Here is a 144,179-nt window from a genome sequence, read left to right on the forward strand (position 1 = left end):
CTGTATGTGGAGTCGGGAAGGAATTTTTTTCCCCAATGTGAAGCTTACTGTTTGCCACATGGGTTTGTTTTGCCTTCCTCTGGATCAACATGTTAGGGCGAGTTAGGACAGGATATGGGATGAACTAGATGGACTTAAAGTCTCCCTTCAACCTTAATAACTATGTTACCAGTTCAGGGACATACTCAGGCCAGCGGGCCTTTCGGTCGCTTCCAGGGTACGCAGAATTTGAATTAGTGTCCGATTAAATTGTTCGCGGGATCCGTTCCCCTGCGGGTGATATGGTGTAGTCCGAGACTTATCGATACCGTAGAGATGATGCAGTTCTTCCATGACTCTTCCTAGGAAGCACGTTCCCTGATCCCAATGTATTTGTTGCGGGCAGCCGTACACTTGGATGAAGTTTTTACAAATCGCATAGGCGGCCGACTCTGCAGTTTGGTCTCGGGAAAATAAGATAAAAATACTCTGGAGGTTTCAGTTAATTTTATCTCCACCTTCTCATCCAAAATAAAGAGATTAAGGATATCATTCATAAACATTGGGGGATCTTGCTAAATGACCCCATATGCAAGAAATGTTTACCCCTGACCCCATTGGCGACATTCAAGAGAGCACCTTCCTTAAAAAGTATATTGGCCCCCAGTAGACTTAGGAAAAAGAAATCGGCTATAAAGGGATTTAATACCTTCTCTAGGATAATGTCTGTGGGTTTGTATAGGTGCAATAAAAAAAACTGTTTGTAGATTAATCATAAAGCGTCCACCTTTTTTTCCCATAGTGATAAAGGGACAATTTTTAACATCATGTACAGGCTAGATTGCCAGTCAAGTTTTGTACTCTACCTTGTAGAGTGTATATGCGGTAAACAGTATATAGGTAGAACTATCTAACCCCTACACAAAAGGATTAATGACACAACATTAAAATAAGTTTTTTAAAACATGGGTAATCGAGGCATGTTAGTGCTATGTATAGGGGTCATGTCGAATTGAAGGTTACCCCTATAGACCATATTCCCATTGATACTCTGAACAGGGTTCAAGCCTTGAATAAACGTGAAATTTTTTTGGATTTATAAATTAGGCACGATAAATCCTGGAGGGCTAAATGAGATTTCTGACTTGTTTTAATAAATAATTTTTTGTTTTTTCTTAATTCAACTAAATTCTTTTCTACCTCCTTGGTCCCGCCCCCCCCTGGGTGGTCACCCTGGGAATAGGTCTTGGTGTGACCTTTGGCCCTTGAACCTTGGTGTCTGTTTTGGGGTTTTCCCGCCTGTGTCGTCCCCTTTCCCTGTCACTTGCAGGTGTGTTTAGTTCGTCATCATCATGTTCTTTCAATTTCACATTTAAAAGTTTTTTTGGTTCTCCTCGTTTTCTAGGTAGGTGCCCTCTTCTTCAAACTGATCCCTTCCGTTGTTATCTTTACCTTTTTCCCCTTTTCTTTATCCTTTTCGCCGTTGGTCCTATTACTCCCTGCGCCGGTCCAGCTGGTAATGAAATTTTTCTTCGTCATATGGGTGTTCTAATAGATATCACTTTTTTGGTGGTGTCAAATCAGAAGAAGTTCTGGTGGAGCCACAGGTTAGCGGTGTCATCAGTGTAGATTGGAGTGTGGGCTATCTTATATAAGTTCAACCCCCCCAATGTTCTTTAACCTAGATGATGTAATCATGGTGCTGAAGCTTTAAAGTAACCTGATAGCACACTACCAGCAGGGCAAGCGAGCTCCTGTAAGGCCCAGTAGTCAAAGGGGAATGACCTGTGAGGGAGAACATCGATAGGGGAAGAGAGGTAATTTTGAACCATAGTTGACAACTGCTGTCTCCTGTCTGTTGCAATCGATTCAGTATTACCAGTCGTGTGAGCGGTCCTCGAGAAATCAGTCCACAACATGGTCATGAAACCCCTGTCTCCAACGCCAGATCGGCTGTGTGGACCACGGACACCTCTTCCATTTGGCCCAGTATGGCTCGTGGTAGAACCTGCACCGCTGCTGTGTGCTGGGAATGCCTCTAACAAACGGTTTACCAGAGTTGCTTGTTTGTTCGCCAATATTAGCTCTAGGTTCTCCTGTGGCATGATGTTCTGTCATTTGCCTTTATAGCGTGGATCGAGGATGCTGTCCAACCAGTAGTCGTCATCCTTCATAATTTTGGCAATGCGGGGGTCACTTTTTAGGATCTGCAATACATAATCACACATGTGGGCCAATGTTCCAGGTGTCAATGATACACTGCCAGTGGTGGGTGGAGGAGCACTTTCTGCCAAATCCACATCCCTCCAGTCACGCACAAACCCTGTACCTGACCTTGGCAAGTCAACATTTTCTCTTGCCCCCGAGAAGCATCCTCCTCCCCAAAATAATCCTTCCCCTAATCCTCTCCTCCTCCTCTTCCTCCACCTCATCCAGGACAGTTCCCTGGGCAGACAATGGCTGACTGTCATCAAGGCTTCCCTCCTCCTCCTCTTTGTCCTCCGCTGCAGATGCCTGATCCTTAATGTGTGTCAAAGTTTGCATGAGCAGACACATAAGTGGGATGCTCATGCTTATGATGGCGTCGTCTGCGCTTACCAGCCGTGTGCATTCCTCAAAACACTGAAGGACTTTACAGAGGTCTTTCAGCTTGCACACCCAACAACTCCATGTCTGCCTTCAAACTGCCTGCCCGTGTATCCTCCCACAAATGCATTACAGCCTGCCTCTGTTCGCACAGCCTCTCAACCATGTGCATATCTATAACTCTCTCCCAGTATGTATTTGACCGTAATCCAAGCAGCAAATATATGGTACTGTATCAGAAACGTACAGCTGAATATGGTGTAGGGGAAAATGTAAATCTCTGTATATGTATTTCTGGAATCACACACACATGCTGTCTTAGTATGGATTTGACCGTAATCCAAACAGCAGATATACGGTACTGTATCAGAAGCGGACAGCTCTATACGGTGTATGTATGGAAAAATGTAAATCTCCGTCTATTTTTTTCCAGAGTCACACACACATAGCATGTATTTGTCCGTGATACCAGCCGGTACACAGTAGTGTGTGAGGAGCGTACACCTCTATATGGTGTGGGAAAAAATAAATGCTCGGTAACTGTGCAGAAAAAAAGAATAAAAGTAGGAGTGCTGTGTAAAAAGCAGTCTGCACAGCATTGTGCACACAGTAATGCAGCTATCAGGTAGCCTAATAAGGCAGCCTAATAACCAGCACTGCTGCACACAAAAAAATCCTCTCCTGTCACTGCACACTAACTGTACAGGACAATTGCTATCAGCACAAGCACAGAATGTTTTTTCTTCCCTGCCTATCTGTTTGCTTTCCTGCCTAACACTCTCCCTATTGAGAAACAGCGGCAGCAACCTCTCCCTATGCTAAGATCGGCAGAAGTCTAATGGCGGTCTGCGGTCAGGGCTTTTATAGGCACTGTGACGCCACACAAAGCAAGCTAATCACTGCAATGCCCTTCTCTAAGATGATGGTGGCCGCTGCCCATGTCATCGCGTTGCCCACAGTGTGCGTCCTTGCTCATTGGCAGAGAAAATGCACCTGAAAGCATTATGGGAAACGCAACTTTGGCGTTTGGGTCGGCGACTGCATGGCCGACCTCACGCTATGGTTGGGTTTCGCTCGGCAAAACCCGACTTTGTCGAAAGTGGGCGACTTTTGAATTTGACCAACCCATTTCACTCAACTCTACTGGGGAGGTTTTTCTTCAGCAGGGGCAGGGAAACTGGTCAGAGATGATGGTAAGATGGATGGAGCTAAATACAGGACAATCCTGGTGGAAAACCTGTTACAGGCTGCAGAAGACTTGAGACTGGGGCATAGATTCACCTTCCGACAGGACAATGACCCTAAACATCCTGTCAAAGCTACAATGGATGGTTTAGATCAAAGAATATTTCAGCATCATCGGCCCAGTCACTGTCCAGACCCAAATCCCAGTGAGCATCCATGACAAGATATGAAAATTGTTCTCAGGCATCTCCATGCAATCTCACTAAGCAAGTGTGCAAAGAAGAAAAGGCACAACTGTCACCTCTAGATGAGCAAAGCCATGTGTAGACACCGACCCCAAAAGACCTGCAGCAGTAATTACAATGAAATGTGGCCCTAAAAAGTATTGACTCAGGGGCTGAACACAATTGCACGCTACAATTTACAGTGGGGAAAAAAAGTATTTAGTCAGTCAGCAATAGTGCAAGTTCCACCACTTAAAAAGATGAGAGGCGTCTGTAATTTACATCATAGGTAGACCTCAACTATGGGAGACAAACTGAGAAAAAAAAATCCAGAAAATCACATTGTCTGTTTTTTTTTCATTTTATTTGCATATTATGGTGGAAAATAAGTATTTGGTCAGAAACGAAATTTCATCTCAATACTTTGTGATATATCCTTTGTTGGCAATGACAGAGGTCAAACGTTTTCTGTAAGTCTTCACAAGGTTGCCACACACTGTTGTTGGTATGTTGGCCCATTCCTCCATGCAGATCTACTCTAGAGCAGTGATGTTTTTGGCTTTTCGCTTGGCAACACGGACTTTCAACTCCCTCCAAAGGTTTTCTATAGGGTTGAGATCTGGAGACTGGCTAGGCCACTCCAGGACCTTGAAATGCTTCTTACGAAGCCACTCCGTTGCCCTGGCGGTGTGCTTTGGATCATTGTCATGTTGAAAGACCCAACCACGTTTCATCTTCAATGCCCTTGCTGATGGAAGGAGGTTTGCACTCAAAATCTCACGATACATGGCCCAATTCATTCTTTCATGTACCCGGATCAGTCGTCCTGGCCCCTTTGCAGAGAAACAGCCCCAAAGCATGATGTTTCCACCACCATGCTTTACAGTAGGTATGGTGTTTGATGGATGCAACTCAGTATTCTTTTTCCTCCAAACACGACAAGTTGTGTTTCTACCAAACAGTTCCAGTTTGGTTTCATCAGACCATAGGACATTCTCCCAAAACTCCTCTGGATCATCCAAATGCTCTCTAGCAAACTTCAGACGGGCCCGGACATGTACAGGCTTAAGCAGTGGGACACGACTGGCACTGCAGGATCTGAGTCCATGGTGGCGTAGTGTGTTACTTATGGTAGGCCTTGTTACATTGGTCTCAGCTCTCTGCAGTTCATTCACTAGGTCCCCCCGCGTGGTTCTGGGATTTTTGCTCACCGTTCTTGTGATCATTCTGACCCCACGGGGTGGGATTTTGCGTGGAGCACCAGATCGAGGGAGATTATCAGTGGTCTTGTATGTCTTCCATTTTCTAATTATTGCTCCCACAGTTGATTTCTTCACTCCAAGCTGGTTGGCTATTGCAGATTCAGTCTTCCCAGCCTGGTGCAGGGCTACAATTTTGTTTCTGGTGTCCTTTGACAGCTCTTTGGTCTTCACCATAGTGGAGTTTGGAGTCAGACTGTTTGAGGATGTGCACAGGTGTCTTTTTATACTGATAACAAGTTTAAACAGGTGCCATTACTACAGGTAATGAGTGGAGGAAAGAGGAGACTCTTAAAGAAGAAGTTACAAGTCTGTGTGAGCCAGAAATCTTGATTGCTTGTTTCTGACCAAATACTTATTTTCCACCATAATATGCAAATAAAATGAAAAAAAAAACAATGTGATTTTCTGGATTTTTTTTTTCTCAGTTTGTCTCCCATAGTTGAGGTCTACCTATGATGTAAATTACAGACGCCTCTCATCTTTTTAAGTGGTGGAACTTGCACTTTTGCTGACTGACTAAATACTTTTTTTCCCCACTGTATATATTTTATGATATTTAGAAAACCATGTATCATTTCCTTTTACATGTCACAAACTTGCTACTGTGTTGATTTATCACTGAAAATCCCATTAAAGAAACATTTATGTTTGTGGGTGTAATGTAAAAAATGTTTTGAGGGTATGAAGATTTTATCCAGGCGTTGTATATTACAAAGTAAACACTCCTTGATATTAAAATTGCCATTTTGGGTATCAAATTAGGCAGAAAACCGGAGTCAGGCTATAATTTAAATCCACCCTCCCTCGTTTTATCTTAACCCCGTCACCCCTGGACAATTTTCCGATTTTGCCTTTGTTCCACAACTTTTTTATTTTTCCATCAGTATGGCTTTTTTTCTTTTAAATTCGTTTATTGAACCAAAGGCAGGGTATACAGTATGCAAACTGACAGCAATGACAATATCATGTAACACACATACATATCACAGAGGATCAATGTCAAACAGCGTGTGTACACCAACTGTGCATTGAATAAAACATACTGTCAATTGCCTTACATTAGTCTGTATTATTATTCAAATAATAAAGCCTGCCTACTTCTAAAACATTACTACTACTACAAAACAACTATTTGCAGCCTATGTCTATATGTTTAGCTCTTTATCATGCGATATCTCCGTCCTACAACCTGAGGTGAGAGGAGTTCCACCTCTCCCATATCTTCTCAAATTTACCCGGGCACCCTCTGTTTTGGTAAAGCGTACGCTCATATGGGATAATCGAGTTCACCAATTCTTTCCAGGCCCTAAGGGAGGAATCCGAACCCCCCATCCACCGCAGTGCCAACACCTTCCGTGCCATGAACAATGTCTCCCGTAAGAAAATCCCCGTATAGTGTCCCCATGTCTCATCATCCCACACCCCAAACAGACAAACCAATGGCTCAAGGGGAACAGGAATCTGTGCCAGGGAGGTTAATAATAACGTCACCTCTTTCCAGTAGTGTACTATAATCGGACATTGCCAAATCATGTGCACAAAATCTGCATCGGATGCATGGCATCTCAGACACTCCGAAGATTGGAAACGGCCCATCTTAAAAAGTCGAGTCGGATTCAAACATGATTGGTTTATGATATAAAGTTGTATCATTCTATTGTTAATTGACGGAGACTCCTTAGTTGGTGACTCCAGAATTTCCTCCCACTCCTCTCCCTGAGTATCAGGGATGAGCCTTTCCCATTTCCCCCTAACCAAGCATACGGCAGATTCCGTCCCCACCGATAGCATGTGTGTGTACAGAGAGGAGATGAGACCCTGGGGACCCTGTGATTTGAGAATGCCTATCAAGGGTAGAGACGAAATAGCATTATTCATACTGACATGTCTCATGTGCGATTGAAAGGCTGATCTTATTTGCAAATATCGGAAGAATTGTGACCTCGGGACATTGCACTTAGCTTGTAATTGTTCAAAAGATAATAGTGTACCGCATTCATATAAGTATGGCTTTTTTTTGGTGGGGACGAGTTATACTTTTGAATGACACCATTCCATGTGTGGTGAAATTGCAAAAATTTGCAATTCCACTTTTTTCTACTAATAGCAAAGAGACAACTGATGCCAATATGTATTTCTCAGACTAATAGAAAACACAGCGTCTTATAGCACAGTACTAGCACAGATATGACTTATAGAGTACACACAATGGCTTTTAGCACAGTATTAGCACAGATATGGCTTACAGAGTACACACAGCAGCTTTTAGCACAGTACTAGCACAGATATGACTTGCAGAGTACACACAGCAACTTATAGCACAGTACTAGCACAGATATGGCTTACAGAGTACACACAGCAGCTTTTAGCACAGTACTAACACAGATATGACTTACAGAGTACACACAGCAACTTATAGCACAGTACTAGCACAGATATGGCTTACAGAGTACACACACCAACTTATAGCACAGTACTAGCACAGATATGGCTTACAGAGTACACACAGCTTTGTGTTTGTAGAGTGCGCAGTTACAATCTGTCCCTCATTCCAGATGCGTCCTATCCCTACACTAACGAGAACATAATGCCGGTTATCGAAAACAGTGAGGACCCCTTGTCTTTTTTTCATATGGTGCTGTGATGGGGCTGGAAGTGCTCAGACAGAAAAAGCTTGTTGACTGGCTGCACTCCCAGACCCAAACAGTAACATGGACTTCCTTGAGAAGTCCTTGTTCGGGGTCCATGCCCACACTCTAGATGTCTGGTATGGATCCCGAACTTTAGCGTTCGGATTCGGCCATCTCTATGTACAACCCCTTCTATGCTGCTTTCTCTACCAAGGAGAGAAAGGAGGCTGACAGCAGAGAAAGCCATCAGTGCTGATTAGGATTTCTGATGGACTATAATTGTTGCAGATCAGTCAGCCAGATGAAGGGCTTACAGACAGAAGCAAAATGGTAGAATATTTCTAATGAAAAACAGTTTAAAAAGTTGCTTCACTTTGCATTTAGCAAGAAAATAATCTATAACCTTTAAGTTTTGCATCCACTAATTGTAAGATTTTTCAGCAATAGTGATTAAACCCACCATAGAGCTTTCTGTCGAGTGTTCTTGGAAGGTTTGTTGTGCAACAATTGCATCTAACCTTTCACCAATCTGGTCATATTTATAATAATGACCCATGATGCTAAAATGCCATTGATGTAGGCTCACAAAATAGCTTTACAGTTTTGAGTTTCTTATAATTGCCACATAAAGCCCTAAGATTTCTACCCCTTCTAATACACCCCGATGCTGCTGCCAGACCCCTTCTTAAAGGGAACCAGTCCTCTTACTCATGCTGCCCAGTCCGCAGGCAGCATGGATCATAGAAAAATCAAAAAAGACTATGTAAGAGCCAAGGAGAGCACTAGGAATAATCTACTCTCATCCCACAAAAAGATATGTGGTGATAAGTAGATACGGTATATATCCATGTACAATCATCAATGGGATGCTAGGAGCAGGATTTTTCAGAAACACTGGCCAGTGCTCAGGACTAAGGCCACATCTCTCTCAATCGCCATTAATGACAGCCAGGGCTGCCACTAGGAATTTCAGGGCCCCATACAGGCAAAATTTTCGGGGCCCCCTTGAGACTCCACCCAGGCTCCACCCCTCAAACTGTCCACAGTCCCACTGCTCTCTCTTGGAAAAACTCGACTTCTCACCAATCACACATTAACAGTTCCCATCTCCAGATCACACACACAGCCAGCAGCTCTTGTTTTGGCTAAAAGATTTTTTTAAATTTACCACCACAACAAGGTGGACTCTTTTGGCCTGGCCCTACTGTACTCTAACCTATTAAATATTTGTTAAAATATTCAAATACATTTTTGGTATATTTATTTTTCAGTTTTTAAAATGACCAATAATATCATATCCAAACTGACAAATACCACCACACCATGTCCAGACTACATATTACCATCACACAGTGACCTATAATACCACATACAAGGAACAAATACAGCCACACCATGACCAGACCACATATTACCACCACAGTGACAGAATAATAGCACATACAAGGGACAACTACCACCGCACCATGCCCAAACCACATATTACCACCACATGTTGACTTAATACTACAATATTGATCATTAATAAAAAAAAATACTATCACCATAAGTGTCATTATGCACAGGAGATCTGTACTTAGTATGCAGTGTCTGTGTACAGGTAATACAGTGATCACCAGTAACATTACACACAGGAGCTTTTTATATAGTGCCAGTGTACAGGTAATACAGTGATCACCGGTGACCTTATGCACAGGACCTCTGTATATAGTGCCAGTGTACAGGTAATACAGTGATCACTGGTGACATTGTTCACAGGAACTCTGTATATAGTGTATAGTGTCAATGCACAGATAATACAGTGATCACTGGTGACATTGTACAAAGGCACTCTGTATATAGTGTATAGTGTCAGTGTACAGGTAACACACTGACTCACCAGTGATGTCTCTAGGTTAAGTCTTTCATCCAGCACAGACCGCCATCATGTCTTCCAGCCAGGACTTGTCTCTGCAGGAAATAACACAGTTATCTAGAGCTCCACTTGCAGAACACATTACTTAATTTTTTTCCCAACTTTTACACTACACCAGATCAAGAAAAAAAAGGCAACATAGTGTCGCTCTGCACAGTAACAGGACCTTCCCCCATTTAAAACAGTGTCCTCAAAAAAATAAAATACATCACTGCAGTAATAATATCCCTTAATTAGGCCCTATGGTAATAATATCCCCCATCCTGTCCCCCGTGTGTCTCATTCCTGGCTCCAGCGATATTTTCCCTCATCCTGCCCTCATGAGTATCCATTCTACCCCCATATGATCTCCCCATTCTGTCCCATCTGTCTACATTGTATCCATCCTGCCCCATGATCTTGCACCATGTGTCTCCCTTCATGCCATGTGTCTCGCATCCTGCCCCTTTCTGTGTCTCACATTCTGCCCCCTCCTAGAATCATAGAATCGGAGAGTTGGAAGGGACCTCCTGGGCCATCTGGTCCAACCCCCTGCTCAAAGCAGGATTCGCTAAATCATCCCAGTCAGATGTCTGTCCAGCCTCTGTTTGAAGACTTCCATTGAAGGAGAACTCACCACTTCTCGTGGCAGCCTGTTCCACTCATTGATCACTCTAACTGTTAAAAAGTTTTTTCTAATATCTAATCTGCGTCTCCTCCCATTCAGTTTCATCCCATTGCTTCTAGTCTTTCCTTGTGCAAATGAGAATAAAGTTGATCCTTCTACAGTGTGACAGCCCTTTAGATATTTATAGACAGCTATTAAGTCTCCTCTCAGTCTTCTCTTTTGCAAACTAAACATTCCCAAATCCTGCAACCTTTCCTCATAAGACAGGGTTTGCAGACCGGTCACCATTCTGGTCGCTCTTTTCTGAACTTGCTCCAGTTTGTTGATGTCTTTTTTTAAAATGTGGTGCCCAAAACTGGACACAATATTCCAGATGAGGTCTGACCAAAGAGGAGTAGAGGGAAATAATGACTTCACGTGATCTAGACTGTATGCTTCTGTTAATACATCCTAGAATTGCATTTGCCTTTTTTGCTGCTGCATCACACTGTTGACTCATATTCAGTCTGTGATCTATTAGTATACCCAAGTCTTTTTCACATGTGCTGTCACTTAGCGCTATTCCTCCCATTCTGTATATGCTTTTTTCATTTTTATTGCCCAGATGTAGTACTTTGCATTTCTCCCTGTTAAAAACCATTCTGTTAGTTGCTGCCCACTTCTCCAGTTTATTTATATCTTTTTGAATCCTCTCTCTTCTCTAGTGTTAGCTATCCCTCCTAGCTTTGTGTCATCAGCAAATTTAATCAGTTTACCCTCAATTCCTTCATCTAAATGGTTGATAAAGATGTTGAGCAATACAGGGCCCAGGACAGAGCCCTGTGGTACCCCACTTGAGACATTCTTCCAACTGGATGTGCAGCCATTTACGACCACTCTTTGGGTCCGATCACTAAGCCAGTTATGAATCCACCTAACAGTTGCCTTGTCCATTCCATACCTAGTCATTTTTTCAATAAGGATTGTATGAGAGACTTTGTCAAATGCTTTGCTGAAGTCAAGATATACTATATCTACAGCATTTCCTTGATCCACCCAATCAGTGATTCCGTCATAGAAGGAAATTAAGTTAGTCTGACATGACTTATTAGTTACAAACCCATGCTGACTCTGTTTAATCACCACATTCTTATCCAGGTACTGACATACATGTTTAATAATTTGTTCAAAGATCTTTCCTGGTATAGAAGTCAGACTCACCGGCCTATAGTTTCCTGGGTCCACCTTCTTCCCCTTTTTGAAGATAGGAGCAACATTTGCTCTTCTCCAGTCTTCTGGCACTTCTCCTGTTCTCCAAGAATTTTCAAAGATTATGGAGAGGGGTTCAAAAATTTCTTCTGCTATCCCCTTCAGTACTCTGGGGTGTAATTCATCTGGACCTGGAGACTTGAATTCATTTAGGTTAGCTAAGTGTTTCCTCACTATCTTTCTGCTTATAGATATCCTGGATTCTTCTGGATTCCTGTGTCTCAATGTCACATTCTGCCTCATGCCTCACATTCTGCCCCCTCCTGTGTCTCACTGTCACATTCTGCCCCCTTGTCCATTCTGCCCCCTCCTGTGTCTCACTGTCACATTCTACCCCCTCCTGTGTCTTACTGTCACATTCTGCCCCTGTGCCTCATTCTGCCCCCTCCTGTGTCTCACTGTCACATTCTGCCCCATGTCCATTCTGCCCCCTCCTGTGTCTCAGTCACATTCTGCCCCCTCCTGTGTCTTACTGTCACATTCTGCCCCTGTGCCTCACATTCTGCCCCCTACTTTGTCTCACTGTCACATTCTGCCCCGTATCCATTCTGCCCCATCCTGTGTCTCACAGTCACATTCTTCCCCCGCGTCCATTCTGCCTCCTTTGTCTCACTGTCACATTCTGCCCCCTCCTGTGTCTCACTGTCACATTCTGCCCCCATGTCTCACATTCTGCCCCCATGTCTCACATTCTGCCCCCTCCTGTGTCTCACTGTCACATTCTTCCCCATGTCCATTCTGCCCCTCCTTTGTCTCAATGTCACATTCTGCCCCGTATCCATTCTGCCCCCCTCCTGTGTCTCACTGTCATAATCTGCCCCCATGTCTCACATTCTGCCCCCATGTCTTGCATTCTGCCCCCATGTCTCACATTCTGCCCCCTCCTGTGTCTCACTGTCACATTCTTCCCCATGTCCATTCTGCCCCTCCTTTGTCTCAATGTCACATTCTGCCCCGTATCCATTCTGCCCCCCTCCTGTGTCTCACTGTCATAATCTGCCCCCATGTCTCACATTCTGCCCCCATGTCTTGCATTCTGCCCCCATGTCTCACATACTGCCCTCTTGTCTCGAATTCTGTCCCGCGTCTCACATTCTGCCCCATGTCCATTCTGCCCCTGTATCTCGCATTCTGCCCCATGTCTCACACTCTGCCCCATGTCTTGCATTCTGCCCCCATGTCTCACATTCTGCCCCATGTCTTGCATTCTGCCCCCATGTCTCACATTCTGCCCCATGTCCATTCTGCTTCCATGTCTTGCATTCTGCCCCCATGTCTTGCATTCTGCCCCCGTGTCTCACATTCTGCCCCCATGTCTTGCATTCTGCCCCCATGTCTCACATTCTGCCCCCGTGTCTCACAGTCTGCCCTGGGCCCCCCCAGATTGCCGCTTTCAATTAAAAAATAAAAAGTCCTTCTTACCTGCCCGCACTCCTGCGGCAAAGCCCCCTCCACGCAGCTGAAGCAGGCACTCACCATGCGCGCTGCGGCTGACGTCAGCTGCCAGACTCCAATTGGCTGGCGACTGTGAACTATTGACGTGCGGGCCTGGTTTAGCCTGCCGGTAAGGCCCGGTGAACAGATGAGACGGGGCCCGATGTGGGCACCCTCTGCCCACCGGGCCCCATACGCCAGTCAGGGCAGTAATGCCCTGATGGCAGCCCTGATGACAGCTAGAAGAAATAAAACCCTGAAAGATTTTCTAGTTAATATCCATTGTGTGCCGAAATCCCATGAACTTTTTAAGGCGGGGAGAAAAAAATGTGGAGGTAACCCTTGCTGTGACTGCGACGCCTGTAAGAACGTACTGCGAGCCTCATCCTTTACACCATCAGATGGCCTTAGAGAGTACAAAATATTAATATTATTATTATTTATATAGCACCATTGATTCCACAGTGCTGTACATGAGAAGGGGTTACAGATAAAAGATTATATCACATGTCACACAACGCACGTAGTATATCATGTAAGATGGTCTATATTGGATTCACATCTCACGAACTGCGTGTCAGGACTCGAGAACATGTGAGGGACATCATGTCCACGCAAAATGCCGAGGATACAGGTACTCTAAACAATCCTCATGCACTTCAAATTGTACCATAAATGTACAATGAAGGTCAAGGGTATTGACAGAGTTTATACCAGAATAAGGGGTGGAGATATCAGTCACCAGTTGGCGCAAAGGGAATGTAGGTGGATTACAGTCCTTCAAAGGAAATGTAGGGGGATTACAGACCTTCAAAGGGAATGTAGGGGGATTACAGTCCTTCAAAGGGAATGTAGGTGGCTTACAGTCCTTCAAAGGGAACGTAGGTGGATTACAGTCTTTCATAGAATCGTAGAGTTGGAAGGGATTTCCTGAGCCATCTGGTCCAACCCCCTGCTCAAAGCAGGATTCGCTAAATCATCCCAGACAGATGTCTGTCCAGCCTCTGTTTGAAGACTTTTATTGAAGGAGAACTCACCACCTCTCGTGGCAGTCTGTTCCACTCATTGATCACTCTAACTGTCAAAAAGTTTTTTATATCTAATCTGTGTCTCCTCCCATTCAGTTTCATCCCATTGCTTCAAAGGGAATGTAGGTGGATTACAGTCCTTTAAAGGGAATGTAGGTGGATTACAGTCTTACAAAGGCAATGTAGGTGGATTACAGTCCTTCAAAGGGAATGTAGGTGGATTACAGTCCTTCAAAAGGATTGTGGATGGATTACAGTCCTTCAAAGTCCTTCATAGGGAATGTAGGTGTATTTCAGTCCTTCAAAGGGAATATAGGTGGATTTCAGTCCTTCAAAGGGAATGTAGGTGGATTACAGTCCTTCATAGGGAATGTAGGTGGATTTCAGTCCTTCAAAGGGAATATAGGTGGATTACAGTCCATCATAGGGAATGTAGGTGGATTACAGGCTATCAAAGAATCATAGAATCGTAGAGTTGGAAGGGATCTCCTGGGCCATCTGGTCCAACCCCCTGCTCAAAGCAGGATTCGCTAAATCATCCCAGACAGATGTCTGTCCAGCCTCGGTTTGAAGACTTTTATTGAAAGAGAACTCACCACCTCTCGTGGCAGTCTGTTCCACTCATTGATCACTCTAACTGTCAAAAAGTTTTTTCTAATATCTAATCTGTCTCCTCCCATTCAATTTCATCCCATTGCTTCAAAGGGAATGCAGGGGGATTATAGTCCTTCAAAAAGAACGTAGGTGGATTACAGTCCTTTAAAGGGAATGTAGGTGGATTACAGTCATACAAAGGGAATGTAGGTGGATTACAGTCCTTCAAAGTCCTTCATAGGGAATGTAGGTGGATTACAGTCCTTCATAGGGAACGTAGGTGGATTACAGTCCTTCATAGGGAATGTAGGTGGATTTCAGTCCTTCAAAGGGAATGTAGGTGGATTACTGTCCTTCAAAGGGAATATAGGTGGATTACTGTCCTTCAAAGGGAATATAGGTGGATTACAGTCCTTCAAAGGGAACGTAGGTGGATTACAGTCCTTCATAGGGAATGTAGATGGATTTCAGTCCTTCAATGGGAATGTAGGTGGATTACTGTCCTTCAAAGGGAATGTAGGTGGATTACAGTCCTTCAAAGGGAATATAGGTGGTTTACAGTCCTTCAAAGGGAATATAGGTGGATTACAGTCCTTCAAAGGGAATGTAGGTGGATTACAGTCCTTCAAAGGGAATATAGGTGGTTTACAGTCCTTCATAGGGAATGTAGGTGGATTTCAGTCCTTCAAAGGGAATGTAGGTGGATTGCAGTCCTTCAAAGGGAATATAGGTGCATTACAGTCCTTCAAAGGGAATGTAGGTGGATTACAGTCCTTCAAAGGGAATGTAGGTGGATTACAGACCTTCAAAGGGAATATAGGTGGTTTACAGTCCATCAAAGGGAATGTAGGTGGATTACAGTCCTTCAAAGGGAATATAGGTGGTTTACATTCCTTCAAAGGGAATATAGGTGGATTACAGTCCTTCAAAGGGAATGTAGGTGGATTACGTTTCTTCAAAAGGATTGTGGATGGATTACAGTCCTTCAAAGTCCTTCATAGGGAATGTAGGTGGATTTCAGTCCTTCAAATAGAATGTAGGTGGATTGCAGTCCTTCAAAGGGAATGTAGATGGATTACAGTCCTTCAAAGGAAATGTACTGTAGGTAGATTACAGTCCTTCCAAGGTAATGTACATGGATTACAGTCCTTTAAAGGGAATGTACTGCAGGTGGATTACAGTCCTTCCAACAGAACGTAGGTGGAATACAGTCCTTCAAAGGGAACGTAGGTGGATTACAGTCCTTCAGAGGGAATGTAGGTGGATTACAGTCCTTCAAAGGGAATGTAGGTGGATTAGAGTCCTTCAAAGGGAATGCAATGTAGGCGAGTTACAGTCCTGCCAAAGGAATGTAGGTGGAATACAGTCATTCAAAGGTAATGTAGGTGGACTACAGTCCTTCATAGGGTACGTAGGTGGATTACAGTCCTTCATATGGAATATAGGTGGATTACAGTCCTTCATAGAGAATATAGGTGGATTACAGTCCTTCATAGGGAATGTAGGTGGATTACAGTCCTTCAAAGGGAATGTAAGTGAATCACAGTCCATCAAAGGTAATGTAGGTGGACTACAGTCCTTCATAGGGTGCGTAGGTGAATTACAGTCCTTCATATGGAATATAGGTGGATTACAGTCCTTCATAGGGAATGTAGGTGGATTACAGTCCTTCAAAGGGAATGTAGGTGGATTACAGTCCTTCATAGGGAATGTAAGTGAATCACAGTTCATCAAAGAGAATGTAGGTGGATTACAGTGCTTCATAGGGAATTTAGGTGGATTGCAGTCCTTGAAACCATGCAGAAAAGGATTTCCAGTTTGTCAAGGAGCGCTTCCAGCTGATTCATTAATTACTCCGAATATTTCAAGGAATATCCAGTTTATTGTTAGACATACAACGCGTTTCGGCTATACATAAATTTAGCCTTCATCACCCTCTCACCCTTGTCTCGTAGACTCCATTGTCTTCAAAGACGATATTGATTTAGTCCTTGATACCATGACACCATCAGGTTTAAATGAACATTTGAGTTTTGTCCCATATTTCTAAATATGTTGTCTCTTATTTAGATTTTAATTTGTGTGTTTATTTCCATTAAATGTTATTTGTTTCTAACCCCTGATGATTCCTGAATCCCTTGGTGATATATTACATCATATATGGCATCATTATATCAATGATCGCATCAGAAAATGATCCTTTTGGTGGATAGGATCCTCCATCCACAACCTTGTGCTACCGAGATGACAATCTATAGTTGGTATTTGCAATACAATTTTCTTCTTGGACTTACTTTTCAAATGTGGGAATGAACTATGAAGCATTTGCTTGTTGTGGGGTAGCGTTCCCTTTACCCGCACATTATGATCTTATTAGTCACTATATTTGATCATAATAATAAAAAATGTTTTCCACTTGTAGACTCAGTGCATTAGGATTGAAACGGAACTCTGTCACTACTGATTAGCACTTTTAGGGGCAGCTATTAATTCACATTTACTTATTATATCTAGACATTATCGGGTTTATCTCTCATCTAGTTCCTTTTTCATGTTTTTATTGAATTGATAAATAGGTACACTGTCACTTTAACTTGCACATAGCACTTTATACAGGTTCCGCTTCAGAATTCATATTTAATCATTCTTATTTATGCAATATAGGTCTTATTGGCTGCTATGTAAAGCAGTATTTGGTGACTGTATTCCTGCCCTTTCATTAGCCCACAATAAACATGGTAACAGGTTAATGCGCATGCCTGTTGTGCAGTGAGACTAGAAACATTGCTGACGGCATCATTCATATGATACGGTGAGGTTATGTGACATCACAGGGGATTTCCTCTTACATGTTGAAGCCTCAAAGATGCACCATGACAGCTCTCATCATGAAAGCCTATGAGCTTGATCAAGACAAATCCTGGGCTCCTCACATCTGTTGATCTTACAGGTTGGATGAGAGGTTCTCATAAGTCAGTGCCAGGAACAGAAGGATCACGTGACTGTTACTTCTGTCTAACCAATGTCCCAGGTTTTCCTACAAAAGAACAAGAAGTCCATGGAATATCCTAATCTGCCTTCAGTTATGAGACCAGTGCCACATGATGACCCTCGTCCAGTAGCAAAGCCTCTAGAGACAAGGAGCCTAGTGGAGGCATCCAATGAAGATGTTGCTGTCCATGGGTCAGCGATGGGGAACAATGCTGATTCAGACATTGAGCCATGTATGTCTGGTGAGCCTCATCTTATATCACAGCCAGAACTTAATGACTTGTTCCAGAACTTATGTTTGCCAAAACCAAATGCAGTTACTGGCTTCAAGACTTCAAGGATGGCATTTGCTGTCACCCGCTACAAAAGTTTCTGTCTTTCGAAGCCGCTAAGATGTCATAACACAGTTTTTAGAACTGGTTGACAACCTGAGCTTTTGCACCGACATTGGTGGGTTGTTTGCAGCTTTGGATTGCTCGCATGAGTTAAGACAGTGGTGTCTCCTAATTGACTCATCAGTGTAAAGACTCCAGGCTGTCTTGTTACACAATGGTAATGTTCACCGTCCAATACCAATACTAATCAATAATTCAATATTCAAATGTTCCCAAGAATAACCGACGCTGAGATTAAGGAAGGCATTTTTGTTGGTCCACAAATCTGACACATCATGAATGACAAGCAATTCAAGGAGCTGCTGGCGGGGAATGAGAAAATTGCTTGGAAATCATTCAAGGATGATTCCCAGAATTTTTTTCGCAACAACCCAACCCCAAATTACATCAAACTGTCATCAACCTTCTGGAAGCTTACAAAGCGATGAATTGCAACATGTCATTGAACATTCATTTCTTGCATTCACATTTGGAATTCTTCCCTGTAAATCTTGGTGCCATTAGTAATGACCATGGCGAATGGTTTCCCAAAGATATTGCTACTATGAAAAAGCGTTATCAAGTGTCCTGGACTCCATCAATGCTGGCTGACTATTGCCGGACACTAGTACGGGACGCACCAGACGGTGACTACAAATGACCTAATGCTTCATAATCCGTAAAACGTCATCTCATGTTTCACAACGTTTCTAAGTAACATAGTAACATAGTTTTGAAGGCTGAAGGAAGACCTTATGTCCATCTAGTTCAGCCTATTTTTAGTGCAGCTGTTCTGCATTGTTGATCCAGGGGAAGGCAAAAAACCCACAGAGTAGAAGCCAATTTTCTCCATAGGGAAAAAAATTCCTTCCCCTAAGCTGGGTCAACCATCTACCTATAATATTCTGTTATTCGTAACCTTCTATACTGTTACTCACAAAAAAAGCCTCCATTCCTTTCTTAAATTCATTCAGTGAGTTGGCCATCACCACTTCCTCAGGAAGAGAATTCCAGAGCCTCACTGCTCTTACCGTGAAGAACCCTCTTCTATGCTGGTGCAGAAATTGTCTTTCCTCCAAACGAAGAGAATGCCCCCTTGTTCTTGTCACAGTCCTTGGTACAAACAGTTCATTGGAGAGATCGCTGTATTGCCCTCTGATATACTTGCACATATATATTAGGTCTCCCCTAAGTCTTCTCTTTTCTAGAGTAAATAGACCTAATTTTGATAACCTTTCTGGGTATTGTAGTGAACCAACCCCATTTATCATTTTAGTAGCCCGCCTTTGAATCCTTTCAAGTTCAGTAAAGTGATGCAGACGATCTGAAATTATATTTCTGCTGGGCTCTAATGGGTTTATTATAATCACGTCACATTTTCAAGGAAGCAAAACTTTGGAAAAAATGTGTTGCCCAGTGTAACATGGAGATTTGTCATTTCCTAATGATATCATTGCATTACATATTTAGGATTGGTACAATCTAATATATTATATTTATTCAGATTTTTTTATTCAGATTTTAGGAACAAATGTGCTGGCAAATCCTGATAATGGAAAATCGTAGCCCCCGGAGATCCATGAGTCTGTCAGTGTGAGTATCACAGATGGAGATGTCTGTGTGTAATGACTCTATAGAATAGGTGACTCTCACTTTTTGTATTGAAGAACTGAAATCAATTCCCTTTTGATGATCTTCTAATGATGTGAGAGGCTCCTGTATAGAGACTCTCCTTTTTTCCATGATCGGGGCTCTTGTTTAGGAATCTAATGTACGGAGTGTGACCTGGTCAATTTCTTATGGACTAATATGTAGACTCATTTTATAGTACTGACCTAGAAAACAAGGATTCTGAAATCTCAGCGTTTTTTTAAATCAGTGGTTTGTCAAGTGTTTCAGGAGTTTTGCAGCAAATTTTACTTATTCAAGTGAATTAAAAAATGCATGTAAAAGCACAGCAAATACTTGTATTCAGCACGGGAAAAAACCAGACAGAGCCAGAAAACAGTCACATGCCATACGGACCATCAGAGTGATGCTAGCCCATTGTGACATCACTGGCGATGCTAGCCCATTATGACATCACTGGTGATGCTAGCCCATTGTGACATCACTGGTGATGCTAGCCCATTATGACATCACTGGTGATGCTAGCCCATTGTGACATCACTGGTGATGCTAGCCCATTGTGACATCACTGGTGATGCTAGCCCATTATGACATCACTGGTGATGCTAGCCCATTATGACATCACTGGTGATGCTAGCCCATTATGACATCACAGGTGATTCTTGGCCATTGTGACATCACAGCTCAGTCCCTACTTATAGAATGTTCACAGGGTCACCGGTGCCATTTATGGTTCTATAGTGACTGAGAGCGTTTGCAATTTTTCACTATGTCTGGATTATGTCTGAGCGATTTTCAGGTAGATGCTCTGTTGGAGACTCTTACCAACAATCTCCCTAACACTGAGCTTCTACCACCCGATGGCGTCCTCTGCTTCACTCACCGGCTGGTGGTGGAGCTAGTCAATGACTGCCTGACCAAAAACAATGAAGATAAACTAACATCAGAGTATCTGACGGATTTACGTCACAACATCAGAACATTACTACAGCAGGTAAGTGGCGGACACTCGGCACAAATCTTCTCCATAGTCATAGATAATAATGGTGGGAGAGAAGCTTCTTCTTTCCTTCCATATAAAACACGACGAGTCCCTAGATATGGAGTCGTTGTATCTGCAGAGAGGAGCAGAGGACACATACAATGGCCGCCTCCATTGTTTCCTTTCTTATCTCTGAATTTTTCTTTTTGTGTCTTTTCTTCTTTATAGGCTGAAAATAGATCTCAATATGGAGATTTGGCTTTTGTTAAGGAACTGGCCGAAGAAGTCCTGCATGTATTAGAAGGTCCGGCCTGCTCGCCGGAACGCCCGGTAAGGAGCCATCATCTTCTCTATCACACGTCCTTGTTTTCTGATCTTCTCCAGATCACCAATCAGATATCAGAAGATCTGGTGTCACATAATCCACATAAGTGAGAGACGTTTCTAAGAAAAGTTCTCATGATGGCGCGTGATTTGTAGAGTTACAGTTGGTGCATCAGTAAATGTTGGTTTACTCCTTCCTGATTCATGTATTTGGTGATTTAGTGAAATCTTCCACATATTAATTAACTGTATTATATCTATCAGGAAACACCAGAAGGCGACGACGAATATGGGGCGACTGTGACCTCGGAAACCCCTGACTCTAATAGGAGTCAGCCGGAGCTGAGCAGCGATCTGATCACAGGTGAACCGATCACATAACCTCCTACAATGAATCTCCAGATATTACACAGCAGGGAATAATGGCAGATCACTCTCTACTCCATGGAATGGGACCTGTCAGCACATGTTACATATAGGAGTGGTGGGATGACGGTGTAGGACGTTCCCCTATTATATACAGATATTACACAGCAGGGAATAATGGTAGATCACTCTCTACTCCATGTAATGGGACCTGTCAGCACATGTTACATATAGGAGTGGTGGGATGACGGTGTAGGACGTTCCCCTATTATATCCAGATATTACGCAGCAGGGAATAATGGCAGATCACTCTCTACTCCATGTAATGGGACCTGTCAGCACATATTACATATAGGAGTGGTGGGATGACGGTGTAGGATGTTCCCCTATTATATCCAGATATTACACAGCAGGGAATAATGGCAGATCACTCTCTACTCCATGTAATGGAACCTGTCAGCACATATTACATATAGGAGTGGTGGGATGACGGTGTAGGACGTTCCCCTATTATATCCAGATATTACACAGCAGGGAATAATGGCAGATCACTCTCTACTCCATGGAATGGGACCTGTCAGCACATGTTACATATAGGAGTGGTGGGATGACGGTGTAGGACGTTCCCCTATTATATACAGATATTACACAGCAGGGAATAATGACAGATCACTCCCTACTCCATGTAATGGACCTGTCAGCACATGTTACATATAGGAGTGGTGGGATGACGGTGTAGGACGTTCCCCTATTATATCCAGATATTACACAGCAGGGAATAATGGCAGATCACTCTCTACTCCATGTAATGGGACCTGTCAGCACATGTTACATATAGGAGTGGTGGGATGACGGTGTAGGACGTTCCCCCTATTATATCCAGATATTACACAGCAGGGAATAATGGCAGATCACTCTCTACTCCATGTAATGGACCTGTCAGCACATGTTACATATAGGAGTGGTGGGATGACGGTGTAGGACGTTCCCCCTATTATATCCAGATATTACACAGCAGGGAATAATGGCAGATCACTCTCTACTACATGTAATGGAACCTGTCAGCACATGTTACATATAGGAGTGGTGGGATGACGGTGTAGGACGTTCCCCTATTATATCCAGATATTACACAGCAGGGAATAATGGCAGATCACTCTCTACTACATGTAATGGACCTGTCAGCACATGTTACATATAGGAGTGGTGGGATGACGGTGTAGGACGTTCCCCTATTATATACAGATATTACACAGCAGGGAATAATGGCAGATCACTCTCTACTCCATGTAATGGACCTGTCAGCACATATTACATATAGGAGTGGTGGGATGACGGTGTAGGACGTTCCCCTATTATATCCAGATATTACACAGCAGGGAATAATGGCAGATCACTCTCTACTCCATGTAATGGAACCTGTCAGCACATATTACATATAGGAGTGGTGGGATGACGGTGTAGGACGTTCCCCTATTATATCCAGATATTACGCAGCAGGGAATAATGGCAGATCACTCTCTACTCCATGTAATGGGACCTGTCAGCACATATTACATATAGGAGTGGTGGGATGACGGTGTAGGATGTTCCCCTATTATATCCAGATATTACACAGCAGGGAATAATGGCAGATCACTCTCTACTCCATGTAATGGAACCTGTCAGCACATATTACATATAGGAGTGGTGGGATGACGGTGTAGGACGTTCCCCTATTATATCCAGATATTACACAGCAGGGAATAATGGCAGATCACTCTCTACTCCATGGAATGGGACCTGTCAGCACATGTTACATATAGGAGTGGTGGGATGACGGTGTAGGACGTTCCCCTATTATATACAGATATTACACAGCAGGGAATAATGACAGATCACTCCCTACTCCATGTAATGGACCTGTCAGCACATGTTACATATAGGAGTGGTGGGATGACGGTGTAGGACGTTCCCCTATTATATCCAGATATTACACAGCAGGGAATAATGGCAGATCACTCTCTACTCCATGTAATGGGACCTGTCAGCACATGTTACATATAGGAGTGGTGGGATGACGGTGTAGGACGTTCCCCCTATTATATCCAGATATTACACAGCAGGGAATAATGGCAGATCACTCTCTACTCCATGTAATGGACCTGTCAGCACATGTTACATATAGGAGTGGTGGGATGACGGTGTAGGACGTTCCCCCTATTATATCCAGATATTACACAGCAGGGAATAATGGCAGATCACTCTCTACTACATGTAATGGAACCTGTCAGCACATGTTACATATAGGAGTGGTGGGATGACGGTGTAGGACGTTCCCCTATTATATCCAGATATTACACAGCAGGGAATAATGGCAGATCACTCTCTACTACATGTAATGGACCTGTCAGCACATGTTACATATAGGAGTGGTGGGATGACGGTGTAGGACGTTCCCCTATTATATACAGATATTACACAGCAGGGAATAATGGCAGATCACTCTCTACTCCATGTAATGGACCTGTCAGCACATATTACATATAGGAGTGGTGGGATGACGGTGTAGGACGTTCCCCTATTATATCCAGATATTACACAGCAGGGAATAATGGCAGATCACTCTCTACTCCATGTAATGGAACCTGTCAGCACATATTACATATAGGAGTGGTGGGATGACGGTGTAGGACGTTCCCCTATTATATCCAGATATTACACAGCAGGGAATAATGGCAGATCACTCTCTACTCCATGTAATGGACCTGTCAGCACATATTACATATAGGAGTGGTGGGATGACGGTGTAGGACGTTCCCCCTATTATATCCAGATATTACACAGCAGGGAATAATGGCAGATCACTCTCTACTACATGTAATGGAACCTGTCAGCACATGTTACATATAGGAGTGGTGGGATGACGGTGTAGGACGTTCCCCTATTATATCCAGATATTACACAGCAGGGAATAATGGCAGATCACTCTCTACTACATGTAATGGACCTGTCAGCACATGTTACATATAGGAGTGGTGGGATGACGGTGTAGGACGTTCCCCTATTATATACAGATATTACACAGCAGGGAATAATGGCAGATCACTCTCTACTCCATGTAATGGACCTGTCAGCACATATTACATATAGGAGTGGTGGGATGACGGTGTAGGACGTTCCCCTATTATATCCAGATATTACACAGCAGGGAATAATGGCAGATCACTCTCTACTCCATGTAATGGAACCTGTCAGCACATATTACATATAGGAGTGGTGGGATGACGGTGTAGGACGTTCCCCTATTATATCCAGATATTACACAGCAGGGAATAATGGCAGATCACTCTCTACTCCATGTAATGGACCTGTCAGCACATATTACATATAGGAGTGGTGGGATGACGGTGTAGGACGTTCCCCTATTATATCCAGATATTACACAGCAGGGAATAATGGCAGATCACTCTCTACTCCATGTAATGGAACCTGTCAGCACATATTACATATAGGAGTGGTGGGATGACGGTGTAGGACGTTCCCCTATTATATCCAGATATTACACAACAGGGAATAATGGCAGATCACTCTCTACTCCATGTAATGGGACCTGTCAGCACATATTACATATAGGAGTGGTGGGATGACGGTGTAGGATGTTCCCCTATTATATACAGATATTACACAGCAGGGAATAATGGCAGATCACTCTCTACTCCATGTAATGGACCTGTCAGCACATGTTACATATAGGAGTGGTGGGATGACGGTGTAGGATGTTCCCCTATTATATACAGATATTACACATCAGGGAATAATGGCAGATCACTCTCTACTCCATGTAATGGGACCTGTCAGCACATATTACATATAGGAGTGGTGGGATGATGGTGTAGGATGTTCCCCTATTATATACAGATATTACACAGCAGGGAATAATGGTAGATCACTCTCTACTCCATGTAATGGACCTGTCAGCACATATTACATATAGGAGTGGTGGGATGACGGTGTAGGACGTTCCCCTATTATATCCAGATATTACACAGCAGGGAATAATGGCAGATCACTCTCTACTCCATGTAATGGACCTGTCAGCACATGTTACATATAGGAGTGGTGGGATGACGGTGTAGGATGTTCCCCTATTATATACAGATATTACACAGCAGGGAATAATGGCAGATCACTCTCTACTCCATGTAATGGACCTGTCAGCACATGTTACATATAGGAGTGGTGGGATGACGGTGTAGGACGTTCCCCTATTATATACAGATATTACACAGCAGGGAATAATGACAGATCACTCCCTACTCCATGTAATGGACCTGTCAGCACATGTTACATATAGGAGTGGTGGGATGACGGTGTAGGACGTTCCCCCTATTATATCCAGATATTACACAGCAGGGAATAATGGCAGATCACTCTCTACTCCATGTAATGGAACCTGTCAGCACATATTACATATAGGAGTGGTGGGATGACGGTGTAGGACGTTCCCCTATTATATCCAGATATTACACAGCAGGGAATAATGGCAGATCACTCTCTACTCCATGTAATGGGACCTGTCAGCACATATTACATATAGGAGTGGTGGGATGATGGTGTAGGATGTTCCCCTATTATATACAGATATTACACAGCAGGGAATAATGGCAGATCACTCTCTACTCCATGGAATGGGACCTGTCAGCACATGTTACATATAGGAGTGGTGGGATGACGGTGTAGGACGTTCCCCTATTATATACAGATATTACACAGCAGGGAATAATGACAGATCACTCCCTACTCCATGTAATGGACCTGTCAGCACATGTTACATATAGGAGTGGTGGGATGACGGTGTAGGACGTTCCCCTATTATATCCAGATATTACACAACAGGGAATAATGGCAGATCACTCTCTACTCCATGTAATGGAACCTGTCAGCACATATTACATATAGGAGTGGTGGGATGACGGTATAGGACGTTCCCCTATTATATCCAGATATTAAACAGCAGGGAATAATGGCAGATCACTCTCTACTCCATGTAATGGACCTGTCAGCACATGTTACATATAGGAGTGGTGGGATGACGGTGTAGGACGTTCCCCTATTATATCCAGATTTTGCACAGCAGGGAATAATGGCAGATCACTCTCTACTCCATGTAATGGACCTGTCAGCACATGTTACATATAGGAGTGGTGGGATGACGGTGTAGGACGTTCCCCTATTATATCCAGATATTACACAACAGGGAATAATGGCAGATCACTCTCTACTCCATGTAATGGAACCTGTCAGCACATATTACATATAGGAGTGGTGGGATGACGGTGTAGGACGTTCCCCTATTATATCCAGATATTAAACAGCAGGGAATAATGGCAGATCACTCTCTACTCCATGTAATGGACCTGTCAGCACATGTTACATATAGGAGTGGTGGGATGACGGTGTAGGACGTTCCCCTATTATATCCAGATATTACACAGCAGGGAATAATGGCAGATCACTCTCTACTCCATGTAATGGACCTGTCAGCACATGTTACATATAGGAGTGGTGGGATGACGGTGTAGGATGTTCCCCTATTATATACAGATATTACACAGCAGGGAATAATGGCAGATCACTCTCTACTCCATGTAATGGACCTGTCAGCACATATTACATATAGGAGTGGTGGGATGACGGTGTAGGACGTTCCCCTATTATATCCAGATATTACACAGCAGGGAATAATGGCAGATCACTCTCTACTCCATGTAATGGACCTGTCAGCACATGTTACATATAGGAGTGGTGGGATGACGGTGTAGGACGTTCCCCTATTATATACAGATATTACACAACAGGGAATAATGGCAGATCACTCCCTACTCCATGTAATGGACCTGTCAGCACATGTTACCTATAGGAGTGGTGGGATGACGGTGTAGGACGTTCCCCTATTATATCCAGATATTACACAGCAGGGAATAATGGCAGATCACTCTCTACTCCATGTAATGGAACCTGTCAGCACATATTACATATAGGAGTGGTGGGATGACGGTGTAGGACGTTCCCCTATTATATCCAGATATTACACAGCAGGGAATAATGGTAGATCACTCTCTACTCCATGTAATGGACCTGTCAGCACATGTTACATATAGGAGTGGTGGGATGACGGTGTAGGACGTTCCCCTATTATATCCAGATATTACACAGCAGGGAATAATGGCAGATCACTCTCTACTCCATGTAATGGACCTGTCAGCACATGTTACATATAGGAGTGGTGGGATGACGGTGTAGGACGTTCCCCTATTATATCCAGATATTACACAGCAGGGAATAATGGCAGATCACTCTCTACTCCATGTAATGGAACCTGTCAGCACATATTACATATAGGAGTGGTGGGATGACGGTGTAGGACGTTCCCCTATTATATACAGATATTACACAGCAGGGAATAATGGCAGATCACTCCCTACTCCATGTAATGGAACCTGTCAGCACATATTACATATAGGAGTGGTGGGATGACGGTGTAGGACGTTCCCCTATTATATCCAGATATTACACAGCAGGGAATAATGGCAGATCACTCCCTACTCCATGTAATGGAACCTGTCAGCACATATTACATATAGGAGTGGTGGGATGACGGTGTAGGACGTTCCCCTATTATATACAGATATTACACAGCAGGGAATAATGGCAGATCACTCTCTACTCCATGTAATGGGACCTGTCAGCACATGTTACATATAGGAGTGTGCAGCGAGGGTGGGGGTCCTCATTCATGTGATGATTGGGGGTCCGCCACCACTTACCTTACATTAATCTATGGATGCACCGTACGTCCGTATTATTCCCGTTTACAGACGTCTTGTTATTTCTCCCTTATGTTGCGGTATTATGTATGTAGGATTGATATCGACTAATATATTTTATTTCTTCATCACTTTATCACTATTTTAGTACCATCAGCGCTGGCGAATCCCAACAGTGGAATCTGTGGGATCCCGGAGATCCAAGAATCTGCCGGTGTAAGTATTATAGAGCCATAGGGGGTGTCTGTGTATCACCAGATCATGGGGTGTGAGTGACCCGTCCAGTATTATCCCCATATAACCATGGGACGGCTCTGTTCTAAGCGTAGATGACTCTATGGTGTTAGAGAATAGTATTTATAGTAAATGGAATCTGTCACCAGGTTTATGCTGCTGACAGATTCATCCTGAGATGTTTTCCTGCAGCTTCTAGATCTTAGTATTATTTCTAATTCTTTTTTAGGACTTGATGAAATCATTGATCCCGGCAGGAGAACCGCGTATGAGCGACTATGAAACATCTAAACTGATCGGCAGAGGAGGTTTTGGGTGAGATTTCTGTTCCCATAATCCCCATTTCTCAGGGTTCCCTATGACAATGCTTCGGCCTCTGTGCTCTGCCAGTCAGTGTTGTCATAGGGAAACGATTGGAGTCCACATCTCCAGGTCACTATTCAGCTCAGTTATATACAGCTGAGCGAACTGTTCTGTAACCAATCAGTCTGTAAGGAAAGGGATGATATAATAGACGACACTCCCCGGTCCTAGACCTCCTCTGCTCTTCTGCTTCCGCCTACACCAGTTTCCCCGTCCTCCGCATCGATCTTAGGTTTTTTGGGGCCCCATTATGGAGCTGATAAGAGTAATTGGTTGCACACGGTCACGTGAGGGGTGACACGATACTGACGGTAATGACATCTGCACCCCCACCCTCCACCATAACCATGTGAGTCCGATCACCGGCCCCAGCAGCAGAAGGAAGAACAGCCAAAGACCGGCACAGAGGACGGAGCACTGCAATGATGGATGGGCAGGGACGAGGACAAATGGGTCTAATGTGTATAATTAAATTTTAACCTCTTCCTGCCCCTCCATTTATTCTGCCTCGGGCTGTGGAGAAAGCCAAAAACCAACTTCTTACGACTATTGGAGCATTTTCAATTTTATCCAATTTTTATTTTTACTGAATCCTATCTATTGGTGGGTTATAGGGAATCTGCCCAAGATGAATTTCAGTAGATTCTCTCATCTACAATGTGACCTGGTGAGGGCAGACGTGGCATGGTGCAGACCTCCCATCATCTATGGAGTGTTATTTCATGGGTTCTAGATGTGGATTTCTAGCTGGTATTAAACATTAGTATAAAAGATCATGGAATGACTTGTGTATATAGACTGTTAATAAGGCTTTATTATAAACCATGGATTCTCCTTCTCTTCAGGGCCGTCTACCTAGTGCGCCACAAAGAATCACAACAGACCTTTGCCATGAAGAAAGTGACCAAGAGGAGCCTGAAAACTCCTATTAGAGTGGACATGGCCTTTCTGGAGCGGGACATCCTAACATTCGCAGATTGTCCCTTTGTGGCCTCCATGCTCTGCTCTTTCCCTACGAGATCTGACCTGTGTATGGTCATGGAGTATGTAGGAGGTAGGACCCACACCTTGTGTTATATTCAGCCCATGTCTGCTGACATCTTATCACCTCTCACATCATTAAGACTTATCCCCATGGACGGTTACATCCCCACAGAGCATTTACTATAGGTTATCTCTTACCATGGTGCCCGGAAAGTCATTGATGTGTGGGATCTCCCTGTCGGTCCGCACTGAGCACGTCAATATCTCCAGCTGTAGACGAGATGTGACATCACTTTATGTCATTAGTTACTTGGACAACAATTTCATCATGACCTCAGACTAATATTCTGTACATTCTGTGCTTATATATTTTCTCCTGCCCCAATGTTTCTGCTCACTTCTCTTTATAGATCATGGTGTTCTGCTGTATAAACCCCTCACCGGTCATATTTCCTTTCTTCTATAGGTGGAGACTGTCGGACCCTTCTAAACATGATGGGTCATTTCCCTGTCCCGTTGGCCCGCTTGTACTTTGCAGAAGCGGTCCTTGGTGTGGAATACCTGCATAGTTACGGTGTGGTGCACAGAGACCTGAAGCCGGAGAAGTAAGTGCATACCTGTAGTATAACAAAGGGGGGAAGTTATCCCTTATCATCTCACGGACAATAAAGCTAAAATCATCTTCTCTTTCACAGCTTCCTGATAACATCTGCTGGACATATTAAAATTAGCGACTTTGGACTTTCAAAAGTTGGTGTCATGATACCACACACCAACATCTACAAGCAATCAGCAGAGGACATCTCCAGAGAGTTCCAGGATGAGGAGGTCAGCATTACACACAGGAACTTAGCTTGTTCTGTACAAATCTCATAACTCTATTTTCTCTTCCCCACATTCTTCATTTTTAGACAGCTTTTCCACTGATATTTTATCTTCTCTAATTCTGTTATTATGTCAAGAACTTGTCATAATAATCGTTTCATCGATTCTCATCTCTATCTTCTGTTGGTTTCCAGGTGTGCGGCACCCCGTGGTACACAGCCCCTGAGGTCATCCTGAAGAAAGGCTACGGAAGACCTATTGACTGGTGGTCAATGGGCATCATATTATATGAATTTGTCCATGGCTATACACCATTTGATGGGGATTTCCAAACTGGGCTGAATAAAAATATTGTCGGTGGTAAGTAGAATAATCCCATCATTGCTTTGCCTGGTTACATGGCTTTAGTTATTTCCTTTGCTTTACCTCATAGTCCAATACAGAGGATTTATTTTCTGTAACTTTCTATATAACAGGAGATATAATTTGGGATACTTATCAAGCTACTCTATCCGATGATCAGGACCCCATCACTCAGCTGCAGGACCTCATCACTCAGCTGCTCAGTATAAATCCTGTGGATAGCCTTCTGCAGGACCTCATCAGTCAGCTGCTCAGAGCAAATCCTGTGGATAGACTTGGGACAGGTAACAGATACAATAATATCAATATTCCCTTGTTACACCGATGACATATCACTCATGTCCATGAGGATCATTACTTCTCTATCAGCTTCATCATTTATAGTTCTCCCTACTAAGATTTTCATTCTATTTCCTACATGTCTGCTCAGTTGTGTAATTAGTTCTAATTAAGATAAACTGTTCAGATATGAAGCTATCTCTGACAATGTCCGAATCACTTTTGTTTTCCTTTATCCAGGAGGAGCTTTTGAGATCAGGGGTCATCCATTTCTTGTTGACTTAGACTTTGATTCCCTTCTAAGTCAAAAGCTAGTGTACGTTCCTCAGCTTGTGGACACCAGCTTATTTACCAGTAAGTAGAAGGAGCCATCATCTAGACTAAGTGTCTGTTTGTCTCATCTTCCTTATTTTGTGACAATTGGTTCCCATTAATAAATGGTGACTCTATTATACTGACAATCTCTAATAACACTTCATTACCTATGTCTTGCAGACCTTTGGGATATGAAGAAACATCTGGTCTCAGAGGATGAGAAGGCCACAAGTGAGGACAATGAGAGCCTTGACTTTAAAAATTTTACATCATCTTCTGAAAGGCTTTTTAAAGTAAGTATGTGATTAATAAATCAAAAATATGTATAAAAAGACCTATGAAGGTAGACATACAATTATTTCATATCTTATTGCTTCCGCATGTAGCTCCTTACCACCGCTAACAGAATGAAGATTAATGAGAATCCCAAGTCTTCTCCAGATTGTACCCTAGAATCCAGCACAAATATCTCAGAAATGTGAGTAGATTATGGGGCTATTACTGGGATCTCTAGGCTGATTATGTGCACACCAAATATGGGACATAAATATCATAATATCAAATGCAACATCCACCATCCCATGGTTAGCAGTCAATGTGCTTTTAGCCTTAGTAATTGCTGGTGATAACAGCCTATGATCGAGGCCAGTCATGCATTTTTAGAACTGCCCACTCTGAAGGAGAGATGTATTATTATATGCCAGATATTCATGGTAGTTGTTTTCCACTCTACTCGATAAAAGTTAGTTTTGAGCAGAAGACCTTCCCCGCTATGGCAGTCATATGTCCTATTAGGCCTTATTGTCGGTGTTCTTATAGTGAGACAACCCCTTTTATAATGCGTTTACTTGTGATTTACATGTTTTTCTTCTTCCAAACAGGCAGAAAGAATCTGTTCCCTTATCTGATAGCGACAACGCTATTTGTTTCTTGCCATTTTTGTTCCAACTGTCAGGTATGTCCATGTCTACAGCACCTACAATGGGAATGTTGACTTCAAGGCTCCAATATTTCCACATGGTTTTTCTGTAATAGGTCTCTTAAGTTTTCCATGTTTCATGTATAAATGGTGACCATTTTATACTGACAACCTCTAATAACACTTCATTACCTATGTCTTCTAGATCATTCTGAGATGAAGAAACATCTGGACTCAGAGGATGAGGAGGATCCCGAGTCCCCTCCAGAGTGTGCACCAAAATCTAGCACAAATGTCTCAGAAAAGTAAGTAGCTTATGGGGTCATTACTGGGAGCTCATCACCAAATATAGGATATAAATACCATAATATCACATGCAGCATCCACCATCCCATGATTAGCGGTCATTGTGCATTTGGTCTTAGTAACTTCTTCTGATAACAACCCATAATTGTGGATGGTTATGCATTTTTAGTGCTGCCCCCAACACTGTAGGAGAGATGTCAAATAATAAGCCAGATATTCTTGGTACTTGTTTTCTGCTCCACTCCATAAAAGTTAGTTTTGAGCAGAAGACCTTCCCCACTATGGCAGTCATATGTCCTATTGGGCCTTATAGTCGGTGTTCTTATAGTGAGACAACCCCTTTTATAATGCGTTTACTTGTGATTTACTTGTTTTTCTTCTTCCATACAGGCAGAAAGAATCTGTCCTCATATTTGATAGTGATGATTCTGCTTTTCTCTTGCCATCCTTGTCCCATCTATCAGGTATGTCCATGTCTACAGCACCAACAATGTGAATGTTGACTTCAAGGCTCAAATATCCATACATGGTTTTTATGTTTTCCATGTTTCATGTATAAATGGTGACTATGTTATACTGACAACCTCTAATAACACTTCATTACCTATGTCTTGTAGATCATTCTGAGATAAAGAAACATCTGGACTCAGAGGATGAGGAGGATCCCGAGTCCCCTCCAGAGTGTGCACCAAAATCCAACACAAACGTTTCAGAAAAGTAAGTAGATTATGGGGTCATTACTGGGAGCTCATCACCAAATATAGGCCATAAATACCATAATATCACATGCAGCATCCACCATCCCTTGGTTAGCGGTCATTGTGCATTTGGCATTAGTAACTTCTGGTGATAACAGCCCATAATTGTGGATGGTTATGCATTTTTAGTGCTGCCCCCCAACACTATAGGAGAGATGTCATATAATATGCCAGATATTCATGGTAGTTGTTTTCTGCTCTGCTCTATAAAAGTTAGTTTTGAGCAGAAGACCTTCCCCACTATGGCAGTCATATGTCCTATTAGGCCTTATAGTCGGTGTTCTTATAGTGAGACAACCCCTTTTATAATGCGTTTACTTGTGATTTACTTGTTTTTCTTCTTCCATACAGGCAGAAAGAATCTGTCCTCATATTTGATAGTGACGATTCTGCTTTTCTCTTGCCATCCTTGTCCCAACTATCAGGTATGTCTATGTCTACAGCACCAACAATGTGAATGTTGACTTCAAGGCTCAAATATCTCCACATGGTTTTTATGTTTTCCATGTTTCATGTATAAATGGTGACTATGTTATACTGACAACCTCTAATAACACTTCATTACCTATGTCTTGTAGATCATTCTGAGATAAAGAAACATCTGGACTCAGAGGATGAGGAGGATCCCGAGTCCCCTCCAGAGTGTGCACCAAAATCCAACACAAACGTTTCAGAAAAGTAAGTAGATTATGGGGTCATTACTGGGAGCTCATCACCAAATATAGGACATAAATACCAGAATATCACATGCAGCACCCACCATCCCATGGTTAGCGGTCTTTGTGCATTTGGCTTCAGAAACCATTGGTGATAACAGCCCATATCTGCCGCCGGTTGAGCATTTTTCGTGCTGCCGACACTGTAGGAGAGATGTAGTATTACATGCCACACATTCTTAGTAGAAGGTAGCGTTGAGCAGAAGACCTTCCCTACTATGGCAGTCATATCTCCCATTAGGCCTTATAGTTGGTGTTCTTATAGACAACCCCTTTTATAATGTGTTTACTTGTGATTTATGAGTTTTTTTCTTCCTAACAGGCAGAAAGGATCTGTCCCCGTATCTGATGGAGACGATGACGCTATTACCATCTTACCATCCTCGTCCCCACTATCAGGTATGTCCATGTCTACAGCAAAAACAATGTGAATGTTGACTTCAAGGCTCCAATATCTCCACATGGTTTTTCTGTAATAGGTCTCCTTTGTTATTTATGTTGCCCATGGGCCCATACTGCATCTCTATTTCACTAATTTTGCACAGGAGCTTTTTCATGGATTCTGTGAGATGCGTTGTGGGATCCAATAACCTACATCATCATAAGGCGACATTGTCTCCTATAGTAGAATATCGCTCATCAGTGATGCACCACATGGCGGCACACAGGACGCTTACTGCTCTATATCAGTGACACATCTAATGCCCCTCAGATGGGATTATGTACATTATATAGGACTTATTCTGCCCTATTATGATATAATACCAGATTATCAGGACTATAGGAGACAGGACTAGAACAATCCTACTATATACAGGAGACAAAGCAGATCCCATTAGGATATGGCGTTACTGAGGTTTTGTTTTTTACTTTCTGATCAGATTTTCCAGCTCAGACAGAAAGAATATCTGCAACAAATCTGAGTAATAAAGAAGAAAAATCAGAAAAAGGAAAAAAGGGGAAAAAGAGACGAGGTAAGTGTGAGAATCAGCCCCATGCTGTGTGATGTCAGTGAGAATCACTCATGTGGAGCAGATGTCATCTGTCAGTGATGGGATTATCACAAGTATGATGGCTGACAATGACCCCTGACCTCTGTGTGATAATATTCCTCTGCCGTCCGGCCACAGTGACCGCACAGTAGTATCATGTCCGATGGCGTCCCATCACTTACATTATATTCACTTCTCTTCTCATAGGTTCCATCTTCCGCCGGATCTTATCATCCTGCCGGCGTGGATTATCCAGGGCTGCTCGAGTATTTGCTTGTTGTCACTGTTGCCCTAGAACATCTGAAAGACAGGAAACCTAAGCATCCAGCGCCCTGAAGCCCAGCAGATCCACCATCACTGCTGGGCACAAAAGCGGGACTAACTCCTAGCCGCGGTCTACGGACCAAACATTGGGCATGGGCAGGGCCTTGGGGGCAGATCCCAAGTGCGCTCAACCATGTGAAATTGGAACCATGGAAAAGTTGACAGTGATTTCTCATCTTTACAACAAAATTTACAAAACCATTTTTTTTTAGCAACCACCTGTCCCTCTGATTTCCCTTTGAGGGGTTTCTATGGCAGAAAATACCCAAAAGTGACACCATTCTAAAAACTGCACCCCTCAAGGTGCTCTAAACTACATTCAAGAAGATTATTAACCCTTCAGGTGCTTCACAGGAACTAAAGCAACGTGGAAGGAAAAATGGACACTTTAATTTTTCCAACAAAAATGTTCTTTTAGCATCAATTTTTTCATTTTCACATGGGCAACAGGATAAAATGGTTCGCAAAATTTGTTGAGCAATTTCTCCTGAGTAAACCGATACCTCATATGTGGTCATAAACCACTGTTTGGGCGCACGGCAGGGCTCGGAAGGGAAGGAGCGCTATTTGACTTTTTGAATGGAAAATATGCTGGAATATTTAGCGGTTGCCATGTCGCGTTTGGAGAGCCCCTGTGTACCTAAACATTGGAGCTCCCCCTCAAGTGACCCCATTTTGGAAACTAGACCCCCAAGGAACTTATCCTGATGCATATGAGCACTTTGAACCCCCGGGTGCTTCACAAATTGATCCATAAAAATGAAAAAGTACTTTTTTTTCACAAAAATTTTCTGTCAGAGACACCGCAGTGAACTTGCTCACTGAGCCAGTGCGCGTGTCCTGAGTAAAGCGAACAGTGCTCAAAGATACCTGTGGAGCGGGCAGCAACCGAGTAGATGTGTACTTCACACCTGCAGGACCTGAAGCACGTGACTGCTAGGGGAGTGGCCTAAACTCCACAGAGCTAGGAGCTGCAAGACAATTCCTAGCAGAGTAACTGCGAGACAAAGTTACCAAGGGGCATAGACAGTGAGAATAGTCAGGACGTAGCCAATGAGTCACACACAGAGATAGCTGCAAGGTACAAGAGGGGCGAGCAGAGAGTAGTCAGGTCACAGGCAATGAGTCATACACAGATAGTTGCAAGGTACAAGAGGGGCGAGCAGAGAGTAGTCAAGTCACAGGCAATGAGTCATACACAGATAATAACGCAGTACAAAATCAACAGGCAAACTCACAACGGGAAACAGAATCGGGTCAGAACCATATAAACAAGCTATAGCAACAAACAGGCACACGGGGGTCAGTACACTCGGCCAAAGGCAAAAGTATAACTGGCAGGGATTGAAGCTACCCAGGGGTTTATGAAGCTCTCCCAGAACCAGAAAGAGGCCACAATCATTAACCCCAAGTGTGCAGGTCAAAACCTGCACAGAGCTCGACATTAACCCCCGGTGTGCAGCTCAAAAACCTGCACTGGGATCATGACAGTACCCCCCTCTCAACGGGGGGCCTCTGGACCCCCAGGCTTCCCCGGGTACTTGGCATGGAACGCCTGAACCAGGCGATCTGTATGTACCGAGCGAGCAGGGACCCATGAGCGCTCTTCTGGTCCATATCCCTTCCAGTGGACCAGGTACTGCAAAGAGCGGCGCACCCGCCGAGAGTCCACAATATGTCCGACCTCATACTCCAATTGACCCTCCACCAGCACTGGAGGAACAACAGTCTCAGAGTTCTCTTTGACAGATCCTGCTGGTTTCAACAGAGACTTATGGAACACATTAGATATTTTTAAGGAGGCGGGGAGACGCAACCTATATGCCACAGGGTTGACTATCTCCATAATCTCGTATGGACCAATGAACTTTGGTCCCAACTTAACTGATGGTACCTTTAAGTTGATGTTACGCGTGGAGAGCCAAACCTTCTCTCCCACCTGAAACATGTCTCCCGAGGCTCTCTTTTTGTCCGCAAAATATTTGTATCTCCCCTGGGCTCGAGAGATATTACGCCGGACTTCAGCCCAGAGGTTTTTTAACCGTTGAACGGACCCCTCTGCTCCTGGACAACCGGAATCCACCCGAGAAAACTCCCCAAAATGTGGATTAAAGCCATAGTTAATCAGGAATGGGGACATGTTGGTGGACTGACTCACCCGGTTGTTAAAAGCGAATTCAGCCAACGGTAACGCATCACACCAATCCTCCTGTCTGGCGGAGGTCAGACACCTGAGAATTTGTTCCAGGGATTGATTGGTGCGTTCTGTCTGACCATTACTCTCCGGGTGATATGCCGACGAGAAGGAGAGTGAGATGCCCAATTTCATACAGAACGCCCTCCAAAATTTGGCCACAAACTGCACACCTCTGTCAGACACAACATTCAGGGGTACCCCATGCAATCGGACCACATGCTGCACAAACAATCTTGACAACGTTTCTGCTGAAGGTAATGCTGCCAAGGGAATGAAATGGGCCTGTTTAGAAAACCTATCCACCACCACCCAGATCACGGTATTGCCCCTGGAAGGTGGAAGGCCGGTAATAAAATCCATGGAAAGATGAGTCCATGGCCTATCAGGAACCGGTAAAGGTATGAGTTCCCCAGCCGGTCGGTTATGCGAGCTTTTGGAACGGGCACATATGTCACAAGCAGAAACAAATTCCTTGACATCGGACCTTAATGAAGGCTTGATACCTGGATGAGCACTCAGCCTAGAATCATGAAACTCCTGCAGAAGTCTAGGCCGCAATGAATCTGGAACAAACAGTTTATCGCTTGGCCTGGTTGCCGGAGCTAGGGCTTGAGCCCTTAGGATTTCTTGTTCTAACTCAGTTGAGACCCCCGCCACTACCACCCCTGGGGGAAGAATGGAGGACGGCGGCTCAGGGGGAGACACTGGATCAAAACTTCTGGACAGGGCATCCGCTTTAACATTTTTGGACCCCGGTCGAAAAGAAATTGAGAACTGAAATCGTGAAAAAAAAAGTGACAAACGGGCCTGTCTAGGAGTAAGCCTCTTAGCAGATTCAAGGTATGCCAAATTTTTGTGATCCGTGACAACCGTGATAGGGTGAGCTGCCCCTTTCAAAAAGTGCCTCCATTCCTCAAACGCCAGCTTGACCGCAAGAAGTTCTCTATTGCCTACATCATAGTTTTTCTCAGCTGAAGAGAACTTCTTGGAGAAGAAGGCACAGGGTTTGAGATTGGTAAGGGTGGCCGGACCCTGGGACAGCACAGCCCCCACCCCCACTTCAGAAGCATCCACCTCCACAATGAATGGTTTGGACGGGTCAGGTTGCACCAACACCGGGGCAGACATGAAACATTTCTTAATCGCTGAGAAGGATTCCTTAGCGAGTACAGACCAATTTTTTACATCAGCTCCCTTCTGGGTAAGATCTGTGAGTGGTTTCACCACTTGTGAGAAACCTTTAATGAATCTCCGATAATAGTTCGCAAATCCTAAGAAGCGCTGGAGCCCCTTGAGATCTCGAGGCTGAACCCAGTCAGCGATCGCCAGCACCTTCTTAGGATCCATACGAAACCCCTCAGAGGACACAATCAACCCCAAAAAAGACAGCTCCTGTACAAAAAATGAACATTTTTCCAATTTGGCGAACAATTGGTTCTCCCTGAGTCTCTGGAGAACTGTCTTTAGATGTTGCAAGTGAGATTGACTGTCCGGGGAATACACCAAAATATCATCCAAATAAATAATAACAAAACGGCCTATCAGATCAGAAAACACAACGTTGATGAAATTTTGGAAAATAGCGGGTGCATTAGTTAACTCAAATGGCATTACCAGGTTCTCAAAGAGTCCTTCTGATGTGAGGAATTCCGTTTTCCACTCGTCCCCTTCCCGAACCCTTATCAGATTGTAGGCCCCCCGCAGATCTAACTTGGAGAACCATTGGGCCCCAGCTAACTGGTTACATAAGTCTGGGATGAGGGGAAGCGGGTAAGAGTTCCTAACCGTTATCTTGTTCAGTTCCCGAAAGTCGAGGCACGGCCGCAAACCACCATCTTTTTTCTTCACAAAGAAGAACCCTGCTGCCACAGGTGACACAGGAGGCCTGATATGCCCTTTGCGGAGACTCTCAGCTATGAACTCCTTCATGGCTTGGCGCTCTGGCCCAGACAAATTGAACAATCGAGCCTTAGGTAACTTGGCTCCGGGTACTAAATCAATGGCACAATCATAGGGTCTATGTGGTGGCAGCGCCTCAGCCTCACTTTCGGAAAAAACGTCTTCGAAATCTTTCAGGTACTCCGGAATACCTTCCAGATCGACAGACGACACAGACACGGATTTAACAGCGTTAACAAGATGTCCCCGGTTACCACATTTATTATTGCATCCCCATTGAGTGATTTCCCCTGTAACCCAATCAATGGTAGGATTATGGCGTTGAAGCCAAGGCATCCCCAGTACCAGTCCTGCAGGCAAGTTATCTAGCACCAGACAACTTAGTTTCTCCACATGAGTGGAACCCACTTTTAGAGAAAAAAGTTCAGACCTGCAACAGATACCATCTTGGGTAAGAGGAGATGAGTCAATTGCCACAAGTTTAACAGGATCATGAAGCCTGACTGTCCCTATCTTATTAAGTGTCATAACCTTGGTATCAATCAGGTTCACAGCCGATCCGCAGTCAATAAAAGCAGTAGTCTGAACAGGACCATAACCAAGTTCCAGTTCCACCTGCAGCACCATCTTTGCACATGAGGAAAATTGTACCTGAAGGTCTGGGTAGCCTCCTCGATTACTACCCAGACCTAGTCGTTTCCCGCCATCTTGGAGGATGACGGACAGGAGGGGCAGTCCTTCTTCCAATGTCCAGATTTCCCACAATAGAAGCACAACTGCTTTTCCCGGTGGCGTCTTCTTTCCTTTCCCTCACAGGTGACAGCGCTCACCTCCATAGCCATAGGAAGAGTCCGGGTCTCATCTCCACTGAAGAATAAGGGTGTTTCCCGTTGCATAATGCCTCTAGCCCGCAGCCTGCGATCCATGCGAACCGCTTGGACCATGGCATCCTCCAGAGAGTCAGGCGGAGGATGAAGTGCCAAAGCATCCTTCAGACGTTCACACAGGTCTCTGTGGAACAGCCCCCGAAGGGCGGCATCAATCCAGGAAATCTTGGCTGCCCAACATCTGAATTCAGTACAGAACCATTCGGCCGAGTGCTCCCCCTGACAGACACTCATCACCTTGTCCTCAGCCAACCGCACTCTATCAGGCTCATCATAAATAATCCCTAAGGCTTCAAAAAATGCATCCACAGACATTCTCTCAGGGGCAGAAGAGGAAAGCGTAAATGCCCAGGTTTGTGGGGATCCCCTAAGCAGGGACATCACCACCCCCACCCTCTGTTTCTCATCCCCAGAGGAGTGGGGTCTCAAAGAAAAAAAGAGCTTACAGCCCTCCTTAAATGCCCTGAAATCATCCTTGTTACCAGAAAATATATCTGGTAATTTAACCGGGGATTCAGGTGGGACTAAAATGACATCTCTATTCCCCACCTCCTGGAAGCCTGCGGAAAGCACCCCCTGAACTGAGTCCTCCACCCGCCGTTGGGACTGGGCCAGAGCTTGGTGTTCCAAACTAAGCTTCTGCAGCGACTGAGTCAAGCATTTCACCTGCTCAGATAAAGCACACATTGGGTCCATGCTGCAGAAGTGAGGAGAGAAAAAAAAATAGCAGGCCAGTGCGCGTGTCCTGAGTAAAGCGAACTGTGCTCAGAGATACCTGTGGAGCGGCAGCAGCCGAGTAGATGCGTACTTCAGAGCCGCAGGACCTGAAGCATGTGACTGCTAGGGGCGTGGCCTAAACTCCACAGAGCTAGGAGCTGCCAGAGAACTCCTAGCAGGGTAACTGCGAGACAAAGTTACCAAGGGGCATAGACAGGGAGAATAGTCAGGACGTAGCCAATGAGTCATACACAGAGATAGCTGCAAGGTACAAGAGGGGCGAGCAAAGAGTAGTCAGGTAACAGGCAATGAGTCATACACAGATAATAACGCAGTACAGAATCAGCAGGCAAACTCACAATGGGAAACAGAACCGGGTCAGAACAATATAAACAAGCTATAGCAACAAACAGGCACACAGGGGTCAGCACACTAGGCCAAAGGCAAAAGTATAACTGGCAGGGATTGGAGCTTCCCAGGGGTTTAAGAAGCTCTCCCAGAACCAGAAAGAGGCCACAATCATTAACCCCAGGTGTGCAGGTCAAAACCTGCACCGGGCTCCAGACATTAACCCCCGGTGTGCAGTTCGCAGTTCAAAAACCTGCACTGGGATCATGACAGTCTCCATGGGAGATCGTCGTGGGACCTCGTTATTATCTGGACTACGGCGGAGAGGTCATGGACAATGACAACGACAGACACAACACTTAATTTTTGTATTACCAAGCTAACCAGGTGACTTTTATTTTTACGACGTGCTCAGTGTGCCACAGGTGTTATGATGAGTCACCAAAGGAGGAAAAAACAAAATACCAGCTAAGTCCAGAAAAACCAGAGAGGTTGGTAGCTATCAGATTGCAGACCCCTGAACCTATCCACAACAACTAGCAGTAGCTGTGGGGGGTTCCTACGGTGCCCTAGACCCCTTGATCACAGCCGGAGAGCTACATAGCCTAAAGACAGAAAGGGGAAAAACTAAACTGCCCCAGAGCAGACCCCAAAGCAATAGGCAGCCCCCAACATATAATGATGGTGAAGCAAGATGAAAACACTAACACAGATAGAAAGATAGGTTGAGCAAATGATGGGGCCCAAGCTAACTACATAGGACAGGATAGGAAAGCTGCTGTCTGCCATCCGCAAAAGCCCTATCAAAATGAGCCAACCGACTGATAGGAAAAACAGGCCCTGAAGTCGCTAGGCTTCAAAAGACTATATCAGCACTCAGGTATATTCTGAAGACAGAGAAAAAGATCAACAGATCAGAGACAAAAATGGAAATCAGCTCACCCCCGGCCGGGGATGGCAGAACTCCCAAAAAAACAAGGCAAAACAAAAACAAAACTGAATAGTACAAAGCAGAGCAGAAAAACTTAGCTTTGAGATGCAGGAATCAGACTGGTCTCCAAGAATCCAGCAGGAAAATCACCAGCCAGGAAGAAGGGCATCGGCAGCCTTATATCCAGTCCTCAATTCCAGCCACCCAGTCATCATCTAGCTGCCCAGGTGTTTGATAATCAGCCTCACTACCTTCCTTCACCAGAGGAGGGAGTTCATCAGACCTCAATGATGAAGGGAAAAATGAACTCACAACACACAGGTGTGTGATATTTTAATGTAAGTGTATGGAATGTTTATTTCAGTGCGTTACATTAGGGTAAGGCCTCTTTCACACTTCAGTTTTTTGTGTGAGTTAAAATCCGCCAAAAAGGCAGAAATGCGGATCCGTTACTAACTGATGTGAATGGATGCCACAGAATGAGGAAATTTAAAGGACCTGCTGGCCGGGAAAAAAGACAGAGAGAGAGAGAGAGAATTTTTTTTTTTGCAGGGTCCGTCCAGGCATGCCGATGGATGAAAAACATTTGGCGGATCCTCATAAAAACGGATCCAACGGATGGCCATCGGTCAAGATCCGCCAGTAATGCAATTCAATGGGGAAAGAAACGGATCCACAAAAAAAAATTGCAGATCCGTTTTTTTCAAAACCTGGCGGATTTTGACTGATTGTCAAAAACGGAAGTGTGAAAGAGGCCTTAGAATTTCAATGTAAGTGCGTGTAATGTTATTACGTCACCTTTAGAATGGCCAACATTCCCGATCACAAAGACTATAAACAGGACAACAGACCACACAGTTAGCGCTGCCCGTCCACTGACATCACGTCTTCCTTCTCTCACCTGCATGGACGCGCGGCCCGAGATCCCGTCCCACAGTCTCTACTGATTTATTCACACTGCGGGGCGGGATCTTGGGCCGCGGGTCCACGCAGGTGAGAGAAGGAAGACATCATGTGATGTCAGTGGACGGACAGCACTAACTGCGCATGCCCAAGTATTTGCTTGTTGTCACTGTTGCCCTAGAACATCTGAAAGACAGGAAACCTAAGCATCCAGCGCCCTGAAGCCCAGCAGATCCACCATCACTGCTGGGCACAAAAGCGGGACTAACTCCTAGCCGCGGTCTACGGACCAAACATTGGGCATGGGCAGGGCCTTGGGGGCAGATCCCAAGTGCGCTCAACCATGTGAAATTGGAACCATGGAAAAGTTGACAGTGATTTCTCATCTTTACAACAAAATTTACAAAACCATTTTTTTTTAGCAACCACCTGTCCCTCTGATTTCCCTTTGAGGGGTTTCTATGGGAGAAAATACCCAAAAGTGACACCATTCTAAAAACTGCACCCCTCAAGGTGCTCTAAACTACATTCAAGAAGATTATTAACCCTTCAGGTGCTTCACAGGAACTAAAGCAACGTGGAAGGAAAAATGGACACTTTAATTTTTCCAACAAAAATGTTCTTTTAGCATCAATTTTTTCATTTTCACATGGGCAACAGGATAAAATGGTTCGCAAAATTTGTTGAGCAATTTCTCCTGAGTAAACCGATACCTCATATGTGGTCATAAACCACTGTTTGGGCGCACGGCAGGGCTCGGAAGGGAAGGAGCGCTATTTGACTTTTTGAATGGAAAATATGCTGGAATATTTAGCGGTTGCCATGTCGCGTTTGGAGAGCCCCTGTGTACCTAAACATTGGAGCTCCCCCTCAAGTGACCCCATTTTGGAAACTAGACCCCCAAGGAACTTATCCTGATGCATATGAGCACTTTGAACCCCCGGGTGCTTCACAAATTGATCCATAAAAATGAAAAAGTACTTTTTTTTCACAAAAATTTTCTGTCAGAGACACCGCAGTGAACTTGCTCACTGAGCCAGTGCGCGTGTCCTGAGTAAAGCGAACAGTGCTCAAAGATACCTGTGGAGCGGGCAGCAACCGAGTAGATGTGTACTTCACACCCGCAGGACCTGAAGCACGTGACTGCTAGGGGAGTGGCCTAAACTCCACAGAGCTAGGAGCTGCAAGACAATTCCTAGCAGAGTAACTGCGAGACAAAGTTACCAAGGGGCATAGACAGTGAGAATAGTCAGGACGTAGCCAATGAGTCACACACAGATATAGCTGCAAGGTACCAGAGGGGCGAGCACAGAGTAGTCAGGTCACAGGCAATGAGTCATACACAGATAGTTGCAAGGTACAAGAGGGGCGAGCAGAGAGTAGTCAAGTCACAGGCAATGAGTCATACACAGATAATAACGCAGTACAAAATCAACAGGCAAACTCACAACGGGAAACAGAATCGGGTCAGAACCATATAAACAAGCTATAGCAACAAACAGGCACACGGGGGTCAGTACACTCGGCCAAAGGCAAAAGTATAACTGGCAGGGATTGAAGCTACCCAGGGGTTTATGAAGCTCTCCCAGAACCAGAAAGAGGCCACAATCATTAACCCCAAGTGTGCAGGTCAAAACCTGCACAGAGCTCCAGACATTAACCCCCGGTGTGCAGCTCAAAAACCTGCACTGGGATCATGACAGTACCTCCCTCTCAACGGGGGGCCTCTGGACCCCCAGGCTTCCCCGGGTACTTGGCATGGAACGCCTGAACCAGGCGATCTGTATGTACCGAGCGAGCAGGGACCCATGAGCGCTCTTCTGGTCCATATCCCTTCCAGTGGACCAGGTACTGCAAAGAGCGGCGCACCCGCCGAGAGTCCACAATATGTCCGACCTCATACTCCAATTGACCCTCCACCAGCACTGGAGGAACAACAGTCTCAGAGTTCTCTTTGACAGATCCTGCTGGTTTCAACAGAGACTTATGGAACACATTAGATATTTTTAAGGAGGCGGGGAGACGCAACCTATATGCCACAGGGTTGACTATCTCCATAATCTCGTATGGACCAATGAACTTTGGTCCCAACTTAACTGATGGTACCTTTAAGTTGATGTTACGCGTGGAGAGCCAAACCTTCTCTCCCACCTGAAACATGTCTCCCGAGGCTCTCTTTTTGTCCGCAAAATATTTGTATCTCCCCTGGGCTCGAGAGATATTACGCCGGACTTCAGCCCAGAGGTTTTTTAACCGTTGAACGGACCCCTCTGCTCCTGGACAACCGGAATCCACCCGAGAAAACTCCCCAAAATGTGGATTAAAGCCATAGTTAATCAGGAATGGGGACATGTTGGTGGACTGACTCACCCGGTTGTTAAAAGCGAATTCAGCCAACGGTAACGCATCACACCAATCCTCCTGTCTGGCGGAGGTCAGACACCTGAGAATTTGTTCCAGGGATTGATTGGTGCGTTCTGTCTGACCATTACTCTCCGGGTGATATGCCGACGAGAAGGAGAGTGAGATGCCCAATTTCATACAGAACGCCCTCCAAAATTTGGCCACAAACTGCACACCTCTGTCAGACACAACATTCAGGGGTACCCCATGCAATCGGACCACATGCTGCACAAACAATCTTGACAACGTTTCTGCTGAAGGTAATGCTGCCAAGGGAATGAAATGGGCCTGTTTAGAAAACCTATCCACCACCACCCAGATCACGGTATTGCCCCTGGAAGGTGGAAGGCCGGTAATAAAATCCATGGAAAGATGAGTCCATGGCCTATCAGGAACCGGTAAAGGTATGAGTTCCCCAGCCGGTCGGTTATGCGAGCTTTTGGAACGGGCACATATGTCACAAGCAGAAACAAATTCCTTGACATCGGACCTTAATGAAGGCTTGATACCTGGATGAGCACTCAGCCTAGAATCATGAAACTCCTGCAGAAGTCTAGGCCGCAATGAATCTGGAACAAACAGTTTATCGCTTGGCCTGGTTGCCGGAGCTAGGGCTTGAGCCCTTAGGATTTCTTGTTCTAACTCAGTTGAGACCCCCGCCACTACCACCCCTGGGGGAAGAATGGAGGACGGCGGCTCAGGGGGAGACACTGGATCAAAACTTCTGGACAGGGCATCCGCTTTAACATTTTTGGACCCCGGTCGAAAAGAAATTGAGAACTGAAATCGTGAAAAAAAAAGTGACAAACGGGCCTGTCTAGGAGTAAGCCTCTTAGCAGATTCAAGGTATGCCAAATTTTTGTGATCCGTGACAACCGTGATAGGGTGAGCTGCCCCTTTCAAAAAGTGCCTCCATTCCTCAAACGCCAGCTTGACCGCAAGAAGTTCTCTATTGCCTACATCATAGTTTTTCTCAGCTGAAGAGAACTTCTTGGAGAAGAAGGCACAGGGTTTGAGATTGGTAAGGGTGGCCGGACCCTGGGACAGCACAGCCCCCACCCCCACTTCAGAAGCATCCACCTCCACAATGAATGGTTTGGACGGGTCAGGTTGCACCAACACCGGGGCAGACATGAAACATTTCTTAATCGCTGAGAAGGATTCCTTAGCGAGTACAGACCAATTTTTTACATCAGCTCCCTTCTGGGTAAGATCTGTGAGTGGTTTCACCACTTGTGAGAAACCTTTAATGAATCTCCGATAATAGTTCGCAAATCCTAAGAAGCGCTGGAGCCCCTTGAGATCTCGAGGCTGAACCCAGTCAGCGATCGCCAGCACCTTCTTAGGATCCATACGAAACCCCTCAGAGGACACAATCAACCCCAAAAAAGACAGCTCCTGTACAAAAAATGAACATTTTTCCAATTTGGCGAACAATTGGTTCTCCCTGAGTCTCTGGAGAACTGTCTTTAGATGTTGCAAGTGAGATTGACTGTCCGGGGAATACACCAAAATATCATCCAAATAAATAATAAAACGGCCTATCAGATCAGAAAACACAACGTTGATGAAATTTTGGAAAATAGCGGGTGCATTAGTTAACTCAAATGGCATTACCAGGTTCTCAAAGAGTCCTTCTGATGTGAGGAATTCCGTTTTCCACTCGTCCCCTTCCCGAACCCTTATCAGATTGTAGGCCCCCCGCAGATCTAACTTGGAGAACCATTGGGCCCCAGCTAACTGGTTACATAAGTCTGGGATGAGGGGAAGCGGGTAAGAGTTCCTAACCGTTATCTTGTTCAGTTCCCGAAAGTCGAGGCACGGCCGCAAACCACCATCTTTTTTCTTCACAAAGAAGAACCCTGCTGCCACAGGTGACACAGGAGGCCTGATATGCCCTTTGCGGAGACTCTCAGCTATGAACTCCTTCATGGCTTGGCGCTCTGGCCCAGACAAATTGAACAATCGAGCCTTAGGTAACTTGGCTCCGGGTACTAAATCAATGGCACAATCATAGGGTCTATGTGGTGGCAGCGCCTCAGCCTCACTTTCGGAAAAAACGTCTTCGAAATCTTTCAGGTACTCCGGAATACCTTCCAGATCGACAGACGACACAGACACGGATTTAACAGCGTTAACAAGATGTCCCCGGTTACCACATTTATTATTGCATCCCCATTGAGTGATTTCCCCTGTAACCCAATCAATGGTAGGATTATGGCGTTGAAGCCAAGGCATCCCCAGTACCAGTCCTGCAGGCAAGTTATCTAGCACCAGACAACTTAGTTTCTCCACATGAGTGGAACCCACTTTTAGAGAAAAAAGTTCAGACCTGCAACAGATACCATCTTGGGTAAGAGGAGATGAGTCAATTGCCACAAGTTTAACAGGATCATGAAGCCTGACTGTCCCTATCTTATTAAGTGTCATAACCTTGGTATCAATCAGGTTCACAGCCGATCCGCAGTCAATAAAAGCAGTAGTCTGAACAGGACCATAACCAAGTTCCAGTTCCACCTGCAGCACCATCTTTGCACATGAGGAAAATTGTACCTGAAGGTCTGGGTAGCCTCCTCGATTACTACCCAGACCTAGTCGTTTCCCGCCATCTTGGAGGATGACGGACAGGAGGGGCAGTCCTTCTTCCAATGTCCAGATTTCCCACAATAGAAGCACAACTGCTTTTCCCGGTGGCGTCTTCTTTCCTTTCCCTCACAGGTGACAGCGCTCACCTCCATAGCCATAGGAAGAGTCCGGGTCTCATCTCCACTGAAGAATAAGGGTGTTTCCCGTTGCATAATGCCTCTAGCCCGCAGCCTGCGATCCATGCGAACCGCTTGGACCATGGCATCCTCCAGAGAGTCAGGCGGAGGATGAAGTGCCAAAGCATCCTTCAGACGTTCACACAGGTCTCTGTGGAACAGCCCCCGAAGGGCGGCATCAATCCAGGAAATCTTGGCTGCCCAACATCTGAATTCAGTACAGAACCATTCGGCCGAGTGCTCCCCCTGACAGACACTCATCACCTTGTCCTCAGCCAACCGCACTCTATCAGGCTCATCATAAATAATCCCTAAGGCTTCAAAAAATGCATCCACAGACATTCTCTCAGGGGCAGAAGAGGAAAGCGTAAATGCCCAGGTTTGTGGGGATCCCCTAAGCAGGGACATCACCACCCCCACCCTCTGTTTCTCATCCCCAGAGGAGTGGGGTCTCAAAGAAAAAAAGAGCTTACAGCCCTCCTTAAATGCCCTGAAATCATCCTTGTTACCAGAAAATATATCTGGTAATTTAACCGGGGATTCAGGTGGGACTAAAATGACATCTCTATTCCCCACCTCCTGGAAGCCTGCGGAAAGCACCCCCTGAACTGAGTCCTCCACCCGCCGTTGGGACTGGGCCAGAGCTTGGTGTTCCAAACTAAGCTTCTGCAGCGACTGAGTCAAGCATTTCACCTGCTCAGATAAAGCACACATTGGGTCCATGCTGCAGAAGTGAGGAGAGAAAAAAAAATAGCAGGCCAGTGCGCGTGTCCTGAGTAAAGCGAACTGTGCTCAGAGATACCTGTGGAGCGGCAGCAGCCGAGTAGATGCGTACTTCAGAGCCGCAGGACCTGAAGCATGTGACTGCTAGGGGCGTGGCCTAAACTCCACAGAGCTAGGAGCTGCCAGAGAACTCCTAGCAGGGTAACTGCGAGACAAAGTTACCAAGGGGCATAGACAGGGAGAATAGTCAGGACGTAGCCAATGAGTCATACACAGAGATAGCTGCAAGGTACAAGAGGGGCGAGCAAAGAGTAGTCAGGTAACAGGCAATGAGTCATACACAGATAATAACGCAGTACAGAATCAGCAGGCAAACTCACAATGGGAAACAGAACCGGGTCAGAACAATATAAACAAGCTATAGCAACAAACAGGCACACAGGGGTCAGCACACTAGGCCAAAGGCAAAAGTATAACTGGCAGGGATTGGAGCTTCCCAGGGGTTTAAGAAGCTCTCCCAGAACCAGAAAGAGGCCACAATCATTAACCCCAGGTGTGCAGGTCAAAACCTGCACCGGGCTCCAGACATTAACCCCCGGTGTGCAGTTCAAAAACCTGCACTGGGATCATGACAGTCTCCATGGGAGATCGTCGTGGGACCTCGTTATTATCTGGACTACGGCGGAGAGGTCATGGACAATGACAACGACAGACACAACACTTAATTTTTGTATTACCAAGCTAACCAGGTGACTTTTATTTTTACGACGTGCTCAGTGTGCCACAGGTGTTATGATGAGTCACCAAAGGAGTTAAAAACAAAATACCAGCTAAGTCCAGAAAAACCAGAGAGGTTGGTAGCTATCAGATTGCAGACCCCTGAACCTATCCACAACAACTAGCAGTAGCTGTGGGGGGTTCCTACGGTGCCCTAGACCCCTTGATCACAGCCGGAGAGCTACATAGCCTAAAGACAGAAAGGGGAAAAACTAAACTGCCCCAGAGCAGACCCCAAAGCAATAGGCAGCCCCCAACATATAATGATGGTGAAGCAAGATGAAAACACTAACACAGATAGAAAGATAGGTTGAGCAAATGATGGGGCCCAAGCTAACTACATAGGACAGGATAGGAAAGCTGCTGTCTGCCATCCGCAAAAGCCCTATCAAAATGAGCCAACCGACTGATAGGAAAAACAGGCCCTGAAGTCGCTAGGCTTCAAAAGACTATATCAGCACTCAGGTATATTCTGAAGACAGAGAAAAAGATCAACAGATCAGAGACAAAAATGGAAATCAGCTCACCCCCGGCCGGGGATGGCAGAACTCCCAAAAAAACAAGGCAAAACAAAAACAAAACTGAATAGTACAAAGCAGAGCAGAAAAACTTAGCTTTGAGATGCAGGAATCAGACTGGTCTCCAAGAATCCAGCAGGAAAATCACCAGCCAGGAAGAAGGGCGTCGGCAGCCTTATATCCAGTCCTCAATTCCAGCCACCCAGTCATCATCTAGCTGCCCAGGTGTTTGATAATCAGCCTCACTACCTTCCTTCACCAGAGGAGGGAGTTCATCAGACCTCAATGATGAAGGGAAAAATGAACTCACAACACACAGGTGTGTGATATTTTAATGTAAGTGTATGGAATGTTTATTTCAGTGCGTTACATTAGGGTAAGGCCTCTTTCACACTTCAGTTTTTTGTGTGAGTTAAAATCCGCCAAAAAGGCGGAAATGCGGATCCGTTACTAACTGATGTGAATGGATGCCACAGAATGAGGAAATTTAAAGGACCTGCTGGCCGGGAAAAAAGACAGAGAGAGAGAGAGAGAGAGAATTTTTTTTTTGCAGGGTCCGTCCAGGCATGCCGATGGATGAAAAACATTTGGCGGATCCTCATAAAAACAGATCCAACGGATGGCCATCGGTCAAGATCCGCCAGTAATGCAATTCAATGGGGAAAGAAACGGATCCACAAAAAAAAATTGCAGATCCGTTTTTTTCAAAACCTGGCGGATTTTGACTGATTGTCAAAAACGGAAGTGTGAAAGAGGCCTTAGAATTTCAATGTAAGTGCGTGTAATGTTATTACGTCACCTTTAGAATGGCCAACATTCCCGATCACAAAGACTATAAACAGGACAACAGACCACACAGTTAGCGCTGCCCGTCCACTGACATCACGTCTTCCTTCTCTCACCTGCATGGACGCGCGGCCCGAGATCCCGTCCCACAGTCTCTACTGATTTATTCACACTGCGGGGCGGGATCTTGGGCCGCGGGTCCACGCAGGTGAGAGAAGGAAGACATCATGTGATGTCAGTGGACGGACAGCACTAACTGCGCATGCCCAAGAAACAAGATTACAGAGCAGGCGCTGGGTAAATAACTGAATGCTGAGGAGGCGGAGCCCAGAAGAAAGGGGGAAATGACTGATGGCTGTGAGAGTGGATAATTTTTTTGCCAAATATTATTCAGGACATTGATCTGTTTTGAGGACTAGTGGTCCAGGGTACCCTGATCCAAATAAAATTTATATACAGTTGGTGCACCATAAATTAAAATCTAGTAGCTAAAGACGAACTGCAGACTACCTTGAAGCTGGTCTCCACTCCGTACACCTCGTACACACACGGCTTTGCTCCGTACACCTCGTACACACACGGCTCCGCTCCGTACACCTCGTACACACACGGCTCCGCTCCGTACACCTCGTACACACACGGCTCCGCTCCGTACACCTCGTACACACACGGCTCCGCTCCGTACACCTCGTAAATTTTAGAATTTTGGATAACTAGAGGCGGAAGACCTGTGAAGACTCAGACGTCAAGGTTAGATTTCAGAAAGGCAGATTTTAAGGGATTCAGAAAGATAATTGGAGGGATCCAATGGCTGGATATCCTTAAAGACAAAAATGTCCAGGAAGGATGGGAAATCTTGAAAAATGAAATTCTCAAAGCACAGTTGTTAACAATTCCGAAAAGAGGGAAGAATAGGAAGCATTTAAGGAAACCAGGATGGGTGAACACAGAACTTAAGCACATGCTAAAAAGGAAGAAAAAAATGTTTATAAAATGGAAAGAGGGAGGCATATCTAAAGAAGAATATAATGCTGTCTGCAGAATCTGCAGGGCACAAATCAGATTAGCTAAAGCTGAAAATGAATTGAGGCTTGCAAGAGATGTCAAAAGCAATAATAAAGGATTTTGGGGATATGTCAAAAGTAAAAGAAAAGTCAAAGATGCTATAGGATTTTTACAGGATGAAAATGATGAAATGGTAAGACAGGATGTTGAGAAGGCTGAACTTTTAAATTCCTATTTTGCATCTGTTTTCTCTCAGAAAGGAAATGTAACACCAACTGTTATTCACTGTCCTATTAAGGGAATAGAAGAATCCAGGATATCTATAAACAGAAAGATAGTGAGGAAACACTTAGCTAACCTAAATGAATTCAAGTCTCCAGGTCCAGATGAATTACACCCCAGAGTACTGAAGGAGATAGCAGAAGAAATTTCTGAACCACTCTCCATAATCTTTGAAAATTCTTGGAGAACAGGAGAAGTGCCAGAAGACTGGAGAAGAGCAAATGTTGTTCCTATCTTCAAAAAGGGGAAGAAGGTGGACCCAGGCAACTATAGGCCGGTGAGTCTGACTTCTATACCAGGAAAGATCTTTGAACAAATTATTAAACAACATGTAAGTCAATACCTGGATAAGAATGAAGTGATCAAACAGAGTCAGCATGGGTTTGTAACTAATAAGTCATGTCAGACTAACTTAATTTCCTTCTATGACGGTATCACTGATTGGGTGGATCAAGGAAATGCTGTAGATATAGTATATCTTGACTTCAGCAAAGCATTTGACAAAGTCTCTCATACAATCCTTATTGAAAAAATGACTAAGTATGGAATGGACAAGGCAACTGTTAGGTGGATTCATAGCTGGCTTAGTGATCGGACCCAAAGAGTGGTCGTAAATGGCTGCACATCCAGTTGGAAGAATGTCTCAAGTGGGGTACCACAGGGCTCTGTCCTGGGCCCTGTATTGTTCAACATCTTTATCAACGATTTAGATGAAGGAATTGAGGGTAAACTGATTAAATTTGCTGATGACACAAAGCTAGGAGGGATAGCTAATACTAGAGAAGAGAGAGAGAGGATTCAAAAAGATTTAAATAAACTGGAGAAGTGGGCAGTAACTAACAGAATGGTTTTTAACAGGGAGAAATGCAAAGTACTACATCTGGGCAATAAAAATGAAAAAAGCATATACAGAATGGGAGGAATAGGCCTAAGTGACAGCACATGTGAAAAAGACTTGGGTATACTAATAGATCACAGACTGAATATGAGTCAACAGTGTGATGCAGCAGCAAAAAAGGCAAATGCAGTTCTAGGATGTATTAACAGAAGCATACAGTCTAGATCACGTGAAGTCATTATTTCCCTCTACTCCTCTTTGGTCAGACCTCATCTGGAATATTGTGTCCAGTTTTGGGCACCACATTTTAAAAAAGACATCAACAAACTGGAGCAAGTTCAGAAAAGAGCGACCAGAATGGTGACCGGTCTGCAAACCCTGTCTTATGAGGAAAGGTTGCAGGATTTGGGAATGTTTAGTTTGCAAAAGAGAAGACTGAGAGGAGACTTAATTGCTGTCTACAAATATCTAAAGGGCTGTCACATTGTAGAAGGATCAACTTTATTTTCATTTGCACAAGGAAAGACTAGAAGCAATGGGATGAAACTGAATGGGAGGAGACACAGATTAGATATTAGAAAAAACTTTTTGACAGTTAGAGTGATCAATGAGTGGAACAGGCTGCCACGAGAAGTGGTGAGTTCTCCTTCAATGGAAGTCTTCAAACAGAGGCTGGACAGACATCTGACTGGGATGATTTAGCGAATCCTGCTTTGAGCAGGGGGTTGGACCAGATGGCCCAGGAGGTCCCTTCCAACTCTACGATTCTATGATTCTACACACACGGCTCCGCTCCGTACACCTTGTACACACACGGCTCCGCTCCGTACACCTCGTACACACACAGCTCCGCTCCGTAAACCTCGTACACACACGGCTCCGCTCCGTACACCTCGTACACACACGGCTCCGCTCTGTACACCTCGTACACACACGGCTCCGCTCCGTACACCTCGTAGACACACGGCTCCGCACCGTACACCTCGTACACACAGGGCTCCGCTCCGTACACCTCGTACACACACGGCTCCGCTCCGTACACCTCGTACACACACGGCTCCGCTCCGTACACCTCGTACACACACGGCTCCGCTCTGTACACCTCGTACACACACGGCTCCGCTCCGTACACCTCGTAGACACACGGCTCCGCTCCGTACACCTCGTACACACAGGGCTCCGCTCCGTACACCTCGTACACACACGGCTCCGCTCCGTACACCTCGTACACACACGGCTCCGCTCCGTACACCTCGTACACACAGGGCTCCGCTCCGTACACCTCGTACACACACGGCTCCGCTCCGTACACCTCGTACACAGGCAGCTCCGCTCCGTACACCTCGTACACACACGGCTCCGCTCCGTACACCTCGTACACACACGGCTCCGCTCCGTACACCTCGTACACACACGGCTCCGCTCCGTACACCTCGTACACACACGGCTCCGCTCCGTACACCTCGTACACACACGGCTCCGCTCCGTACACCTAGTACACACACGGCTCCGCTCCGTACACCTCGTACACACACGGCTCTGCTCCGTACACCTCGTACACACACGGCTCCGCTCCGTACACCTAGTACACACACGGCTCCGCTCCGTACACCTCGTACACACACGGCTCCGCTCCGTACACCTCGTACACACACGGCTCCGCTCCGTACACCTCGTACACACACGGCTCCGCTCCGTACACCTCGTACACACACGGCTCCGCTCCGTACACCTCGTACACACACGGCTCCGCTCCGTACACCTCGTACACACACGGCTCCGCTCCGTACACCTCGTACACACACGGCTCTGCTCCGTACACCTCGTACACACACGGCTCCGCTCCGTACACCTAGTACACACACGGCTCCGCTCCGTACACCTCGTACACACACGGCTCCGCTCCGTACACCTCGTACACACACGGCTCCGCTCCGTACACCTCGTACACACACGGCTCCGCTCCGTACACCTCGTACACACACGGCTCCGCTCCGTACACCTCGTACACACACGGCTCTGCTCCGTACACCTCGTACACACACGGCTCCGCTCCGTACACCTCGTACACACACGGCTCCGCTCCGTACACCTCGTACACACACGGCTCCGCTCCGTACACCTCGTACACACAGGGCTCTGCTACATCCACCCTGTAAACCCCTCCTGACCCCACACAGAAACTTCCCCTCATCCAGCACCATGACAACCAGCACAGCAGAGTCCTGCACACACTGAGACCCCTGATCATGTGACCCCCTGACTCCTCCCCTCCTGTGACCTCATCACAGGTCCTGTGCACAGAGCAGCCATATATGTGGAGTGCGGCTCTGCAGGTTAGTGATGGGCAGTCCGGCTCTTCTGGCTCCTTTCCCCACTTTTCTCCCTCCTGTCCCTTCACTATAAAGCCTGGGCCTCATTATACAGCTGTACAGGGGTCTAGTGAAGGCTTTTTAGCCCTTTCCTCAGACTGTAGCTCCTGGGAACAGACCCTCACTCCTGTCCCTTCACTATAAAGCCTGGGCCTCATTATACAGCTGTACAGGGGACTAGTGAAGGCTTTTTAGCCCTTTCCTCAGACTGTAGCTCCTGGGCACAGGTCCTCACTCCTGTCCCTTCACTATAAAGCCTGGGCCTCATTATACAGCTGTACAGGGGTCTAGTGAAGGCTTTTTAGCCCTTTCCTCAGACTGTAGCTCCTGGGCACAGGCCCTCACTCCTGTCCCTTCACTATAAAGCCTGAGTCTCATTATACAGCTGTACAGGGGACTAGTGAAGGCTTTTTAGCCCTTTCCTCAGACTGTAGCTCCTGGGCACAGGTCCTCACTCCTGTCCCTTCACTATAAAGCCTGGGCCTCATTATACAGCTGTACAGGGGTCTAGTGAAGGCTTTTGTAGCCCTTTCCTCAGACTGTAGCTCCTGGGCACAGGTCCTCACTCCTGTCCCTTCACTATAAAGCCTGGGCCTCATTATACAGCTGTACAGGGGTCTAGTGAAGGCTTTTTAGCCCTTTCCTCAGACTGCAGCTCCTGGGAACAGGCCCTCACTCCTGTACCTTCACTATAAAGCCTGGGCCTCATTATACAGCTGTACAGGGGTCTAGTGAAGGCTTTTTAGCCCTTTCCTCAGACTGTAGCTCCTGGGCACAGGCCCCCACTCCTGTCCCTTCACTATAAAGCCTGGGCCTCATTATACAGCTGTACAGGGGTCTAGTGAAGGCTTTTTAGCTCTTTCCTCGGACTGTAGCTCCTGGGAACAGGCCCTCACTCCAGTCCCTTCACTATAAAGCCTGGGCCTCATTATACAGCTGTACAGGGGTGTAGTGAAGGCTTTTTAGCCCTTTCCTCAGACTGTAGCTCCTGGTCACCATGTGATCTCACCATAACCCTAACAAGCTAATTAAGGTGTGTAATCTTGGTCAAAATTATCTCGGTACACAAATCTCCAAGGGTGCCCAAAGTTTTGCATCGCCCTTTTCCTTTTTGCAATTATGAAATTGTAAAAAATGTCTCTCCTCTCTCGCTCTCTATCTATATATATATATTTTATAATTTTTTTTTTGCCTAAAATACAAAGGCCATGTATCATCTTAGAGGTTCGGCCTTTTAGAGATCATTTCATCTTCATCTTGCGTAACTGTTCACAATAACGGTCATTTTGACCCGGGGCGCCCACACTTTTACTTGCCGCTGTCAATGCTTCATCCCGCTGGTGCTCAATATTTAATAGGGTCTTGCTATTAATCTTAATGAAAAGTTCGTTGAATTTATGTGAGCTGTTATTTCTCCTCCAAAGAAATGCCACCCCGCACCATTACTGACCACTGCCAAACCGGTCATGCTGAAGGATGTTGCAGGCAGCAGATCGCTCTCCACGGCGTCTCCAGACTCTGTCACGGCTGTCACATGTGCTCAGTGTGAACCTGCTTCCATCTGTGAAGAGCACAGGGCACCAGTGGCAAATTTGCCAATTCTGGTGTTCTCTAGCAAATGCCAAGCATCCTGTACGGTGTTGGGCTGTGAGCACAACCCCCATCTGTGGACGTCGGCACTCAGACCATCCTAATGGAGTCAGTTTCTAACCGTTTGTGCAGACACATGCACATTTGTGGCCTGCTGAAGATCATTTTGCAGGGCTCTGGCAGTGCTCCTCCTGTTCCTCATTGCATAAAGGTGGAGGTAGCGGTCCTGCTGCTGGGTTGTTGCCCTCATACGGCCCCCTCCACATCTCCTGGTGTACTGGCCTGTCTCCTGGTAGCGCCTCCAGCCTCTGGACACTACGGTGACAGACACAGTAAACCTTCTTGCCACAGCTCACATTGATGTGCCATCCTGGATGAGCTGCACTACCTGAGCCACTTGTGTGTGTTGTAGAGTCCGTCTCATATTACCACGAGTGTGAAAGCACAACTAACATTCAAAAGTGACCAAAACATCAGCCAGAAAGCATTGTTACTGAGATGTGGTCTGTGGTCCCCACCTGCAGAACCACTCCTTTATTGAGGGTGTCTTGATAATTGCCAATAATTTCCATCTGTTGTCTATTCCATTTGCACAACAGCATGTGAAATTGATTGTCAGTCAGTGTTGCTTCCTAAGTGGACAGTTTGATTTCACAGAAGTTTGATTTACTTGGAGTTATATTCTGTTGTTTAAGTGTTCCCTTTATTTTATTGAACAGTGTATATAGATAGAGAGATTTTTTTTTTTCTTTACGTTGGAGGGTCCAATTCCAGCTATTGCTGTGGGATCTGTGATTTCTATCTACTCCACTGTGTACAGGATAATAGAGTATAATAAAGTAGTTATGGACGTGACGTAACGAACATTGTGCAGTGACTCTGCTTTCCATATAGTGATGGATAATGACCTGGCCATTTTTTGCAATTCTGACCAGTGTCCGTTTAAGAGGTAATAACTCTGGAACGCTTCAACGCATCTTAGCGATTCTGAGATTGTTTTTTCGTGACATATTGGGCTTCATGTTAGTGGTAAACTTAGGTCAATAATTTTTGCGTTTATTTGTGAAAAAATCAGAAATTTGGCGAAAATTTTGAAAATTTCGCAATTTTCAAATTTTGAATTTTTATTCTGTTAAACCAGAGAGTGATGTGACACAAAATAGTTACTAAATAACATTTCCCACATGTTTACTTTACATCAGCACAATTTTGGAAACAATTTTTTTTTTTGTTAGGAAGTTATAAGGGTTAAAAGTTGACCAGTGATTTCTCATTTTTACAACAATATTTACAAAACCATTTTGCAGGGAGGTAGTGACAATTTGAAATGCTGACTTTGATGGCATGGTCTGAGGGTGTCATGTTACATTTGCTGAGCCCCTGTGTGCCTAAACAGTAGAAACCCCCCGCATGTGACCTCATTTTGGAAACTAGACCCCCAAGGAACTTATCTAGATGTGTGGTGAGCACCTTGAACCTCCAAGTGCTTCACAGAAGTTTATAACGCAGAGCCGTGAAAATAAAAAATCATTTTTTTTCCCTCAAAAAAAAAGCTTTTTAGCCCGCAATTTTTTTTCACAAGAGTAACAGGATGAATTAGACCCCAAAAGTTGTTGTACAGTTTGTCCTGAGTACTCTGGTACCCCATATGTGGGGGGGAACCACTGTTTGGGCACACGTCAGGGCTCTGAAGGGAAGTAGTGACGTTTTGGAATGCAGACTTTGATGGAATGGTCTGCGGGCGTCATGTTCCATTTGCAGAGCCCTTGATGTACCTAAACTGTGGAAACCCCCCACAAGTGACCCCATTTTGGAAACTAGACCCCATAAGGAAGTTGCCTAGATGTTTGGTGAGCACATTGAACCCCCAAGTGCTTCACAGAAGATTATAACGCAGAGCCATGAAAATAAAAAATATTTTTTTTTTCCTCAAAAAATGATTGTTTAGCTTGCAATTTTTTATTTTCACAAGGGTAACAGGATAAATTGGACCCCAAAAGTTGTTGTACAGTTTGTCCTGAGTACACTGGTGCCCCATATGTGGGGGGAACCATTGTTTGGGCACACATTGGGGCTCGGAATGGAAGTAGTGACGTTTTGAAATGCCGACTTTGATGGAATAGTCTGCGGTCATCATTACATTTGCAGAGCCCCTGATGTACCTAAACAGTGGAAACCCCCCACAAGTGACCCCATTTTGGAAACTAGACCTTCCAAGGAACGTATGTAAGATGTGTTGTGAGCACTTTGAACCCCCAAGTGCTTCACAGAAGTTTAAAATGCAGAGACGTGAAAATGAAAAAATCATTTTTTTTCCACAAAAATGCGCATGCATCATCCGGACCCGAGGGACACCAGGAGGGACGGGGGGACTCAGGAGGTACCGGGGGGTGAGGGGGGGATCGGAGGCTGTCGGGGAGCAGAGGGAATGGGAGGGGGCAGATGATGACAGCGGCGGCAGATCGCCGCTGTCATTCAGTTGCGGGGGGGCGATCGCCAGTGGAGGGGGGTGGAATCGGTGTCTCCAGCCATGTCCGATGCTACAGCAGCATCGGCCATGTCTGGATTGTAATATTTCATCAATTTTCATTGATGAAATATTACTATCGCTCTGATTGGCTGTTTCACTTTTAACAGCCAATCAGAGCGATCGTAGCCACGTGGGGGCGAAGCCACGCCCCCTGTGGTGAAGAACAAAGCCCCCTGTATCTGCGGGTCGGGTGACCTTTCAGTGAGCTAGGTCACCCGACCTGCAGGGGGGCTTTAAAGTCATGACGCCACATAGGCGTCATGGGTCGTTCTGGCATGACTTTTCATGACGCCTATGTGGCGTCAAAGGTCGTGAAGGGGTTAAGAAAAATATGCTGTATTAAAACAAAAATAAAAATGAATGTGTAAGAAACTGCTGTAGTCCCCGTGGAAATCGGGTAGAAATGAAATGAGTCAAGTGAAATATGTACCTGGTAAACGGAGGTATATTTTATAGGAGGGATCATGTATATCCCATTGAGAATGCCGCGGGTATTGGCCTGTAAAAGATGTGTATAGCATTCAGAATATAGTAGTGAAGAATATATCTTGTGTTTGATATGAGAATGCCTGTGTGGACTGTCACAATGAGGCACAGTCTGAAACAAGGTCCATATGAGAGTGAGGAGAGAGACCAAAGACGCTGAGCGGTGTAGTAACCGCACGCGCTGTGTAAGAAATGAACCCCTGCAGGTGCGCACCGTATGGAAGTGTGGGGTCAGCTTGCCGGCTAGACGCGGTTTCCCCCCGCTCGTCTGTTAGCCATGTACGCCATTAACGGCGGGTTTACATGAGTTGGAGGCGGGACAAAAGTCCGCGCTCACCGGAACTAGTAAACCGGAAGCGTCCGGCTTCATCTGTCAATCACATGCGGCGTCATCCACTGTGAATGGGAGCAACTAAGCTCCAATGAAATACAAGAGAACGCGTCACATGTGGAGACTGGGAAGGGCTATTAGGCTCGTGGAACCAAAGCGGCCGACTGGCACTTATGTGTAGGGACAAAAAAGGGGATGGTTCAAAGCAGGAGGGAAGCAAACTATATGGTGTCTCCCTACGCTTACAAAGCATGTACCGATTAGAAGGCAACAAAGGCCGTTTCCACACTAGAGATAATGTTTGGTTGAGATATTAATCACAATCAATGGAAATATATACTTTTCTGACCAGGTATATAAAGGTATTAGTTGACCAGGATGTTCTTTTAGAAAAGGGAGGTGTAAACTTATAGTGAATCAGTATAAAAAGTGTCATTCTAAAGAGGTGCACCACTTCATGCTATATCAGTAACCATATTGTCAGGAATAGTGACGAAAAGGCAGAAAAATACCAAAGTCAAAACACCACAGTCTGTGTCGTCCCTGCAGTGTACATCTATGTTCTGGGGCCCAAAAAGATTCATTTCTTTTTAATAAATGTTTAACATGTTAAAAATTATAAAATGTGTCTTCTGCTTTTTACATATTTTTTTCTTCTTACAAGAATTGTTGGAGCCAATTTTCTTTAGAAACATTTTAATATCGGCTTTTTCTGGAGTTTTTCTTGTAATATAGGAAAGTCTAAGGCCAGAAATAATCCCCATAAATCACTGTACATGGAGACTTTGGGGTCAGATCATTTCTGTCCGTTGTGTTTGTGGAAACAAAAAATCTTTTCTAAAAGCCTCAAACTTCTGTGTGTGACTCAGAGCTGAGATCTAACGTGAGAGAAGATTCCAGTGCGGGGAACACGGGAAACCTTCATATAGACGGCCGGTGGGGATGGAGGCAGTGACCGACTCTGGCCACATCTGTCTCTAGAGCCGCAGTAGAAGATGAAGATGTCGTCCTCATCATGAAGGAGTTATTTCTCATGTCGCGTGTAATGAATATCTCCTGCAGTATTGCTAATGCCGATTCCAGTGTCGGTAATGAGACGAGAATTAGCGTTATGGAAGATGAGTCTATGAGGAACGTGTTCAGCTGCCGACTCCGAGGAGGAAACTGCTTGTTGTCTGTGGCCTAAATATATAGGTTTTATTAGTAGATGTCAGGGAAGAAAACTAAACCCTGTAAGATAATAAATCTCCTCATATGTTTCCCTTATTATCTCCAGTAATTGTATTATTACACAGGATTCTTATGATGTTACATCGGATCATCTTCTTCTCATTCAGGTCTCTACAATATCGGATCCTCTCAGTGAAGATCTTCTACAGAAGAGAATTTTCCTGATTTACCCATCAAGGATGGATATGGACAGAGACAAGATGGCGGAGAGGATGTTACACCTCACCCTAGAGATCCTCTTCCGTCTCACTGGAGAGGTGAGAGATTCTGATGACGTCACATTCCATCATTCTTATCTATGGGAATAACAGATGGACAGAACTGGAGAGGTGAGGACTCTGGAAATGTCTGTAGTGAGATTTATTAATGTGTCTCTCCATAACCAGGATTACACAGTGGTGAAGAAGACCTCTAGTGATCGCTGTCAGGACCCTGTGTCTGAGGGATGTGGAAGACCCCTGAGCCCAATCACGGGGCCTCCACCTCACTCCCTGATCCATGAGGACATCAATGACCAGAAGATCCTAGGACTCATCTACAAGATGATTGAGCTGCTGACTGGAGAGGTGACACTGCTGGGAATGCTGGGACATTATACAGTAACACTATGAAGGGATCGGGGGATGACGGTATCATTGTATGTGTCAGGTTCCTATAAGGTGTCAGGATGTCGCTGTCTATTTCTCCATGGAGGAGTGGGAGTATTTAGAAGGACACAGAGATCTGTACAAGAACGTCATAATGGAGGTTCCCCAGCCCCTCACATCACCAGGTAATAGACAGGACTAAATACACACGGCCTATAATTATCTGTATGTAGAGAAATGAATTCAGTCCCTGAATGTGTTTCCTCCAGATCTATCCAGTAAGAGGACAACACCAGAGAGATGTCCCCGTCCTCTTCTTCCACAGGACTGTAACCAAGAAGATCCCAGTGTTCCTCAGGATCATCAGGTAGATGACAGATATTTCTTGTTGCTGAAACTGGGATATTTTTTCTACTTTAAACCATTTTTAATCCCCTCTGATTAGTGCGATCATACAACATACAAGCCTCTGATGGCTCCGGTGATGCCCTGTACTACTGTAGTGCTGTGTATCATCACTGCCTGTCAGTGTAGTTGGGTCGCCCTCCCAAGGCCGGCGGGGTACTCGGTACCGGGCCCAATGAGCTTCAGTGAGAGATGTCAGAGCAGCTGGGACCCGGCCTGTGGCCCTGGGCGCCCATTGTAAAGAGGGGATGTGTTCAGTGTGCTTCTGATAGAGTATATGAATGAATGATTTGTGACGCCACCTGTGGTATTCGGCAATGAAGATGTTAAGCCGACGCTGCAGACAGATCCTCTGGGACAGATGGTGTGGTGCAGCAATGATGTTATAGCCCTCCACAGGCAGGGCTGTAGTCCCAGGGCAGTGTAGGTGAAGTGACACGTAGATGGTGCAGTGTCAGGCACGAGGGATGTAGCAGTGCTGAGCAGGTGGACACAGGAATAAGTGGAGGACACCAGGGCATGTAGTTCCAAAGCTTTACTCACAGTCTGTTGTGGTACAGGTGCCCGCATCCGTGCCGTGTCCTCCGGGTCAGGAGCTCAGCCAACTTCCAGGCAAGATGAAGTACTCCTTTCCAACACTCCGCCAACATATGTGCCTTTTCTGAACGTCTCCCTTGTTGCGCCTATAGTGAAGTACTCACAGTACTGAGTTACACTGGAGTTCCTCCTGTCAGATGTTCCTATGAACTCTACTTGTACGGCAGACAGCTGTAGCCTGCTTCGGGGACTCCTTACTACCTAGTCCCGGCTCACTCACGATGCTGTTGTGCCCCCAAGTCTTGTGTGGGAATAAAGTGGTGACGTCCTGTGTGCGCGGGACGCGAGTCGGGGTATGTGACCTGGGTCTGGACGGGACTATTTGCACATTCATGGGTAATTAATCCTCACTATTCCTTCTTTTATAATGCACTATATGATGCATATGTGGTGTTATGGCACTTTATGGATATGGGGCAGTCACAGTACTGGAAATGTTAGTTCACCCTTACAATGTACTATATGAAGCATATGAGGCGGTATAGTGTTTAATACATACAAGGCAGTCATAGTACTGTAGATGTTAATTTATTTGATCTCACTATTTTGTCTGGCACATGTTTTGGATGGATATGAGATCTGTATACAATGATATTTTTATCTGTACATGTGTCTTAACTTTGTCCTGTATCTTTTGGTCATTTTTTTGACCTTTGGATTTAGTCACATGATTAATAAATGAACCCATGTAATTTATTTGATGGGTATTTCATGTAACTTTTGTACAACATTTGGTTATTAAAAAAACATTTTTGATATAATTTTTTGGCAACTTATACTCTTTGTTTCTCCTTGTTTATAGTTCTATTCCTCCGGTGTCTGCTGCAGGACCATTAGTATCCATACAACCTCGGGGACTGGACCCCGGCCTTGCTCTGTGAACTTGGGAAGGGTTCTCCTCTAACCCTAATCCTTAGTCCTCCTCTCCTTACGTTCCGTACAATCTTTTCCTTCTAATGGAGAGTCAGGCTTTCTATAATGTCTCTTTCCTGTGCCAGCGGACCCAGGTCACTGAGGTCGGCTGCAGCACTTCATTCCATCCATCCCATTCCGGGGATCTTCTCTCCTCCTCTGACTCTGTCAGACTGACCAAATCCTAAAAACTTCCCGCTCTTTTGAGTGCAAACTAAACTCCACCCGCCTCCCAGCACGTTTCGTGTTCGAAGCAGGGAGCCACCAAAGGTGCTTTGCTACACTCCAAGCAGGGAGCCACCCGTGGTGCTTTGCTACACTACTTTGTGGTGTGGGGGTGCCAGTTTTGGAGTGTGGTCAGGTGTCTCCACCTTACCTGGATGGTGGGGTACCACACCTCAGGAGGAGGTGCAGTACCTCTGTGGCGACTGAACCCTCAGGGGAGCCATATAATACTAACGGCCCCATACACATGAGATCAGAGTTGGCTGAACGGTCATTTGGCAGACGGCGATCTCTCCCGACTCCCCCATACACACAAATATTCCATCTTTCCTGTGGTCTGTATGAGAGAGTCGCCTCCAGACTCCTCTAGAGGAGGATTATCTACAGGAAGAACAAACGGATTATCCTCTGAAATTCAGGATGCCGGATCCTTCTCTGCCCTGACATCATCTGTCGGGAGGCCCCCAAATACATTATATGGTCTGCCAAACCCCCCGAAATCAGTGCTTTCATGGAGCTTTAGTCTAATATGTATGGGGGGTTATAAGGTAACTTATTGGACGCTGCCTCTGGCCCGGCCTAATAGACCTTCATACATTGCAGCCCAGACCCCATTATTAGGCATGTAAGTATCGGAGTAACTAGGCCGCCCCATACTATCGAGTACTTGGAGGCGGGGGGCATTCAGCTGAACTCTGTCACACCTTCTTAGATGCCATGTTTGCTTTTCACATCAGCAAGTGGTTAAACTGTCAGGGTTTTTGTGCAGCCTCATCTGTGCCGTCCCTGCGGTGTACATCTATGTTCTGGGGTACAAAAAGATTAATTTCTTTTTAATAAATGTTTAACATGTCAAAAATTATAAAATGTGTCTTCTGCTTTTTTGTTATTTTTTTCTTCTTACAAGAATTGTTGGAGCCAATTTTTCTTTAGAAACATTTTAATATCGGCTTTTTCTGGAATTTTCCTGTAATATAGGAAAGCCTAAGGCCAGAAATAAACCCCATAAATCACTGTACATGGAGACTTTGGGATCAGATCATTTCTGTCCGCGTTGATTGTGGAAACTAAAAATCTTTTATAAAAGCCTCAAACTTCTGTGTGTGACTCAGAGCTGAGATCTAACGTGATAGAAGATTCCAGTGCGGGGAAGACGGGAAACCTTCATATAGATGGCCGGTGGGGATGGAGGCAGTGACCGACTCTGGCCACATCTGTCTCTAGAGCCGTAGTAGAAGATGAAGATGTCGTCCTCATCATGAAGGAGTTATTTCTCATGTCGCGTGTAATGAATATCTCCTGCAGTATTGCTAATGCCGATTCCAGTGTCGGTAATGAGAGGAGAATTAGCGTTATGGAAGATGAGTCTATGAGGAACGTGTTCAGCTGCCGACTCCGAGGAGGAAACTGCTTGTTGTCTGTGGCCTAAATATATAGGTTATATAGCGCCAACATATTCCGCAGCGCTTTACAGTTTAACAGTTTCAAAACACAAGTCATAAGTAACAACGTTAACAATACAATAATTAAAGTAAAATAAGCCGTCCCTGCTGGTGAGAGCTTACAATCTACAATGAGGTGGGGGAGATACAGAGTACAGGTGTGTATTTACAATGATGTATTTACAATGATGGTCCAGCCATCTTGAGAAGGTGGGGGACAGAGATAGTGAATGGGCTACATACTCACACTTGCACATAAAATGACTTTGATTAGTGAACGTGATAGGCTGCTCTGAATAGATGTGTTTTGAGAGAGCGCCTAAAACTGTGGAAATTGTGGATAGTCCTAATTTCTTGAGGTAGAGCATTCCAGAGGATTGGCGCAGCGCGGGAGAAGTCTTGGAGTCGGGAGTGGGAGGCGTGGATTAGTGCAGAGGTTAGTTGAAAGTCTTTTGCAGAGCGCAGCGATCGGCTAGGCCAATAGACGGAAATGAGGGAGGAGATGTAGGGAGGTGCCGCACTGTGGAGAGCTTTGTGGGTGAGAACAAGTACTTTGAATTGGACCCTATAATGAATGGGGAGCCAATGTAAGGACTGGCGAAGAGCGGACGCGTCTGAGTACCGATTAGCCAGATAGATGACCCTGGCTGCTGCATTAAGTATGGAAGGGAGAGGGGAAAGTCGAGTAGCGGGGAGGCCAATTAATATAGCGTTGCAGTAGTCCAGGCAGGAGTGGAACAGAGTGACAATGAGGGTTTTCGTTGTTTCCCTGGTGAGAAAAGGGTGGATTCTAGAGATGTTCTTTAGGTGTAAGCGGCAAGAGCGGGCAAGACATTGCATATGGGATGTGAAGGAGAGGTTGGTGTCAAACATAACACCCAGACAGTGCGCCTGCTGCCAGGGTGTTATTATGGTGTCACCCACGGAGAGGGAAATGACAGATTTAGGGAGGTTAGTAGATGGCGGGAGCAGAAGAAGTTCAGTTTTTGATAGGTTAAGTTTCAGAGAGCGGACATGACGTTGGAGACTGCGGACAGACAGTCACTGGCATTCTGTAGTACAGCGGGGGTAAGGTCAGGGGATGACATATATAGTTGTGTATCATCAGCATAAAGATGGTACTGAAAGCCAAATCTGCTGATGGTCTGTCCAATTGGGGCCGTGTAGAGAGAGAAGAGAAGGGGGCCAAAGACTGAGCCCTGAGGTACCCCGACAGCGAGAGGAAGAGGAGATGACGTGGAGCCAGCAAACAAAACACTGAAGGAGCGGTCAGAGAGATAGGAAGAGAACCAGGAGAGAGCGATGTCCTTAATGCCTAGTGACTGGAGCCTATGGAGTAGGAAACGGTGGTCAACAGTGTCGAAAGCTGCAGAAAGGTCGAGAAGAAAGAGCAGAGAGTGTTCACCGTTACATTTTTCTGTCAGAAAGTCATTGGTCACTTTGATGAGTGCAGTTTCAGTCGAATGTAGGGGTCGGAAGCCAGACTGTGAAGGGTCTAGGAGGGAGTGAGTGGAGAGGTAACGGGTAAGGTGGCAGTAGACTAGGCGCTCCAAGAGTTTAGAGATGAAGGGGAGATTGGAGACTGGTCTGTAGTTGTTTGTGCAGGATGGGTCAAGAGCAGGTTTCTTTAATAATGGAGTAATGATAGAGTGTTTGAAGGAGGATGGGAAAATGCCTGAGGAGAGGGAGAGATTAAAGATTGTAGTTAGGTGAGTTGTGACGACTGGAGAGAGAGACTGGAGGAGTTGTGAGGGAATGGGGTCGGTAGTGCATGTTGTTGGGCGAGAAGAAGAGAGGAGTCTGGAGACTTCTTCTTCTGTGATGGGATCAAATGTGGAAAGTGAGCCAGGGGAAATGCAATTAGGGATGGGAGTCACAGCACTTGGTGGTTGGGAGCGGATGTCCTGACGGATATTATCTATTTTCTCTATAAAATGGGAGGCCAGGTCATTTGCACAAATGTCTGAGATAGGAGCTTCTGCTTTTGGCCTGAGGAGGGAGTGAAAAGTGTCAAAAAGTTTCTTGGGGTTGTTGGCTAATGAGGAAATCAGGGTGGTGAAGTAGGTCTGTTTGGCAAGGTGAAGGGCAGAGTTGTAGGTTCTTAACATAAATTTGAAGTGGATGAAGTCTTCTGCTGTGCGGGTTTTTCTCCATCGGCGTTCAGCACTCCCAGAGCATCGCTGGATAAATTGAGTTTGCGATGTGAGCCAGGGCTGTTTTACTCTGTTTGGAGGTTCTGAGGGTGAGGGGCGCTACCTGGTCAAGGGTGGTTGTAAGAGTGTGTTGTAGTGATGAACAGCCAGATCAGGACAGGAAAAAGCCGAGATTGGGGACAGGGAAGATTGTAGGGAGTCTGAAAGTGTCTGAGGGTTAATGGCTTGTAGATTTCTGAATGTGTGATAGGTAGGAGTGTGCTGGGGTGGGCGAGGATTTGTGAGCGTGAAGGAGAGAATGTTGTGGTCAGAGAGGGGAAGTGGTGAGTTATTTAGGTAGGAGATTGAGCAAAGCCGGACAAAGACCAGGTCAAGGGTGTTACCGTCTTTGTGTGTCTCAGAGGTTGAGAGCTGTGAGAGGCCGAGAGAGGTGGTTAGTGAAAGAAGCTTGGATGCAGATGTGGAAGTAGGGCTGTTAATGGGGATGTTGAAGTCTCCCAGGATAAGAGTTGGTAGTTCTGAGGACTTGAAGTGCGGCAACCAGGCTGAAAAGTGGTCAAGGAAGTGGGTGGGTGAACCTGGGGGCCGGTATATGACCGCTACTCTGAGGGAGAGGGGACGGAAGAGCCTGAAGGTATGGACCTCAAAAGAAGGGAATGAGAGTGATGGAACTGAGGGGATGTCAGGGAACAAAACTAAACCCTGTAAAATAATAAATCTCCTCATATGTTTCCCTTATTATCTCCAGTAATTGTATTATTACAAAGGATTCTTATGATGTTACATCGGCTCATCATCTTCTCATTCAGGTCTCTACAATATTGGATCCTCTCAGGGAAGATCTTCTACAAAAGAAAATTTTCCTTATTTACCCATCAAGGATGGATATGGACAGAGACAAGATGGTGGAGAGGATATTACACCACACCCTAGAGAACCTCTTCCGTCTCACTGAAGAGGTGAGAGATTCTGATGACGTCACATTGCATCATTCTCATCTGTGGGAATAACAAATGTACAGAACTGGAGAGGTGAGGACACTGGAAATGTCTGTAGTGAGATTTATTAACGTGTCTTTCCATTACCAGGATTACACAGTGGTGAAGAAGACCTCTAGTGATCGCTGTCAGGATCCTATGTCTGAGGGATGGAGAAGACCCCTGAGCCCAATCACAGGGCCTCTACCTCACCCCCTGATCCATGTGGACCTCAATGACCAGAAGATCCTAGAACTCATCTACAAGATGATGGAGCTGCTGACTGGAGAGGTGACACTGCTGGGAATACTGGGACATTATACAGTAACACTATGAAGGGATCGGGGGGATGACGGTATCATTGTGTGTGTCAGGTTCCTATAAGGTGTCAGGATGTCGCTGTCTATTTCTCCATGGAGGAGTGGGAGTATTTAGAAGGACACAGAGATCTGTACAAGACCGTCATAATGGAGGTTCCCCAGCCCCTCACATCACCAGGTAATAGACAGGACTAAATACACACAGCCTTTAATTATCTGTATGTAGAGAATGAATTCAGTCCCTGTATGTGTTTCCTCCAGATCTATCCAGTAAGAGGACAACACCAGAGAGATGTCCCCGTCCTCTTCTTCCACAGGACTGTAACCAAGAAGATCCCAGTGCTCCTCAGGATCATCAGGTAGATGGAGAGAAGGTGTCAGGAGATCTCCCCTATGATGTGTAGACGGCTGTGAAGGTCTTTTGATCAGTCTTGTTTTATCCACCAGTATTATATGTTTTATACTTGTGTAATGAGAACGGTGGGGATGGCACGATTAGAGCTGATCATAGATGGGACTTTTCCATCTGTCAGTGACTTTTACAATATTTGTTTCAGGGTGAAGATCTGACCCATATTAATACTACAGAGACATATGTGGGAGATGATGAGTGGTGTAAAGAGGAGATTCCCACATATGACTACCCAGGTGAGTAGTAACCATTGAATGCTGAGAAGTCACAGATTCTTCTCAGTCACCGGCTGTGGCTGCTTTATCGGTGGTGTAGTCCGGCCATATTACCATGATCACCATTTTGCCTCTAGACCACAACATTCTCCTCCACCCAAAACTGTTCAAATGACTTTGGGCATTGAAAGCCCTTTTCTATAGAACTTACAACCTGGAGGATCCACCTACCCCCTGGTATTAGTGTGAGGATGATCCCTTAAAGAGAGATCTATATGATTGCTTGCACCTGACCCAATATAGGCCGAGTGCGCTTTTAAAGAGTCACACTGAACACAGAGTTAGATGTCTACTCCTTTCTCAGCAAAGGCTTGCACACAACTGAAGTTTATTTTCAAGACAAAGAGACAGGAAATGGGTGTCACACAATCATCTGAGTAGCCAGTGTCAGTCTATGATAGGTCCATTTCAACTTCACTTCCATATATGGTATCCAGTATCTCAGCTTCTGCATTCCAAGGATTCCTTCCAAGGTGTCTGAAGACACAGACGCCATCTTGGTACACCATATCTGAACTGACCTATATAAGGTTTAATAATTGATTTCATTAGCCATTCTCTCCTTCACATTAGGAGAAGCTGAACCGTTACTTGCTCAGATCTGTAAACTATAAAGCCAAATGACAGCGAACGTAGAATGTGCTGACAAGTTAGAAAATCACTTGAAGAAAGGTATTATGATGGGCCTGTAACAGAAAGCAGAGCGTAATGATGCTGTTGGCTTCCTGAACCCTGAGATCTTATCGGATGAATCTTCTCTCCATTCTGTGCTGCTGAATGTCTCATGGTCCCTACAAGACCAGGTCCAGTCTTTCTGGCCAAACTTCCCTTTTATGAGCTGCCCCAGTAAATGTGCAGTGAGGCCAAGTGTGAATTTCTGTACAATAACAGCAGAGTTTCCCTTTATCCTGACTTTTCAATTTGTATTAAAACCAACTAACTTCAAGGAGGATTGTAATAATCTACAGGGCAAACATTCCACCTGTGCCTTGATATATCTCTAAGCTGTTCCTGGCTGATGGCTGTAATATACATTTATTCACGCCTGCAGGCAGGGCCGTATTTAGAGTTTGTGCTGCCCTAGGCACTTTTCGTGCTGCTCCCCCATTGGCGAGTATGACTAATGCAGACACTGTCGGCAGTGACTTGGGATACTTTCACATCAGCGAGTTTCGCCATTCACATCAGATCCATCAGTGGATTTAATAGCGCAATATCAATGAATAAATATTATTCTTAATATTATGTCCCAATACCAGGATCTGAGGATCTTCTGTTTCGAGGTCACGAGCTCTCTGATGTAATGTTGCTGCCTGTCTCTCTGTCTTCCTCTTTTGACACTGCAGTGTGGTGGTCAAGAAAACTAACTGGTTAACAGCAAGAAGTATGGTGCCCTGTACTAACTGAACTATAAACTATCCACATACCATGTCCAGCAGACATTGGAGGATTACCCGTATATACTGGAGTATAATCCGACCCGAGTATAAGCCGACCCCCCTAATTTTGCCACAAAAAACTGGGAAAACTTATTGACTGGAGTATAAGCCTAGGGTGGAAAATGCAGCAGCTACTGGTAAATTTCAAAAATAAAAATAGATACTAATAAAAGTAAAATTAATTGAGACATCAGTAGGTTAAATGTTATTGAATATCCATATTGAATCAGGAGCCCCATATAATGCTCCATACAGTTCATGATGGCCCCATAAGATGCTCCATACAAAATGCACCCCATATAATGCTGCACAGAGGTTAACAATGGCCCCATAAGATGCTCCATAGAATAATATGCCCCATATGCTGCTCCATAAAGGTTATGGCCCCATAAGACGTTCCATAGATTATGCCCCATATGTTGCCTCATAAAATGCTCCATAGAATAGGCCCAATAAGATGCTCCATCGAATATATCCCCATATGCTGCCCCCATAAGATGCTCCATCGAATATGTTTCCATATGCTGCCCCCATAAGATGCTCCACTAAATATGCCCCCATATGCTGCCCCCATAAGATGCTCCACTGAATATGCCCCCATATGCTGCCCCCATGAGATGCTCCACTGAATATGCCCCCATATGCTGCCCCCATATGATGCTCCACTGAATATGCCCCCATATGCTGCCTCCATAAGATGCTCCACTGAATATGCCCCCACATGCTGCCCCATAAGATGCTCCACTGAATATGCCGCCTCCATAAGATGCTCCTTTGAATATTCCCCCATACTATGCTCCACTGAATATGCCCCCATATGATGCTCCACTGAATATGTCCCCATATGCTGCCTCCATTAGATGCTCCACTGAATATGCCCCCATATGATGCTCCACTGAATATGCCCCCATATGCTGCCTCCATAAGATGCTCCATTGAAAATGCCCCATATGATGCTCCACTGAATATGCCCCCATGAGATGCTCCACTGAATATGCCCCCATATGCTGCCTCCATAAAATGCTCCATTGAATATGCCCCCATATGATGCTCCACTGAATATGCCCCCATGAGATGCTCCACTGAATATGCCCCCATATGATGCTCCATGAATATGCCCCCATATGCTGCCTCCATAAGATGCTCCACTGAATATGCCCCCCCTATATTCTGCCCCCATAAGATGCTTCACTGAATCTAACCCCATATGTTGCCCCATATAAGATGCTACACTGAATATGCCCTCATATGCTGCCCCATAAGATGCTCCACTGAATATGCCCCCATAGGATGCTCCACTGAATATGCCCCCATATGCTGCCTCCATAAGATGCTCCATTGAATATGCCCTCATATGCTGCCCCCATAAGATGCTCCACTGAATATTCCCCCATATGCTGCCCCCATAAGATGCTCCATTGAATATGCCCCCATAAGATGCTCCATTGAATATGCCCCCATATGATGCTCAACTGAATATGCCCCAATATGCTGCCTCCATAAGATGCTCCACTGAATATGCCCACATATGATGCTCCACTGAATATGCCCCCATAAGATGCTCCACTGAATATGCCCCCATATGCTGCCCCCATATGATGCTCCATTGAATATGCCCCCATATGCTGCCCCCATAAGATGCTCCATTGAATATGCCCCCATATGCTGCCCCCCATAAGATGCTCCATTGAATATGCCCCCATATGCTGCCCCCATAAGATGCTCCATAGATTATGCCCCCATATGCTGCCCACATAAGATGCCCCATAGATTATGCCCCCCATATATTGCTGCTGCCGCTACTGCAGGTATTAGAAAAAAAAACTGCTCAGTCTCCCCCCGGCACTCATTAAAACCCCCTGCTCATTCCTGTCCCCGCTGCTGTCTCCCCTCGGCACTCATCCCCCCCATTCCTCTACCCGCTGCTCAGTCTCCCCCCGGCCCCCATTCTCCCCCTGGCACTCATTTCCCCCTCATTCCTCTCCCCGCTGCTCAGTCTCACCAGGCCCCCCATTCTCCCCCTGGATCATTTATTGCCCCCCCTGGTGCTCATCCCCCCCTCCCCCGTTGCTCAGTCTTCCCCCGGCCCCATTCTGCTCATCCCCCCTCCCCCGCTGCTCAGTCTTCCCCCGGCCCCCATTCCCCCGCCGGATCATTTATTGCCGGCCCCGCTGCTCAGTCTTCCCCCCGGCCCCCATTCTTCCCCCAGATCATTTATTGCCCCCCCACCCCGCTGCCCATTCTCCCCCTGGCACTCATTTCCCCCTCATTCCTCTCCCGCTGCTCAGTCTCACCAGGCCCCCATTCTCCCCCCTGGATCAATTATTGCCCCCCCGCCCCGCTGCTCAGTCTTCCCCCCGGCCCCCATTCTCCCCTCGGATCATTTATTGCCCCCCCGGCCCCGCTGCTCAGTCTTCCCCTCGGCCCACATTCTCCCCCTGGCACTCATTTCCTCCTCATTCCTCTTCCGCTGCTCAGTCTCGCCAGGCCCCTCATTCTCCCCCCTGGATCATTTATTGCACCCCCGGCACTCATCCCCCCTCCCCCCGCTGCTCAGTCTTCCCTCCAGCCCCCCATTTCTCCCCGGATCATTTATTACCCCCCCTGGCACTCATCCCCCCTCCCCCGCTGCTCAGTCTTCCCCACGGCCCCCATTCTCCCCCCGGATCATTTATTGCCCCCCCGCCCCACTGCTCAGTCTTCTCCCCCGGCCCCCATTCACCCCTCGGATCATTTATTGCCCCCCACCCCTTCCAGCTCACCTGCTGCTGTTGTCCTGGCGCGGTCTGGTCCCTGCTCCTGCGGCTGCATCAATTCATGTCACGTAAGGAGGAGCCGCCGGTATCTTGAACCTCTTCCTGTCTCAGCGTGCAGTCACGTGGTGCCGCTCATTAAAACATGAATATGGGCACCACGCCTATGAGAGAGGAGTGGCGTCCATATTCATGGACCTTATTGAGCAGCACCACGTGACCGCATGCTGAGACAGGAAGAAGACAGACATCCTGGCAGCCGTGCAGAACCATCGGAGCTGCCTGCAACAGGCACCGCTGGAGCCTGGAGGAGGTGAGTATGATGGCGGGGGATGGCGCGGAGGGGGAGTGAGCGAGGATGAGGGCCGACCCCAGACCAAATTTAAAAAAAAACACTCAGGTGCCACCTCACCGCTAAGCCCCGCCCTAGGCACGGGCCCTCCAGTGCCTAATGGCCAATACGGCCCTGTGTTATGAACTCATTTTCGACTCCACCAGTTGATAGTTCCCCTCCCGTTCTCCCTCTGGTGGTGACAGGAGGTAGTGAGGTTGGTTTAAGTGGTAGTGATCTGCCACCTGATGAGGAAGATAACGATTGGATCTCTGGAGTATCAGACTGGATATAAGACAGCCGACGCCCTATCCTAGCGCTGGTGATTCAGTCTGCTTCTCAGGTCCTGGACTTCAGCTCTCTTCCAGTCTTCTCAAGTTAAGTTTGTTTTTTGCTATTGTTCTCACTTGCGCTTGTTGGTCAGTTCAGTTTCTTGTGTGGTCAGCCTGCCCCTGCTGGGGCTATGCTGAATTTCCACTCCTATGTATCAGTATTTGCCAAGCTACTTTTTGTCCCTTATTGGATTGGCCTCTTTTTGCTCTGTCTCAGAATATTTCAGAGTGCTGATATATGTGTAGAAGTCTAGTGACTTCAGGGTTAATTTTGTTATCAGAAGTGTTAGACAATATTTTTGTAGGTTTTTTTGGCAGATTGCAGACAGTGTCTTTCCTTTCCTGTCCTGTTTAGTTAGCCGGGCCCCATCGTTTGCTCAGCCTATTTTCCTGCCTTTGTTTGTAATTTCATCTTGTTTCACCGTCAATACATGTGGGGGGCTGTCTTTCCTTTGGGGTCTGATCTGGGGCAGTTAGTATTCCTCTTTTCCTGCTTTAGGCTTATGTAGCTCTCCGGTTGTGACAAGGCATCTAGGAACATCGTAGGTCCGCTCCACGACTGCTGCTAGTTGTGCGGTTAAGTTCAGGGATCTGCAATCTGCATAGTTACCAACTTCTCTGGTTTTCGGAGACTTAGCTTGTTGTTTATTATTTCCTCCTCGGTGACCCATTCATAACAGCCCTGCCTGCAGGAGATGTGTTGGCATGGCTCGAGCCCTGGTTTCATGGATTCACTCCACGTCATAAATTACATTGTTTTTGATCCTAAGGAATTGAGATTACTGCACAATCTCTCCTGAAATGGTAGCAATATTATTTTCTCTAATCTTCTGGTCAGAATTCATAGTAGCTCCAATGGTCCACCATAAATGAGTGCAACTCTGGTTTACTGTTGTTTAACCTTTGTTTAACCTTTATTTGTAGATTTCAGTAAATGACATTCTTGTGCTCTGGGGCGGGGCTGTGGGTGGGGCTTGGATGGGCTGTAGGAGGGGCTTTATGTGGTGTTCTGATTACATAGTCATCTGTATTGGCTTATGACAGGTCGCTGACCCCTCACTGACCTGCCCCCCATTATTATATAATAGCATTGATATTATTGTTGATAATGCCTATAATATTGTAGCTATTGTGAGGCTTAGAAAAAAAATTACATTCAGCAAAATGACACCAGTGGCCTCTGTCCACTAGCCTCTATCTCTTGTGCAGGCGCCATCATCGTTGGTGTCATTTTGCTGGATGTAATTTTTTTTCTAAGCCTCACAATAGTCACAATATTATAGACATTGTCAGGAAAAGGGGTTGTATGACATTTGGCCAGCACACGGCTATCACATGGGCCGGGGGCTTATCTTAGTTATCCCACCACTGCCGCAATGTGATGAAAAACAACAAGCTAGTCTTCACCTATCAATTTACCTCATGGGGGTTTATTTTAGTTATCCCACCACTGCCAACAATGAGTTACAAACTGCTGGGATTTATGTATATCGCACTTTCCAGTTCCGCTTTGGAACTTGTAGCTCTCAGGTGCCCCCTTTACCCTCAGGTCAGTCAGGGAACTGCACCTAGGATAATTAGTTGCCTAACGGGCTACTTGTTGAGCACTGGCTAGTAGGCCCACTGCAGCAAGGGAATTATAAAGGCTCTGGCTGCAGCCAGACAATCAGCTTATAAAACCCCTTCCGTCACTGCCAGCTAGCCAACCTAATCCAAAGCACACTTCGTTGTCACCAGCTTGTGATTTCTCTATCAATATTTCAATTAAAGGGGTACGAAGGCAACCCAAATTAGTAGCATAATCAACTTCAGGCACGTATGAATTCGTCATAGAGCAAGGAGATACGGAGCTAGTAATTTTATATTTTTCTCCCAAAAGTTAGGCAGTGTTTACAGAAGATATAAAGATTTTACAATATGAGACAATTAAATTATGTACAAAGCAATTACAAATAAAAAAGAGGATTAACAGAAGAAAAGAGGCACTTGCATGTTACTTAGATCATTTCAGTCAAAACCTTGCTGGTGGGAGGTGCCAGACGTCACCATGCATTGAGGGGTCTGGATGCAGCAGTTTCCCAGGCTAAATTGAGGGTTGTCCTGACTGAAAGTGACTTATACCCCTGGACTTCTGACATCACTAAAGGGGCTGGCTTGTGGCGGTGCTCCCCCTGCTTTCAGAGTTACAATCTGGCAAAGAAAACTATAATAATCATATCTTGCAGAGGGTACCTCGTATAGAAACGCGCATAGTATCTTATTCAGCTTGTCGCTGGCGTTCATTCAAAACGAAACACAAAGCATCGGGCTGCCCTTGCTGCACAGGTATCCACTTCCTCCGGATTCTGCTGAAGCTATAATTTGGAAAAACAGGCTAAATAGTCCCGTTGAGGAACATGCCAAATATGTAATTTCATATTTCTGTCACTGATTAGGTCCGAGTTATGGCCTCTTTGATATTTCCCACACATATATGAAACACATGGGCTTAGACAAAGAACATTCTTGGCTAATTAGCATTCCTTAGTGGAGAGGGGGGAACAAGAAGGAGTGAGTGAGCTGTAGTCTCAGGTTACAAGCTGTGAGTGAAGATGCAGGCATGACAGGCAATGGGAAAAGAACAGAGGGTCAAGCCCTCACAACTGGCATAGCAGATTTCAGTATGTGAATAGATAAGTCTTGAATGTTCCAGAAAATGTGATAAGGAGGGAAATCTTACATCATATTTTACATTATTGTTACACCTCCCCTTTTAGAGGGCGCTAAGGACCCAGGACCCGTCGGTACTCATCCATGCGCACCTCAGCGGGTTTGCCCCGACGGGACACCCCATCGATATTTCCATGCTCGCTGCCCTTTTCATGTTGTACGGTAAGGTCATACTGCTGGAGGGCAAGGCTCCAGCGTAGCAACCTTCCGTTGGTTCCGGACACTGTATGCAGCCAGCTCAGAGGGTTGTGGTCGATTACCATCGTGAAGGTGCGCCCGTACAGGTAGGGCTGTAAATGTTTCAGTGCCCAGACCATGGCCAGGCACTCCTTCTCAATGGTGGAGTATGCCACTTCCCTCGACCGAAGTTTCCAGCTCAGGTACAACACAGGGTGCTCTTGGTTCCCCGAGTCGACCTGGCTGAGCACAGCAACGAGGCCAAACTCGCTGGCGTCGATCTGTTTCAGGAATGGGCGACTGCTGTCAACGGCTTTCAACACTGGAGAGTTGCACATGGCCGTTTTCAATGCTCGGAAGCCGCCTCACAGGCATATGTCCAGTCGACTGTTTGGGGTAGCTTCTGCTTGGTGAGGTCCGTCAAGGGTCTTGCAAGGGCGCTATAGTCCTGTACGAACCGCCTATAGTACCTTGCAGTGCCCAAGAAGGACATCACCTGTTTCTTGGTCCTGGGGGTGGGCCAGGACATGATTGTATCCACTTTCTCCGGTTCTGAACTCATGGAACCCCCGCCTACCCGGTGTCCCAGGTAGTGGCCCTTGCTCATGCCCATTTGGCACTTTCCCGGCTTGATGGTCAGACCTGCCTGGTGAATACGCTTGAACCCTTCCTGGAGATGTTGAAGGTGTTCCTCCCAGGTGGAACTGAAGACTGCAATGTCATCCAGGTATGCCACGGCGTACTTCTCCAGTCCCTGAAGCAGGTGGTTGACCATCCACTGGAAAGTGGCAGGGGCATTTTTCATGCCGAAGAGCATGACCATGGACTCGTACTGTCCAAAGGGGGTGATAAAGGCGGATCTTTCCTGCGCCGCAGGGCTCAGGGGATTCTGCCAGTATCCCCGACTCAAATCCATGATGGATATGTATTTTGCGTTTGCCAACCGCTCAAGCAGATCTTCGATGCGCGGCATCAGGTGTGCATCAGAGGTTGTGATGTCGTTGAGCCCCCTGTAGTCCACACAGAACCGGGTGGTCCGATCCTTTTTGGGCACGAGGACTACAGGTGGGGTCCACGTGCTCTTGGACCGTTGAATCACCCCCAGCTGTAAAATCTCATCGATCTCTTGGCGAATAACCTGTTGCACCTCCTCAGAGATCTGATAAGGTGTTCGCCGTAGTGGGGCATGATTCCCTGTGTCCACCTCGTGGACTGCTAACTCAGTCCCTCCTGGTCGGTTGGAGAACACTGCCCGGAAGAGTTCCAGTGTGGTCAACAACTGCGACCGCTGGGGTACGGTTAACAAGTCGTTATCCTCCATGTCCTCGATGGACCCACCGGCCTTGGCTTGGGCCAGCATGTCGAGGAGGGGGTCTTCCTCCCCAACCCCGGGCAGTTGCAGACTGGTAGGATGCAGGCTTCATGTTCGTGGTGAGCCTTCATCATGTTGACATGAAAGGGCTTGCGCCTACCCCGAGCGTGGTCAAGCGTAACCACGTAGGTGACTGGGTTGAGCTGTTGGTGGACGACGTACAGGCCTTCCCAGGCTGCCTGAAGCTTATCATTTGGTACGGGGACCAGCATCCACACCCTTTGACCCATCTGGTAGGTCCGCTCCCTGGTGTTCAGGTCGTACCAGTGTTTCTGGTCAGCCTGAGCCTGCACCATGTTGTCCTGCACCAACTGTATCAAGGTCTGCATCTTGTCACGGAAGCGCATGACATAATCCATGATGGACACTTCAGTGGGGTTTGGTTCATCTTCCCAGGATTCTTTTACTAACCTAAGGGGTCCCCAGACTGGCCTGCCATAGAGGAGCTCAAAAAGGGAGGACCTCGTCAAGGCCTGCAAGACTTCTCTGGAAGTGAATAGCAGGTGTGGGAGGTACCGCTTCCAGTCGCGCCCTTGGGTCTCAACCAGCAAGCGGAGCATCTGTTTGAGGGTACCGTTGAAGTGTTCACACAAACCATTGGTCTGTGGGTGATATGCACTCGATACCAGCTGCGTCACCTGCATTTTCTTACAGAGAGCCTCCATTAGGTGAGACATGAATTGGGTCCCTTGATCGGTAAGCATCTCCCTGGGAAATCCTACCTTTGAAAAGATGGTGACCAGTGCATCCGCCACCTTATTCGCCCTAGTTGAGGACAGAGCTACTGCCTCTGGGTACCAGGTAGCGTAATCTACCATGGTAAGAATGTATTGCTTTCCAGAGCTGCTGGGGACTGCCAGCGGGCCCACAATGTCCACCGCGATTCTCTAGAAAGGCTCCTCTATCACCGGCAAAGAGATCAGGAGAGCCTTAGGGGCAAGCCCTGCCTTCCCCTTTTTTGACAGATGATACAGGAGCGGCAGGATTCGGACATGTCTGTCCCCATCTTGGGCCAATAGAAGTGTTGAGACAGCCGGGCCTTAGTTTTGCTGATCCCCAAGTGTCCAGCAAGTGGAATCTCATGGGCAATCCGTAACAACTCAGCCCTAAATCGATAGGAGATGACCAGCTGCCTTTCCCTCAACCACTCCTTTTGGAATTCTCCAGGTACTGTCTCCCGGTACAACATTCTTCGTTCCCAGAACACCCTGTCCTTATCAGTTGCGGAGGTGGGTGTCTCGGCGAGGTGTCTCAATTTCTCCAGGCTTGCATCTGACCGCTGAGCAGCCTGGAACTCCTGGCTGGAGGCAGACAGAAGTGAGGTCCCCTCTTCACTGGGACCCTCTGGGACCTGCTTTGGGTCCACCTCTAGTTCAGTCACTACTGTAGCGGAGGAGGGTCCAGAATGCAGGGTGCTACCTACATTCCAGGCACTTTGACTGCGGGTGACAGCAGCTACGTAGGCTGTCTCCAAGGGGATTTCTACCTCCCCATCCACCCCCAACTTTTCAGGGGCAGTGCTACTTATGGGCCAGTTACCTTCCTCGGTGGCACTGGTCATTGGCATGGCATCACCTTCCTCACGGTTCCCATGCACCTCCCCATTTCCTGTAGCACTGACACTTGCTTCTGCTAGGGGTTCCTCAGCCGTCTCACTCCTCAGAGCAACGTGACTGAGCACTCCTGTACCTGTAGACACATCAACCTTCTCAGAAAAATGGTTATCAGGTTCAGTTGGCACATTTACATCACTATCGGCATCATTCCTAGGGAAAGAATGGTTATCAAATGCATCATTACTACATAAAGCATTGTCAGGTAACCCATTCAGTTTCCCATCATCATCAGGGTTAACGTTACCCTTATCAGATTGGGGAGGGGTGTCAGGGATGTAGTATGCAACCATTCTCCCCAAATCAGTCCCCAATAAAATATCAGTGGGCAGGCTTTCGGACACCCCCACTTCCCTCACCCAGCTCCCAGCACCGCAATCAATTAAAACCTGGGTCATCGGCAAGGGGCAGCTAACGTCCCCAATCCCAGTGATGGTTAGGGTTTTCCCATCAATCATCTCTTCACTGGTCGCCAGTCCGGGTTGGATGAGGGTGCGTTTGGCCCCGATGTCCTTGAGTATTCTATCGAGGCGGGCCCCCACACAGATGTGCTGCACGTTGTCATCGACCTTTCCAACCACACCACCCATCAAAAGAACAGAGGCGTTGGGGCCAGAGGCTTTGACTGGGGGGTTCTTCTGCCTCTCCGGACAGGTGGCACTGATATGTCCAGTCCGTTTGCAGAGAAAACACTGGCGAGGGTCTGATGTGGGCCTGGCATTGGCAAATGGGACAGGGCCTCCGGTGTGTCTGCTGGCAGGGGCACTGGGGTTGGTTGCAGGCTTACCCCCTCTCCAGCTGGCAGTGACTGGCTTCTGTGTCTCTGGTTTCCGGTTGACCTCATAGGTGTCGGCGATCTGCGCTGCTTTGTTCGCATCCGTTGGCTCTCGGTCCAGTATGAACCGTCAGACCTCAGCTGGACAAAGATGTAAGAACTGGTCTTTGATCATAAGGTCTTTCAGCAGCTCAAAGGTGTTCACTGACAGTCCGTGGATCCACTGGTCAAAGTGGGTCCTGATTCCTTGCACCACATCAATATAACTGTCGTCTGGGCCACGTTGGAGGTTCCGGAACTTCTTTCGGTATACCTCAGGGGTTAGCCGGTATTTGGCGATCAGGGTCTGCTTGATGGCACCATACTGGTCATCTTCTTCTGGCGGGAGAAAAGCAAACGCCTCCAGAGCTTTGCCTTTTAGCCCTGGGGCCAAGTGCCTGGTCCCATTGTTCCATAGGCAGCTGGTACTGTCTACAGGCTTTCTCAAAGGCCCGCAGAAAAATGTCCAAGTCCCCATCCTTTTTCATCACAGGAAAATGCTCTGGCCGGGGTTTAGGACTCTGAGCGCTGTTGGGCTCGCGGCTCCGGGTCGTGGAGAGGATTCCCCCCTGCCGGAGAACCTCCAGTTCGTTGTCTCTCTGGGCTTTGGCGCTCAGCTCTTTCAGCCTGTGCTTGGCACTCAGCTCTCTCAGCTTGGCGCTCAGCTCTCTCAAGCGCTTGCTGGATCAGCAGCTGGAGCAGTGTTGTAGGGCCAGTTTCGGATAGCGGTCCATGGCTCACTGGCTACAGGTAAGGCTGACCAGCACCAGCTAGACCGCTGAGGCTGCACTATCGGCATGGGCGCTGCCTTCTGTGTCCACTGGGCCTTGGGAATGGTCCTGGCTCTCTTCCCATTGCACCATCGCCGCGATCAGCTTCTCTGCTTTTGTCGGCGGCATCAAGCTGGTTTGATGTGCACAGGGCCGCAAGGGCGTCCATGTTCAGCCGCTTATAATAGGATTCTCTCCACATATCCATGGTTGCAAAATAAAAGAAGAAATAGGATAGAAAAACAAAGAGAAGGGAGGGGGTAATCACAAATACATACAATTGTCTCAGGACTAGTAAACACAGAGTTCGTTCTCCAAACTGTTGCTGCAGGGTCCTCGGAAGAACCATGCAAGTTTTAGTGAGAGGGATGATTGCTCAATCCAGATCATTAATGCTCTATGATCCTACCGCTCTGCCACCAAATGTCAGGAAAAGGGGTTGTATGACCTTTGGCAAGCACACGGCTATTACATGGGCCGGGGGCTTATCTTAGTTATCCCACCACTGCTACAATGTGATGAAAAACAGCAAGATAGTCTTGACCTATCAATTTACCGCATGGGGGCTTATTTTAGTTATCCCACCGCTGCCAACAATGAGTAACCAACTGCTGGGATTTATGTATATCCCACTTTCCAGTTCCGCTTTGGAAATTGCAGCTCTCCGGTGCCCCCTTTACCCTCAGGTCAGTCAGGGAACTGCACCTAGGATAATTAGTTGCCAGACGGGCTACTTGTTGGGCACTGGCTAGTAGGCCCACTGCACCAAGGGAATTATAAAGGCTCTGGCCGCAGCCAGACAATCAGCTTATAAAACCCCTTCTGTCACTGCCAGCTAGCCCACCTAGCCCAGAGCACACTTCACTGCCACCAGCTTGTGATTTCTCTATCAATATTTAAATTAATAAAGGGGTACGAAGACAACCCAAATTAGTAGCGTAATCAACTTCAGGCACATATGAGTTTGTGATAGAGCAAGGAGATACAGAACTAGTAATTTTATTTTTTACTCCCAAAAGATAGGCAGTGTTTACAGAAGATATAAAAAGATTTTACAATATGAGACAATTAAATTATGTACAAAGCAATTACAAATAAAAAAAAGGATTAACAAGAAAAGAGGCACTCACATGTTACTTAGATCATTTCAGGCAGAACCATGCTGGGGGAGGAGCCAGACATCACCATGCATTGAGGGGTCTGGATGCAGCAGTTTCCCAGGCTAGAATGAGCTGTCCTCACTTAAAGTGACTTATACCCCTGGGCTTGTGACATCAGTAAAGAGGCTGGCTTGTGGCGGTCCTCCCCCTGCTTTCAGAGTTACAATCTGGCTAAGAAAACTATAATAATCATATCTTGCAGAGGGTACCTCGTATAGAAACGCAGATAGTATCATCTTATTCAGCTTGTCGCTGGCGTTCATTCAAAATGAAACACAAAACATCGGGCTGCCCTGGCTGCACAGGAATCCACTTCTCTGATTCTGCTGAAGCTATAATTTGGGAAAAACACAGGCTAAATAGTCCCATCGAAGAACATGCCAAATATGTAATTTCATATTTCTGTCACTGATTGGGTCCGAGTTATGGCCTCTTTGATATTTCCCACATATATACAGTCATGGCCAAAAGTATTGACACCCCTGCAGTTCTGTCAGATAATACTCAGTTTCTTCCTGAAAATTATTGCAAACACAAATTCTTTGGTATTATTATCTTCATTTAATTTGTCTTAAATGAAAAAACACAAAAAGAATTGTCCTAAAGCCAAATTGGATATAATTCCACACCAAAAATAACAAAGAGGGTGGACAAAAGTATTGGCACTGTTCGAAAAATCATGTGATGCTTCTCTAATTTGTGTAATTAACAGCACCTATAACTTACCTGTGGCACCTAACAGGTGTTGGCAATAACTAAATCACACTTGCAGCCAGTTGACATGGATTAAAGTTGACTCAACCTCTGTCCTGTGTCCTTGTGTGTACCACATTGAGCATGGAGAAAAGAAAGAAGACCAAAGAACTGTCTGAGGACTTGAGAAACCAAATTGTGAGGAAGCATGAGCAATCTCAAGGCTACAAGTCCATCTCCAAAGACCTGAATGTTCCTGTGTCTACCGTGCACAGTGTCATCAAGAAGTTTAAAGCCCATGGCACTGTGGCTAACCTCCCTAGATGTGGCCGGAAAAGAAAAATTGACAAGAGATTTCAACGCAAGATTGTGCGGATGTTGGATAAAGAACCTCCACTAACATCCAAACAAGTTCAAGCTGCCCTGCAGTCCGAGGGTACAACGGTGTCAACCCGTACTATCCGTCTGCATCTGAATGAAAAGGGACTGTATGGTAGGAGACCCAGGAAGACTCCACTTCTTACCCCGAGACATAAAAAAGCCAGGCTGGAGTTTGCCAAAACTTACCTGAAAAAGCCTAAAACATTTTGGAAGAATGTTCTCTGGTCAGATGAGACAAAAGTAGAGCTTTTAGGGCAAAAGCATCAACATAGAGTTTACAGGAGAAAAAAGAGGCATTCAAAGAAAAGTACACGGTCCCTACAGTCAAACATGGCAGAGGTTCCCTGATGTTTTGGGGTTGCTTTGCTGCCTCTGCCACTGGACTGCTTGACCGTGTGCATGGCATTATGAAGTCAGAAGACTACCAACAAATTTTGCAGCATAATTTAGGGCCCAGTGTGAGAAAGCTGGGTCTACCTCAGAGGTCATGGGTCTTCCAGCAGGACAATAACCCAAAACACACTTCAAAAAGCACTAGAAAATGGTTTGAGAGAAAGCACTGGAGACTTCTAAGGTGGCCAGCAATGAGTCCAGACCTGAATCCCATAGAACACCAGTGGAGAGATCTAAAAATGGTAGTTTGAAGAAGGCACCCTTCAAATATCAGGGACTTGGAGTAGTTTGCCAAAGAAGAATGGTCTAAAATTCCAGCAGAGCATTGTAAGAAACTCATTGATGGTTACCGGAAGCGTTTGGTCGCAGTTATTTTGGCTAAAAGTTGTGCAACCAAGTATTAGGCTGAGGGTGCCAATACTTTTGTCTGGCCCATTTTTGGAGTTTTGTGTGAAATGATCAATGTTTTGCTTTTTGCTTCATTCTCTTTTGTGTTTTTTCATTTAAGACAAATTAAATGAAGATAATAATACCAAAGAATTTGTGTTTGCAATCATTTTCAGGAAGAAACTGAGTATTATCTGACAAAATTGCAGGGGTGTCAATACTTTTGGCCATGACTGTATGCAGCACATGGACTTAGACAAAGAACGTTCTTGGCTAATTAGCATTCCTTAGTGGAGAGGGGGAACAAGAAGGAGCGAGTGAGCTGTAGTCTCAGGTTACAAGCTGTGAGTGAAGATGCAGGCATGACAGGCAATGGGAAAAGAACAGGGGGTCAAGCCCTCACAACTGGCATAGCAGATTTCAGTATGTGAATAGATGAGTCTTGAATGTTCCAGAAAATGTGATAAGGAGGGAAATCTTACATCATATTTTACATTATTGTTACACCTCCCCTTTTAGAGGGCGCTAAGGACCCAGGACCCGTCGGTACTCATCCATGCGCACCTCAGCGGGTTTGCCCCGACGGGACACCCCAGCGATATTTCCATGCTCGCTGCCCTTTTCATGTTGTACAGTAAGGTCATACTGCTGGAGGGCAAGGCTCCAGCGTAGCAACCTTCTGTTGGTTCCGGACACTGTATGCAGCCAGCTCAGAGGGTTGTGGTCGATTACCATCGTGAAGGTGCACCCGTACAGGTAGGGCTGTAAATGTTTCAGTGCCCAGACCATGGCCAGGCACTCCTTCTCGATGGTGGAGTATGCCACTTCCCTCGACCGAAGTTTCCAGCTCGGGTACAACACAGGGTGCTCTTGGTTCCCCGAGTCGACCTGGCTGAGCACAGCAACGAGGCCAATCTCGCTGGCGTCGATCTGTACCAGGAATGGGCGACTGCTGTCAACTGCTTTCAACACTGGAGAGTTGCACATGGCCGTTTTCAATGCTCGGAAGCCGCCTCACAGCCGTATGTCCAGTCGACTGTTTGGGGTAGCTTCCGCTTGATGAGGTCCGTCAAGGGTCTTGCAAGGGCGCTATAGTCCTGTACGAACCGCCTATAGTACCTTGCAGTGCGCAAGAAGATCATCACCTGTTTCTTGGTCCTGGGGGTGGGCCAGGACATGATTGCATCCACTTTCTCCGGTTCTGAACTCATGGAACCCCCGCCTACCCGGTGTCCCAGGTAGTGGACCTTGCTCATGCCCATTTGGCACTTACCCGGCTTGATGGTCAGACCTGCCTGGTGAATACGCTTGAGCACTTCCTGGAGATGTTGAAGGTGTTCCTCCCAGGTGGAACTGAAGACTGCAATGTCATCCAGGTATGCCACGGCGTACTTCTTCAGTCCCTGAAGCAGGTGGTTGACCACCCACTGGAAAGTGGCAGGGGCATTTTTCATGCCGAAGAGCATGACCATGGACTCGTACTGTCCAAAGGGGGTGATAAAGGCGGATCTTTCCTGCGCCGCAGGGCTCAGGGGATTCTGCCAGTATCCCCGACTCAAATCCATGATGGATATGTATTTTGCGTTTGCCAACCACTCAAGCAGATCTTCGATGCGCGGCAACGGGTGTGCATCAGAGGTTGTGATGTCGTTGCGCCCCCTGTAGTCCACGCAGAACCGGGTGGTCCGATCCTTTTTGGGCACGAGGACTACAGGTGGGGCCCACGCGCTCTTGGACCGTTGAATCACCACCAGCTGTAAAATCTCATCGATCTCTTGGCGAATAACCTGTTGCACCTCCTCAGAGATCTGATAAGGTGTTCGCCGTAGTGGGGCATGATTCCCCGTGTCCACCTTGTGGACTGCTAACTCAGTCCCTCCTGGTCGGTTGGAGAACACTGCCCGGAAGAGTTCCAGTGTGGTCAACAACTGCGACCGCTGGGGTACGGTTAACAAGTCGTTATCCTCCATGTCCTCGATGGACCCACCGGCCTTGGCTTGGGCCAGCATGTCGAGGAGGGGGTCTTCCTCCCCAACCCCGGGCAGTTGCAGACTGGTAGGATGCAGGCTTCATGTTCGTGGTGAGCCTTCATCATGTTGACATGAAAGGGCTTGCGCCTACCCCGAGCGTGGTCAACCGTGACCACGTAGGTGACTGGGTTGAGCTGTTGGTGGACGACGTACAGGCCTTCCCAGGCTGCCTGAAGCTTATCATTTGGTACGGGGACCAGCACCCACACCCTTTGACCCATCTGGTAGGTCCGCTCCCTGGTGTTCCGGTCGTACCAGTGTTTCTGGTCAGCCTGAGCCTGCACCATGTTGTCCTGCACCAACTGTATCAAGGTCTGCATCTTGTCACGGAAGCGCATGACATAATCCATGATGGACACTTCAGTGGGGTTTGGTTCATCTTCCTAGGATTCTTTTACCAACCTAAGGGGTCCCCAGACTGGCCTCCCATAGAGGAGCTCGAAGAGGGAGGAACCCGTCAAGGCCTGCAAGACTTCTCTGGAAGTGAATAGCAGGTGTGGGAGGTACCGCTCCCAGTCGCGCCCTTGGGTCTCAACCAGCAAGGGGAGCATCTGTTTGAGGGTACCGTTGAAGCGTTCACACAAACCATTGGTCTGTGGGTGATACGCACTCGATACCAGCTGCGTCACCTGCATTTTCTTACAGAGAGCCTCCATTAGGTGAGACATGAATTGGGTCCCTTGATCGGTAAGCATCTCCCTGGGAAATCCTACCTTTGAAAAGATGGTCACCAGTGCATCCGCCACCTTATTCGCCCTGGTTGAGGACAGAGCTACTGCCTCTGGGTACCAGGTAGCGTAGTCTACCATGGTAAGAATGTATTGCTTTCCAGAGCTGCTGGGGACTGCCAGCGGGCCCACAATGTCCACCGCAATTCTCTGGAAATTCTCCTCTATCACCGGCAAAGAAATCAGGAGAGCCTTAGGGGCAAGCCCTGCCTTCCCCTTTTTTGACAGATGATACAGGAGCGGCAGGATTCGGACATGTCAGTCCCCATCTTGGGCCAATAGAAGTGTTGAGACAGCCGGGCCTTAGTTTTGCTGATCCCCAAGTGTCCAGCAAGTGGAATCTCATGGGTAATCCGTAACAACTCAGCCCTAAATCGATAGGGGATGACCAGCTGCCTTTCCCTCAACCACTCCTTTTGGAATTCTCCAGGTACTGTCTCCCGGTACAACATTCCTCGTTCCCAGAACACCCTGTCCTTATCAGTTGCGGAGGTGGGTGTCTCGGCGAAGTGTCTCAATTTCTCCAGGCTCGCATCTGACCGCTGAGCAGCCTGGAACTCCTGGCTGGAGGCAGACAGAAGTGAGGTCCCCTCTTCACTGGGACCTGCTCTGGGTCCACCTCTAGTTCAGTCACTACTGTAGCGGAGGAGGGTCCAGAATGCAGGGTGCTACCTGCATTCCAGGCACTTTGACTGCGGGTGACAGCAGCTACGTAGGCTGTCTCCAAGGGGATTTCTACCTCCCCATCCACCCCCAACTTTTCAGGGGCAGTGCTACTTATGGGCCAGTTACCTTCCTCGGTGGCACTAGTCATTGGCATGGCATCAACTTCCTCACGGTTCCCATGCACCTCCCCATTTCCTGTAGCACCGACACTTGCTCCTGCTAGGGGTTCCTCAGCCGTCTCACTCCTCAGAGCAACGTGACTGAGCACTCCTGTACCTGTAGACACATCAACCTTCTCAGAAAAATGGTTATCAGGTTCAGTTGGCACATTTACATCACTATCGGCATCATTCCTAGGGAAAGAATGGTTATCAAATGCATCATTACTACATAAAGCATTGTCAGGTAACCCATTCAGTTTCCCACCATCATCAGGGTTAGCGTTACCCTTATTATCAGATTGGGGAGGGGTGTCAGGGACATAGTATGCAACCATTCTCCCCAAATCAGTCCCCAATAAAATATCAGTGTTCAGGCTTTCGGACACCCCCACTTCCCTCACCCAGCTCCCAGCACCGCAATCAATGAAAACCCGGGTCATCGGCAAGGGGCAGCTAACGTCCCCAATCCCGGTGATGGTTAGGGTTTTCCCATCAATCATCTCTTCACTGGTCGCCAGTCCGGGTTGGATGAGGGTTCGTTCGGCCCCGGTGTCCTTGAGGCTTCTATCGAGGCGGGCCCCCACACAGATGTGCTGCACGTTGTCATCGACCTTTCCAACCACACCACCCACCAAAAGAACAGAGGCGTTGGGCCCAGAGGCTTTGACTGGGGGGGTTCTTCTGCCTCTCCGGACAGGTGGCACTGATATGTCCAGTCCGTTTGCAGAGAAAACACTGGCAAGGGTCTGATGTGGGCCTGGCATTGGCAAATGGGACAGGGCGCAGTGACTGGCTTCCGTGTCTCTGGTTTCCGGTTGACCTCATAGGTGTCGGCGATCTGCGCTGCTTTGTTCGCATCCGTTGGCTCTCGGTCCAGTATGAACCGTCAGACCTCAGCTGGACAAAGATGTAAGAACTGGTCTTTGATCATAAGGTCTTTCAGCAGCTCAAAGGTGTTCACTGACAGTCCGTGGATCCACTGGTCAAAGTGGGTCCTGAGTCCTTGCACCACATCAATATAACTGTCGTGTGGGCCACGTTGGAGGTTCCGGAACTTCTTTCGATACCTCAGGGGTTAGCCGGTATTTGGCGATCAGGGCCTGCTTGATGGCACCATACTGGTCATCTTCTTCTGGCGGGAGAAAAGCAAATGCCTCCAGAGCTTTGCCTTTTAGCCCTGGGGCCAAGTGCCTGGTCCCATTGTTCCATATGCAGCTGGTACTGTCTACAGGCTTTCTCAAAGGCCCACAAAAAAATGTCCAAGTCCCCGTCCTTTTCCATCACAGGAAAATGCTCTGGCCGGGGTTTAGGACTCTGAGCGCTGTTGGGCTCGCGGTTCCGGGCCGTGGAGAGGATTCCCCCCTGCCGGAGAACCTCCAGTTCGTTGTCTCTCTGGGCTTTGGCGCTCAGCTCTTTCAGCCTGTGCTTGACACTCAGCTCTCTCAGCTTGGCGCTCAGCTCTCTCAAGCGCTTGCTGGATCAGCAGCTGGGGCAGTGTTGTAGGGCCAGTTCTGGATAGCGGTCCATGGCTCACTGGCTACAGGTAAGGCTGACCAGCACCAGCTAGACTGCTGAGGCTGCACTATCGGTATGGGCGCTGCCTTCTGTGTCCACTGGGCCTTGGGAATGGTCCTGGCTCTCTTCCCATTGCACCATCGCCGCGATCAGCTTCTCTGCTTTTGTCGGCGGCATCAAGCTGGTTTGATGTGCACAGGGCCGCAAGGGCGTCCATGTTCAGCCGCTTATAATAGGATTCTCTCCACATATCCATGGTTGCAAAATAAAAGAAGAGATAGGATAGAAAAACAAAGAGAAGAGAGGGGGTAATCACAAATACACACAATTGTCTCAGGACTAGTAAACACAGAGTTCGTTCTCCAAACTGTTGCTGCAGGGTCCTCGGAAGAACCATGCAAGTTTTAGTGAGAGGGATGATTGCTCAATCCAGATCATTAATGCTCTATGATCCTACCGCTCTGCCACCAAATGTCAGGAAAAGGGGTTGTATGACCTTTGGCAAGCACTCGGCTATTACATGAGCCGGGGGCTTATCTTAGTTATCCCACCACTGCTACAATGTGATGAAAAACAGCAAGATAGTCTTGACCTATCAATTTACCGCATGGGGGCTTATTTTAGTTATGCCACCGCTGCCAACAATGAGTTACAAACTGCTGGGATTTATGTATATCCCACTTTCCAGTTCCGCTTTGGAAATTGCAGCTCTCCGGTGCCCCCTTTACCCTCAGGTCAGTCAGGGAACTGCACCTAGGATAATTAGTTGCCAGACGGGCTACTTGTTGGGCACTGGCTATTAGGCCCACTGCAGCAAGGGAATTATAAAGGCTCTGGCCGCAGCCAGACAATCAGCTTATAAAACCCCTTCCGTCACTGCCAGCTAGCCCACCTAGCCCAGAGCACACTTCACTGTCACCAGCTTGTGATTTCTCTATCAATATTTAAATTAATAAAGGGGTACGAAGACAACCCAAATTAGTAGCGTAATCAACTTCAGGCACATATAAGTTTGTGATAGAGCAAGGAGATACGGAACTAGTAATTTTATTTTTTACTCCCAAAAGATAGGCAGTGTTTACAGAAGATATAAAAAGATTTTACAATATGAGACAATTAAATTATGTACAAAGCAATTACAAATAAAAAAAAGGATTAACAAGAAAAGAGGCACTCACATGTTACTTAGATCATTTCAGGCAGAACCATGCTGGGGGAGGAGCCAGACATCACCATACATTGAGGGGTCTGGATGCAGCAGTTTCCCAGGCTAGAATGAGCTGTCCTGACTTAAAGTGACTTATACCCCTGGGCTTGTGACATCAGTAAAGAGGCTGGCTTGTGGCGGTCCTCCCCCTGCTTTCAGAGTTACAATCTGGCTAAGAAAACTATAATAATCATATCTTGCAGAGGGTACCTCGTATAGAAATGCACATAGTATCATCTTATTCAGCTTGTCGCTGGCGTTCATTCAAAATGAAACACAAAACATTGGGCTGCCCTGGCTGCACATGAATCTACTTCTCTGATTCTGCTGAAGCTATAATTTGGAAAAACACAGGCTAAATAGTCCCATCGAAGAACATGCCAAATATGTAATTTCATATTTCTGTCACTGATTGGGTCCGAGTTATGACCTCTTTGATATTTCCCACATATATATGCAGCACATGGACTTAGACAAAGAACATTCTTGTCTAATTAGCATTCCTTAGTGGAAAGGGGGAACAGGAAGGAGCGAGTGAGCTGTAGTCTCTGGTTACAAGCTGTGAGTGAAGATGCAGGCATGACAGGAAAAGAACAGGGGGTGTCAAGCCCTCACAACTGGCAAAGCAGAGTTCAGTATGTGAATAGAAGAGTCTTGAATATTCCAGAAAATGTGATAATCAGGGATATCTTACGTCATATTTTACATTATCGATACAGGCATTATCAACAATAATATCAATGCTATTATATGCAGTACGTGAAAATGGGGGGCAGGTCAGTGAGGGATCAGCAACCTGTCATAAGTAGAGTTGAGCGAAACGGGTCGAAAAAATTCAAAAGTCGCCGACTTTTGGCAAAGTCGGGTTTCATGAAACGAAACCCGACCCTAGGATGAGGTCGGCGACTTACGCGCCAAAGTCGCGTTTCAAAAGTTTGTTTTGCACTCTTTTTCAGCCAATCAGGATCCACGGACACTGTGGGCAACGTGATGACCTAGGCACGGGTCACCACCATCTTTCAGAAGGGCATGCAAGTGATTGGCTTGCTTTGGTGGGCGTCACAGGGGGTATAAAAGGGCGTGCACGCCGACCGCCATATCTTACTTCTGCCAATCTTAGTATAGGGAGAGGTTGCTGCTGATTCTGTAGGGAGAGCGTTAGGCAGGGAAGAAGACAAAAAAACTGCTTCTGCTGCTAGCGATTTGGCCTGCACAACACACAAGTCACTGTGTGTGCAGTGCAAGGGGAGGCTATATAGTGGTGTATCAGTGGTGTTGGTTGTTGGGCTGCCTTTTAAGGCTTCCTGACACGCTGGCATTGCTGTTTACCCACTGCTCCGCAAACTGCTTTTTTAAAAGCAATCCAATCTCCCTTATCCTCTAGTCACTTTTGTCACAGCTGTGCCATCGAGCCTGTCACATAGCGCTCAGATATCAGTGGGCCTCACACAATCCACAAGTGTCCAGTGTCCAAAAGTGTGCGCAGAGATTCAAAATCTCCATTATCCTCTCGTCACTTTTGTCACAGGCAGCTGTGCCATCGAGCCTGTCACATAGCGCTCAGATATCAGTGGGCCTCACACAATCCACAAGTGTCCAGTGTCCAAAAGTGTGCGCAGAGATTCAAAATCTCCATTATCCTCTCTTCACTTTTGTCACAGGCAGCTGTGCCATCGAGCCTGTCACATAGCGCTCAGATATCAGTGGGCCTCACACAATCCACAAGTGTCCAGTGTCCAAAAGTGTGCGCAGAGATTCAAAATCTCCATTATCCTCTCGTCACTTTTGTCACAGGCAGCTGTGCCATCGAGCCTGTCACATAGCGCTCAGATATCAGTGGGCCTCACACAATCCACAAGTGTCCAGTGTCCAAAAGTGTGCGCAGAGATTCAAAATCTCCATTATCCTCTCGTCACTTTTGTCACAGGCAGCTGTGCCATCGAGCCTGTCACATAGCGCTCAGATATCAGTGGGCCTCACACAATCCACAAGTGTCCAGTGTCCAAAAGTGTGCGCAGAGATTCAAAATCTCCATTATCCTCTCGTCACTTTGGTCACAGCTGACCAAAATGCGGACCCCCGCATTGCCAAAATGATGAACGATGACGACTACTGGTTGGCCAGCATCCTGGATCCACGCTATAAAGGCAAATTACAAAACATCATGCCACAGGAGAACCTTGACCTAATATTGGCTAATAAACAAGCAACTCTGGTAAATCGGTTGCTTGAGGCATTCCCAGCACACAGCAGCGGTAATGGTTCTCACACGAGCCGTACGGGCCGGGGGCAGCTTGGCAGAGGTGTTCGTGGTGCACACAGCAGAAGTGGCGTTGGAGACGGGTTTCATGACAATGTTGTGGACTGATTTTTCAAATACCGCTCACACAACTGGTAATACTGCATCGATGGAAAGTGACAGGAGACAGCAGTTGTCAACCATGGTTACAAACTACTTTTCCTCCCATATCGATGTTCTCCCACACAGGTCATTCCCCTTTGACTATTGGGCCGCTAAACTGGACACCTGGCCTGAATTGGCCCAATATGCCTTACAGGAGCTCGCTTGCCCAGCTGCAAGTGTGCTATCGGAAAGAGTCTTCAGTGCAGCTGGATCAATCCTGACAGAAAAAAGGACCCGTCTGTCAACCCAAAATGTGGATGATCTAACCTTCATTAAAATGAACCACGCATGGGTTTCCAAGGATTTTGTCCCACCTTCCCCTGATGACACATAGGGTGACAGAAAAATGGCTTGCTTTGGTCCACCTCTTCCTGGTACTTCACTTATTTCGCCTTTTGCATCAGCTGAATGTCCAACATCAACATATGCCACTTTCTAAAACTCCCTAACTGTGCTGCCTCCCCCCCCATGGCCGGGGTCAACACCTAGCGCACGACACCGTGCGAGTGCCGTTGCCCTGGACAGGTGGGTAGGCCGACTCTTGGGCGCGGGCACTGGCACAGGGTCCCTCATAGTGCAATCAAGTGTCTCTGACGGTGGTGGTGCACACCCGCCGTCAGACACACCGCTGTACTATGAGGGGCCCAGTGCCAGTACCGACGCCCACGAGTGGGCCCCCCTTGCTTGGGCAGGGCCCCAGCATTTGCAATCTTTACCTCTCCCTGCTCCTCCGCTGTGTAATCTGGGCCGTCAAATCCATACTGGGCCTAACACCGTCTGAGCCTGCCTCCTGAGACATATATTTTGAATGTGTACGCTATCCATACATGTTATCCAGGGATACGGTACCCTTTCTAACCTTTGTGCAATCACGTGCAATCCATACTGGGCCTAACACCGTCTGAGCCTGCCTCATGCTGTATAGACATATATTTTGAATGTGTACGCTATCCATACATGTTATCCAGGGATACGGTACCCTTTCTAACCTTTGTGCAATCACGTGCAATCCATACTGGGCCTAACACCGTCTGAGCCTGCCTCATGCTGTATAGACATATATTTTGAATGTGTACGCTATCCATACATGTTATCCAGGGATACGGTACCCTTTCTAACCTTTGTGCAATCACGTGCAATCCATACTGGGCCTAACACCGTCTGAGCCTGCCTCATGCTGTATAGACATATATTTTGAATGTGCACGCTATCCATACATGTTATCCAGGGATACGGTACCCTTTCTAACCTTTGTGCAATCACGTGCAATCCATACTGGGCCTAACACCGTCTGAGCCTGCCTCATGCTGTATAGACATATATTTTGAATGTGTACGCTATCCATACATGTTATCCAGGGATACGGTACCCTTTCTAACCTTTGTGCAATCACGTGCAATCCATACTGGGCCTAACACCGTCTGAGCCTGCCTCATGCTGTATAGACATATATTTTGAATGTGTACGCTATCCATACATGTTATCCAGGGATACGGTACCCTTTCTAACCTTTGTGCAATCACGTGCAATCCATACTGGGCCTAACACCGTCTGAGCCTGCCTCCTGAGACATATATTTTGAATGTGTACGCTATCCATACATGTTATCCGGGGATACGGTACCCTTTCTAACCTTTGTGCAATCACGTGCAATCCATACTGGGCCTAACACCGTCTGAGCCTGCCTCATGCTGTATAGACATATATTTTGAATGTGTACGCTATCCATACATGTTATCCAGGGATACGGTACCCTTTCTAACCTTTGTGCAATCACGTGCAATCCATACTGGGCCTAACACCGTCTGAGCCTGCCTCCTGAGACATATATTTTGAATGTGTACGCTATCCATACATGTTATCCAGGGATACGGTACCCTTTCTAACCTTTGTGCAATCACGTGCAATCCATACTGGGCGTGAGAACGGCTGGCGAGCTGTTAAGCAAGCTACAGCACCTGTCCAGACAAGTACAGGGATTCCCTATCGAGGAGACTTATTTGATTGTTTTCAATGTTGGGACAGCAATTTTTGGGGAGCACTATACTCTGGAGAATGATAGATGGGGCCCACCATACACTGGAACATTCCAAAGGTGGACATCAGACACTGGAGCAGCATTTACAGGGCCCATTATACACTAGAGCATTAGAAATGGGGCCCATTATGTTTGGAGCATTATTTGGGCCCATAAGACAGTGGAGCTTCATCCATGGGGACCTACATATACTGTAGCATTATGTGGAGCTCATCATATACTGTTTCAAACATTATATGGGACCAATGATTCTGTATGGAGAAATAGATGGGCCTCGTCATGAGATGTAAAAAGTGAGGTATTTTTCATTGTACTATACCGCTATTTATCTGCCGTATCGGAGCATGATGAGTTGTGGTATGTGTTAAAGGGGCGCTCTTTCGCCCAGGGCACATGAAAACCTGCAGCCAGCCCTCCCCCCCCACAACTTTAGCCAAATAACCCCCATTTTTCAGTGCGTAACTTGTATTATGAAGTTAATTAAGGTTGACAAGCTTAAGTAAGAAGAATTGATGCTTTTGGCATTCAAATGGGCACTGTAGGTGTGTTTCCTGTCCTCCTCTCACTGCCGACTTTTATTCCCCATTGACTTACATTGGGTTTCGTGTTTCGGGACGACCCCGACTTTTCCCTATAATCGGACGATCTTGCTCGACCCGACTTTTGGAAAAGTCGGGTTTCACGAAACGAAACGCGACCCTAAAAAACCAAAAGTCGCTCAACTCTAGTCATAAGCCAATACAGATAAATATGTAATCAGCACACGACATAAGTCTCATTGACAGGAATCTTTTGATTGTAGTGATTGCATCAAAAGGTTGTGCAACAAATTATTAACCCTTTCACGGCAGAGCTACCTTTGTGACCAATTTTTTCGACTCTGACCAGTGTCACTTTATGAGGTCATAACTCTAAAATGCTTCAACGAATCCTGGTGATTCTGAGAGTTTTCTTTTGACATATTGTACTTTATGATAGTGGTAACATTTATTTGATATGATTTGCGTTTATTTGTTAAAAAAGAAAATTTGACAAACATTTTGAAAATTTTGCAATTTTCACATTATTTTTCATATCCTTAAATCAGAGAGTCATATCGCACAAAAATCAGCACAGTTTTGGAAACAATTTTTTTTTCGTTAGGAAGTTATGAGGGTTAAAATTTGACAAGCGATGTCTCATTTTTACAACAAAATTTACAAAACCATTTTTAGGGACCACTTCACATTGGAAGTGAGTTTGGGGGGTCAATATGACAGAAAGTACCCAAAAGTGACACCATTCTAAAAACAGCACCCCTCAAGGTGCTCAAAACTGTATTCAAGAAGGTTATTAACCCTTCAAGTGCTTCACGGGAATGAATGCAATTTGGAAGGAAAAAATAAACATTTATTTTTCTATAACAAAAATTTTTCTTTACACCTAATTTTTTCACTTTTGCAAGGGTAACAGGAGTAAATGGACTATACATTTTGCTTTGCAATTTCTCCTGAGAATGCCAATACCCCATATGTGGGGGAAATCTACTGTTTGGGCACACGGCAGGGCTCGGAAGAGAAAGCGTGACATTTGACTTTTTGAATGTAAAATATGTGGGAATAATGAGCGGTTGCCATGTCGCATTTGGAGAGCCCCTGATGTGCCTAAACTGTGGAAACCTCCAACAACTGACACCAATTTGGAAACAAGACTCCCCAAGGAAATGTGTGGTGGGCACTTTGAACCCCAAGTGCTTTGTAGAAGATAATTACGTAGAGCTGTGAAAATAAAAAAATCATATTTTTTCAACAACAAAAAAAAAAATCTTTCCGCTCTCCATTTCTTTCCAAGGGGTAACAGGAGAAATTGGACCCAAAAATCTGTTGTGTAATTTGTCGTGAGTATGCTGACACCCCATATGTGGGGGTAAACCACTGTTTGGGCGCATGGCAGAGCTCCGAAGGGAAAGAGCGCCGTATTGGAGAGCAGATTCTGCTGGAATTGTTTGTGGGTGACATGTCACATTGTCAGAGCCCCTGAGGTGCCAGAACAGCATAAGCCCCCAAAAGTGACTGCATTTTACCAAATTCTTCCCTGAGTGAATTCTTCTAGTGGTGCAGTGAGCATACTGACCCCACAGCTGTTCCATAGAAAAATATACCATTGGGCAGTGAAAAAAAAATGACATTTTTACCACTAAAATGTATTTTTAACCCCAGATTTTACATTGGAAAATAGGTAGATAGGTAAATGGTCACTACACCCATAGATGAATTCACAGAGGGGAGTCATTTCCAAATCCCAGAGCAACTATTTTTGTAGTACCCCATGACTAAGATCAGGGAGGATTGAAACGTTGGGTATGGGTATCTAGGCAGTATATACAAATTTTTCTGTTCTGGCACTTTTTTTCTGTGGACTGGATGTTTTTGAATAAAATTCACTAATTTTGCATAGTATCCAAGAAAATTGTGCGGTGAATTATATTTCTTGTGCCCATTTTGGAAATTACACCCCTCTGGGATTTCATCTATGGATATAGTGACCATTTTCACTACATGGATGATTTCCACAAACACGTAGTGGAAGGTTTAGAGCAAAAATGTCATTGTAGTGCCCAATATATTGTGCCCAGCTTGTGTCTCTGGAGACCTCCCCCCACCTACCCCCGGAAATTGTTAGGTCAGCTCTACTCAAATGTGTCTGTCACTAAATAAACCAAATGCTTGAATGTCAAAATGGTTCAAAAACGTGGTTCTGTGTTGAAGATTGTAAAGCAGTCATGGAGGCATAAGTTTGGCAATGATGGGCATTGTGGGTAATAATAGCGGGGATCATGCCTCATTCCTCTCTAGGAACATACACAACATCTTCTCTGGGGGTTCTTTCTTGTTTCAGTTACTGGAATGAGTGCCATAAAAGGTCGCTCAGTGAGTCTTCTGACATCTTCAGATTCTAAAGGATTGGCGCAGACAACATTTTCAAAAACAAGATTTACATGACCTTTTTAAGGTAACCTTTTTTACATGACCTTTTTAAGGGATTCAGAAAGAGAATTGTTGGGATCCAATGGCTGGATATCCTTAAAGACAAAAATGTCCAGGAAGGATGGGAAATCTTGAAAAATGAAATTCTCAAAGCACAATTGTTGACAATTCCGAAAAGAGGGAAGAATAGGAAGCATTTAAGGAAACCAGGATGGATGAACACAGAACTTAAGCACATGCTAAAAAGGAAGAAAAAAATGTTTATAAAATGGAAAGAGGGAGGCATATCTAAAGAAGAATATAATGCTGTCTGCAGAACCTGCAGGGCACAAATCAGATTATCTGAAGCTGACAATGAATTGAGGCTTGCAAGAGATGTCAAAAGCAATAATAAAGGATTTTGGGGATATGTCAAAAGTAAAAGAAAAGGTCAAAGATGCTATAGGATTTTTACAGGATGAAAATGATAAAATGGTAAGACAGGATGTTGAGAAGGCTGAACTTTTAAATTCCTATTTTGCATCTGTTTTCTCTCAGACAGGAAATGTAACATCAACTGTTCTTCACTGTCCTATTAAGGGAATAGAAGAATTCAGGATATCTATAAACCGAAAGATAGTGAGGAAACACTTAGCTAACCTAAATGAATTCAAGTCTCCAGGTCCAGATGAATTACACCCCAGTGTACTGAAGGAGATAGCAGAAGAAATTTTTGAACCCCTCTCCATAATCTTTGAAAATTCTTGGAGAACAGGAGAAGTCCCAGAAGACTGGAGAAGAGCAAATGTTGTTCCTATCTTCAAAAAGGGGAAGAAGGTGGACCCAGGCAACTATAGGCCGGTGAGTCTGACTTCTATACCAGGAAAGATCTTTGAACAAATTATTAAACAACATGTATGTCAGTACCTGGATAAGAATGAAGTGATTAAACAGAGTAGGCATGGGTTTGTAACTAATAAGTCATGTCAGACTAACTTAATTTCCTTCTATGATGGAATCACTGATTGGGTGGATCAAGGAAATGCTGTAGATATAGTATATCTTGACTTCAGCAAAGCATTTGACAAAGTATCTCATACAATCCTTATTGAAAAAATGACTAAGTATGGAATGGACAAGGCAACTGTTAGGTGGATTCATAACTGGCTTAGTGATCGGACCCAAAGAGTGGTCGAAAATGGCTGCACATCCAGTTGGAAGAATGTCTCAAGTGGGGTACCACAGGGCTCTGTCCTGGGCCCTGTATTGTTCAACATGTTTATCAACAATTTAGATGAAGGAATTGAGGGTAAACTGATTAAATTTGCTGATGACACAAAGCTAGGAGGGATAGCTAATACTAGAGAAGAGAGAGAGAGGATTCAAAAAGATATAAATAAACTGGAGAAGTGGGCAGCAACTAACAGAATGGTTTTTAACAGGGAAAAATGCAAAGTACTACATCTAGGCAATAAAAATGAAAAAAGCATATACAAAATGGGAGGAATAGGGCTAAGCAACAGCACATGTGAAAAAGACTTGGGTATACTAATAGATCACAGACTGAATATGAGTCAACAGTGTGATGCAGCAGCAAAAAAGGCAAATGCAATTCTAGGATGTATTAACAGAAGCATACAGTCTATATCACGTGAAGTCATTATTTCCCTCTACTCCTCTGGTCAGACCTCATCTGGAATATTGTATCCAGTTTTGGGCACCAAATTTTAAAAAAGACATCAACAAACTGGAGCAAGTTCAGAAAAGAGCGACCAGAATGGTGACCGGTCTGCAAACCCTGTCTTATGAGGAAAGGTTGCAGGATTTGGGAATGTTTAGTTTGCAAAAGAGAAGACTGAGAGGAGACTTAATAGCTGTCTACAAATATCTCAAGGGCTGTCACTTTGTAGAAGGATCAACTTTATTCTCATTTGCACAAGGAAAGACTAGAAGCAATGGGATGAAACTGAATGGGAGGAGACACAGATTAGATATTAGAAAAAACTTTTTGACAGTGATCAATGAGTGGAACAAGCTGCCACGAGAAGTGGTGAGTTCTCCTTGAATGGAACTCTTCAAACAGAGGCTGGACAGACATCTGACTGGGATGATTTAGCGAATCCTGCTTTGAGCAGGGCTTTGGACCAGATGGCCCAGGAGGTCCCTTCCAACTCTACGCTTCTATGATTCTATGATTTTCCTGATAATCAAGGAAAGTATCTGTATTTCCGGCTTTTTTGTATAACACAAAAGAATTATATGTGGCCACCTGAAACAAATACATGACTAACTTTTTATACCAGATATATGATTCTCTTGATACCTGGTATGGCTGTAGAACCTGATCTGCAAGGTCCACCCCCCATATATTTGTTGTAGTCAGTGACAGACACAGGTTTTGGAGTAGTGGATCCCTGTTGGTCTGCAGTGGCCCTTGTGGCATCTGTGTGGATCGAGCTCAGGATAAAAATATCTGACTGCCCCTTTCAGGACTCTTTGCTGACCATTGATTGTGGAAACCCTTGACAGTTTTTGCGAATGGTCCCACAAGCCCCTATGTTATGTACAACCAGACTTTTAAATAGGGGTATGCTGGTGTAGTAGTTGTCAACATACAGATTGTAGCATTTTTGTAAAAATTGAGTTATCAGCTCCCAAACCATTTTTCCCGATGTCCCCAGATAAGTAGGGCCTCCTGGTGGGTTTAGTTGGCTGTCTTTCCCCTCATAAATGTGAAAAGCTGATGTGGATCCGGTTGAACTCTCGCACATTTTATAGAGCTTTATTCCGAACCTTGCCCTCTTAGAAGGAATAAATTGCTTGAGGTGCAGTCTTCCTTTGAATTTTACAAGGGACTCATCAATGGAAATGTTTTCTGTTGGGGTTTAGAGCTTTAAGAACTTTTCTGTCAAGTCTTCAATGATGGGTCTGATTTTGAATAGTCTGTCATGTTCAGGGGCATTTCTGGGCAGGCATTGACTGTTGTCGTTAAAATGCCAAAATCTCAAACTGTGGAAAAAAATAAAGCTATGGAGGGGTATATGGGAATACACGAGATACAGCCATTTGGTTTGACCCCTGGCTGACTGAACTGCTAAGTCTATGGAATTTTGGACAGTGGAGAAGAATAGGTATATGGTATGTGTCGCAGTTGCTAGATGGTGAGACATTTAAAACATTTGAAACACTTAGGGAAGAGTTCCCTTTGGAGCATACTGTGTTTTACCAGTATCTGCAGCTGCGACACGCATTCTCTAGACAGTGAAGGTCACCGATAGTGATACAGAATGACAGTATGTTGAATACGCTTGGCCCCAGAGGGGCACTAGGGGTCTTATTTCGATAATTTACAGGGGATTGCTGGGTACATTTTTGTATAGCCACCCATTGATGGCTAGATCCAAATGGACAAGGGATTCGGGAGACACATCGGATGAGCAGTGGGAGTCGGTTTTACAATATGTCCCTAGAATATCTATGAGTGCCTCTGGGAGGGGGCCGCAGTTATACACTATACATGGGGTATACAGGACACCTGTGTGGATGAAAAAGGCTGGACTAAGGGCAGACTCTGAATGTCCGAGATGTACGATGGATGAAGCTGATATCCTTCATATGCTATGGTCTTGTCCATGATTACAGGCATTTTGGTTTGGGGTCCTAAATTTAGTGGAAAGAGTGACGGAAGCAAATATTACTCGAGATCCATTGACGTGTATTTTAGGACATGTAGAGGAGGTGGCGTTGGATGAATGGGGTAGGCCAGCAATAGCCAGACTGCTTTATGTTACAAGGAAGACTATCACATTGCACTGGTTAGATGAAAATCCTCCTGCTAGGAAGGAATTTGTAAATAGAGTTAATTTTGTAATCCTTATGGCGCGAAGTGTCTACATGAAAAGAGGCAAGAGAATATCTGGGGGGGCTGGTTGGACTTTCCTGGATTGGCTTCCGCAGAACTCGTCAAAAATAAGTTATTAGGGTTATAAAACAGCGTACAACATTGTAATGCATGGCTAAGGATTGTAGATGCGTGATTGGGGGGGTTCTTGTTATGGGAAGGGGGAGGGATGTGTTTGGTGTATTTGCATTTATTAAAAAATGGGGAAAGTATTATAATTTGTACTCTAATGTATACTTATGTATGTAATACTATCCTGTATGCTTTCTTCAATACTTTCTACGCTGTCAGAACATAAAAGTGGATAAGCCTCCTCCACTATAAAACTGAAGGGCCATTTTATTTGTTTTCATTTTTTTTCGTAAATACAAAACTACGACGTGACTGACGTGACCAAATTATTGGGGAAACAATTGAGAAAAGCCTAATTCTTTACCCTACCCCTAACTTTAGAAGAAACCCTAACCCTAACTTTAGCCCCAACACTAACCCTAACTAACCTGCCTTATCTGTTTTTCTTTTTATTTGATATTTGGGAGGCAGAATGAACAAACAGTTGAACACCGCACACTACTGGTTCATCCAACAAGATTTTCTATTAGACTGTGAACTGTCATTGTCTTGGTAAATAATTGAAGGTTTTTACATAGCTTGCCATTTTTATGGACAATTTAACCCCTTACCTACAATTGACGTAATATTCCGTCCATGTGACCATGGACCTAATTACCATGGACAGAATATTACGTCATCGCGATCAGCGGCGCCCACGTGGTGAGCGCCGCTAATCGCGGCCGAGTGTCAGCTAATTATCACAGCTGACACCCGGCACAATGTGTCAGGGGCGGTCACGGACCGCCCCCGACACGTTAACCCCTTGCACACCGCGATCAAACGCGATCGCGGTGTACCGGGGGTTAAAGGGAAGCATCGGCAGGGAGGGGGCTCCCTCCGTGCTTCCCTGAGCCCCCCACGGCAGCGCAATGTGCAGCGCTGCTGCGGGGGACTCCCTTCCTCCAGGCCCCCGAATCCAAGATGGCGACGGGGGCCTTCGGGGGCCTGAGGAAGCTGGCTTCCTCAGTGCCTGCAAAGCGCAGGCATGAGGAAGTCTGCAGCAGTGCCTGTGACAGATCGCTGATCTGTCACAGTGATCTGTGATGTGACAGATCAGCGATCTGTCACAGGACAGTGATGTCCCACCTGGGACAAGGTAATAAAGTAAAAAAAAAAAAAAAAAAAGTGTTAAAAATAATTTAAAAAAAATCGCTAAATAAATTAGTTAAAAAAAAAAAAAATATTCCCCAATAAATCCATTTTTTGAAAATAAAAAAAAAACAAAACAATAAAAGTACACATATTTGGTATCGCCGCGTCCGTAATGACCTGCCCTATAAAACTGTCCCATTAGTTAACCCCTTTAGCGAACCCCTTAAAAAATAAAAATAAAAAACGAAGCAAAAAATAATGATTTATTATCATACCATCGAACAAAAAGTGCAATAACGCGCGATCAAAAAGACGCATATAAATATCCATGGTACCACTGAAAACGTCATCTTGTCCAGCAAAAAACGAGCCACCATACAGCATCATCCGCAAAAAAATAAAAAAGTTATAGCTCGCAGAATAAAGCGATGCAAAAATAATTATTTTTTATATAAAATTGTTTTCATTGCAAAAAACCGACAAAACATAAAAAAAGACCTAAATGAGGTATCGCTGTAACCGTACTGACCCGAAGAATAAAAATGCGTTATCAATTTTACCGCACGCGGAACGGTGTAAACGCACCCCCCAAAAGAAATTCATGAAAAGCTGGTTTTTGTTCATTCTGCATCCCAAAAATCGGAATAAAAAGCGATCAAAAAATGTCACGTGCCCGAAAATGGTACCAATAAAAACGTCAACTCGTCCCGCAAAAAATAAGACCTCACATGACTCGGTGGGTCAAAATATGGAAAAATTATAGCTCACAATATGTGGTGATGCAAAAACTATTTTTACAATAAAAAGCGTCTTTTAGCGTGCGACAGCCGCCAAACATAAAAACCGCCATAAATCGTAAATCAAACCCCCCGTTATCACCCCCTTAGTTAGAGAAAAATAATAAAACTAAAAGAAAATGTATTTATTTCCATTTTCCCGCTAGGGTTAGGGTTAGGGTAGGGTTAGGGTTAGGGCTAGGGTTAGGGCTAGGGTTAGGGTTAGGGTTAGGGCTAGGGTTAGGGCTAGGGTTAGGGCTAGGGTTAGGGTTAGGGTTAGGGCTAGGGTTAGGGCTAGGGTTAGGGTTAGGGCTAGGGCTCAGATTAGGGTTAGGGGTGTGTTGAGGTTAGGGTTGGAGTTATAATTGGGGGTTTCCACTGTTTGGGCACATCAGGTGCTCTCCAAAGGCAACATGGCGTCTGATCTCAATTCCAGCCAATTCTGCGTTGAAAAAGTCAAATTATGCTCCTTCCCTTCCAAGCTCTGCCATGTGCCCAAACAGTGTTTTACCCCCACATGTAGGGTATCAGCCTACTCAGGACAAATTACAAAACAACTTTTGGGGTCCAATTTCTCCTGTTACCCTTAGGAAAATAAAAAACTGGGGGCAAAAATATAATTTTGCGGAAAAAAATGTTTTTTTTATTTTCACGCCCAGGCGTTATAAACTTCTGTGAAGCACTTGGGGGTTCAAAGTGCTCTCCACACATCTAGATAAGCTCCGTGGGGGGTCTAGTTTCCAAAATGGGGTCACTTGTGGGGAGTTTCAATAGTTTAGGTACATCAGGGGCTCTCCAAACGCACATGACACCCGCATACCAATCCATCAAAGTCTGCATTCCAAAACGTCACTACTTCCCTTCCGAGCCCCGACGTGTGCCCATACAGTAGTTTTCTCCCACATATGAGATATCAGCGTACTCAGGACAAATTGGACAACAACTTTTGGGGTCCAATTTCTCCTGTTACCCTTGGGAAAATAAAAAAAATGGGGACTAAAAGATGATGTTTGTTGAAAAAATACGATATTTTTATTTTCACGCCCGGTCGTTATAAACTTCTGTGAAGCACTGGGGGGTTCAAAGTGCTCACCACACATCTAGATAAGTTCATTAGGGGGTCTAGTTTCCAAAATGGGGTCACTTGTGGGGGGTTTCCACTGTTTAGGTACATCAGGGGCTCTCCAAACGCAACATGACACCCGCAGACCATTCCATCAAAGTCTGCATTCCAAAACGTCACTACTTCCCTTCCGAGCCCCGACGTGTGCCCATACAGTAGTTTTCTCCCACATATGAGATATCAGCGTACTCAGGACAAATTGGACAACAACTTTTGGGGTCCAATTTCTCCTGTTACCCTTGGGAAAATAAAAAAATGGGGACTAAAAATCATGTTTGTGGAAAAAATACGATTTTTTTATTTTCACGCCCGGTCGTTATAAACTTCTGTGAAGCACTGGGGGGGTTCAAAGTGCTCACCACACATCTAGATAAGTTCATTAGGGGATCTAGTTTCCAAAATGGGGTCACTTGTGGGGGGTTTCCACTGTTTAGGTACATCAGGGGCTCTCCAAACGCAACATGACACCCGCAGACCATTCCATCAAAGTCTGCATTCCAAAACGTCACTACTTCCCTTCCGAGCCCCGACGTGTGCCCATACAGTAGTTTTCTCCCACATATGAGGTATCAGCGTACTCAGGACAAATTGGACAACAACTTTTGGGGTCCAATTTCTCCTGTTACCCTTGGGAAAATAAAAAAATGGGGACTAAAAGATCATGTTTGTGGAAAAAATACGATTTTTTTATTTTCACGCCCGGACGTTATAAACTTCAGTGAAGCACTGGGGGGTTCAAAGTGCTCACCACACATCTAGATAAGTTCCTTGGGGGGTCTAGTTTCCAAAATGGTGTCATTTGTGGGGGGTTTCTATTGTTTTGGTACATCAGGGGCTTTCCTAATGCGACATGGTGTCCGATCTCAATTCCAGCCAAAAACGTCAAATGGCGCTGCTTCCCTTCCGAGCTCTGCCATACGCCCAAATAGTGGTTTACACCCACATGTGGGGTATCAGCGTACTCAGGATAAATTGCACAATATCTTTTAGGGTCCTGTTACTTTTGGAAAAATAAGAATTGTGGGTGAAAAGATCATTTTTGTGGAAAAAATATGATTTTTTAATTGTACTGCTGTACGTTATAAACTTCTGTGAAGCCCTTGGGGGTTCAAAGTTCTCACCACACATCTAGATAAGTTCCTTGGGGGGTCTAGATTCCAAAATGGTGTCATTTGTGGGGGGTTTCCACTGTTTTGGTACATCAGGGGTTTTCCAATCGCGACATGGTGTCCGATCTCAATTCTAGCCAAAAACGTCAAATGGCGCTGCTTCCCTTCCGAGCTCTGCTATGCGCCCAAATAGTCATTTACACCCACATATGGGGTATCAGCGTACTCAGGACAAATTGCACAAAAACTTTTAGGGTCCTGTTACCCTTGGAAAAATAAAAATTGTGGGTGAAAAGATCATTTTTGTGGAAATAATATGATTTTTTAATTGTACCGCTGTACGTTATAAACTTCTGTGAAGCCCTTGTGGGTTCAAAGTTCTCACCACATATCTAGATAAGTTCCTTGGGGGGTCTAGTTTCCAAAATGGGGTCACTTGGGGGGGTTTCCACTGTTTAGGTACATCAGGGGCTCGCCAAACGTGACATGGCGTCCGATCTGAATTCCAGCCAATTTTGCATTGAAAAAGTCAAACAGCGCTCCTTCCATTCTGAGCTCTGCCATGCGCCGAAACAGTGGTTCCCCCCCACATATCAGGTATCAGCGTAGTCAGGACAAATTGCACAATAACTTTTGCAGTCCAATTTCTCCTGTTACCCTTGGTAAAATAAAGAAAATTGAACCTGAAGTATTTTTTTTGTGAAAAAAAGTTAAATGTTCATTTTTTTTTTAATATTCAAAAAATTCCTGTGACGCACCTAAAGGGTTAATAAACTTCTTGAATGTGGTTTTAAGCACCTTGAGGGGTGCAGTTTTTAGAATGGTGTCACTTTTGGGTATTTTCTATCATATAGACCCCTCAAAGTGGCTTCAAATGCGAAGTGGTCCCTAAAAATAAAATGGTGTTGCAAAAATGAGAAATCGCTGGTCAAATTTTAACCCTTATAACTTCCTAGCAAAAAAAAATTTTGGTTGCAAAATTGTGCTGATGTAAAGTAAACATGTGGGAAATGTTATGTATTAAGTTTTTTGTGTGCCGTATCGCTGTGATTTAAGGGCATAAAAATTCAAAGTTGGAAAATTGCGAAATTTTCAAAATTTTCGCCAAATTTCCGTTTTTTTCACAAATAAACGCAAGCTATTTGAATGCAATTTTACCACGAACATGAAGTACAATATGTCACGAGAAAACAATGTCATAATCACCAGGATCCATGAAAGCGTTCCAGAGTTATGACCTCATAAAGGTACAGTGGTCAGAATTGTAAAAATTGGCCCGGTAGTTAACGTGCAAACCACCCTTGGTAGTGAAGGGGTTAAAGGGGTTGTCCACTACTTTTTAGTAACCCCCCCATTGTATCCCCCTGGGGCCCCTAATGATTTTTGTAATTACCTTGTGGTGCCAATTCTGCCTGTGAGCGGCGTTATGCGGGCAGCTGATTCCAGGTCACGTGACCCCCAGGCTGCAGCTGCCGCTAACAACTGCTGATGTCATGTCAATTTCCTGACTCTGGAAATTGATGTGACATCATCAGCGGGCATGACCCCGCATCAACACACTGCTGTCATTCATCAAGAGTCACAGCAGTGTGTGGGCAGTGCTGCACTACATGTCACAGCCCCATCACTCTGCAGCATCTGTCTCCTCACCCATCAAGAGTGATGGGACTGTGCAGGGGGTGGACAGGCCGTACGGGGGGTCTGCAGGCTGCTGTGTGTGCAGGCTGTCTGCTGGCTATGCGGTGAGTGGACGGGCCGTGCGGGGATCTGCGGGCTGTCTGCTGGCTGTGCAGGGGGTGGACAGGCCATGCGGGGGTCTGCGGGCATCGATCTCCTGTAATAAAAATAAAATAATAAAGCAACCTATACTCACCTTTCCGCTGTAGTCCAGATAATAACGAGGGTCCCAAGACTCCCATATAGAGCAGTCGCATCAGCTGATGCGACCGCTCTCCAGGGGCCCCAGCAATGAAATAACAGGCAGAGGTAATCCTCCGCTGTGTATCCCTCCACCACCGGGAAAGAGGTCCCGTAACCCTAGCCCTAACCCTAATTCTCATGCAGCACTAATCAATACGATTAGTCCCCAATCCCCACAATTTTAAGCGTGTCCTGAAAACGCATTTATTCAGACTGGCCTATCGCCTCAACACATTAACCTAACCTATCCCTGTGTGGCAGAGCCAAAAATTTTACCATAACCAGGTTCCCAGCATCATGTTCCCACATGCTTTATGCATCCATTAGCCCTCTGTGTCTGTACTGTTACACACTTAACATTATGGCTGGTCCATACAATCAGGGCAACTGTTACCACCCACCTTTCGTGTCTACCTCTTTCCTCATAGACTGTAAGCTTGCGAGCAGGGCCCTCACTCCTCTTGGTATTTGTTATAATCTACTGTATGTGATTATTGTTATGCTGTAATGTCTATTGTCTGTACAAATCCCCTCTGAAATGTAAAGTGCTGCGGAATATGTCGGCGCTATAAAAATAAAATTTATTATTATTATTATTATTATTGCTGCAAAGTGAGAGCCTGAACTCATGTAACCTCAGTGATGCACTGCAGGAGCCATTGTCTCCTGTCAGTTCATCACTGGGAGGCCCAGTCCCCTGATGTCACTGTTCTATAGGGGAGATCGTCGTGGGACACTTATTATTAATTGGACTGTGTTGGACAGGGAGTATACGGTTTGTTTGTTTATTTTATTACTTTTTATTACAGGAGACCAAGGGCATCGCTTGGATCTGGGCGTGCAAAAAAATATGAATTCCATGTTGTGTTTTAGTTCATTAAAATACTTTATTCTTATGTGTGTGTGTGTTTTTTAACATTTTATTACTATAAGATTAATAATGGATAGGCGTCTTATTGACGCCTGTCCATTATTAACCGGGCTTAATGTCATTTTCCAATAGCAAGGTGACATTAATCCCTTATTACCCCATATCCCACTGCTACACGGGGGTGGGAAGAGAGGGGCTAAGTGCCAGAATTGGCGCATCTTATAGATGCGCCATTTTTGGGGCGACTGTGGGCTGGTATTTGTAGCCAGGGGGGTCCAATATCCATGGACCCTTCCTATGCTATGAATATCAGCCCGAAGCTGTCTGCGTAGCCTTTCTGGCTATAAAATTTAGGGGGACCCCACGTCATTTTTTTGGGCGTCCCCTATTTTAATAGCCAGTAAAGGCTATGAAGACAGCTGTGGGCTGATATTCATAGCCTGGGAAAAGGCCATGGGTATTATCCCCTTCCCAGGCTACAAATATTGGCCCCCGGTCGTCGGCTTTCCCCCTATGGCAAAGAAAATTGCGCGGGAGCCCATGCCATTTTTTTTTATTTCTTATTTTTTTAAATGAAATATTGTTCATTAATAAATATGGATATAGCTATGGATATATATATGGAAATATCTATAGATATATCTATGGAAATAAAATATCTATGGAAATATCCATGGATATATCTTAGGATATATCTATAGATAGATATATGGATCGATCTATAGATAGATATATGGATCTATCTATCTATCTATCCATCTCTCTATCTATCCCATATCTATCTATCCCATATCAATCTATCTATCCCATATCTATTTATCTATCGGTGTGTAATGTAGTGTGGGTTGGACAAGTGTAAAAGAGGAGGTTGGACAGAAATGACAACACAAATCATTTTTTTGTTAAATAACATATCTTTATTTAGGTTACAAAAACGCAGACAAATCCGCATGTGAAAAACACATGAAAAGAGCATCAATAAAGCAACTGCATTTTCTGCCAAGAGCTGTGGATTCTGTGTGGAATAATCCGCCCTGGAATCCGCCCGGTGTGCACACAGCCTTATAGCTCTCAGCACTATAACGGTGTGTACATGGGGACTTATTATTAAGAACGTCTGTGTCTGTGCACGCTCCTGCGTGTGTGCGCTCATGATGCTTGCAATGTGTTTTATGTGAACACGTGGCGGATTGTGCTGTGGATTTTTCCGTGTGGATTTTGCTATATCCGCAGGTACAATGACTGGCGTCTTACCTGCGGATTTTCTGCAGATTTTGTGTGACTTTTACCTGCTTTTTGACACCTGCGGATTCTTATAATGGAGCAGGTGTAAAACGCTGCAGAATCCGACATGTTGCAGAAATGAACCCTCAGCGTTTATGCTGCTGATTTTCTGCACCATGTGCACAGCGGTTTTTGTTTTACATTGACTATAATGGCACTGTACAACGCAGGAGAATCTGCTGCGCTTCCGCAGGGCAAAATCCACTGCGGATCCGCATTAGAATCCGCAACGTGTGCACAGACCCTTACAATAAGATGCTTCAGATTGAAGCGAGAGGAGGGAGGGGTTTGGGTGTGTTTTGGAGTGGGTGTGCTAGGTGCTGGCTTACAGGCCAGTGCAATGCATCATGGAACTTGTAGTATTAGAGCACAGTAAGTCGGGAGAAAGGAAGTTGTCGATTAACCCGATGAGAGCTGGAGCCAGCACAGAAACTGTGCTGCTAGAGTGTGATAAAAGGTAATATTGCTAAAATAAACACAGTGGATGTTTTTAGTGGCACATAATAGCAAGATTTATGAAAACAAAAGTTATAGTGGTGGACAACTTCTTTAAGTAGAAATGTTCAAAAATATAAAACTCAATGATATTTTATTAAAAAAATTGTTTTTTATCTTAGCAGATGACTGTACCAGGAGATCAGAGGGACAGCTGACATCTTCAATTTTTAAATCTGATGATCTTGAGATCCTACAAGATACAACTGAAGTGAATGCCATTACTCCAGATATATCATCATCCATTCACAGCAAAGATCCGTCATCTGATCCTATGAAACAGGTCCCATCTTCTGATTCATTACTGACTACTAAGGAAAATCAAAGTCACAAAAGAGGCATTAAAAAACAAACTGCTCCTAAAGCAAAGAAGTCATTTTCATGTTCAGAATGTGGGAAATGTTTTAACCAGAAATCAGATTTGGTTACTCACCATAGAATTCACACAGGAGAAAAGCCTTTTTTCTGTTCAGATTGTGGGAAATGTTTTAACCAGAAATCAAATTTGGTTATTCACCATAGAACTCACATGGGGAGAAGCCTTTTTCCTGTTCAGAATGTGGGAAATGTTTTGCACTTAAATCAATGCTTGTTACTCACCAGAGAACTCACACAGGGGAGAAGCCCTTTTCCTGTTCAGAATGTGGGAAATGTTTTAACCAGAAATCAACTTTTGTTAAACACCAGAGAACTCACACAGGGGAGAAGACTTTTTCCTGTTCAGAATGTGGGAAATGTTTTGCAGATAAATCAAATTGTGTTACTCACCATAGAACTCACATGGGGGAGAAGCCTTTTTCCTGTTCAGAATGTGGGAAATGTTTTAACCACAAATCACATTTTGTTAAACACCAGAGAACTCACACAGGGGAGAAGCCTTTTTCCTGTTCAGAATGTGGGAAATGTTTTGCACATAAATCAATGCTTGTTACTCACCAGAGAACTCACACAGGGGAGAAGCCTTTTTCCTGTTCAGAATGTGGGAAATGTTTTAACCAGAAATCACTTTTTGTTAACCACAATAGAACTCATACAGGGGAGAAGCCTTTTTCCTGTTCAGAATGTGGGAAATGTTTTAACCAGAAATCAATTTTGGTTAATCACCAGAGAACTCACTCAGGGGAGAAGCATTTTTCATGTTCAGAATGTGGGAAATGTTTTGCACGTAATTCACTGCTTGTTATTCACCAGAGAACTCACACAGGGGAGAAGCCTTTTTCCTGTTCAGAATGTGGGAAATGTTTTAACCAGAAATCACATTTTGTAAAACACCATAGAACTCACACAGGGGAGAAGACTTTTTCCTGTTCAGAATGTGGGAAATGTTTTGCATGTAAATCACTGCTTGTTATTCACCAGAGAACTCACACAGGGGAGAAGCCTTTTTCCTGTTCAGAATGTGGGAAATGTTTTAACCAGAAATCAAATTTTGTTAAACACCAGAGAACTCACACGGGGGAGAAGACTTTTTCCTGTTCAGAATGTGGGAAATGTTTCAGCTCGAAATCACAATCTGTTAATCACCAGAGAACTCACACAGGGGAGAAGCCGTTTTCCTGTTCAGAATGTGGGAAATGTTTTAACCAGAAATCACATTTGGTTCATCACCAGAGAACTCACACAGGGGAGAAGACTTTTTCCTGTTCAGAATGTGGGAAATGTTTTGCATGTAAATCACTGCTTGTTACTCACCAGAGAACTCACACAGGGGAGAAGCCTTTTTCCTGTTCAGAATGCGGGAAATGTTTTAAGCAGAAATCACATTTTGTAAAACACCAGAGAACTCACACAGGAGAGAAGCATTTTTGATGTTCAGAATGTGGGAAATGTTTTGCACATAAATCACTGCTTCTTACTCACCAGAGAACTCACACAGGGGAGAAGCCTTTTTCATGTTCAGATTGTGGGAAATGTTTTAACCAGAAAGGAAATCTTGTTAAGCACCAAAGAACTCACACAGGAGAGAAGCCTTTTTGATGTTTAGAATGTCGAAATGTTCTACTCAGAATTCAAGTCTTGTTACACATGAGAGAATTCACACAGCAGAGAAGCCATATTCATGTTCAGAACGTGGAAAATGTTTTAAATGGAAAATAGATCTTGATCGCCATCAAAGAGCACACATGGGGAGAAGCCTTTTTTCCTGTTTAGAATGTGGGAAATGTTTTAACCGGAAAGCAATTTTTGTTAGACATCGGAGACCTCACACAGAGGAGAAGCCATTTTCATTTTCTTAATGTGGGAAATATTTTACTTGGAAATCAACTGTTAATAAACATCAGAGACGTCACATAGGGGAGAAGCCTTTTTTATGTCCATAATGTTTGAATACTTTTAACCAAAATAGAATCTTCTTAAATGGGTTGTCTCTTGTCATTCCTCATTTTTGCTGAAAAAAGGATAAAAGTAAACTTTATTAATTCCAAATGTAAAACTATACCCATAATTCACCCCCTGAAGGTTAGTCAGAAGGTGACTAATAGAAAAAATATGTACCCAAAGTTCAGTGGGTGAGATGACGTATACACACTCACTGTCCAAGGCTCGCATTTCTACGTGCTTCATCGTCCTCACCAAAGGCAATTCATCAGGAGAGTATTTAATATTGACCTATATTCAAATGAGACTAGACAGAAAAAGCTGAAATCATGTTATCCGAAACAGTCAGAAAACTAGCCACATTTTGGCAGATCCCAGACCTCAAATTATTTACTTCGTAAGTTTATAAGCCCCTCCAGTGTCAGGAATACTGTAGATAGTATGTGAAAATACAGTATAATTCTTGTGATTTTTCTCCTATAGGGACTGCCCTAATTTGGTATAATAATCTTAATAATCTTTATTTTTATATAGCGCTAACATATTCCGCAGCGCTTTACAGCTTGCGCACATTATCATCGCTGTCCCCGATGGGGCTCACAATCTACATTTTCTATCAGTATGTCTTTGGAATGTGGGAGGAAACTGGAGTACCCAGAGGAAACCCACGCAACACGGAGAGAACATACAAACTCCTTGCAGATGTTGTCCTTGGTGGGATTGTAACAGCTGTTAATTAGTAGTGCAGACAAATTGTCCTTGACTAAACTCAGTCTTCAGACAGCCCAATATGTACCACTCAGGGAAAACTCACCTGCTCCAAAGATCATTAGCAGCTTCTAACTAATGGCCATGCTGCGGTCTGTCAGGGAATGAGTGCAATATCGTTATAAAGACTAGGGATATGTGCAGTCATAATGTCTGGGAGATCTGTGCCATTATTTAGTATGAATATGGAAATTATCTCTGAAAGATAAGTGTTCCCTGAGCGGTATATACGGTATTTTCACATACTATCTATTCCTGACACTGGAGGGGCTTATAAACTTACAGTATATAGTTTGAGGTCTGGGATCTGCCAATATGGGGCTAGTTTTCTGACTGTTTCGGTTAACATGATACATGCAGGGCCGCCATCTGGGCATTACTGCCCTGACTGGCGTATGGAGCCGGGAGGGCAGAGGGGGCCCGCATCGGGCCTGGTCTCCTCTGCTCACTGGGCCCCTATCGGCAGCTAAACCGGGCCCTCGGCGCAGCGGCAGTTAAACGCTATTGACATGCGGGCCCGGCGGCCCGCATGTCAATAGTTAACAGCCACGGCAGCCACCAGCCAATCAGAGGCTGGCAGCTGACGTCAGCAGCAGCGTGCACCTCGCCGGCATCTGACGTTAGTGTCAGTCACCTGCTAGAGCGCGCTGCAGCATGGAGGGAGTGCGAGCGTCGCCCGCCACTGGAACGTGGCCCGCCACTGGAACGTGGCCATGTAAGGAGAAATTTTTTTTTTTTCTGACAGCGGCGATCCGGCGGGCAAAATGCTGAAGTGGGGCAGAATGGTGAACATGGGGCAGAATGCTGGACTGGAGCTGAATGCTTAATATGAGGCAGAATGGTTAACATGGAGCAGAATGCTGGACTGGGGCAGAATAGTGAACATGGGGCAGAATGCTGGACTGGGGCAGAATGCTTAACATGGGGCAGAATGCTGGACTGGGTCAGAATGCTGGAGACTGGGGCAGAATGCTTAACATGAGGCAGAATACTGGACTGGGGCAGAATGCTGGACATGGGGCAGAATGCTGGATTGGGGCAAAATGCTGGGTGCTGGGGCAGAATGCTGGACTGGGGCAGAATGCTGGACCTGGGGCAGAATGCTGGAGACTGGGGCAGAATTCTGAACATGGGGCAGAATGCTGGACTGGGGCAGAATGCTGGACATGAGGCAGAATGCTGGACATGGGGCAGAATGCTGGACTGGAGCAGAATGCTGAACTGGGGCAGAATGCTGTACTGGGGCAGAATGCTGGACTGGAGCAGAATGCTGAACATGGGGCAAAATGCTGGACTGGGGCAAAATGCTGAACATGGGGCAGAATGCTGAACATTGTTGTAAATGGTATAAAAATATTGCCTTTTGCTGCATTACATCAGACAAAGTGATTTGACCACTGCGTGTGTGTTGAGTCTCTTTGTCTCCAAGCACTTGTGAACAGAAGGGCGAAACCTCGTACTCCGGCCTCACTGGTGATCTGGCAAGATCTGACGCTTGGTCAGAACAAAAAGCAGCTACGACAGTTTGACGCCCAACGGGGACCGTGTGGAGACCAGCCTATTCGGAATCCATATGTGGGAGTTTCCTGGGAGGTTGAAAATTCAGAATCCAGGCTGCAGCAGGTGAGAACTTTTATTCTTACACTGATTTTGCATTTGCAACCTCTCTAAGGATCTCTACATATCTCTGGGTAAGACTGTACAAACACGGTTCAAAAAGAACCCACATCACCAGGGAGTGGTGAGTATGTCCGTATGAGAGTTGAATAATAGAGTAATAAGATAATAGTCATCTGTATTATCTGTTAATCTGTTCTGGCAATATACTAATATACTAACTGGTCGTGTACTGGTGTACTGTGTAGCACAAAGCCTGGGATAGAGTCTGTGCAGCGTCTATTTTGGATTTTCAGTAAATCATAAGAGGCTGTATTTTGTATAGGGCTGTGGTTTTTGGTTGCTCGGGTTTTCATTGATTCTTATTGTGAAGTTGGCTTTGGTGTTCTCAGAGTGTCAGTCGACACGGCTGCAGGTTAAGGTGTCAATTCCAAAGTGCAGGATACGCAGGCTGTGTGAATCCTTGTATATATGTCTATGAGAACCTCCGAATGAAAGGAGAGATGAGTAATTGAGATAAGGGATTTTTGTTATCTTCTCTTTGTAAAATCAAATGACCGTATGAATGAATCACACATCATTTTGTGTCCACAGATTTGTGACCTTTCTAGTTGTGGGGGAATCCCAAACAGATGCGTTATAGATATTTCAAATCTACATCTGAGACTGAATGAATTGAGTAATGATATAGCTCGTGTTATATGTGGCATTACATTGTAAAGTTTCCTGAATGCATTTGGCCATAAAAGGGCAAGATGTGGTTACTCACATTATACAGTTATCTGCTCTTACAGTGAAATCCCGTGATTTTGAGTTTTTCTTGTAGAAATTGATTTTGATTAAGTCTAAAGAGCTATGGCATTCTGTTAGTTGGACCATTGGTCCCCGGTTTAAAGTGGGTGATATGGTTTGGTTGTCATCTAAGAATATTCCTATGAAGGTTGCATCTCCAAAATTTAAGCCAAGATTTGTTAGACCGTATAAGATTTTGGAGATTCTTAATCCTGTTTCTTTTCGATTGGCTCTTCCAGTTACATTCAAGATCCACAACATATTTCACAAATCACTGTTGAAGAGGTTTGTCAAGCCAGTAGTTCCTATGGCGGCACCTCCTGACCCTGTATTGGTTAAAGGCAATGTGGAATATGAGGTAGAGAAAATATTGGATTCTCATTTGGTTAGACGGTGTATACTATGATTTATTTTTAATGGTTTCAACACTCCCAATTAATTAATACCAACTATTGATATAGTTTCAATCAGCTCTTTGAACCTTCCTAGAAGGTCATTGAAACTTGTTTCAACCAGATGGTCAAATTGTCCAAGCAGAGCAAATAACTGGCTTACACTTATCTACCAACAAAGGACCTTCGTTGCCATAATTAGATTGGGTGTGTTAACTTTCCCCATGGATTGTCAACTGGTGAAATCTCATCTATTTGGCCTCAGGGGGTCGTCTCACTGGCATCCAAGGATAGATACTGTTTAAGTCTCACATTTACTTTGGAACATCAAAGGCTTTAGAGAAGTTTTTACATATAAAAGGAGGGTACTGATTAGCAGAGGGAGAGAGACAGAGAAAGAGATGTGACAGACCAGAGAGGACTGAGATGAGACTATCTGAATAATGTAATGTATGAATAATGCCTGTTTCTGATTAATGCATATGTATTTATAGATTTATATTGTTTATTATTTGATCTTATCACTTTATATAGTAAATCAATTTAGTAAATTCAATTCTTGTGTGAGCATTTTCTTATTCATCACAATCCATTGGAACCCTTACAATACAAATTGGTGTCAGAAGTGGGATTGTTTTGAATAAAAATGTTTGCAAAATTGAATAAGTTTGTTAAGAGTAGGAAAGCCGTTGAGAGTAGTGTCAGATCTTTGCCAGAATGGGTGTTACCAGGAAAGTGGACCCCAATGGCACAGGAATGTAACAAATATATGGAGGGACAGCGGTTATCAAATCCTCAGAATGTGGCTTGCAAATTTGATCTCTCAAGGTATGATGCAAAAGAGCAGAAAACTGCAGCAGCCGTTGGATGGATCTGTGTGCAAGTGTCCCAAAGAATACAGGAGATAGACAATTTGCGTTTAGAGCTGCATACAGTTTTAGAGCAAAGGATTAGCTTGCAATCAGCCTTGAGAGACCAAATGAAACAGCATGACAATATGCAAAGGAATTTTGAAGCTTATGTAATGAAAAATGTGAATAAGAATAGGCGCAGGAGGAGACAGCGGCCAGTGTCAGATATTTGTACTGCACAGATTAGAACCATGATTGCACGTGAGAAATGGTCAGATTTGCTAGAATGGGATGACAGTGAGACAGATGAGGAAGAAAAGCAAGCCAGACCGATTGTGACTACTAAAACTAGGAGAGAAGTCACACAGCGTAGTGGAGATAGGATGGATGCAGGAAACGCAGCTACAGGAGCAGAAGCTTCAATGACCGAAGTAACTAGGAATTATACAGCAGGAGAATTAACAGAATTAGCTACCAGGTACAGGCAGCAAGCAGGAGAACCTCTGTTAGCATGGATTCTCAGATTATGGGATCAGGGAGCCGATACTGTAATCTTGAACCGTCTTGCGGCAATAGGACTTTGTAGTATTTGTATTGATCCTATGGTGCGTCTAAAAATGAGACGTGCAAGGGACACTACAGAGACTTTCTCTTTGCTGCATTTGGTGAGGGATTCTGTGGCACAAGTGTATGACTCTCCCATGGAATTAATACCACAGACACGATGGGAGTCTCTTGCAGATGGAGTTCAGAGATTGAGAGAAATCGCAGGTATAGGTGGCATAACTCGCAATCCTGTGCCAGATCTGAATGATCATTTTGCTGTTGTTGAGGATTGGAAGGGACCAGATGCTGCAATATTGACGGTATTGATGAAGAATAAGTGCATAGAAGGTGCCCCAGCGTCACACAAAGCCCCATTATTCACTATGTTCAGTGCACTTATGGGAAATTCCACTACTGTCTACACAGCATGCAATTTAATCTCCCAGCTATCTGCTCTAGAGAGAGCAAAAGTATCAAAAAATAGTACAGTAGAGAGAGTAGATCAAGAAAGGAGAGAAGAGGAGGATACCCAAATTAGAAAGAGCAGGACAGAAATGTTTTGTGACCTGATAGCTAGTGGGGTTCCATTCCAGGAGATAGATGGGATCTCTACAAGTGACCTGCTGAGGAGATGGCAAGATCTGAGGAGAAAAGGTAAATTGCAACTCGCCAGACCCAAGAGGGTGGCGACAAATGAGATAGGGGGTTGGAAAGATAGAGGTGGGACACCTGATGGAGGCATGCAAAGCCCCCACTGTAACCGCCCCTTGCACTCCTCCAATACCATGGCATACTACACCCCCTGCCAAGATTCCCTCATGGACTAATTATAAAAGTTGTGGAACATCCCTGAAAATTGTTGTTTGAACAGTTTTGCCATTTTTTGATGTCTAATGATGTTGTTTTCATTCTAGAGTTCCTTAGAGAAATAATCCTGTGAGCATACTGTGACGTATGCGCTGGCTGATATATGAAGAGAAATACTCCTGTGAGCATACTGTGACGTATGCGCTGGCTGATATATGAAGAGAAATACTCCTGTGAGCATACTGTGACGTATGCGCTGGCTGATATATGAAGAGAAATACTCCTGTGAGCATACTGTGACGTATGCGCTGGCTGATATATGATGAGAAATACTCCTGTGAGCATACTGTGACGTATGCGCTGGCTGATATATGATGAGAAATACTCCTGTGAGCATACTGTGACGTATGCGCTGGCTGATATATGATGATAAATACTCCTGTGAGCATACTGTGACGTATGCGCTGGCTGATATATGAAGAGAAATACTCCTGTGAGCATACTGTGACGTATGCGCTGGCTGATATATGAAGAGAAATACTCCTGTGAGCATACTGTGACGTATGCGCTGTCTGATATATGAAGAGAAATACTCCTGTGAGCTTACTATGAAGTATGCGCTGGCTGATATATGAAGAGAAATAATCCTGTGAGCATACTGTGACGTATGCGCTGTCTGATATATGAAGAGAAATAATCCTGTGAGCATACTGTGACGTATGCGCTGGCTGATATATGAAGAGAAATACTCCTGTGAGCATAACTGTGACGTATGCGCTGGCTGATATATGAAGAGAAATACTCCTGTGAGCATACTGTGACGTATGCGCTGGCTGATATATGATGATAAATACTCCTGTGAGCATACTGTGACGTATGCGCTGGCTGATATATGAAGAGAAATACTCCTGTGAGCATACTGTGACGTATGCGCTGGCTGATATATGAAGAGAAATACTCCTGTGAGCATACTGTGACGTATGCGCTGGCTGATATATGATGATAAATACTCCTGTGAGCATACTGTGACGTATGCGCTGGCTGATGTATGATGAATTGGGTTTGGTCTTGGTGATGCATAAATGTGCATTCCTCACCTGAGGGTTTGTAATAGACCTTGATGTTTTAAAAGGCAAAAGACCACAGCAGATATAAGATGATTCTGTATGTGGGAGCCATGAGAGGAACATACAAGGCAAAGAGGGAGTGACAGTACAGACAATGAATGTAAGACTGACCTAAAGTTAGATGACTGATAATATACTGGGGGGTTGACAAGATAAATAGATGACTTATTTGTACTAAGTGTTTGTCTTTGTCACTGTATGTGCTTTGTGTATTTGTCATGGATATCCCTTGATTAAAATTGGTTCACAGCCAAAGAAAAAACCCACGTGGTATTTTTACTTTTTATTTGGTATATTTTTATTTTTTATGAGCTCATTTTCTGAATTTTAATTGTACTGTGTTTAGCATTCTTGGTTTTTAAAGGAATTGTTTTTTCTCTTTTCAGTCCACTACATGTTGGATTGGGGGGTGGGGGGTGTAATTAACCTTTTGTTTGTTTGCAGGAGTGAAAGAAGAAACCTTGGCCATTTAATTAACATGTAAATACAGTGCACAGTAAATTGTTCATTCCTGCAGTAGTGAAAAAGGAGTCCATCTGCCTAATATAAGATTATATTTTATGACTTATTTTTGAGTTTTAACATTTTTTATTTTTTTGGGAGCTCCCGTGCAAATTGGGTTTGAAGAATATATATATGTTAAATGATTTCAATGAATGCTAGTTTGTTAATGTCTTGATATAGCTTTGTTCACCTACGCCTGAGTCATGCAATGCAAATGTGTGGGCACCCAAAGTGTGTGTTTGTCTATATGTAAATGAGAATCTCTCCTGCTTACTGAATGAGTGCATTAGGTTTAGCCAGAGTGTGTGTTGATGTAATGTGTATATTATGTAAAAATAATAATTTGCTAGAATTGGGTTAATAGCAAATTGGTGTGGGTTCTGTTTTCCTTAACGTGTAATTGTACTGATTCTGATTAGTAGTAACATTATTTTGTGATCTCCATGAACACGATTGTACTGGTAATTATGATCATCGTTCTTATGCAAATGCGATTGACATGAATCTGATGTGTTTGATCAGTGTATAAGTCCATACACATGATATATATTTTATGTAGTATTATTATCTAGAGTAGAAATATTTGCTACAGTAGAAAATTTCAAAGGTCATTCTGGGCACAATTAATTTGGACCAACAAACCTACGGTAATTTTGTTTGATTCATTTGATCAAGGGGTGGAAAACAAGCCACCAGGACTGAGTTATTTTGGACTGTTGCTTTGAACTGAGTTAGCTCTGCCAAGACTTTGGAACTTTCAAGTATGATTGTGAACTTCACTTTCCCTCAGTGCAGGTTGTGTCTTGTGTGTAGACTGAAGATGTCCAAATGAGCGCTGAGACTGAGCCCAGATGATGCTGAACCGTCAACCAGGGTGAATCCTCATGACTGCCAGCTGATGCATATGGCATAAAAAGTGAGGCCCTGAACAGCTGCAGCAATAGAAGATGAAAGGTACTCTTATGCTCAGCCATGGACACCTGCACCCATTGCTTTGGAGAAACGAGGGGTTAATGTCATGAAGGGCAGGGACAGATTGCTCTTTAGAGTCTGTTCTTTTGCTAACCAGGGAAAGTAGTGAAGTCACCCCAAAGTGATGAGGGCATAATAATCCCCGTGCTTCCCTGCAACAGGGACCCATTTAAAAATTGCGGTCAAGAAGATCCGAAGAAAGAAGATTTCTACAGACATTTGATATTTCATTACCTGTTGGTCCAATGTTGTTTTTTGTTTTGATTTTTTCCGTTTTAAGCCCAGGATGTTATTTTTTACCAAAGCGGTTTTCTATTGGTAGCAAATATATATATATATATATATATATAAATGAGCAATGCAAATAATGATAAATGGTATAGTTTAGTGACAGGTTAATTAATTAAAGTGATTGAAACCAAGGGGTGGAATGTATACTATGATTTATTTTTAATGGTTTCAACACTCCCAATTAATTAATACCAACTATTGATATAGTTTCAATCAGCTCTTTGAACCTTCCTAGAAGGACATTGAAACTTGTTTCAACCAGATGGTCAAATTGTCCAAGCAGAACAAATAACTGGCTTACACTTATCTACCAACAAAGGACCTTCGTTGCCATAATTAGATTGGGTGTGTTAACTTTCCCCATGGATTGTCAACTGGTGAACTCTCATCTATTTGGCCTCAGGGGGTCGTCTCACTGGCATCCAAGGATAGATACTGTTTAAGTCTCACATTTACTTTGGGACATCAAAGGCTTTAGAGAAGTTTTTACATATAAAAGGAGGGTACTGATTAGCAGAGGGAGAGAGAGAAAGAGATGTGACAGACCAGAGAGGACTGAGATGAGACTATCTGAATAATGTAATGTATGAATAATGCCTGTTTCTGATTAATGCATATGTATTTATAGTTTTATACTGTTTATTATTTGATCTTATCACTTTATATAGTAAATCAATTTAGTAATTCAATTCTTGTGTGAGCATTTTCTTATTCATCACAATCCATTGGAACCCTTACAATACACATGCATGTAGTATATATGTGGTATATATGTAGTATGCATGTTGCATGCATGCATGTGGTACATATGTAGTATGTATGTTGCATGCATGTAGTATATATGTAGTATGTATGTTGCATGTAGTATATTTGTATGTTGCATGCATGTAGTATGCATGTTGTATATATGTAGTATGTATGTTGCATGTAGTATATATGTAGTATGCATGCTGCATGCATGTAGTATATATGTAGTATGTATGTTGCATGTAGTATATTTGTATGTTGCATGCATGTAGTATGCATGTTGTATATATGTAGTATGTATGTTGCATGTAGTATATATGTAGCATGTATATATGTAGTATGTACGTATGTAGTATATATGTAGTATGTATGTTGCATGTAGTATATATGTTATATATATGTATGTTGCATAAATGTAATATATATGTAGTATGTATGTTGCATGTAGTATATATGTATGTTGCATGCATGTAGTATATATGTAGTATGTATGTTGCATGTATGTAGTTTATATGTAGTATGTATGTGGCATGTAGTATATACGTAGTATATATGCATGTTGCATGCATGTAGTATATATGTAGTATGTATGTTGCATGTAGTATATATGTTGTATATATGTATGTTGCATGCATGTAGTATATATATAGTATGCATGTTGCAAGCATGTAGTATATATGTTGTATGTATGTTGCATGCATGTAGTATATATGCGGTATATATGTAGTATGCATGTATGTGGTATATATGTTGTATGTATGTTGCATGCATGTAGTATATATGCGGTATATATGTAGTATGCATGTTGCATGCATGTGGTATATATGTAGTATGTATGTTGCATGTAGTATATATGTTGTATATATGTATGTTGCATGCATGTAGTATATATATAGTATGCATGTTGCATGCATGTAGTATATATGTTGTATGTATGTTGCATGCATGTAGTATATATGCGGTATATATGTAGTATGCATGTATGTGGTATATATGTTGTATGTATGTTGCATGCATGTAGTATATATGCGGTATATATGTAGTATGCATGTTGCATGCATGTGGTATATATGTAGTATGTATGTTGCATGTAGTATATATGTTGTATATATGTATGTTGCATGCATGTAGTATATATGTTGTATGTATGTTGCATGCATGTAGTATATATGTGGTATATATGTAGTATGCATGTATGTGGTATGTATGTTGCATGCATGTAGTATATATGCGGTATATATGTAGTATGCATGTTGCATGCATGTGGTATATATGTAGTATGTATGTTGCATGCATGTAGCATATATGTAGTATGCATGCTGCATGCATGTAGTATACATGTTGTATGTATGTTGCATGCATGTGGTATATATGTAGTATGTATGTATGTTGCATGCATGTAGTATATATGTTGTATATGTATGTTGCATGCATGTAGTATATATGTTGTATATATGTATGTTGCATACATGTGGTATATATGTAGTATGTATGTTGCATGCATGTAGTATATATGTTGTATATATGTATGTTGCATGCATGTAGTATATATGTTGTATGTATGTTGCATGCATGTAGTATATATGCGGTATATATGTAGTATGCATGTATGTGGTATATATGTTGTATGTATGTTGCATGCATGTAGTATATATGTAGTATATATGTATGTTGCATGTAGTATATTTGTATGTTGCATGCATGTAGTATGCATGTTGTATATATGTAGTATGTATGTTGCATGTAGTATATATGTAGTATGCATGCTGCATGCATGTAGTATATATGTAGTATGTATGTTGCATGTAGTATATTTGTATGTTGCATGCATGTAGTATGCATGTTGTATATATGTAGTATGTATGTTGCATGTAGAATATATGTAGCATGTATATATGTAGTATGTACGTATGTAGTATATATGTAGTATGTATGTTGCATGTAGTATATATGTTATATATATGTATGTTGCATAAATGTAATATATATGTAGTATGTATGTTGCATGTAGTATATATGTATGTTGCATGCATGTAGTATATATGTAGTATGTATGTTGCATGTAGTATATACGTAGTATATATGCATGTTGCATGCATGTAGTATATATGTAGTATGTATGTTGCATGTAGTATATATGTTGTATATATGTATGTTGCATGCATGTAGTGTATATGTAGTATATATGTGGTATATATATAGTATGCATGTTGCATGCATGTAGTATATATGTTGTATGTATGTTGCATGCATGTAGTATATATGCGGTATATATGTAGTATGCATGTATGTGGTATATATGTTGTATGTATGTTGCATGCATGTAGTATATATGCGGTATATATGTAGTATGCATGTTGCATGCATGTGGTATATATGTAGTATGTATGTTGCATGTAGTATATATGTTGTATATATGTATGTTGCATGCATGTAGTATATATATAGTATGCATGTTGCATGCATGTAGTATATATGTTGTATGTATGTTGCATGCATGTAGTATATATGTGGTATATATGTAGTATGCATGTATGTGGTATGTATGTTGCATGCATGTAGTATATATGCGGTATATATGTAGTATGTATGTTGCATGCATGTAGCATATATGTAGTATGTATGTATGTTGCATGCATGTAGTATATATGTTGTATATGTATGTTGCATGCATGTAGTATATATGTTGTATATATGTATGTTGCATACATGTGGTATATATGTAGTATGTATGTTGCATGCATGTAGTATATATGTGGTATATATGTAGTATGCATGTATGTGGTATGTATGTTGCATGCATGTAGTATATATGTGGTATATATGTAGTATGTATGTTGCATGCATGTAGCATATATGTAGTATGTATGTATGTTGCATGCATGTAGTATATATGTTGTATATGTATGTTGCATGCATGTAGTATATATGTTGTATATATGTATGTTGCATACATGTGGTATATATGTAGTATGTATGTTGCATGCATGTAGTATATATGTTGTATATATGTATGTTGCATGCATGTGGTATATATGTAGTATGTATGTTGCATTCATGTAGTATATATGTAGTATGCATGTTGCATGTAGTATATATGTAGTATATATGTATGTTGCATGCATGTAGTATATATGTGGTATATATGTAGTATGCACGTATGTGGTATATATGTAGTATGTATGTTGCATGCATGTAGTATATATGTAGTATATTTGTATGTTGCATGCATGTGGTATATATGTAGTATGTATGTATGTTGCATGCATGTAGTATATATGTGGTATGTATGTTGCATGTAGTATATATGTAGTATGTATGTATGTTGCATGCATGTAGTATATATGTAGTATGTATGTTGCATGTAGTATATATGTAGTATGTATGTATGTTGCATGCATGTAGTATATATGTAGTATGTATGTTGCATGTAGTATATATGTAGTATGTATGTATGTTGCATGTAGTATATATGTAGTATGTATGTATGTTGCATGCATGTAGTATATATGTAGTATGTATGTTGCATGTAGTATATATGTAGTAACACCGGCGATTGTGTAAACACTGTGTCTAATATCATGTCCTCACTATATCTGAAACTGAACCTGTCAAAGACTGAACTCCTGGTGTTTCCTCCCGCTACTAATGCACCTATACCCGACATTGCTATTTCTGTGTGTGGTTCCACTATTACTCCCCAGCAACAGGCCCGCTGTCTTGGGGTCATACTTGATTCCGAGCTTTCCTTTGCCCCCCACATTCGATCACTGGCTCGCTCTTGTCATCTGCACCTCAAAAACATTTCTAGAATTCGACCTTTTCTTACTTTTGACTCTGCAAAAACTCTGACTGTTTCTCTTATTCATTCTTGTCTCGACTATTGTAACTCTCTTCTAATCGGTCTCCCTCTTACCAAACTCTCCCCTCTCCAATCTGTCTTGAATCCTGCAGCCAGGATCATATTCCTCACCAATCGTTACACCGATGCCTCTACCTTTTGCCAGTCATTACACTGGCTACCCATCCACTCCAGAATCCAGTATAAACTTATTACCCTCACCCACAAAGCCCTCCATGGCTCAGCACCACCCTACATCTCCTCCCTTGTTTCAGTATACCACCCTACCCGCGCCCTCCGTTCTGCTGATGACCTGAGGTTAGCATCCTCAATAATCAGAACCTCCCACTCCCGTCTTCAAGTCTATACACGTGCTGCGCCAATTCTTTGGAATGCACTTCCCAGGTCAATATGATTAGTCCCCGATCTCCACAATTTTAAGCGTGCCCTGAAAATGCATTTATTCAGACTGGCCTATCGCCTCAACACATTAACCTAACCTATCCCTGTGTGGCAGAGCCAAAAGTTTTACCATAACCAGATTTCCCGCATCATGTTCCCACATGCTTTATGCCTCCATTAGCCCTCTGTGTCTGTACTGTTACACACTTAACATTATGGCTGGTCCAAACAATCAGGGCAACTGTTACCACCCACCTTTCGTGTCTCCCTCTTTCCTCATAGACTGTAACCTTGCGAGCAGGGCCCTCATTCCTCTTGGTATCTGTTATGATCTATGTGATTATTGTTATGCTGTAATGTCTATTGTCTGTACAAGTCCCCTCTGAAATGTAAAGTGCTGCGGAATATGTCGGCGCTATAAAAATAAAATTTATTATTATTAGTATATATGTTGTATGTATGTATGTAGCATGCATGTAGTATATATGTAGTATGTATGTTGCATGTATGTTGCATGTACACTCACTGGCCACTTTATTAGGTACACCTGTCCAACTGTGTGTTAAGACTTAATTTCTAATCAGCCAATCACATGGCGGCAACTCAGTGCATTTAGGCATGTAGACATGGTCAAGACAATCTCCTGCAGTTCAAACCGAGCATCAGTATGGGGAAGAAAGGTGATTTGAGTGCCTTTGAACGTGGCATGATTGTTGGTGCCAGAAGGGCTGGTCTGAGTATTTCAGAAACTACTGATCTACTGGGATTTTCACGCACAACCATCTCTAGGGTTTACAGAGAATGGTCCGAAAAAGAAAAAAAATCCAGTGAGCGGCAGTTCTGTGGCCGGAAATGCCTTGTTGATGCCAGAGGTCAGAGGAGAATGGGCATACTGGTTCGAGCTGATAGAAAGGCAACAGTGACTCAAATTGCCACCCGTTACAACCAAGGTAGGCAGAAGAGCATCTCTGAACGCACAGTGCGTCGAACTTTGAGGCAGATGGGCTACAGCAGCAGAAGACCACACTGGGTACCACTCCTCTCAGCTAAGAACAGGCATCTGATGGCTACTTTCAGCAGGATAATGCGCCATGTCATAAAGCTCGAATCATCTCAGATTGGTTTCTTGAACATGACAATGAGTTCACTGTACTCAAATGGCCTCCTCAGTCACCAGATCTCAATCCAATAGAGCATCTTTGGGATGTGGTGGAACGGGAGATTCGCATCAGGGATGTGCAGCCGACAAATCTGCGCCAACTGTGTGATGCCATCATGTCAATATGGTCCAAAATCTCTGAGGAATGCTTCCAGCACCTTGTTGAATCTCTGCCACGAAGAATTGAGGCAGTTCTGAAGGCAAAAGGGGGTCCAACCCGTTACTAGCATGGTGTACCTAATAAAGTGGCCAGTGAGTGTATGTAGCATGTAGTATGTTTTTTTTTTTTTTTTAACATTCAACACATTAGCCGGATGATGGGACTACTACTGTCCCATCATTGGCTAATGTATCAATCACTGTCATGGTAGCAGGCATCGCCCGATGGGACTTGTAGTCCCATCGGACGATACCTGCACAGACCCCCGAAGCCTGCACAGACCACCGGCAGGCCGACACAGCCCCCCAGCAGGCCGGCACAGCCCCCCGGACAGTCGGCACAGCCCCCCTGCAGGCCGGTACAGACCCCCGGGCAGTCGGCACAGACCCCTGGAAGGTCCGTACACACCCCCGAGAGGCTGTACAAGGACAGAAAAGGGTTTTTCTTATTCCGATACCGGAAATCCCATAGACTTGAATGGGACTTCCGGTATCGGAATCGGCGATACCCGATACTTTTTTTGTATCGGGCCGATACCATCCGATCCGATATTTTAGGGTATCGGATGGTATTGCTCTACACATGATTTACACAAATTATAATTTCTCGTCTTAACTCTATACTATTTACCATTAGAAGCTGTGTATTTTTGTAATTATTTGTATGTATACATGATTGATTACCTCTTCTGTCTCTGTAAAAACAATCCCCTTTAACCCCTTTCTGACATCGGGTGTAAATGTACGCTGATGTCGGTCTACCTCCTTTTATGTGGGCTCTGCTGCTTTTCTCGCTCATGATGGGCCATAAATCCTGTACATCAGTGACCCTGTCATGTGATCGCGGGTCACCGATGGGTTGGCATGACAACCAGAGGTCTCCAGCAGACCTCTATGGTTGTCACTGTCGGATCCTATGAGTGCTGCCCAGTGGTCGGCGCTCATAGCAAGTGAGCAACTCTGCTACATACAGGTGATCTGATCATTGCCTGTATGTAGCAGAGCTGATCGGGTTATAGCAGCTTCTAGCCTCCCATTGAGACTATTGAAGCATGCCTGTGGAGACATGGGGTGGTCAGCGGGCGCCCCGGTCCGCTGGCCGAAACCACATGGATCAGGGATCATCCCACCGAATGCCGGCTCTTTCTTTAACATGGGCACAACGCTAAACAGACAACACACAGTGAGGGTAAAACAGTGTGGCAATGCTTTATTGAACCACAAAACAGGCAGATAACACATAGAACAGTCCCAGCACAGGACCCAAGATGGGGCACATTACAGAGTCTCAGCCTTCCACTGATTTGCTACCATGGTCGCTACCCCATCTGTGGCACGCACAGAGAGGAGGTAACGACAAGCGTAGGAAGATGACAATCCATTCAGTCCATACAAGGTAAAAGGCCAGTTGATCCGAGGATCACAACCTGGCTTCTCCAAACTTCTCTATGGTTTAGCGATGATCAATGGAGCAGATCTGTATTCTTCCAACCAAGGTTGAAAATCCCTAGGTTGTTTCCTATAGAATTATAAATCCGTGTCCCTCGTAATGGAGCCATGATGTAAAATGACTGCTGTCCTGTCTCTGGCACTTTTGAGATGTATGGATGTCTTGGCAGAATCTCTCTGGCTGTTTCTCTCTCTCAGTCTCTTTATACAGAGGCATGTAAACTATTTTTAGACTTAACAAGTGTCCCTCATTCAGTATTTACATAAAGGGTAAGAATGGAGATGAGATTATTATAGCATTACTTGATTATTTAAACTATTTGCATAGTTTTTCCCTCTCTGCTTTAGAAGTCAACAAACTGGTTCCATAACACAATGTATAATTAGCATATCAGCAATCATCACTAGTGATCAAGGATGAGCGCACAATAAAAGTCAATATTACCAGCTTACGCAAACAAAAGTCTTTTTTCTTGACCAACCAGAAATCAACGCTTAAATTTTAAAGCCAACATACAGATAACATTCTATTATTCAGTCTTCGTTTGCTAAAAATAGCCATCTGGTTAACTAAGATACAATGCTGTATGTCTTCACAATGCCAAAAGTAAAAAAAAGTTTTTAAAAATATATAAAAAGTATATAAAAGTTCAAATCACCCCCCTTCGCCACATTCAAAATAAAACAATAAAAAGAAAATAACACATATACATATTTGGTGTTGCCGCATTCAGAATCGCTTGATCTATCAATATAAATAAAGAATTAACCCGATCGCTAAGCGGCATAACAAGAAAAAGTCAAAATGCCAGAATTAGGTTTTTTTGGGTCGCCACAGCATTGCATTAAATAACGGTTGTTCAAAAAATTGTATCTGCACCAAAATGTCATTAAAAATGTCAGCTCGGCACACAAAAAATAAGCCTCCACCCAACCCAAGATCACGAAAAATGGAGATGCGACGGGTATCGGAAAATGGCGCCATTCTTTCATACTTTACCTAATAAAGAGTTATTTTTACTGATACATGCTTGTTTTGAGTCGTTTATTTTCTGTTGGTATTTGGTTTATTCTATAAAACTCCCATATAATATTCTCACCTTGAATTTATCCTATAAATCTCCCATATAATATTCTCACCTAGAATTTATCCTATAAAACTCCCATATAATATTCTCACCTTGAATTTATTCTACAAAACTCCCATATAATATTCTCACTTTGAATTTATTCTATAAAACTCCCATATAATATTCTCACCTTGAATTTATTCTACAAAACTCCCATATAATATTCTCACCTTGAATTTATTCTACAAAACTCCCATATAATATTCTCACTTTGAATTTCTCCTGTAAAACTCCCATATAATATTCTCACCTTGAATTTATCCTATAAAACTCCCATATAATATTCTCACCTTGAATTTATTCTACAAAACTCCCATATAATATTCTCACTTTGAATTTATTCTATAAAACTCCCATATAATATTCTCACCTTGAATTTATTCTACAAAACTCCCATATAATATTCTCACCTTGAATTTATTCTACAAAACTCCCATATAATATTCTCACTTTGAATTTCTCCTGTAAAACTCCCATATAATATTCTCACCTTGAATTTATTCTATAAAACTCCCATATAATATTCTCACCTTGAATTTATCCTATAAAACTCCCATATAATATTCTCACCTTGAATTTATCCTATAAATCTCCCATATGATATTCTCACCTTGAATTTATCCTATAAAACTCCCATATAATATTCTCACCTTGAATTTATCCTATAAATCTCCCATATGATATTCTCACCTTGAATTTATCCTATAAAACTCCCATATAATATTCTCACCTTGAATTTATTTTATAAAACTCCCATATAATATTCTCACCTTGAATTTATCCTATAAAACTCCCATATAATATTCTCACCTTGAATTTATCCTATAAAACTCCCATATAATATTCTCACCTTGAATTTATCCTATAAAACTCCCATATAATATTCTCACCTTGAATATATTCTATAAAACTCCCATATAATATTCTCACCTTGAATTTATCCTGTAAAACTCCCATATAATATTCTCACCTTGAATTTATCCTATAAAACTCCCATATAATATTCCATCTTGAACGCACGCCGCGTGCATCATGTTTTTGTACAATTTGTGAATAATATATATAGGTTCTCCCCGTCTGAGATATTTTTGAAGGTCAACAAAATACGATTTTCCTGTAATTCATTTCTCACACTCTCGGTATAATAATGACTTTTCCCTGTGTGGGATTTTTGATAAAGAGGTTGACAACTAGTTGGACAACCCCTTCTCATTCCTCATGTTTGGTCCTGTTACAATAAAAACACTTATACAAACCTCCCATGCTGGCACCGTTTCAGTGGTGTCGGCACTTGCGTTCTTCAGTCTCTTTTGAGGTTGTTACATCATGTGAGCCCTGTGCCCAGTCAGCGCTGATGTCACTGTCCCCACCTTCGGACAAATCAAGCATCATGAGGCCGTCAGAGAGCAGCCGCAGCCCTGGCTTCATGATGATGTTCAGTCCAAAGGAAGGAACAGTGAAGCTGCCTCTGATTGGGTGCAGGGCTCGTGTGATGTGAGAACCTCACATAAGCCCCGGGACAGTGAGTCTCGACACCGCTGAAGTGGAGCCGGCACGCCAGCGGAGTATGAGTGTTTTTATTTTAATGAGGCCAAACATGAGGAATGAGTTCACTGAGAAAAAAAAAAATATATATATATATATATATATATACCGTATTTTTTGGACTATAAGACGCACCTAGGTTTTAGAGCAGGAAATTAGGAAAAAAAATTAAAGCAAAAAATGTGGTCAATTCTGTACTTAGTATCCCCTATCCTGGTATATATGGTCCCCTCACCCCCATCCTGATACACATAGCCCTCTCATCCCTATCCTGGTATGTAGGGCCCCCATCTCATCCTGGTATGCAGGACCCCATCATTATCATAGTATGCATGGTCCCATCCCTATTGCCCCATCTCATCCTGGTATGCAGGGCCCCATCAGATAACATAAAAAAAATTACAGTTACCTACCCGGTGCTCCCTCACAGCGTCCTGCTCCGGTGCCAGCAACTGCTTTATGCTTGTAAGCAGCACATGGCAGGGACGTCATGCGTTGCTCACAAGCAGAGCACAGCTGCTGGAGTACTCACCGGGACTGTGCACACAGAGAGCAGTGAGTATTCATTCCTCTTCAGTAGCGCGCAGTGTCAGCCCCCGGCTTCCTGCTGCTGCCGGCAGTCACATGTGCCACTAGTCAAGAGAAATGAATATTCATTGGATTCATTCATTCATTCATCAGGAGACTATTTAATACTGAACTATATTCAAGCGGGACTAGACGAAGAAAACCCTAAAATCATGTATCATGTTAACCGAAACAGTCAGAAAACTAGCGAGATATTGGCAGATCCCAGACCTCAAACTATATACTGTGTAAGTTTATAAGCCCCTCCAGTGTCAGGAATAGATAGTATGTGAAAATACCGTATATACCGCTCAGGAAGCACTTAACTGTCAGAGATAATTTCCATATTCATACTAAATAATGGCACAGATCTCCCAGACATTATGGCTGCACATATCCCTAGTCTTTATAACGATATTGCACTCATTCCCTGACAGACCGCAGCATGGCCATTAGTTAGAAGCTGCTAATGATCTTTGGAGCAGGTAAGTTTTCCCTGAGTGGTACATATTGGGCCGTCTGAAAACTGAGTTTAGTCTAGGACAATTTGTCTGCAATACTAATTACAATTTATACTCGTGTATAAGCCGACCTGAGTATAAGCTGACCCCCCTAATTTTGCCACAAAAAACTCGGAAAACTTATTGACTCGAGTATAAGCCTAGGGTGGAAAATGTAGCTGCTACTGGTAAATTTCAGAAATACAAATAGATACCAGTTAAAGTAAAATTAATTGAGACATCAGTAGGTTAAATGTTTTTGAATATCCATATTGAATCAGGAGCCCCATATAATGCTCCATACAGTTCATGATGGCCCCATAAGATGCTCCATACATAATACGCCCCATATAATGCTGCACAAAGGTTAATAAAGGCTCCATAAGATGCTCTATAGAATAATATGCCCCATATGCTGCTCCATAAAAGTTATGGCCCCATAAGATGCTCCATAGATTATGCCCCATATGCTGCTCCATAAAGGTTATGGCCCCATAAGACATTCCATAGATTATGCCCCATATGCTGCTCCATAGATTATACCCCATATGCTGCCCCTGTCACGGTCCAATTCTTGGATCCGTGTCAGATTATGGATTCCTTCCGGTAAACCTTTTTTTTCCTTTTCAGGCTTCTGGGGCTTAATATGGGTTTCTGCCCCTGGTGGCCACAAGTGTCACTACAGCCTGATAGGCTCTATTGGTTACCTTTTGCCCCCCGGTGGTCACTGGGGTTATTACATGTTTTTGGTCCCTGCTCATGTGACCGCTCCTCCTTTGCTATATGAGGTCAGCTGGTCTATCAACAGGTGTTGGTGATAGCAGCTTTTCCTTAGTTGGATTCCAACCACGGTGAAGGGAGCAGCTGGCTGAGTTGTTAACCCTAGAATGCATACCTGGGGCCTCGCAGGCCCGCCCTGTTAATTGTTTTCTATTTTCTGCAAGATTACTTTAGTTAGAATTTTGAAACTCTAGGTATTCCTCAGGTATATAGTTGTTTGTCATTTCCAGTTGTTCATTTATTTTTATGCTACAGACATTTCGGTATAACAACTCTTTTTTGTGAATACCCCATATTCACATACCTGGGGCCTTTTAGGCCCGTACTAGGTTTACATGTGATCCTAAGTCTTTTTGTCTTCACTATTGCTGGGGAAGACTTTGACTCAGTCTTTATGACTCTGCTGTTGCTATGAAGAGTGTGAATTCTGCCTGACTACATGGTCATGTGATCTTGGGAAGGAGGCTCCCTCACAACGTTATGCGTCTCCGATGTCATCATAGATCCTGAACACTGTTCATTGTGTGCTACTTGCTGAAGAGACTTTGGAGGAAGGCGTCAGCTTTCTTGTTTCTTGAAAAAGAAACTTTCTGAGTTCCAAAAATGCAAAAGCTTCTACTGCACCTAAAAGAAAGTGGTGACCTGCTGAAGGTGAGAGGAGGGGTCTGCACTTTACCCTTAGCGCACACACTAACAAAGAGTGTACAACCCTGATTGTAATCTTTTTTTTTTTTCATTTTAGTTTACTGACTTCTAAGGTTACAATGGCGCAGTCTACATCCAGGGGTTTGACTGACCAAGAAATCAAAGCAATCATTTTTGATAGTGATGAAGACAGTGAAATTTCTTTGTCTGATGAAGAGTACATGCCACCAGCTAATGTCTCTACTTCATCGACCAGTGATTCTTCAGATGATGAAGAAGTAGTGGATCCAGCAGAACGTACAAATAGAACATCCAAAACTAATGTTTTTTGGAACAGTACTGCTAAGGTTCTTGGACGAACCCCATCACATAATATTGTAAGAGTTGCTCAAGGAACTGTAGGAATTCCACAATTCCTGTCCAAAAGAGATATGTTCTGTACATTTTTTTCAGATGATATTGCAGATGAGGTAGTTTTGTGTACTAACTTAGAAGGAAAACGTATCACTTCAGGAAGAAAAAAACATGGAAAAATATAACAAAAGAGGAACTGTATGCTTATATTGGCCTTACTCTTCTGGCAGGGAGTACAAAATCATACGATGTTCCTATCAGAGAACTCTTTATGAACCCTTTTTCAGATCCACATTACAAAGCTACAATGTCAGTCAATAGATTTGAGGATATTCGGAGAAGCCTTCGTTTTGATGACAAGAGAACTCGTCCTGTCAGTTGTTGCGGTCATTAGTAAAGTAGAAAAGGAACCTTTGAAAAGAGATATTCCTGCAGCATGTTTACTGCAACTTTTATATAAAAAACTTTTAGACAAAAAAACATTATTATAAAGAGTTATATCGAATGCGTATATTGGGCGTTTTAAGCCCGTTCAGTTACTCTTTTGGTTTTTTTTGCACATAGTAATGTTTGAATTATTCACATCTTAGGCTGTGTTCCCACTGGCGCTGGGGTCTGCCAGGAGGTGATCCGTAATGGATCTGATCTCTTGGTAACTCCAGTTAAGGCTCCTGGAATGCCGGGATTCCGCCAGCCTTAGCTGGGGTCACCAGGAGGTCAGATCCATTACAGATCTCCTCCTGGCAGACACCAGCGCTAGTGGGAATGTATCCTTACTTTGCAATTTTCAAATAAACTTTGAAAATTATTTTTGTTTGAGTTATTCCATGTTATTTGCACATGGGCCTAAAAGGCCCCAGGTATGTGAAAGTGTAGATTTTTATGGTCATGCGTTCTAGGGTTAAGCCACTGCTGAAACCTGGTGAAGTGGGCAGCTGGCTCTGAGGTATAGAGCCACTGCTGAAACTGGTGTTGAACTCTGTCTGCCCGGTATCCGCAGCAGAGTGAGATGGTGAAGGTGGCAGCTGGCTGAGGTGTCGAGCCACTGCGAAAAGTTAATCCGGTGATGCACTCTGCTGCCCGGTGCTGCAGCAGAGCAAGATAAGTGTTTTTGGTGTTTTCCCGTTTGTATATTTTCCTTGGTGTGTATTAGTACAGCGATGGGGAACAGTGTCTGCATCACCCAGTTCCCTAGAAAGGGATAGGTGCAGGCTGAGTTAGGGACACAGGTATCCTGCTCGGCGACAGGTGAAGAGCCTGTATAGGGAACGCTAGGAGTGTTCAGGGACACTGCCTCAGGGGAGTGCAGGAGGTCTCCACGTCCCCGTTTCCTATTGCAGGGCCCACCATTGTAACTGTTTTCCCTTCCCCTTTGTCTTGTTGTTTGTTACCGGCCTGCGGGTCGTGTCACACAGGACAGTTACACGTGTTGGTCTTGTTGTTTTAGTTACCGACCTGCGGGTCGTGTCACACAGGACAGGTACATGTGACAGCCCCATAAGTCGCTCCATAGAATAGGCCCCACATGCTGCCCCATAAGATGCTCCATAATTATGCCCCCATATGCTACCCCATAAGATGCTCCATAGATTATGCCCCAATATGCTGCTCCATAAGATGCTCCATAGAATAAGCCCCATATGCTACTGCTGCAAATAAAAAAAGTGACATAATCACCTCTTGTCGCTGGGGGCCAGGTGCCGGTGTCCTGAGCAGGTGGGGACACCGGCAATCTATGGGGGACAGATGCTGGTGTCAACGCTGGGTCAGGACCCGGCACCTGAGATATTCATCTGTCCCCATTCCAATGCTGCTCGCCGCTGTCTGCCGGGTCCTCTGTCAGTGGCCTTCAGGCAGCAGAGGGCGCACACTATCTACATCATCACACCCTCTGCTGCCTGAATGTCACTGACAGAGGACCCAGCAGACAGCGGCAAGCAGCGTTGGAACGGGGACAGGTGAATATCGCATATAGTTACCCCCTCCTGGCGTGGTCTCTGCAGCCCTGTTCTCTCATGCCTGCCTTCAGCGGTCACGTGGTATTGCTCATTAAAGTCATGAATATGCGCATATTCATGACGTTAATGAGTGGTACCACGTGACCGCTGAAGGAAGGTGCCTGAGAGCATGGGACAAGCAGGGGGGCTGACACCTCCCGCTCCCCCTCCTCCGCCGACCTTCTTGCATTTATGACTCATGTATAAGCAGAGAGGGGGACTTTCAGCTCAAAAAAATGGGATGAAAATCTCGGCTTATACGCGAGTATATACAGTAACAGCAGTTACAATACCAAACTAGGGAAGTCCCTATAGGAGAAAAAACACAAGCATCTGTACTGTATTTTCACAGACTATCTACTCCTGACACTGGAGAGGCTTATAAACTTACCAAGTATATAGTTTGAGGTCTGGGAACTGCCAATATCTGGCTAGTTTTCTGACTGTTTCGGATAACATGATTCATGATTTTAGTTTTTCTTTGTCTAGTCTCGCTTGAATATAGGTCAATATTAAATAGTCTGCTGATGAATCACCTTTGGCGAGGACGATGAAACCCATAGAAATGAGAGGCTTGGAGAGTGAGTATGTAAACGTCACCTTACCCTATATACTGAACTGTGGGATATATGTTTTTTCTATTAGTCATCTATTGACTAACCTTCAGGGGGCAAATTATGGGTATAGTTTTAGATTTGGAATTAATAAAGTTTAGTTTTATCCTTTTGTCAGCAAACATGAGGAATGACAAGAGACAACGCATTTAAGAATATTCAATTTTGGTTAAAACTATTTCAACACTACGAACATAAAAAAGGCTTCTCTCCTATGTGACATCTCTAATGTTTATTAACACTTGATTTCCAAGTATAATATTTCCCACATTAAGAAAATGAAAAAGGCTTCTACTCTGTGTGACTGCTCTGATGGCGATCAAGAAGCACTTTCTGGTTAAAATATTTCTTACAATCTGAACAGGAAAAAGGCTTCTTCCCCGTGTGAGTTCTATGGTGATCAGCCAAATTTGATTTCCGGTTAAAACATTTCCCACATTCTGAACATGAAAAAGGTTTCTCCCCTGTGTGAATTATCTGGTGATTAACCAATTGTGATTTCCGGTTAAAACATTTCTTACATTCTGAACATGAAAAAGGTTTCTCCCCTGTGTGAGTTCTTTGGTGCCTAACCAATTCTGATTTGTTGACAAAACATTTCCCACATTCTAAACAGGAAAAAGGCTTCTCCCCTGTGTGAATTCTCTGGTGCTTAACACAATCTGATTTACTGTTAAAACATTTCCCACATTCTGAACAGGAAAAAGGCTTCTCTCCTGTGTGGATTCTCTGGTGCTTAACACAATCTGATTTACTGCTAAAACATTTCCCACATTCTGAACAGGAAAAAGGCTTCTCCCCTGTGTGAGTTCTAAGGTGACTAATAAGATGCTCTTTCTTGTTAAAACATTTCCCACATTCCGAACAGGAAAAAGGCTTCTCCCCTGTGTGAGTTTTATGGTGATTAACCAAATTTGATTTCCGGTTAAAACATTCCCCACATTCTGAACATGGAAAAGGCTTTTCCCCTGTGTGAGTTCTATGGTGACTAATAAGATGCTCTTTCTTGTTAAAACATTTCCCACATTCCGAACAGGAAAAAGGCTTCTCCCCTGTGTGAGTTCTATGGTGATTAACCAAATCTGATTTCCGGTTAAAACATTTCCCACATAATGAACAGGAAAAAGGCTTCTCCCCTGTGTGAGTTTTTTGGTGCCTAACCACTTCTGATCTATTGATAAAACATTTCCCACATTCTGAACAGGAAAAAGGCTTCTCCCCTGTGTGAGTTCTATGGTGATTAACCAATTGTGATTTCCAGTTAAAACATTTCCCACATTCTGAACAGGAAAAAGGCTTCTCCCCTGTGTGAGTTCTATGGTGATTAACCAATTGTGATTTCCAGTTAAAACATTTCCCGCATTCAGAACATGAAAATGACTTATTTGCTTTAGGAGCAGTTTGTTTTTTAATGCCTGTTTTGTGACTTTGATTTTCCTTAGTAGTCAGAAATGAATCAGAAGATGGGACCTGTTTCATAGGATCAGATGACAGATCTTTGCTGTGAATGGATGATGGTATATCTGGAGTAATGGCATTCACTTCAGTTGTATCTTGCAGGATCTCAAGATCATTAGATTTAAAAATTGAAGATGTCAGCTGTCCTTCTGATCTCCTGGTACAGTCATCTGCTAAGATAAAAAAATGATTTTTTTAATAACATATCCTTGAGTTTTATATTTTTAAACATTTCTACTTAAACTGTCCATAAAAATGGCAAGCTATGTAAAAAACTTTAATTATTTACCAAGACAATGACTGTTCACAGTCTAATAGAAAACCTTGTTGGATGAGCCAGTAGTGTGCGGTGTTCAACTGTTTGTTCATTCTGCCTCCCAAATATCGAATAAAAAGAAACCAATCAATGTTATGTAGACGAAAATAATACCAATTCTTATCTCACAAAAAATAAGTCCCCACTCAGGTCCATAATTTGTCAATAGAAAAACAGATAAGGCAGGCTACAGTTAGCGCTATAGTTAGGGTTGGGGTAAAGTTAGGGTTACTTTTAGGTTAAAGTTAGGGTTAGTGTTATGCTAAAGTTAATTACTGTTAGGCTAAAGTTAGGGTTAGGCTAAAGAATTAGGCTTTTCTCAATTGTCTCCCCAATAATTTGGTCACGTCAGTCATGTCAGAGTTGTCTATTTCCGGAAAAAGAAATAAAAACAAATAAAATCACCCATCAGTTTTATAGTGCAGAGGAGGCTTATGCACTTTTTATGTTCTGACAGTGAAGAAAGTGCAACAACTACTACACCAGCATACCCCTATTTAAAACTCTGGTTGAACTTAACATGGGGGCTTGTGGGACCATTTGCAAAAACCGTTTCCACAATCATTGGTCAGCAAAAAGTTCCGAAAGGGGCAGTCAGGGGCTTTACACAATGGAGAGCTGCTTGTCCTTAAGTATAATAAAGATATTTTTATCCTGAGCTCGATCCACACAGATGCTACAAGGGCCACTGCAGACCAACAGGGATCCACTACTCCAAAACCTGTGTCTGTCATTGACTAGAACAAATATATGGGGGTGTGGACCTTGCAGATCAGGTTCTACAGCCATACCAGGTATCAAGAAAATCATATCTCTGGTATACAAAGTTAGTCATGTATTTGTTTCAGGTGGCCACATATAAATCTTTTGTGTTATACAAAAAAGCCGGAAATGCAGATACTTTCCTTGATTATCAGGAAAAGGTCACTGAAAATCTTGTTTTTGAAAATTCTGTCCCCGCCAATCCTTTAGAATGTGAAGATGTCAGAAGACTCACTGAGCAACATTTTATTGCACTCATCCCAGTAACTGAAACAAGAAAGAACCCCCAGAGAAGATGTCGTGTATGCTCCTAGAGAGGAATGAGGCATGATCCCCGCTATTATTACCCACAATGCCCATCACTGCCAGCCTTATGCCTCCATGACGGCTTTACAATCTTCCACACAGAACCACGTTTTTGAACTGTTTTGACATTCAAGCATTTGGTTTATTTAGTGACAGACACATTTGAGTAGAGCTGACTTAACAATTTCCGGGGGTAGGTGGGGGGAGGTCTCCAGAGACACAAGCTGGGCACAATATGTTATTGTGAGGCTTAGAAAAAAAACTACATCCAGCAAAATGTCACCGGCGATGGCGGCTCCTGTGCAGTAGCATCTATAAGTAAGAGATAGACGCTACTGTGCAGGCGCCGCCATCGCTGGTGACATTTTGCTGGATGTAATTTTTTTTCTAAGCCTCACAATAGCCACAATATTATAGGCATTATCAACAATAATATCAATGCTATTATATGCATTATGTAATAATGGGGGCAGATCAGTGAGGGGTCAGCGACCTGACATAAGCCAATACAGAGGAATATGTAATCAGAGCACCACATAAAGCCCGGCCCACAGCCCCGCCCACAGCCCCGCCCACAGAGCACGAGAATCTCATTAACTGAAAACTACAAATACAGATTACACAACAGTAAACCAGAGTTGCCCTCATTTATGGTGGACCATTGGAGCTACTATGGATCCTGACCAGAAGATTAGAGAAAATAATATTGCTCCCCATTTCAGGAGAGATTGTGCAGTAATCTGAATTCCTTAGGATCAGAAACAATGTAATTTATGACGTGGAATGAATCCATGACACCAGGGCTGGAGCCAACACATCTCCTGCAGGCGGGAATAAATGTATATTACAGCCCTCAGCCACGCACAGCTTAGAGATCTATCAGGGCACAGGTGGAATGTTTGTCCTGTAGATTATCACAATCCTCCTTGAAGTCAGTTGGTTTTAATACAAATTGAAAAGTCAGGATAAAGGGAAACTCTGCTGTTATTGGACAGAAATTCACACTTGGCCTCACTGCACATTTACTGTTGTCGCTCATAAAAGGGAAGTTTGGCCAGAAAGACTGGACCTGGTCTTGTAGGGACCATGAGACATTCAGCAGTACAGAAGGGAGAGAAGATTCATCTGATAAGATCTCAGGGATCTAGGAAGCCAACAGCATCATTACCCTCCGCTTTCTCTTACAGGCCCAGCATAAGATTTTTCTACAAATGATTTTCTAACTTTTCAGCACATTCTGCGTACGCTGTCAGTTGGCTTTATAGTTACAGATCTGGGCAGGTAACGGTCAGCGTCTTCTAATGTGAAGGAGACAATGGCTGATGAAATCAATTATTAAACCTTATATAAGTCAGTTCACATATGGTGTACCAAGATGGCGTCTGTGTCTTCAGACAGCACCCTGGAAGGAATCCTTGGAATGCAGAAGCTGAGATACTGGATACCAAATATGGAAGTGAAGCTGAAATGGACCTATCATAGACTGACACTGGCTACTCAGGAGATTGTGTGACACCCATCTCCTGTCACTTTGTCTTTAGAATAAACTTCAGTTGTGTGCAAGCCTTTACTGAGAAAGGAGTAGACATCTAACTCTGTGTTCAGTGTGACTCTTCAAGCGCGCACTCGGCCTATATTAGTTCAGGTACAAGCAATCAAATAGATCTCGCTTTAAGGGATCACCCTCACACTAATCCCAGGGGGTAGGTGGATCCTCCAGGTCATAAGTTCTATAGAAAAGGGCTTTCAATGCCCAAAGTCATTTGAACAGTTTTGGGTGGAGGAGAATGTTGTGGTCTAGAGGCAAAATGGTGACCATGGTAATACGGCCGGACTACACCACCGATAAAGCAGCCACAGCCGGTGACTGAGAGGAATCTGTGACTTCTCTGCATTCAGTGGTTACTACTCACCTGGGTAGTCATATGTGGGAATCTCCTCTTTACACAGCTCATCATCTCTCACATATGTCTCTGTAGTATTAATATGGGTCAGAACTTCACCCTGAAACACATATTGTAAAAGTCACAGACAGATGGAGAAGTCCCATCTATGATCAGCTCTAATCCTGCCATCTCCACCGCTCTCATTACACAAGTATAAAACATATAATACTGGTGGATAAAACAAGACTGAGCACAAGACCTTCACAGCCGTCTACACATCATAGGGGAGATCTCCTGACACCTTCTCTCCATCTACCTGATGATCCTGAGGAGCACTGGGATCTTCTTGTTTACAGTCCTGTGGAAGAAGAGGACGGGAACATCTCTCTGGTGTTGTCCTCTTACTGGATAGATCTGGAGGAAACACATACAGGGACTGAATTCATTCTCTACATACAGATAATTATAGGCCGTGTGTATTTAGTCCTGTCTATTACCTGGTGATGTG

The 144,179-nt window shown here is 44.5% G+C and overlaps 3 protein-coding genes and 1 long non-coding RNA gene across 4 annotated transcripts; 3 read left to right on the plus strand and 1 right to left on the minus strand.

Annotated features, from left to right (window-relative positions):
* The first annotated feature begins 17,453 nt into the window (after nucleotides 1-17,453).
* On the plus strand, nucleotides 17,454-32,944 carry LOC141078111 (microtubule-associated serine/threonine-protein kinase 3-like). Its single transcript, XM_073564951.1, has 15 exons — nucleotides 17,454-19,650; nucleotides 20,897-20,998; nucleotides 21,257-21,356; nucleotides 28,316-28,383; nucleotides 28,631-28,716; nucleotides 29,610-29,818; nucleotides 30,215-30,353; nucleotides 30,444-30,576; nucleotides 30,768-30,933; nucleotides 31,050-31,220; nucleotides 31,456-31,569; nucleotides 31,711-31,823; nucleotides 31,917-32,008; nucleotides 32,412-32,485; nucleotides 32,925-32,944. The coding sequence occupies exons 5-15, from the start codon at nucleotides 28,637-28,639 to the stop codon at nucleotides 32,942-32,944; spliced, it is 1,311 nt and encodes a 436-aa protein (XP_073421052.1). The 5' UTR covers nucleotides 17,454-19,650; nucleotides 20,897-20,998; nucleotides 21,257-21,356; nucleotides 28,316-28,383; nucleotides 28,631-28,636.
* Nucleotides 32,945-33,870: 926 nt separating this feature from the next.
* On the plus strand, nucleotides 33,871-36,014 carry LOC141078121 (uncharacterized). Its single transcript, XR_012227656.1, has 5 exons — nucleotides 33,871-33,938; nucleotides 34,092-34,191; nucleotides 34,552-34,628; nucleotides 35,111-35,203; nucleotides 35,429-36,014. It is a non-coding gene; the product is annotated as an uncharacterized lncRNA (long non-coding RNA).
* Nucleotides 36,015-60,627: 24,613 nt separating this feature from the next.
* LOC141078112 (uncharacterized) lies at nucleotides 60,628-114,432 on the plus strand. Its single transcript, XM_073564952.1, is given in 11 exon segments — nucleotides 60,628-60,705; nucleotides 62,447-62,626; nucleotides 62,709-62,832; nucleotides 62,917-63,014; nucleotides 69,191-69,340; nucleotides 69,470-69,649; nucleotides 69,733-69,856; nucleotides 69,940-70,037; nucleotides 70,236-70,326; nucleotides 112,191-112,753; nucleotides 112,756-114,432. Coding segments are annotated over 11 exon segments (2,976 nt in total). The 3' UTR covers nucleotides 114,046-114,432.
* A 24,730-nt stretch (nucleotides 114,433-139,162) lies between these two features.
* Nucleotides 139,163-140,779, minus strand: LOC141078129 (uncharacterized). Its single transcript, XM_073564966.1, has 2 exons — nucleotides 140,691-140,779; nucleotides 139,163-140,574 (listed from the first exon to the last, which is right to left on the minus strand). Exon 2 carries the CDS (start codon nucleotides 140,420-140,422, stop codon nucleotides 139,235-139,237), a length of 1,188 nt encoding a protein of 395 aa, XP_073421067.1. The 5' UTR covers nucleotides 140,423-140,574; nucleotides 140,691-140,779; the 3' UTR covers nucleotides 139,163-139,234.
* Nucleotides 140,780-144,179: the final 3,400 nt, after the last annotated feature.

This window comes from Dendrobates tinctorius, unplaced genomic scaffold (assembly GCF_039654945.1).
Source record: "Dendrobates tinctorius isolate UK_male_01 unplaced genomic scaffold, ASM3965494v1 ptg000504l, whole genome shotgun sequence".
NCBI lineage: Eukaryota > Metazoa > Chordata > Amphibia > Anura > Dendrobatidae > Dendrobates > Dendrobates tinctorius.

Coding starts and splice junctions, on each gene's coding strand:
- LOC141078111 (XM_073564951.1), top strand. CDS start 28,637: ATGAAATCATTGATCCCGGCAGGAGAACCGCGTATGAGCGACTATGAA. Junction 30,577..30,767: donor GAGAGTTCCAGGATGAGGAG/GTCAGCATTACA, acceptor GTTGGTTTCCAG/GTGTGCGGCACCCCGTGGTA. Junction 31,824..31,916: donor CTTCTGAAAGGCTTTTTAAA/GTAAGTATGTGA, acceptor TTCCGCATGTAG/CTCCTTACCACCGCTAACAG.
- LOC141078129 (XM_073564966.1), bottom strand. CDS start 140,422: ATGAAACAGGTCCCATCTTCTGATTCATTTCTGACTACTAAGGAAAAT.